Below are 144179 nucleotides of genomic sequence, written 5' to 3'. Positions count from 1 at the left end.
GGTGCTAGACACATCTTCAGTCCAAACAAACTTTGGGAACTAGAGAGCTGCATACCTTGAACTTCCAAAGTAATGCTTTATTTAAAAAAAAAAAAAAAAAAGCCAAACAAAACCAGGATTTATTTTTTTCTTATTATTTTGCTATTGTTATTTTTGACTGAGCATGAAATGATTGAGTTTACATGGTCAAGGGCTTGTTTGTGAAAGAGGGTTGTGTGATGGTGCTTGGGCATCACGTCCATATAAACAGTTAACCTCCCAGGATGCAGGATCTTTGTTGTGTCTGATGAAGGCAGACTTTCATTAGGCCTTTTACCACCAGCTCTTGGAACTCTTCCACTTCATGCAAGTAAAAAAACCACAAATATTCCTCTACTTATATCAGTACCAGAAGCTGGAAGCATGGAATGCTTCAGAATGCTTTGAACCCCATAATTGTCTCTTGTAATAATACATTTTTTACATTCGAACTCATGAGTTATCAAGGAGAAAGAACGTAGCAACTTGGTTAAAATAAAGAATTAAATTATGGTCATGGAAAAAAAAAAAAAGGTACTTTCCACTGTTCTCAAAAGAAAGTGTCTTTGGGAAAGAATGAATCAGAACGGATCTCTGTCCTTCTCTGTATGACACTGTATTGTATTTCATAGACCGAAGAATGGACAGTAGAAAGCTCATGGCTGGATAGACCTGAGATAAAGGTCTTCCATGTCTTGGAAGTATCTTGTGCTATAACACCTTCTGCGAAATAGAAAAATAACGTTAGGTTTTATATAATATATCAGGCTGTAGGAGAAAACAGGTAAATGTTATCCTTATGTGTCATGCCCCAACCATGAAGCTGTTCTGCACCTTATCTAAACCACCATAATTAATCCAGCTCAAGTCCTTGGACATATTCCCTGTTGTCCCATCTCTTCCCAGCCCTGCCTGACCTCAGCTTTGTTCCATGCAGCACTAAAATAACTTTTTGCGTTGATTTTGCATGTTATTTCTGTAGGGTTCTTAGATCTAGATTTGTACCCAGCAGCTCTTTTACAGGAAAATACCCAATGCTATTCAGTTTGGTTGTTTCAATTGATTGATTGTAGATACAAACACTGTCCTCTGAATAACTGCCTAGTACTTGGCTTTTTTCTTCTGGGACATCTTTCTCTTACAGATTCTAGATGAGATGTATCATCATTTCATCACAATGATCTTCCCAAAATATATTGCAGAATTCATCTTGATGGATCCTTTAATATTTATACAAATGTACCTCAGGAAAGAGTTTGGCCATGGGAATCTTACTCCTCCCATCACACACTATGGCAAAATGTGTTGCCCTCCTGAGAAAGCCTATGATGAGGAAGTCAGAGAGAAAAAACAGCGGTACAAGGAGGGGGGGAAAAAAAAAAAGACGTCTTTTAAAAGCTAGTTCGAGTTGTTGGTAGTACCCTCTCATTCATTTGGACCCCAAATCCACAAAATACATAAGAAAATGAAAAACAAAACCAAAAATTAAATCTAGCAATGTTATAAAAGAATTTACAGTACAATATTTTTGTACTAAATCAAAGGAGTTCTTACATCTGGAAACATGTACATGGAAACAGTCTTTTTTTTTTTTTTAGATTGATTTGATTATGTTTTCTAGGTTAAGACATCAGTGTTCAAAACAAAATGAGAATCTTTGACCCCTTTGGCTATCAAATTAACTGGAGCAGGGGGTTAACACTGTACAACACAATGTAGGTGGCCAAAAGGACTGAACCCCTTTGGTGCTGCACAAACACATCCATTTCTAAATTCTGTTTTGCAGAGCTTAGAGCTTCAGATGCCAGTGCAGATCCCAGTGCAGAATAAGTCAGGCTTTTGTTGGGCTTCATGCACATGTGACCCCAAATTATCATTTGAGAGGGAACTGGGAACTCACACCAGCAAAGCTGTCTATAGCTAAACCTGTTCACAAGTCTTTGCTCAGTTCAGGCCTTGATTTCAACACGATGCAAGAGGTACCTGGATGTGGGAAGGAGCTGAAGGGTAGCAATGAAGGAACAGAAGAGAGCTGTATCGTGATAAGGAGGCTCTTGTCAGCATTTAAATATTTATTTATAATTCTTAAGAAGTTGATTAAAGAACCTGGAAATTTTCCCTTGTTTAATCCCATTAAACTTGATGAGAACTTTGCTTTTTTGTTGTTTCATCCTTGAGCCGTGCTCAATGGCCCTTTGGGAAAAGCGTCCCTTGTTTGGCCACGGGGAAATCCAGGTACTGCCCTTCTGCCATCGTATGGGATGTGCCCAAGGGCACCCCAGCCACTGTGTTCTGGGACGGCTGCTACCCAGGTCTGGATCAGCAGCATCGCCTGTCACTCCATGGCAGAGGATCAGAGCAGACAGACCTCTTTGATGGAAGGGTGAATTGCCTGATACTTCTCACTACGGATTAATGGAGAACAAAATCTTTTGTTACCAGGCTGCTTTTGCTATCAAGAGCAGAGTCAGAGAAGGAAAAAGAAAGACCATTTCTGTAACTGTTTTATGTCCAATCTGTCCGTTTTGGCTTTACAGTCTCACATGGTAATAACTCACTGCCACATGTTATCAACCCTAATCAGCATAGGACAGAGCCACACACAGCAAACGCCGAGTGCAGCAAGAAAGTGTGCCAGACTTTGTAAGAAGAAAAAAGAGGTTTCTCTCTCAGAAGCCCAGTGAAAACAAAACCATACCAGCCTCCAAATCTAGGGAGAACATAAAAAGAGCTCTTGGAGATAACTTCACATCCCCCTCAAAAGCAGAGGAGCTGGCTTTCAGCTGATGCTCGGCCATGCTTGCAGGGTGAGAGCACTCACGACGGACCAGGGAGAGCAGGGCACCGTGGGATGTAGCTCCATTGCACCCGCTAGCCAAGGGAAGCAATGCATTTCACTCCCCTTTGATACTTTATCTTCCCTAGTCACTCACACTAAAGCTACAAAAAGCGTGGGGAATAGAGAAATACAAAGGCGAGTCACAGCCGTATTTCTCTACAAGGATCTTCTCCCTGTGGGAACCTCCAGCGCTGGTTCCTGCTAATACATGACTTCAGTGACTACAGATAGTGGAAGTTTTCTGTGCTTTACTGGCTCAACAATGGGCTCGGGAACTCATACAACCTTTCATTTCCGTCCTTTTATTTGTAAATTACTTTCCTTTAAGAATACTGCTATTTAATAGATGGGTTATGATGTCAAACTCTTTAATAAGAGCTATGCTTTTTCCTCTGCAGTTTTGTTTTCATTCTAAACAAGATTTTTTTTCCTAAACAGATACAATTTTAAGGAAAAAAAAAGCCAAACATGACCAGAAAAGACCTTATTTGTTATGGAAAAATTATAACAAAGATTTTCTGTGGGTTTTTTTCCCTTTGCTCTTCCTGTTGTTGGTAATAAAAGAATTTTTATTGTTCTTTGGTGGTAATCCTAGCTTTATGTTGAAAATCAGAAAGGATTTTTTTTCCTTCTTTTTTCTTCTCTGTTTTTGGTTTGGTTGTCTGGTTTGTAGCCTGAATGGAACTAAACCAAGCATTGAAAAAGCTCGCCACACACGGTCAGAAATGGCACTCCTCTGTCTCAGCCGGCCGGGCAGCGTGCACACTGATTGCTGCTTCACAAAACATGAGTTCACATCCAATGACTAAGAGGGCATGAGGAGCATCTGTGCATATTCCGTGGTAAACTCGGATCTGGGTTATAGAGCCATAAGGACAGAGTAAAAGCACAGAGTTTGGGAGATTTACGCCACGTTTGCCCCACACTAAATGAGACCACGAGCAATGAAGTGCACACAGCTATCTGGGAGATGCCACATGGGATGGTCACTAAGGATGGCTGAAATTTCTGCACTGACACTTTCCCCCAGATAGAAATAGCCTTTGTGGAAATCTATTTTGGGGGATTAGGCTGTATTTCATTCTATTTTTTCCCTTTTTCTTCCCTCCTGGTGGTGGTGGTGGTGGAAATCAACAAATGGTTGGAATTTTTGTTTCTGCAAAACTGGAAAATTAAATTTGATTTTTAATATGGAAAATACCAGCAGCTGAAACGTTATAATTTCGAGACTAATTTAACTGATACACTGCCTAAGTAAAATCATGTGCTAATCACGATAACCTTTGTTTTCCTTCTCCCATATAAGCTGTTCTGCCAATATTTATGCGGAAAGTCTAAGCTTGGATCCTTGCCTCCTTTTAAAAAAAAAAAAAAATCCCATCCTTAATTAATAAAAACATTACACAAAGACAAACCAACAGCAAAACAGAGAAGCAAAACAAGAAAAGGCACTCCTCTCCCCCTCCTGTTAAGAATTACAATATTCCAGTGGCAGTACAGGAGAGTGAAGACTTGTGCTCAGCAACGGTGGTGGTATGTGACTGCGCTGTGCCCGTGCTGCCTTCTCATGCAGGTAGAAGGCTGCTGTGGTCCATGCCATGGAGATCCCCGGGAGTACCTCCATGCAGCACAGGCTCCTATGCAGTGCCCAAACACCTCCCTGCTGAGTCCATCATTAGGAACTCAGAATATGAACTAAGCAACCTGAGGGAGATGGACCAGAGCACTGAGAAGTGCTTTTCCACTTGCCTTTACTCTTACATGACCATGCCGAGAGGAAACAATTACAAATAATGTCTCTTTTATTATAACTGAGTCTACAGCTTTTCAACATGATGGCTCTGGCAAGACTTGGAGAGACATCAGACTAATAAAACATCCTTAAATATCAGTTTTGAAAGTTAGTTCATTTGGAGCCATACTTTTTTGCCAGAAAGGGAACTTTTTTGCTGCAAATGTTTGTCAGTTTTTCAGACGAGTGGAATAACACAGCAGTCCCAAAATGTCTTCTGGAAGTTATCAATATCCAATTTGCCACTTGAGCCTTCTCATTCACCCTGCAAATGAGCTATGCAAATATATCCTTTGTGGTGGGAGAACGGCAGAGCCGAATGCACTGTCTGAGCTCTCTGGGAAACGGGGCAGAAAGGCTCAGCCTCTGATGTTCCTCTCCTCCTGCCCACTTCCCAAGGAAAAACAGACCTTGGAAATCACCGGGGCTTTGCTGCCTGTTGCAACCAACAACAGCACTGAAAGTAGTGCAAATAATGTTTCCATTGCTCACTATTTCAGATTGAGAGCATATTTTTCTTGGAGCATTCTTAACCTTTGGGATCTTTTCATGTTCTTTAGCCATTGTGTTTGCTTCTTCCTTGTTTTCTTCCAGGGAAAGCCGAAATGACTTACAATTAAAATCTTTTTTTAACAGCTTTCTCCTGTTGCTTTGGCAAAACAAATTTTGAACAGTTGGAACGATACAGTGCTGCTTACTCCTTCCTCAAATAGGTTTCCCCTTCTACCAAGAAATCCTGCTCAATATGGATATGATCATTTGCTTGTGTAAAGAGGGATACCTCTAGGGTCTTAAATAAAACTGGAGAGATCTGCACCAGCTGAAAATTTTCATTGTTAAGTCAAGGGACAAATTTATTTATGCTGGGCCAGATTCTTTCAGCGCTACTTGTTTGTTTGTTTTTAAATTTTGCAGGATCAACTTGTGATTCATGGTGGTAAAACTGAGAACAGAATCTGGTTAACTAATTGAAGGTGCTAATGACCAGTCAGGCTATAACTGGAGGTAAGCGGGAGCCACAAATTGCTAATGTGATCCACACTGTAAAATGTGCGAGGATTCAGGATTTAGAAGTCTGGTTTTACCCATCCTGGTAACAGAACTTGACTGTGACACTCCCACGTGAAGGCAGGAGTGCCTTGCTGTCATCTCAGCTCACTGTTATACACACAGATTACCTGCAAGCTTTGGAGGTCGTCCAGTCCAAAGCTTGGACTCATAACCCACCTCAACTTACAGCCCAGCCTAAGCAGTGACCCCTTGGCGAAGTCAGCTCTAAGAAGACCATGTCCTCAGCAGCACCATCTGCCATGACCCACTCTCACCCAAAGACTTCACTTCTACAGCGTAATATGCTTGATTATTTTCCTCAATGAGTGCGTTGACTCTGAAGATAGACACATAAATCACACCAGCTGAAACCCAAGCAAGCATATGACAAATACGGTATTTTTAAAGGTTAGTTGTTGTTCTTTTTAATGAAAGAAAAGCAAGAGGATGGGGTTGGACTTTTATGATGTGCAAAAGAGATTGTAACCACAGAAAAATCTGCCTCCAAAAGCCAAATATTATTCATTTTGGTGGAATGCGCTGTTAAAATAGCTCAGCCTTTCAGGAAGAAGCACGCTTATGTAAACCATCTAGTTTACTTTCTTTCAAACAGACAACCTAAAAAAAATTCCTATCTGTATGTACATGTGGTGTCTTCCTCATATATATGTACATAGACTTACACATGTCCACACAGTCAGTTGTGGTCTTCAGCAGACTCATACAGCACATTTAAGAGAAGTGGTAATCACAGAGGAAAGGCAATGTTGTAAGCCATGACAACTTACTGGTGCCATTGATTAGGATCAATAAATCCCAGTGCTTTAACGGGAGCCAATAATGCTCCACTCATGCACCTTGCCGGTCCACCATATATTTCATTTAACATTTAAAAAGGGCACAATAAGGGCTGAAACATCATCACCCATCCTCTGTCAAAGCCTGAGAACAATGTATCCATCAGAACAGATGATCAAAATACTGGCGTATCTTCAACTTTTGAGCAGTGTTTCTTTAACTGACATCTAACTCTCTCAAGTTTCACATTAAAGTTCAACAGATATGACACTGAAGAGCTTAATACTGTGGGTATTTATATCGAAATTTTCAGCTTTCTTGGGATCCTTAAAGGGATTAAAGATAGGCTTCCATGCACGGACCTCAATTATAAATTTATCTCACATTGGTTCCATCTGCTTTTTGTTCCCTGCATATGCAGGACCCTTTCTTCTTTCATGTGGCCACTATATTCTTTCAGTACCATCACACAGTTAACATTTATACACACCCAGGACCAGCTCAGCTTCTGCAGCCTGATCCCCTGTGCACATTGATGCTGTTGTTTAATTCTCTCCTGATGCCTATTTCCCCTTCCCAGCCTCAGGATCTTCCATACTCAACCCACCATCTGTTCCCCCAACCTATTCAATATCAAACTGAAGCTGGGTGATGCTTTACCTGGAACTAATTGTAATTTTCTATAATGCTATTTAATAACTGCCTTGGCTGCAGTGGGGAAAACTGAGTGCAAGGGAAGCAGTAAGAGGGTAATTGTGTTCAGATGCTCTAGTTATTGTCCAGAAAACCTACAGTACAGGGAACTGTGTGCGGCTCTCAGGTCTCTAAAATGTACAGATTATGTTCAAAACAGACACTATTGGATCTTTGCTCCTTTTCCCTTTTAATTCTCAACACTGTTGGCATTCATTAGGAAATGGTGGCCAATCCTTAAAAAGACTGTGGGGCAAGTCCTCATGGAAGCCAATCCCAGGCACGTGAAGGACAAGACAAGCAGCAAAAGTCAGCACCAATTTACCACGGGCAAATTATACCTGAACAACCTGATTGCTTTCTACAACTAACTAGCTGGCTCTGCGGAAAAGGGCACAGATATATATGATATATCTTTATAATCCTCTTTCTTGTCTTTGTATGGAAATGTGCACTGCTGTTCAAAACCCATTTTCCTTCTGAACCAAATTTTTATGGAGAATATATTTAAATTTAAATTTGTATTTATTACAGAGTTTGAATCCTACAAAATACTTCAGATATCTGGGCATGCCGCTCCAAGGGGGGGTCTTTCTGGTCTTTCTTTCATCCAAGCCTTCCTTCTGTCCTCTCTCTTCTAGATTAAGGCCCATTTTCAGGACAGTTCCTCTGCAAATGCTTAAGATCCCCACATGCAGATCACCAGTGTAAAGATTATGAGCTTTCCTGGATAAGGATGCTCTCATGAATGACTTTGCTGCTGTTCTACCCTGCAGTCAGGCAGCTGGGAAACTGCGCTTTGAAAAGTCAGCAAGAGTAACACGCAGATTAAATATTCATGTTTCTATTTTTCGTCCTTTGATTTTTGTCCCATGTAGCTGTAGGGGAAAAAAAAAAAGACTGAAAATATGATCTTTTAATTGAAAGTTTAATTTGAGAGAGTTCAAAAATATTTAAAATAGAGGACAAACTAGTTAAAGTGATTTTTGTAGACTTCATGTTGTTAATTTGCATACTTCAGCTTCTCTTCTCCCACCACTTTCTGTCCCCATCAATTAGACTTATTTTTTTTTTAATCCTGCTTAATTTTTGCTGGGAGTAGATGAAACGCTGTGGCTGCTTTTCTTGGCCTAAGGAAAAGTTATATGTGTGCAGTAAAACTACTCCCTGCTATTATAACCCTAGGAGTTACACACATAAAACCCGTTTTTATCCATGAAATAAAAGAGAATCGGAAATGCTTATAAATTATTATAATTGGTGAAAAAGACTAAATTCAATAGGTGATTTTCTCCACTGTTATAAGTGGAAGTAGAGCCTTTCTACCTCAGTGGAACTATGTTGATTTATACCACTTAAGGATTTCACCCACAGTAAGATGGGAAAAGCATAAAACACTCAATTTTTTTTTTTTTGGGGGGGGGGGGGGGGGACGGGGGTGGAGAAAGAAAAAAAAGAAGCCCTTCCTGACTGTGAAATCCTCTGAGTTTTAAAGGAGAAAGCGTGTAAAGAACATACTTGCACAAAGTTTAGGGTTTGAAAAATGACAGAAAGGCAAAACGGAAGAGAAGGGAAATAATCCAACACAGGTGAGAGAGATTAGGTTACTTTTATGATTAACTTCGTGATTACATTACCCTGAAGTACACAGTCATACACAGAGTTTTCAAGGAATTTTTCAGAATCAAAAAAACCTGGTAAAACTGGCAATATTTAAGATGCTACATTTAAGATGATTTAAGATGACCAAAACTCTGATTGAAAAAGTGTATTTCAAAGAGTCAAAGGAAAGTCTTAGTGAAAATGAGACTTGCCATACCCCAAAGCAGTCAGGAGGAATGGGTCACTCACTTGTATAATACAGTGACACTAAGCCATTAGTTTGCTTAACTTAGAGGTATCCGCATCACAAGGTATTTAGGTACTAGAAATGGGGCTCTCTTTCAGTTTTCTGTGGGATCTATATGACATTTAATCAATTATTGAGTCTTCATTGTTGTATGCTCAGGAACATACTCCTCTTCCTCATCTGAAATTAATGCTAGAAGCAGAAAGACACAGATCCTCACAACATCCCAGGTTTCTGTACTGGTTTCTGAAAAGGAGAACCTTTACAAGAGATTAGTTGTGTTTCACATTTTGCCTTGTGCAGCACCCTCTCATCCAGTAGACAGTGGGACGTTAGCAGTTTGATGACGAGGGAAAAAGGGCTTTGATAAACACCAAACCCCGTCATTATCTCATTTTGGTGCACTCTACATTTTTTCCTAAACAAATTCCATGGAAAACTCATGTAGGAAACCATAACTTGCTACAAATGAGAACCCACAGATTTTTTTTTTCCTTTTCTTAATATGCGAATGCAGGGATAAAATTACTTGAGAAAAACATGGCACAAAAAAGAACAGAGGGATAAAAGAAAAAAAATTACCCCAAACCTACCAATGTCTAAACCAATTTTTCTGGGAAAAAATGTCCTATCTTAAAGCTCTCCTATGCCACAGTGCCTAGCAAAGATACTTGAAACGGATGTGCTGAAACCACTGTTCATACCAGTGAGCAATTATTTATCATTACTTCTTTCCATTCTTTTATCTGGTCCCAGTGACGATATTTCTTTAAACTGAACATATTTGATAATCATTAAGATATTAATACACTGACAATGTGGAAAATATGCCAGTATGATAAGTAAAGGAATCATTAAGCTGATCTTTACAACTCTGAACCAAAATACTAAACCTGAAGTTTAAATGAAATCAGTATTATTCATATCAAGTTCAACTTGGGACCTAGAAATGCCTGAAGATCAACTTAAAAGCTTTAGAGTTACTATAATGCTTGTGTCAGTATATTTTATACTGTTACTTGAGAGTGACTCAAGCTTACTCATATATCCCTAAGTCAGTTCTCTTGTTGATGTGTACCAATTCCCCCCTCTGATGAACTGTTCACCTCCAGCATTAGCCAAGCATAATAGCATGGTGTTTGATACTGTGGAAACACGCACAAATTACAACCCAACAACCACCACGATGCTGGCCTTACTTCTGTGGAGGGTAACAAATATAGGTCTCTCTTCTAAAGAAAATCAATGCTTTGTCATTTTTTGGTCTACTGTTGTACAGGATGTCTATCTAATTGGAAATTGCTCTATGGAAATCATTAGAAAATGCCAATTTTCCATGTTATAATTTCCTGATAGATGTTTTGCTGAAATGTGTCTGAAGTTCAGGATGACAAACACGGGTAGCAAAAAAAGATATCCACTCCAGAACTAACTAATTACTGGGCCATCTCTTGGCATTCAAAAATGCCACATTTAGGCTCTTGCCATGGTCCACCCAATTCCCACCAAGGTACTGGGGATTCTAGGTAGAACTGGACTTAGGCTTCTTTTGGAGCTCTCCCAGGGTGGATAATTACTCCATGGCTTGATCCTTACCACCTATCTCTCACTGACATGGATTAAAAAAGTATTACTAGGTTCCCCCTACAGTAGAGGAGCATCAAAGGTTTCACAGACATTTGGTATGTCATGGTGCTTCCCATACTAGTGACTCCTGTGGCATTCTACCAGATAAAAACTGGTATTAAAAAGCAGCCCCACAGAAGTCACAGCAGCCGGTTATTATTAAAAGCAGCTAAGCAAGAAAAGTACTTGCAAACATGCAGGGGAGCAAAACGACCATTTTGAAGGTATTTGGAAAGATTTTCCCTTGCATCAAATAACAGCCTGGTTTATTGAAGCATTTATTAATAATCACTTATTGACTGTTCAACTCCTGTAATTTCTTTATATTTACAGTGCATGCTTCTTGTTATCCCTTCTTAGGTCAGTACTACTCAAACTGCTGTCGCTGGCACTTGCTGAGCCTGGGGTTCTGCACCAAGGTATCCACAAGATGACAAGAGTAGTAATATTCCTTTGTGGCTCCTGTTTTCACCTCCCCATTTAAAAATGCTCACACAGGGTTTTAGATGTTACTTTAGCCCTACCACAAAATGGCAAATCCTTGGAAACAGAAGGGCATACTGGCTGTATGCAAAAAGTCAGTCGTCAATGGTGCACCTGGATATACGGCATAGTTTCATTTGGGCCCACTCACGTGCTGTTGTGAGTTGCAAAAGACTTCCTCTCCTCATTTCTTACATGAATTCTTGATATGGTGTCAGAAATAAAACAGCTTTAACTGATTTAATTCTTTGTTGTGGCTAAAGAGTCACTTCAGGAATGGCAATGAGGAAAATCCCACTCCCTAATGCAATGTAAATCCATGTCTATAAGCAGGGTCTCACATTTTCGGAGTCCACACACAACCTCTTTACTGAAGTTCACACCAGAAATCAGAGTTGATACAGTTGTTATAAAAGCTCTGGTGCTTCAGCAACAGCAGCAGCTCCAGGCTCTTTCTCCAACGCTGTTCCTCATGAATTCTGAACTGTGCACAGGCTGCGATTTGCCATGCAGAGGACAAGCGGGGACTGTCTCTGTTGTCATCACACACTGAAATCACATGGTGTCGTTTCTGTTCCAATCATGAATCTTTTTGGCAAGCCTTCTCCTTCAGCTCTGCCATGTTCATGTAACAGGGAGGCGAACTGAAACATGTTTCATTTGCTGTTTAATATTCTCTTAAAGAAAAAGGACTTTTCTGTAGAACTGTTTTTGTCTAAACTATTTTTGGTGAGGAATCAGGTTTTTAACTTTTTTCTTGTTGATGCAAAAACAAGTGTCTGTCTCTCTGAAAAATTGGGAATTTTTATTGGAGACTTTGGGCAAAAGGCAAAAATATTTTGGCCCCAAACCAAAAACTTTTAAGCTTAAAATGGCAAACCTCTCATTTTCAGCCAAACAATGAAAATGTTGGTTTTGGCTGGACATTTTTGGTTTTTCAAGAGAAGTGATCTTTTTCTCGGTCAAAAATTTTCCATGAGGTGAGGAATAAAAATTATGGGTAAAAGCCTGGTGTAACTGGAAGGAAGGAGTAAAGAGAGAGATAAGGGATAAAAACAGTTTATCACAACCATCATGAAGCTACTGTTACCAAGGTCTGTTACAAGCCACTGTACCAATCTGGTAAAGAAACCTTGAAACCTATAACCTGGTATATTTATAGCATGATTCATGGTCACTGAATGTTCTACAAACAAATTTATGGAACTTTTTTTCTCTCGGTTGTTTCCTTTTTTAGAAAATTATCACCAGACTATTCCTACCTGGACAGAGTTTTCATCGCTGTCCTGGTGACCTCAGTTGCTACACAGGCAATAAAAAGTCCCAGGCACTTGCAACATTGGCAGTGCTAGGTTAACAGTTGGACTCAATGATCTTAAGGGTCTTTTCCAACCTTAATGATTCTATGATTCTATGACCTTATTAATTCATGAAAATCAGGAGTTCCGTGCAGGCACCCAGCAGGCAGAGGAGATGCCTTGTTACCTCTTTCCCACCAGTAGTACACAGTCTGTAGGGAGAAGGGAGTGTGTTTAGAGATGGCAAAGCCATTTCAGACCAAGATGTGAGCCATTCAAGCATCAAACTGATGCACACAGATTGTCCCACGTAACTCTTAACTACCATGTGGGCTCTGTGAATCAGTTACTCTTGCAGCATAAGTGGCATCCACCTCCTTTGTCGCACTGTGGTGTGTTTCAATAGGGAATGGATTGAGCAATCACTGCAAAAGGGATAAGATGGGAACAGCCAGAGGGTGGGAGGATATGGATCCTCCAGGTTACCAAAGGGAGAAATGAAGAGATATTCTGCAGCCAAGACCTGGCCTGTAGCGAAGCTCTCACTCATAGTACATACCTGGTTTATTTAATTACTTTTTCATTTTCTGCCTAATGCTTGGCTCTAAAGATCATGTTTCAGCACAGCACAGCACGAGTGCTGGGCTAAAGAGTAAGCTGAGCAGTGTCAAGAGAAGAGTGTTCCCCTGAGTTACCAGGGCATGTCCTGGTGTTTTCTTTTTCTTTTTCCATGTCTTCAGGAAATATTCAGTCATTCATGAAAGCACTGCTGTCCGCATCATACATGTAAGTCTGACTACTTGGGAGGACAAAGGTGAATTAAACTGCCAAGAACTGATGCCTTCACCTCCTAGTTTTCGTGCAGAATCCATGATCAGAGATGATTTTTTAATCACTGTTATGATGTTTCCCAACCAGTTCATAAAGCGGCTTTCAGGACATGACGCAAAACAGCAGTTTAAAGCCATAGATCTTTCTAGTTAATCTAAAAGATTAAGCACCTCACAGCCAGTGGAGAGTGTTCCTTGGAACTACAGTATTATGGCCCTGAATAAATCTGGGTTTATAATCCTGCTTAGTCTACACTGATCTGGATAAACAGAGACCCATCGTTTGAGAATGAAGCTTAGAAAAGCACGATTTAGGCGAAGGGAGGAAAATAGGAGCACATATTTTCAACAGGGACAGGAACGTGGCATAGGATGCTAAATCGTGTTAGGGACAAAACATAATCCCCAGTTGCCCTTTACAATGACGCTTCACAGAGTCACCTTACTATTAAAGCCCCTGCAGAGAGAAAGAGCCCATCAGCCCAGAGAGGAAGGCTGTGTAGGATGATGACGATAAGCAGGGGAAGCTCAGATGGCTGTGCTGGAAGTGCTCGCACCCACAGCCAGCCCGGGTACAGCTGCCACCCCCAGGGACCCTGGGGACAGGTCTCACTTGGAGACACAGCACGGGTCTTGAATGTGCATGAATGCTGCTGAGCTCAAGGAGCGTGTATGGCAGCCAAGGCACGCACTTCTGAGGGGAAAAATAAATGATACTTATCTACCCTCCTCACCTTGGAGAACGAACCAAGAACAGAAGTAAACATGTACACAAACCAGTTGATTACCAGCAATCCCAGTTTACCTACCAGCACTGAAACATGGGTACATTTATTTCTGGCAGAAATTTGTCATGGGAACTCAGCTACTAACCCAATGCACCACCCCGGCTGCACTGGTAACAGCCTTTAGCAACCAACAGCAGTGACTTTTTTCCTGGGTAGCAGTGTTTGTCCACCTCTGCTTTGTTAACTCATCCTTCATTGCAGGCTGTACAGTGGAGAAGAGAGGGGGCACATTGTGTAGGCACAACCATGACATGATGTTCGGGAGGTGGCACTACCTAACAGACAGAGCACTGGAGGTGAAGGCAAGGAGACCTAGACTTTTTCTTCCACTTGGCCAGTGGGTCATGGATGTAGCTGAGGCAGTCGTTTTCCCCTTTTTCATGATCATTTCTGAGACACGTAGTGACCGATACCCTTTTTAAAAAGCTCTCTGATGGAAGGCTGAACTGTTGCCTGTATTCTTCACCATCTACTCTGCAAATGTTTCACTGTACTTAAGTAAGGTTTTTAGATTCAGCTGCAACCAGCTCGAGTTTAAAGTGCATGAGATCATTCATTACATCACCAGCTTATCTACAGGGTTACTAAAGCACTGATCAGATGACTGAAGAACTGGAAATATTTGTCACAACCAGGGATCATAGGAAATACATTTTTAGCACTTGTACAGGGAACACTTGCCTGTACAAATATTTGTGAACAGTGTGAAACAAATTAGAAAGGAATACATCTTTAAATCCAGCATTGCCTGTATTTCTGAAGATGTGCAGCTAAAACATAAGTTACTAACTTAATACACAAATTACTGAATTACTGGGCAGAATCCCCTTGTCTATGTTTTGCAGATCATCAGATCAGTGGGCCACAATGGCTTTATATTCTGAAGAAGCTGTGAACAAACAACAAGCTGGGCACTGGATCTGCATTTGCAAACAAACATTTTGCAGTTATCCCACAAAGAAAAATGAATTTGAATTACAGATCTTTCTCATATATAGCCTTTGTCTATTTTGAATCGATGCAGAACTTTTGGCAGTGAAAACAGAGAGACGGGAAGTGTTGAATGTACAAAAGTTAGCTCCTACTCACCCTAAGCGATAATATTAAAATAAGTCTCCCACAAACTTCATGGCAGCAAAATTCACAAACAATAAAAGGAAACTTTTAGAACACAAAGCAACTCATGAAACTCATTACTATGAGACACAAATTACTACTGCTATTATCTAGTGCCTATAAGCTGCTATGATGAGTAAGGACTCTTCTTATGTCTTGTACAAATAAAAGGATAAGAGATCATTTTCATCACAAATTTAGTGGATTAAGAAAATGGTATATGCATAATGAGTCTATTTAAATAGAATATTGGCACATTTTTTTTAAGCTAGCTAGAAATCATTGTACCACAGATGGCCTGAGCTGACCACTAATTAATTTATACTTGGAAAAAAATCTCACTTACATGACTTAAATCTCCCTTACATGACTTTTTTTTTAAGATGCTGGTAGGGTTCGCCTTGAGAAACGGGAGTTTTTCTATAGGAGCAGAACTCCCTGCTGAGCCCAGTTACAGTGGGAACTACACTGGGGTACATCATAAGGCGAGAGAAGAGCAAAGGCTTCCAGACTTGTGGGATGTCTGCTGGAAAGGAGCATGCTTAAAAAAGATAATAGCACCGAACAAGTTTCCAGCTTTTCTAGGAGCACTTTCTATAATGAGCATGTGTCAATTACAAGTATAAGATCATTCTGTTGTTTTGAAAAATATGAGATTTAAATAAACAAAACACTATTTTTACCAGTACAGAATTTGGCTCCCTCTCCCAAAGGAAGAGGCCATTTTTCCATTTATGTTTAGCAGCAAACAAAACACCCCAAACCCTTAAAGGCCGATAGATACTAAACCAAACAAAAGGATAAGACCTGACTCCAAGCCAAAGAGAACGTCCTGAGGTCTATCTTCCCTTTGCATGCTCTCCTGACTATGCTTCTGATGCCAGTAACTTAATATAGGCAAGCGTTCCCCTTCGTTTTACTCTTCTGAGTAAGATGCTGCCTCACATGCAAAGGACACATTTCCACGGTAACACGCTTCTAGAAATTAGCCGTGTCTTGATGCTTTTGGATGATAACCCAGATTGCTGTATGTACTGCGATTACCTGAGTATCTTTTTGGCTCACAAAAACTACCATGGGACCACGATAAGAAAGGAAAGATCCAATTTCGAACACACTTGTCGTTAACCAGAATCTTAGCTGTCACAGGAAACCTGGAGCCAATTTCTGCACTGATATCATCAGAGCTACGGTTGCAGAAAACTTTGGGATGTAGTTTTCCTTTTATTCCCCTCACTAAAAAGTTTGTGTCAACTATATAACAAAAAGTGTCAAATCAGCACGGAAGATCGTTCTTCTTTCTGTCCTGACACTCTTCTCTTTCCATTGCCTTAGAGGAAAACTATGTCACCGTTGGTGTTAAAGGAGTGCGATCCAACTTAAGCAAAGGTTACACAAGCTAGTACAATTACTAGAGTCTCCATATTTTCCCAATAACGAATCTCGCTCTAATTCAGAAGATACGCCCTGCCTGGGAAACAATGCGAGGTTGAATGAGGACAGAGCAAAGAATGACATGTCATAAAAGCCTGATGTTCTTGAGTGCCAGCAGAACCGTTCCCTTCTGATGGGTGCTCTTGGGTAGCTAATTTGAGGCATTTGGAGCATTTGGTAGACAGCTGTTCTGCTCAGACTGCAATGGCAAGCGTTTTCAAGCTAAAACCACAAGAATGAACCGATGATGCCATTTGGAAGCCATGTTCAGAGAACTTACCTCCTCTGACTACGTTGCTGGTTTTTAGGAACAGAACACAGCTTTTTACCCTCTCCCTTCCCTGCTGCTTTCCCTTTTGTACTTCTCTAAGCAACCAAATCTTGCCAGAGCTGCAGATACCAGAGGCAATGCAGGCTGGCTCTGGAGTAAGATGGGAAGCAGAGCAGCTTCAGCCATCTTGGGTGGTGCCAGTGGTGGGACAGATGGAGGAAAAAGAAGTCTCGTTTTGTGCGCACCTCCTTCTTCTGTGCTAGAGAATGTGCACCTAGGAGCCGTTAAGAAGGATCTTTTATTTCTTCCCTAAGGCACATGCAGCACACAGCATACTTTGTTGGCATGTTACGCTGTCAGGCACTGTCTTCACTGGGAACTGTCTAACAGAGGGGATAAGAATCAGCAGAAGTTTTCCCAAAGTCGATTGCTCTTGTTAACTGTTAACCTGATTACTGTTAACTGTTTACTGATCTTCTCCTAATAGTGGATGCAAATCTACCTGAACTGCCACATACAAAGATGATACTCATTAAACTAAAGAAGATCAAAACTAGTGTCAGAGATGGAAGGAGAGGATCTTTCGTTCAAGGGCTAACACACGAGACAGGAATGCAACTATGAGGCTCCTTGGATCAGTCTTCAAACTAAACTGATTTTAAAATTTTCATCAATGATCTTGGGCACGTTAAAAAGCTGGGGTTAAAATGTGGATGCTGGAGGAGGGAAATACCAAAAGGGAAGAACTAAGCAGTTCCAAGGGTGTGAGTAATGGCAGTGAGACGGAAATTTAGTAACACGTCGTGTCAAAGCATAAATGGTAATAGGAAGAATTTTTGCTACATATTCAGAATATAACACATAATAAAAAGGAAAAAGAGGAAGATGTGGTTATGAACAGAGGAAAAAGACAAATCCAGCCCTAGAATATATCAGAGGAGATATTCGCAGACCGGAAAGTATTACTGTTGTACTATTGTAGATCACTTTTTTTTAACTGGAAGACTATGTCTTCTTTATTTATTTTTTTTTTTTAACTATAATAATTTCTTCAATATTCTGCACATTTCTCTTTATTTGGTGGAATGGAGAATCAAACATGAAATTTGCTCCAAAAAGGGGATGCACCATTAGTTCATTAGCTAACTACAGAAACCTTGGAAATGCTCACTGGGAAGCGTAAGAATGCACAACTGACTTCCAAAGACAAAACCATGTTATTTCTTTTTCTTCTTTTTTCCTGGCATTTCTAGAATATCTTATGATTGAGTTTTATATCATCAGGTTGATAAAACCCATTTTGCATCTTAACGCTCTTGATCTTTGTTTCTGAATACTTGTGCTGCTTTTCTATAGTCATTCTCAGTAATTAAACTGCTTTTAGAAGCATACCATGTTCTTCCAAAAATTAACAGTTTTTGAAGAGAAAAGGGGAGAACAATTCAATAGAATGATCTAATTCTGTTCCAGACTTACTACGTTTATTCTGCTTACTGTTTGAAAAGCTGCACCTTGCATACTCCTTGACAGCTGGTACTAGTGCAGCTCTTTAGATCTCATTCTACAAATTTTTCACACCCTTATTAAAAAGAAAAGCAAAACAAACATTAGATGTGATAAGTCTTTCAACAACAGTCTTTGAATATTGTGCTTGATGTTCTAAGTCACTTTGAAAACACAGACAGGAGAGCATGGCCACACAGACCACAAGTAACGGGACCATTAGCCTTCTTCCTCCATCCCCCCCAAACTATGCATGCATTCAGTGCCCGTTATTCTGTTTAATTGTCTCTGAAGGCATGCACATCAAACTTCATTATGATTATTATGTTTCTTTATGCTGTCGATGTCTCCATCCATTCCTGCACTTGAGACCAAATTCAAATTAAAGTGATGTTTAGCATGTGCATGCTGTGCATAGCATACTTGCTTGCCTATTTTTCACTTCCTTTTCACATCATTCTTATGGGCCTTTAAGGACTTATCTGTATTCCCGCAGTGTTATTTATGGTTCTGACATCATCCCTCGAGGTGAATAGTACTTTGCTGTAGAGTATTTACTCTTTTATAGTAAATCTGCCTGCTGCTTTCTATAAAAACAGGAAAACAGCTGCAACTTTTATAGGTGAGAATGAAGGTTTCTCCCTCTTCTTAACATCCATTTCGTCATGGGGAAGTTAAAAGTGATCTCAGGAGGAGAAACACAAAGCATGAGTGTGGTCTTTCATGGTTGGATTTTATCTGTATTCCTTCAGCTGACGTTAAACAAAATGCATAAAGCCACACCAGATGTTTTTATTATCATTCATTACTTACATGAATGCAATATGGGCAAGCACGATACAGAATACAGAAGAAAAAAGTGGCCTTGGCTCATAGGACCAGATTTTTCTTTACAAACATCTTGTTAAATAGTTAAGTGTATGCACAATGTCTTCAGATTAATCTGCGTTGAGTGGAACAAAATCTATGAAAAAATACAGTCGAAGAAATAGGCAAGTGGCTGCTATTATCTGAAGTCCAGGAAGATGCGTCCTCATTTATATTGGCACTAAATTGCCTAATGCGCTTTAAATTGCATTCAACTTGGCCAAAACGTAGGGACCAATACTTTCAAGCGCAAACCAGGTACCTAACAGGTTCTCATTTTGAAAGGAAGCATTCAGCTTCCTTTGAGAAATCTTGGATTTGTATGTTGATAGAATAAAAAGGACGAGAGACCTTAGCTTCAGCTCTAACACTCTGGGTAACTTGGGAAAGAGTACCTTATTAATGACACATTTAGATCAGTGTTTGCAGGTAACACGTGGCATGTCTGAGAGCTCCAACATGCACAAGAGGGACTGAACCATTTTGTACCAAGTACCACCATGCTGAAGCAGCACACAGCAACTTCATATTCTCTACAGGCAGTTGCTGAGAGGTTAAAACAGAAATGATATGGCAGGAAAAAAATCCAAACTCGGGGGTCTGGAGAGGTGAACTGGAAGTGCAAGAGCAATGAGTAAAAAAACGTCATTAAAAGATATGAACAAATCACAGGCATTGAGAGCATATTTACTACAGAGGCAGAGGAGCGTCAGGAGGTTTAATAGCTTTCTACTTGCCACTCCAAGAGCCCATGTGGTAGAGAGAGCTTGCAAATACCATGTAAAGAGTAGCTCTGGAGTGGCTTCTAGCACCTGCATCTAGTTAGAAACAAAATAAAGTGTAATTATTCTTAGTTTGTTTTTTTTTCCTCTTTCGTAACTGCAATTTTAAAAGAAGTTCCTTATATTATTTGCACTTGCATCTGATCTGAACAAAGTGATATCATGTAGTACATAACATCTTTCACTCCAACTGCCTCCAGCCCTTTATGCACTTAACACAATGAAGCTTTCTGAACAGCTGAAAAGATCTTCCGAATGGCTGGGGGGGTCAGATGGACATTCTGAATATTACCACCTCTGGGATATGTCTTTGTATTGGCATTTTAGGTGATGGGTTCTTATGAATGAAACCCTTCTGCTCATCAATGGGAGAACTTCATGTGCCAATCCATTCAGGTAAGTTTGTATACTAAATGTTCACACGCTCAGAGCAACACGGAGTAAATCCAGGGCCAAACCAAGCATCAACACTGTCTGGATGCAAAATATTCGCTTGCTTAAAGCTTAAGTGTTCCTAAATGAAGCACTGAAAGCAAATTATCTTTACCTGTAGATTGTAATCTGTGCCGGTGCTTCTGCCTCCTTGAAATTGATGCAAAACCTTGCAATTCTTGTCCCAAATGCTGGGTATGGTGTTTGCCACATCACACACAGCTCTACACGTTATCCTGCAGGACTCGAACTTTTAGGCCCCTGAATCTTTCTGACTCAATTTCTCCTCTTAACATAGATAATACAGAATATTACAGTTGTACCAGAGCAGTGCTGAACTCCTCCAGGCTTCAAGAGGCTTTATTTTGCTAATTGACTGGTCAAACATTATTTCTGGATCTTCAAGTAGCTTATCCTCTGAGCATTCTCCACCAAGCTAAGGGGGATGTGTGAGCGCCAATCTGTTTAAATAGAGACAACTCGCGGAAAACTTTCCTAAGGACAATGCTGCCTCTCTTGATCTGTGGATCTAAAGATCTAAGAACTTTAGAATTTGCTCTCTCCTTTTTTCCACTGTCAACTGGCCAAATATTTCAAACGTTTTCCTTTAACAAATGTGTCCTTGTGGGGGAAAGTCCATTAGTAACAAAGTAGTTGCATCTTGTCAGGACCAGACTTTAATGGCTGTTTGAATTTTAACTATTATTTGCTAACTATTCCTGTTCAAACTAACGAAGACCATAATAAAAGCCATTAAATACCAAGTAACTGGCCTCAGTGTAGCTGCAGGGTATAACACTGAGTATGATCTGAATTTATCCACTGCAAAACAAAGACTTTGACCCTCACAGACTTTTTGGAGATGGAAACTTTTTTTTCCCCAAAGAGGATTGCCTAGAAGAATAGAAGTACTCTTCTTTGCCCCAGGGAAGGCCAAGCATAGTCTGAAGGTAACATGACACACTATAATCTATTTTCCTATTTACAGAATGAACAAAGACACTGTAAAATATCTGGCACTGATTGGCTAAAATACATGGGACAATGCAACCCGGTGTTTGAATCAGTGGAAAAGTACACTGTGTAGAAGGCCAGAAAATACAAAGCATTGCCCCGCTGAAAGCAGGGGAACTGCCAGCGCTCCTGGATGAACAGGGCAGGTGAGTCAGACTGAACTCCGCATTCTTTCGTCCTCTTCCTCTGATTGCTACTCTCTGAGCACCAGAAAGCCCTCATGGCACATAAAGAATCATTCTGGTAATCGCTGCCCAGTAAAACAGTAGGGAACGGGCAGAGGAACAGACAGAAGCGATAGGAATGGAAGTGGTTACCCATGGCCAGATGAAGCCCTGACTGTGTAATGTCAAAGAACACACCAACAAAAGGCCTCGAGAACATCTTCCATGGCTCAAGGGAGATGGCTACTGCTTTCTTATCTCCTCAGTAAGGAGAGCACAGACCCTCCTCAACCACAGCCTTGTCCTGCTGTAACCCAGAGAGGAGGCTGGGATAAGAGAGGGGACATGCTGTCCATCTCCCGAACCAGGGTCTGAGTGAAGGCATTGCATCACCAATCAAGGGAAAATATAACACAACCCCTCGAGAGATTTATCCCCTACATTCTTAATGGGTTTTCTGCAAAGACCTGGGGACAAAAATTAATACTGGCAGCATTTTCACTTACACAACAAATCTGATTCTAAGCCATTTAAGGTGGTTAGAACTAATAAATCAAAATCTGTAAAAGCTAAAGAGGGAAAAGTTAAAGGCATGAATCTTAATCTGAAGAATTTGCATCTTTAAATACAGATGTGAGGTAACAAATGCCAGTAAAATAGCTAGTGCAAGAAAGGAGAAAGGTAGGACAAAGGTTAAAATAATTAAAATTTCCTGGTTATTTACTTATGGCTCAATCAAAGTCTATTGAAGAAAACAGAAAGCCTCAGTGGGCTTTGGAATAGGCTGTTAAGACATTTGCACATCTTAAATGATCGCTGGATGTAACCAGTGCACTGAGACTGGAGTGCAGAATGGAGAATTAAAAATAAGCAACACATTAGCTCAAATGGGAGCACAACAGAGATCTCACAAAGCAATTTTCCATGCAAAGCCCTTAACTCACAAAAACAACAAAAAAAAAAGACTAGTCCAAAACAAAACCAAGCCCTCACAAGTGATGTTCAAAACAATGCTTGGCTAGAAAGATGAGCTTTACACCATGTTCCAAATGTGAGCAAACTCCGCAGCTGGAGACACTAATCTGAAAATGTTCACTGCACGAACCGATCACTGCAGGGATCAGGAAGAACCGTATTTCCCTGAAGAACAATAACATATTGGCAAGGTGTACCACAGAAATGTTTCACCTTTTTGAACCAACGAGTGTTGCTGGTGGCTGGATAGCAGACTTGACAGACCATGAGGTATCATCTGTTGAGGCAGTATCAATGCAATATTGAAGGTGGCTCAGGAAAAATGTTATTTAGCTGAAGGGGCTTTATACGTCATCCTGTAGAAATAGCTTACTGGGGCTTCACTAACAAATAACCTAAAGCTGAGATTCTTACTCACAATCTTTTGCTCACTATCCTAAGTAAATCACAGCACACACTTCGCATTTAAGGTGCTTAATTAAAAGCTAGCAGCACCTGGGGGAGCAAGGTAGAATTCCCCTCTCTGAATTAGCTTGCTTGTACAGAACTGGCTCTCCCTTTCACTGAAAGGCATAATGCTGTGTAATTTCACAGGGCTGAAAAGCACACACCAACATAGGTTAAGACTTCAACTGCTCGCAGAGGGCTTGGATCATCTCTGTGTTTGAGTGAAATGTGCTAGTTGTCACTCAGGCCCAGGAAAGCGTTTAGAAAGCAGCTCATCACAGCTGTCCAGCAGTGGTTTTCACAGAATGATATTACAGTGCCTGAGTTACAAGAATAATTTGCTTCTAAATATGTTCTTTTTTTATTAGAATCAGCTCAAGGGTTTGCATGGTTTCAGTGATGTTTAATGGGGATTAGTTTGAAGTGAAAATGTGTTTTCCATTTGTCTGAGAAAGACACAACAGGGAGCAGAGCCCTGGAGATTGTTGAGAGCTTTGGGTGGTTCTGGGAGGCCAAAGGCCGAGTGACTTCAGATTTCAGTGGAGTGTAATAATCCTCTAGAAACGCACAGCCCGGTGTGTCTTATTGTGCAACTATGAGATGGAAATTGTAGTGCATTTCTGACCTGTGGATTATTCACAGTGTATCATTAACGCAGGTATGACATGACCATTAAGCAGTCAGGCAGTGCCAGCTGCATCTGGAGCTACCTACAGAACCATCCCCACTGCTCCGTTAGGATGCAGTACCTCTTACTCAGTTTAACATGAGACTGGCTACAGAGCAGCAAATAATGTAGCTGGTAAAGCTTATTCCCTGATTCACGGATAATGAATTAGTCATTTTGCCCACCTGAGAATATTTATAGTTAATTAGTGGCACAAAGAATTGCTATTTCAGGGCTCAAGGAGGCTACACTGTGCATTGTTTTTCTATTCAGTGGTGTCTGTGACATATGGTAGACTTAATCTTTGTACTTATTAAATGACTTGCCAAGATAGGATCATACCGGCTTGTTTCATATTACTTATTTTATTTATTCACTTCTATTTGGTTGCTAAAACAAATATTTTCCTTGGCTGCAGAGCACTGTGCTCTCTGTGTTTTTGGAGGTACATGAAGGATGCTTAGCAGCCCAGTGTTTCTGCCTGCATCCATCCTGAACACCAGCTCCAGACATCAGCACCCTGAGTGACATCTCAAACATTTCTCATGTCACAGAGCCATCGCTGCAGAGCAGACCTGAATCTTTCTGGAGAACCTTCCCACCATGACTGCGTAACACCTCACTGTCCTGAGAGAAAGGTTTTTTATCTACTGGGGATGCAGTATCCCTCTGATCCTTAATCGTCCCTTGGATTTTTGCATTTGGAGAGCTAGATTACTTTATCCATAGTGAGAGGTATACAATAATATTGTTTCTATTGATTTTTTCCTTCATCCCAACTATTTGCTAGCTGCATTTCTTGGGACAGATTTGAATGCTGTTAGTGACCTTGTGAAAACACCCTCTTCATTATTAAAACCAGGTCATAAATACCCCTGGGCACAATGAAATGCCTCACCTGCAATTCTTCAAATAGTTTCCACTGCTATTAATTCTTCTAGGTGTATGAGGCCCCACACATGTCTATTCACTAAATAGATATCATCTGGAGGTAGCTGAATATAACATTTTGGCATCAAATGGCCTGTATATAGAACACCAAGAAGTATTATTTGTGGATTTATCAAGGTACCAAGTTCTTTATTTCCTGGGATAGCTCATCTGGAGGGAGGAAACCCAGCTTCAAACAGGAAACTGAACCTTTCCAAAGCTCATTGGTGTTGGAGGTCAAGCTTTAGTTCAGCTCATTACAGAGACAGATGTTAAATTCAGATTAGGAGTTACATTTTGGGAAAGTTAAGAGGTTTTGGGATCTGTGGTTTTGGCCTAACCCAGTCTTTAATCAAAAATGACATCCCTGGGCAACAGTCTTCAGCTCTCTCATACCTCTCAGAAATATGCATTCAAGACGTACAGAAGCTATTTCAATCTCAATGAGGAAATTCAGGTCATGTTTATTACCATAATACAGTTGAATGATCTCCTCCAGTTCACAAGAAAACTGTTTTCCCCACCCACATTTCATTTTTTGCCTCTGACTTTTACAACCTTGTGGGTGCGTTCTGTTTTGATAAGAAAAACAGTTTGATTATGATTGTCAAGTCAAACACATTTGGTTCCAAAGAAAAATTTAAATGAGGACTGCCTAGTTTGTCAGCCATGACTTCTACTAAAGCAGCAGTTACTATAAATGATATGTTATAAATATGCTCTTTTAGACAGTATTTTGTTTTGGGTTGTTTTTAATTACTTTTATTAGAATCACAATGACTAAAGTGATGTTAAATTTAGAAAACAGCTTCTTCAAGTCTCTGCAAGAAATTCTTGCACATTCATCCAGTGACACAGGCTTTGGGTTTTGTATCCTCCACTTAAAGGTCTGAAAAAGTCCTAATGGTACCCTTTATGTGAAACATGTGGGTATCAAGCTTGGCCTGTAGAAATACTTTGTCAGGTATGCGTGACAAACACGACTCTACGTGGTCTCACCCACTGAAGTTTTCTGGCCTGGGAAAGGTGCCTGAACTCCTTGCACAAAGAGCCAGGAACTCCCTACAGAGAAAGGCACCAGAAGGGGGACTGCTGCAGAAAGCCAGCTTGTGAAGAGGTGGTAGCGCTGCCTCAGTGCTGTGCTGTCCTGCAGCCACCTGCCACTCAGAGGAAAGTTACTGGGCTGTGCTATATCCTTGTTTAAAAAAAAATAAAACCTTCCGATAACAGTCAATTTACAAGATCGTATCACAGTCACAGCTGAAAATCTTATTATCATGATGTATTATGTAAACAGCATTTATGAATACTTACAAAAATTACTTTAGCTACTAAATGTTACCTTTTCAAAGCATGGAAATATAATTTACGTTTTTATATGTAGGTGAACACCACAGTTGGCCAGTCATGTGAAACCTGGAAATGACCCCAGGCTTCAGGCCTGCTTTTTCAGTCTAACATTACTCTGTACAGAAAAGGAATTTACTAATATATAGCATTTTCCATCCACTATATATGCCAAAGAATTAGAAAAACAAGTTAAAAGAATGTAGGTGAAGAAAGAAAAAGGAAATATCTCAACAACTATTTGTAAAGAGATGAGAGTACTTAGTTCTTGGGTAATATCATACAAAAATACTATCATCAGATTGGACAGCACTCAGAAGTGATCAATGATAATGATTTTGAGCTGGAGAGACTGATTCACAAAAGTAAAATAGTATTATTGGTTTGCACGTCTTGTTTTACCAAATGTAACATCAGCATTGGAAAGGGATAGCTTAGTGTGATATATGAAACACAGCTATAACAAATGGGATGAAGTCAAGGAAACAAATGCCCTAGATAGCAGGGAAAACTTTCTGAAACTGCTATTTCTTAGGCTGCAACAGTCTGCAAAGAGAAATAACAGAGGCCACATCTCTTGGAACATTTGAAACTAGCTTAACCAAAGCACCAGAAACTGCAGCACAGAGAACAGTCCTGGCTTGGCAGGGGAGCTGACAGGATTAGCAAAGAGGTCTTTCCTAGGGCTGCTGAGGGGCTGTTGTAGGGGTTCAGAGCTATTTTTGTCTTTTATGACAACTGTTTGATGAACAACTCTATTAGTTGTCAATGAATAAGAGGAAAGAGTTTCCTGCGGAGTAAAATCTTTCCTCCAAGGTGAAGAATCAATCAGAGACAAATACCAATGTCACATTCCAGCGCTTCACTCCTTATTGTGCTTGGCATGTCGCTTCCTCCGTCCTACACTGCAATTGGTCCATACCAGGGCAGAACCAGCCTGTTCTGTCTAATAAAATTTTATTGCATTGCTTTTCAAAATAACAATTCCTATACTGGCACTTTGAAAGCCAGGAAGGCACACAGGCAAGAAAAAACATGCTTACAACTCATTAAGTCTACTAGAATAGTTGCATAAAAGGATCTGACAATGCAGCACAGTTTGCCATTCCAGTTTCATTCCACTAATTGTTCTTTTTTTTAATGAAGAACTATCACCCCGAAATAGACTGTTTCCATAAGAAAGCACAAAGATGAAATTGGAAAATAAAAATCATTAATTCTTATTATCTGTACAGTCATGCCAACTTTTTTTTCCCCCCCCAATGACCTTCTCAAATTCTTTTTTCTGTCAGTTGTGCTCTCTTAAATCCTGCTGGAAAGGAAGGGAAGGGAAGGGAAGGGAAGGGATGAAGGGAAGTGGTCAAACCACCACGTTCTCTGCCATTACAATAACTACAAGCTGACCGTATTCTGAGTTGTCAGTAATTCCTACACAGGTTCAGCCCCTGCAAAAACCACTCTGTCACTGATGGGGTGCTATTTGCGCTGCGCCTCTTCACTCTTTGACTTCCAAAAAAACCTAAAGAAAACCTATCAGAACCTGGGCAGGAATTTGCTTTGCCCTAGGATGCTGGAGCTTCCCACTATGGGTCCCATATCTGGTTACAGAAGCAAAGTGGTTTCTGAAGAGACGCAGTGGCCTCACACCGTTGCCCTAAGCGTCAGCACGCAGACTGGCAGCCCCTGCCTGGGCACCTGCCAGTGCAAGTCTGCCACCTTCATTTTTTTATTTCTCTAATGAGCAGGCCCTGCCATGAGAAAAGTTAAACTTTGAAGAACTCAAAGCCTCCTGCTTTTGGCCCCTGCCTGAACTCTGCATCCTCCTGAACAGGGGCTGGAGGCGACCGTGCGGCCCTCTCACTAACGGAGGCGACAACGTCGCCCAGATGGCTCCCAGCTGCTACCTCAGGCCTTGCTTTGAAGCCCCGTCAGGCTGTCTGAGGGCTGCTCTGCCTCTCACACACCCTTTGCCGCCTCTGTTTCTGTGAACTCTTCCCCTGCCTTTCCCTCAGCGCTGCCAGAGACCCCCAGCTCCGCCCAGGGCCCCCTCCGGGCCCCCACTGCCCTCTCAGAGGGAGCCCTCAGCTCCAACACCCGCCATTTACAGCCGCCCGTCACATGATAGCGGCGCGGCGCGCGGCCGCGGGCGGCGTTGCCATGGGGACGCGCGGTGCCGGGGCGGGCGGGCCTGCGGGGCGGAGGGGCCGCGGCGGGCCCGCAGCCCTCGGCGGTCGGGGAGGCCCGAGGCGGGGCTTCAGAGATAGGGAGGGGATAAGGAGGCTGTTTGGTGAGGAGGGTGAGCGTTAGGGGCACGGTGTGGGACGTGTATTGTCAAGGTAGAGAATAACAGGGTGCGAAATACAAAATAACCGAATCCCTCCGGTGGCCCCAGAGCGGGATCAGCAGGGTCTGAGGCTTTCCTGAGGGACACCACAGTGGCCTGCATGGAAAAGCATCCACTGATAAAACCCTGTGCCCACGGGCAAGCTGTTCCAGGGCTTACTTAGCCTTAAGGGGTCTGGGTCCCTTTCAGCAAGCATTCACTGAGAACAATTACATTTATCTTTCTGGTGTTTTATTTATTGTATTTTTTGTTCGCCTGCTAGGGTTCCCATCACAGCATGTTCCAGTGCTGCCCCTTCCAGAGCACCCAGATTTCCTTTCTCAACCCTATGTTCCAGTTCAGATAACCACCAGTTGAAGGGAGAGGAATACTGGCCCAGAAACACAGAAGGGTATGTGCAAGCTCCCGTGAAACACTGGGACCTGCAGGAGAGTGGTACTGTGCATCAGAAGGGTCTGCCATTTTATCCTAGAAATGCTGCAAAGCAAAGGAAGTGATTATATTTTCCAGGCTTATTACTTCACTTAAAAATAATACAAAACTGCTACATCTTCTTTCTGATCTCCTCCCTTTCTCTCACATCCTTGAAAGCCCAAGGAGAGGTCTGTGGTTGAGAATGGGAGAAAATGTTTCTAAGATGGTTGCAAATGAACTCTTTAATATGAAAAAAAAAAAAAGGGCACACATCTCCATTTAATTTCCTCTGTTTGCAGCAAGATAAGTCCATCCTTCTCTTGTTACATCCTGCAACAATGGAAGTCAGGGTCTATAATTTCTTCCGTCCTTCTGCTAGATAAGTAGGAAGGAGCCTAACATGTCCTTGGCTCTTGCACAGCACAGGTTGATGAGGCAGAGTCACACACATAAAGTTAAGAGTAGTTCCAGCCTGTCTAAGTCCCTTCAGCAACCACCGCCCCAGAAGGGCTTGAAAAAAACGGTGAGTCATTGCCGGGCACAGCCCACTACACACACTTAAAGGCTGGTGCATAGTCAGTGCACATTGATCCTCGAGGCACAAGCTCCTATTTAGGCCATGCATCTCCACAGCATCTGTACTTGCAGGCGGTGACAAACCAGCACCATCAGGCTGGTGGTATCGACTGCCGTTGTACCATCTCATTCTGTGCACACTTTGTTTGCCTGTCTTATTCTGCTAATGCTGAAAAGAATTCAATTTTAAAAGGGAAAAAAGGGAAAAGAAAAGCATAGTGCCACTGAGTGCCATTGAGTCTCTAACTCATTCCTCAGCTGTTTGCTCCAGGGCCCTGGGGAGTTATAAATAGCTGGAAGCAGGAGAGCAGAACAGTGGTATATACATTTTGTAAATGGAGCTCTGAGCAATGTCGTTGTTTCAGGACAGCGAAGTCAATAATGGCCATGGAATAATAATAAAAGTGTTCCTGGATTTTCACAAGTTCAAGCCGTAAAGAGGAGGGAAATTATATATTTACTCTGCCTTCCAGTCACTTTTTGTAGCTTTTATCGTAACTTTTCGAAGAGAAGAGAAGAGAAGAGAAGAGAAGAGAAGAGAAGAGAAGAGAGAAGAGAAGAGAAGAAAGAAGAGAAGAGAAGAGAAGAGAAGAGAAGAGAAGAGAAGAGAAGAGAAGAGAAGAGAAGAGAAGAGAAGAGAAGAGAGGAGAGGAGAGGAGAGGAGAGGAGAGGAGAGGAGAGGAGAGGAGAGGAGAGGAGAGGAGAGGAGAGGAGAGGAGAGGAGAGGAGAGGAGAGGAGAGGAGAGGAGAGGAGAGGAGAGGAGAGGAGAGGAGAGGAGAAGAGAAGAGAAGAGAAGAGAAGAGAAGAGAAGAGAAGAGAAGAGAAGAGAAGAGAAGAGAAAAGAGAAGAGAAGAGAAGAGAAGAGAAGAGAAGAGAAGAGAGGAGAAGAGAAGAGAAGAGAAGAGAAGAGAAGAGAAGAGAAGAGAAGAGAAGAGAAGAGAAGAGAAGAGAAGAGAAGAGAAGAGAAGACTGGGTAAAGAAGAAAAAGGAGAGGGGGAAAAAGACACAAAAGACTTGAGTCTAACTCCAGTTCTGTTGGCATCTTTCAGGCTTAACAGTGCTGCAGTCAGTAGTGATAGTCATGTAAGCAAGTTGTTATCTGTTCCAGTGGCTTCCAATTATAGACAGCTTTGCAAATAAAGGAATCGGCGACAAAACCACTGTTGATTATTATACATTATTTGCCATTGCAAGCAATTTTTCTTCATTATTACCAAGGAGAATTACTGTTAGTCATGCTATCAGAAAATTGGAAGCATGCACAATAGCTAGTAGTAAATGTTAGGTATATTATGGTCTAGGAAAAAAAAAAAAGGATATAATGAGGCGTTATGTAGTATGGGTCTGGGTACAAGGATTTATGGATACATCTCCTGCTGTTCCATTGAGGACTATCACAATAGCAGTCTCCTGAAACCAAGATTTGTGTATGTGTGAGTAAAAAAATCAGTTAACTGAAATTTCCCTGTTGGATTGTATTTTGTTTTATTTTTTATTTTTTTGAGTGAAGTAGAATTATAATGATTGAAGACATTTGTTGTCTCTGCACCCCAGTTTGCTATCCATACAATGGGACTAAGTATTCTTACTACAGGATGGAATACATGGAGTTGTGGGACTGTAAGATATTTTGTTAATCAAGAGCTAAATCCCTCCTAGGGAACAGGTATTTTTTGAGCCTACCTTGAAGTAGATGACAGATGACATCTTCCATCTGATGGATGACAGATGCTCTGTCGTTGGTGCAGCTAACCCCATCACTGCCACTGGCAAATGTGTTTGATCAGGAGCAGCTGTAAGACAGTCATGGAACTGTTTGGACAGCCAGAGTAATTTCTACGGCAGGCTATTGCCTTCACTCCTGTTGACTTCTAAGGAACTTTTGACTGGTAACCTGAAGGTGCAGACAATGCCAGTGGCAACTGAAGTAAAGAAGATAGTAAGTAGAAAAAGAAGGACCATCTGAACAAATCAAGGCTAAAAAGAAATGCAGCATGCTACAATCATCAGGCAGGGCAAGCGGTGATTGGTTCAAAGCAGGAAGAGCCAAGACAAAAAGGACAGTACATATGTAGCTGCTTCAGTTCCAAGTGGTGTGCTTTGCACATGCTACTGAAGCTTCAGCTTGTGCGACGGGAACATTCATCTGCAGGCAAAGGGGATGTTGTGTTATCTACTCCCAGATGATCTTGTTTTCATTTGTATCTTGCGTGTGTTGTCATCTCCTGCTTTGTAGTGCTACAGACTTGTCTTTGCTACAAGCGTGAGGCTGCACTCAGCGGTGTGTGGTAATTAAGTCCTTTGAGGGTCATGCATATTTTAATTATTACTTGTTTTATTGTCAAAAGCTTGCCCACATGAGATGCAGTCTTGCATTCCATGTGGGACTGAAATAAGGGTCAACACATTCCTTCAGAACCCCAAATATTAAACAGACATTAATTTGTTTTGAGCTTTGCACATTTTAGATGAGCATAAATCAAGATGTATAATGGTGAAAAAATTTCCTCCATATGGTGGGAAGTTGAACTGAGACACTAACTCTAAGTGACAAAAAGTGGTGGCTGCAACAGAAAATGATTAAATGATTTGTTTAGCATTTATGTAATGTATGAATGCACCTTGTCTGTGTTAAAGCAAAGTAATGATTGGTTTTCCACCAGCAAAGGCTGTGAATTTTAGCTGTATTCCCTTTTGGGATCCTGAAGGTCTCAGGTTCCAGCTTACAAAACAGCAAAGTCTAAACGCAGACCAGTTTTTCATCCATGAAATGGAAGTTAAATAATGCTTGACTGAAGTAGACAAAACAAGAAGATACGTAGACTAACTGGAAACATCAAGATTTGAAAATTACCTGATAGGAAAAGGGAGGGGAGGTGGATCAAAGACATCCCAGGGAATGAAAAATTCCTTCACAGTGCTTCCTGTTCTCTCTGTTATGCTAACCAAGGTAGGATTAAGTTTCAGCTGCCAAAAGAAATAACATTTGTAGATTTTTTTTGGTCTGGGGAAGTGGGATAGAAAGATTTAAGACAGCTTTTTCCAAACTATTTGCTTTTTGTCAAGCAGTCAAGTCTAGTTATTGTTATTAATTTGTATTACAGAACTACCAAACTGAAACTGGATTTCCATTGTATTAGGTGCTGTACAAATATCCAGTCAGAAACTGGTCTTACCTCAAAGAGCCCGTAGTCTAAATAGACCAGACAGACAAAGGGCATTTTGCCCTAAGTTGTATAGCTGCTCAGCAGTTGAGCTAGGAATTACACTCATCTCTCCGGAGTCATAGCCTAGTACCTCAGCTGCTGGAGTACAGTTCTGGAGAACAGAGTTGTCATTAAAAGAAATGAGCCTGCCTTCTTGTATCCAAACAGAAGATAAGGTGAGATGGATTCAGCAAAATGAAGATTAATGTGAGTTAGCATAACTGACTCCCATTAATGGCTGGCTGTGTCAGCTGGAGAAACCTCATACCGCCTTGCACCAACTCATTTCTCTGTTTAGTCCTTATGGTTTGCTGAGGGTTTGGTTTTGTAACAGGTTCATTTCATATATAAGGTTCAGAAATGGACAGGATCTCTGTGCAGGGATTGCTTTCTGGTCTGCTTCTGCCCTTGCATGGTACAGAACCATACCTGGAAATTCAGATGGCCTAAATTCATCTTTAAGTCCTTAAATACATCTTCAAGTGCCTAAATGAACAGTCTGAATGTAATGCAGAGCTTCTGAGCAGGGGCGAAGGCTGCGCTCCACCCTGGGTCTCACGTTTTTCCAGGTGTCTGCCTAGCAGGAACTGACACGTAACGCTACCTGCTCTAGTGACTCCGATAGAAAAGGCGATTGCACTCCTTGCATAGACTGGAAGTCTTTACCTTAGCCTCATGCTAATATAGAAACAAAAGGCTTCCTGTAGAAAAAAATTCTGAATAAATAAAATAGAATGTAAGTATAAACTTGCACCTGTTTATTCTAAAGTGGTATATCAGTGCGTAATTCCAAATCCAATCCCATGTGTAAATATTTGAAGAACCATTTGAGTTGTGAAGAGCTTTTCTTACATGGGAGAATTTTCTGCTGCTTGTTTTTTAAATCCTAGCCTAGATGTGCACAGGTGACTTTAGCTTTCTGCTGTGTGTGTCTGAGCTGCAGACAGGGAGGTAGCTGGGAAAGTGGCAGATTGGCTGTCACCTGTTTCTCAAGATGCCAGCAGTTAGCAAAGCAGACCCTCTGAGTTTGCTCACAAGAACAAACTGGAGTAAATATTTAACTTGAGTCTTTGGAGTCTGCAGCTTGTACCTTTATTATTAACCCAACTCCTGTTTTTCTTTACAGTTGCACAGCTGCTGGCACACAAGAAACAAAAGACCCTTGAAATAACTTCCTCATGGAGGCATGAGCAAAGGTAAAGTACCTTTTGTATTGTTTCCGTACCTACGTATGGGAAAGCAGTTGCACATTTCTGTGTTCTGCATTTCTGTTAGGGCAGAACAACCTGTCAGTAGCAAGATGTTTGTGTCTTTTCTAAACTAAATCACTAGATACATCCAGCTATTTTCATCCTAATTTGACACAAATTGAAAAAGTATCTGTATGCATAGTATAAGAGTAGGCACAGTGAATTTGTTCAGACATTCACACACTCACGGGTACACACACACTGCTTTCCATCGCTCTTCTCTTCACACCAATAGCCTTATCTTTGTAGCTATTGTTTTCCTCCTAATTTTTTTCTGTACTGCTCAAGTCTGAAAAGGTCTGCCTCTTCTTGCTGTGGAGAGGCATGCTGCACTCTGAAGATCTGAATTTACATCAGTCCTTTCACTAAGCTCACAAAAACCAGCTGTACCATTTGTTTTGCGTGCATCCTGCACTCTTGATTTTTTCCTCTTCTCTAGGGTAAGCTGTGAATTCTAGGAGAAAGCTTCTTGGTGAGGCAGGCACCCATCAGCACAATACACAAATTACTTTTACCACAATTGTTCTGGTTGCTTTGTCAATACAGTGTGAATACTTGTTTTAAAATAATGTTAAATATCTGTGTATGCTATGTGGTGGCTCAAAATTGGTTTGCAGAGAGAAGGATTCACTTGCTCAACTCTTCTTTTTATTTGCTGTGACATAAATTTACATGGAAAACGATATAACTGAACTTTAGCCATAGTGATACATCAAAGGAAATATGAGTGAAGATCAAGAGTGGAAGTTAAAACAAGTACTTAAAGACATTTAAAAAGTAGCTGTTCGTTGTGTTGTATAACTAGATAAATGTCACACATTTTTAGAAACAATAACGTTTTCATAGAAATGGGTTTTACAAACTTCAGTAAAAGAAGAACCAAATCGTTCCTGTTTCCAGCTGCTCAGAATACCATTTTACTCCATGAGTAAATCCTGTAACTCAGGTGTGATCTCCATCTAAGCAGACAATGTCTCAGCCCCAATACATTCTTTAAGAAGACCCAGGTGCAATCTCCTCTCTGTACTTCTGCGTGTGTGCTGCCTTGTGAGGATGAGCATGTCCAAAACTATTGAGTGCTGCTGGAGAGGAGATTTCTAAAGGGACTGCAGCTACAGTTTGCGTTTTGATTTATATTACAGCAGCATTTGCAACATGGTATGTGCTGCCCTCAGAGGAAAGCAGTTCCTTCACATTATCTTTGAGCTATACTGGCAATCAAAGTATTTGGCCTTTAAATACTTAGGAATCTGTTAGCAGAGGTTTGCAGGCACATTATGAAATGTGAAAGCAGCAGGATCACTAAGCACTGTGAAGACACACCATCTTCATAGTTCCTGAAAAGAGACTATAAATAGCTGTTTGGGAGTAGTTCACACATCTCTGATTCTTGTCAGCCTATTAGATTAGGAAAAAGACTCTGCTATTATGTGTTTTGATCAGATCCAGCTGTTTATTTAGCCCTAAAGACCATTGGCACCATAAGCAAGGGATGATGCAGGGATGATAATGTGGCTAACAGATATTTCCAAAACATCTATCACATATAGCTAGATTCTGCCACTTTACTCCCACTGAAGAATACTGAAATGAATGAGAGTATTGGTGGAATAAATTAGTATGCATTGGAAGGATGTCAGAATACAGGCCCAAGTGACTATAAAAATCTGAATCATAAGATAGAAAAAGTAAATGAGGAGGTGCATGTATTTCAAGAGACTGGCACCTTGGTTGTGAAGTAAGTGGGAAGTCAGCTGAGAAGCTTTGAACCTGTTTCTACAATGGCCGAATTCAGATTTTGCAATTTACTCAAAGATTAAGAGATAAACAAGCAAAGAAAACACAACAAAACACAAACCCGTTCTCTAAGAGAATGGGAGAATTGGCAAGTTGATAAAGAACCTTGTGTCTGTTCAAAGGTGACCTAGGTCAGCAGAGGATGAATTTGCCTTCATTTTTGTCAGGAGTTTAATGTTTGTTAAGAGTCCATGGATTTCTCCCTTTCCTGAGCACTTTTTTTTCCAATCTGGCAATTCTACAAAGCATATGTTGGACTTTAAACGTATTTACCTAGCTTGTTCTGGGTGCAACGAAATGCAAATAAAGATGCTGGCATCAAAAGGGGATGCAGTGCTTTGAAGATGAAGGGCTTGACAAGGAGCCAAGGAGCCAATGGGCCAGTGAGAACTGGAGTTCTCATAAGACTTAAAGGACAGTCTACCTGTTGGTGAAAGCAAACACACATCAAAAAGGAACCAGGGAAGGTCTTCATTGCTTTGTCCTGGTTAATGGCTTAGGCCAATAGAGCTGCCTCAACTCAGCTTCAGAACTGAAGTGGTTAAAGGAAAACGTGGATAAGGAACTTACTTGAGGGCCATTCCAGAGGAGAATGTAGGAAATGAGAAGTGGCTAAATTCTATATTGCCTGTATTAAAAGCGGACAAGCTCCTTGTGCCTGAGTTTACTTTTGGCTCTGCCGATGTGACAGAGCCAGCAGCAAGAATCCTGGCCCAACAGGACTTTGCGCCCCGTAGGGGTTTTGGTTCATTGGTTGGTTGGGATTTAGTTTTGGTTTATTTGGTTGGTTGTTTTTGTTTGTTTTTTTTTAGTGCAATGCTAGGAGCCAGTTCCAAAACCAGCCTGGTGATAGTAAAGGATAGGATACCTAGGATACCACCTTATCATGCTTCAGAGACATACAAACAGAGAGCAGAAAAGCATCCTTTGCCAGCACCACTGCCCCATCCAGGCTCAGTGGCATTATTCTGACAATAAATACATTAGACTTTCTTGGGGAAAAAAGTGCAAAGCAGCAACTGCTTTTCGTGCCTCACTCCAGCTCTTAACATGCTTTTTATCTCCTGTATAACTCCACAGCAAAAGACTCCATTGGCTAGCAGCAATGTGAGGTGTCAAGTGTTAAAATGCAGTGGTAATCATAGAAATTACTATAACACTATCCCATGATGCGATCAGGGTTTCTTTTTCAGAATCTAATGATGTTAAAATAAATGGAATTATGTTGCTTTTCATTTTTTTAAGTCAGTAAATTCCAAAAGAGGATTTGCCCCATTTGTACAATGTGCTTAAGGACTTACAGCACACGATCAAATGCATATCTGTTAGGGGCATGAGGGGTTGGCATACAGCATTCTCTGCTTAAAGCTGCTCAGTGCCTTTTTGTGCTGGTCAAGGAGGATTTTTTTTCATCTTAATCATTGTTTGTGAGACCATATGTGGCCTTGCATTTTCCAGAGCTTTTTTTTATTGTACAGAAAAAGTGAGGAACGCTCTTTACTATAGACAGCAAGGAAAACTAGTGTTATGGATAGGACCTAGAAAACATGAATTGGAGAAAATACCACACAAACGTCTCTAGTGGAAGTTTTTTCCTTCTTTTTATTGACATGGTCAGTGAGAATACTTCCACTGACTTCAGTGGATATTAAATCAGATCACAATGTCTCTCTAACTCTCCCCCTCTGCTGGCAATTCAGTTCTTGCTGTGCTGTCAGAGCTGCATAGGATCTCTGAGCTTTGCAAAAAAATCTTTTAAGAAGTCATGTAGTATCATTCCTCATTTGAGTCAAAGGATGAAGCACCTAAGAAAACTCTGAGGTGGTGGAAAGCAAGAAAAGTAATAAACGCTAGGGAAGGACAGGCAGATTCTGCAATCTGAACTGTATCTGTTTACTTTTTGTAGCCATTGGAACCAAGCACACAGACTGTGATTGATAACACCTGGTCAAGAAGATAGTGTGTTTCTGGTTCAAACACAAGGAGCAAGCAGTCAGTAAGGGCACCTTAGACTTTCACCATACTTCATTTGATAACCCAAATCAATTTCCACCACTAAGCCAACAGGCATTATATTGTTCTTATATTTTGAGACACAAAATAAATAACGTACAAACCAGTGACTGCAGATAAAATTACTTCACACGCTTTTGAGAGCCACTGCAATTTACAGAATATGCAACACTGGTGCCGTCCGTGCTCTGCAGTATCATACATTATAGATCTTCAAAATTAGGCTTTGTAATGTACAGGCAGATTGGATGGTTGTATCTGAAGTGTTTAGCTTGTATGTGTACCTGAGGTGAGAGTGGTTTGTCTGACAAGAATATTTTCCTACTCCTGTTTCACAGCCCTTCTTGATGCAGATTTTTTTTTTATTCTTAATCTGCTCTGCACAATTCTTTGCTTTGTTCAGCACAAAGGCATGGAAGTTGCCAAATGTAAATGACGAACTCCATTGGAGGAAGAGAAATCCAGTCCTTTAAGTAAACTTTTCCACCAGTGTTTAGAAATCTCCTCTCTCGATAGAAGCAGAAGCATTTCTTTTCAATGTTTCTCTGGCCAGCTATGAATACGTTTTAAATATATGACACAGAAACCTGGGATACTATGGAGGTCCTGATTTTGAACAGAAACTTAAAATTCTCTGTCTTTGATGGAAAAATTCTCAGCTGAAAATAAGTGTACCAAATATTTTTGGAGTCATAGGAGCCTATTAGATTCCCAGGTATTTGCTCAATCCTAAAGACTGCTCTTTCCTCCCTCCAGACCCAACTTGAAGCAATGAAGAAGCATGAGATGAACTAAGTTTATTTAGCTGGTAGGCAGATTATTTTGCAGTAGTGGAGTATGAAACAGTCTCAGCTGAAAGTGAAATTACTAATGTTCAAGAGAATGGCAGAGATGTATGTCTTAGACAAAGGAAGTTCTAACCTTCATTAACCCAAATGATAGTTTTATCTAAATTGCCAGATCAGGTCCATAGATTGCATGGTTGCTTTGTTTTCTTCTGGCATAATTCTATGTAGAGAAACGTTTTTTGAGAAGAGGAGAAAGCACAATCAGTATTTCACTGAAAATAGTTTTTAGGTGATCTTTTCTGTTAACTCAGAAAAAATAGCACCTTTTCTCTATATTCTTTTCGTGCTGACGAAAGGCCTTAGAACATTCAGAAAAAGGATTTGCTCGTTTGGGACTTTGGCGCATTTTCAAAATTCAGACACTTTCACCTTGTCTTTTGTTCCTAGCTCAAATTCAGAAAATCCTCTTAGGTTAATTTGTTTTCCAGTACAAAATCATATGAAACCTAAAACGAGGGAAAGGCATTTTCTTCTTTTCTTTCCTCTCCACCGCAGAAGAATGAGATAATCCCGCTCAGTACGAGCGGGCGGCGTCCGGCAGATCCCAGCTCCGGGAAGCTCTCTCGCGTTGAAGGTTTGAGATAATAGCTGGAACGGCCTGAGTTTTAAAGCTGGTAACTAATACCGTCAAGGAGGCCGGGAAGCTTGCTGGATGCCCCTGCCGGCGGCTCCCCCTCCATCCCGCTGGCGGCTGCGCGCTCCCCGGCGGGAGGGAGCCCCCGGCCCGCGCGGGGCGGGGGCGGGGGCGGCGCCGGCGCGGCCGGGCCCGTGGTGCTGAAGGGATAGCGCCCGCCCCCGCCCCGCGCCCGCCGCGCCGCTCCCGGGGCCCCTCGGCACCGCGCCCGGGGTCGTCGGGTCGGTTTGCAACTGGGAAGAAAAAGGGAGGCGAGGTCAAAGTGCTGTTGCAGCACTTCCTGGGAGAAAAGTTGTTCGAAAGAGTGTTCCTGCCCTAAAGCTTGCTTTACTGAAGAATTGCAGAATCAGTTGTTTCAGTTGGAAAAGATGTCTAAGATCATCGGGTCCAACTGTAAAGCCAGCACTGCCAAGCCCACCACTAAACCATGTCCCTAAGCACTACATCTACACGGCTTTTAAATGCCTCCAGGGATGGGGACTCAACCACTTCCCTGGGCAGCCTGTTCCAATGCTTGACAACCCTTTCGGTGAAGAAATGTTTCCTAATATCCAACCTAAATCTCCCCTGGCACAAGTTGAGGCCGTTTCCTCTCATCCTATCACTTTGTTACTTGGGAGAAGAGACCGACCCCCACCTCGCTACAGCCTCCTTTCAGGCAGTTGTAGAGAGTGATAAGGCCTCCCCTCAGCCTCCTCGCCTCCAGGCTGAACAACCCCAGCTCCCTCAGCTGCTCTTCAGCAGACTTGTGCTCCAGACCCTTCACCAGCTTCGTTGCTCTTTTTTGGACACGCTCCAGCACCTCAATGTCTATGGACAATGTCCACTATGCTCTGTGGAACTTAATTTCTCCTCCCCAGTAACAATTACTGACATTTTAAATATTACAGTCTCCTGCCCCCAGTAATGGTCTGTTGTGCTGCTTTACCAACACAGAGCAAAGAATTGGTCTCCAGCCTGAACTGCCTACAGCTTAATTAGGTATGACACACATTACTTCTTGTGCTAAACTGCTGCAGGGGAATGTTGTATGTTGTTAAACAGTTGCTGGATTCTGCCTGAGAGGGAAATCTATTTATGGGTTGTATTTTGGGCTGTAAAGTTTGCAACTATGCTTAGGAAACAGCACAGCTATAGAACCGTGCTGAATTATTAAGAATGTTCAGTCACACAGAACAATAACCATAAAACAAGGGGTCAGACACTGGCTGGCCCCGTGTGGGTGGTGTACAGGGACAGAAAGCATAGGTCATCCTGAGTGCAAGGGCTACTGCTGAGTAGCAATACCTAAGTGGTCAGAGACCATTAACAATTACCCTCTGGCCTGTGGAACTGGCTGGATCCAGACAGCTCAAAAATAATGTAACCCCACTGGAGAGACTATACTTGTACAATGGGAAGTTCTGGGAGAGATTTCCTGACTCACTAAGGAAACTGGGACCTGGAAGTACAAATGTTAGTGAAAATTAAGACTTTTTCTTCTTCAGGTACTTTGGAAAACAGTGACTTCCTGATTCTCAGTAACATCTTAGGACCAAGGGGTTAGCTATGCAGTTGGCAAGGCGTGGGCTATTTCTATTTATCAGGTATCCCATTTGAATTTTCCTGCCAAGAACTGAATATTTAGGATTTCCATAGCAACATATTTCTGAACCCATATTACAGTCAGACTGACGCATGTCAAATGATACAGGGATGCAGGAGGTAGTGGCTGAATTTATTCAAGCAATCACATTCTCTTTTCCAAGGCTAATGCACATGAATACTGAGTTAGCAAACTGAATTGACAGGGATTCCATCTCAATGAACATGTATAATGTTCCAGCCCAGGAAAGTAGCATTTAATTGATGAGTGGGATTATATTTACATAGCAATTACAACAAAGTCAAGGTTGGCTTTATGTGAAAGACTATTTGCTATAATGTCTTGCTGCTTGGTTGTCCAGGAAAGCTGTTCCCTTATGGGCAAAAAAAAAAATCAGAACAGATGCACTCAGCTTTTACATGTCCTCCTTTTCATATTCTGCAAATACTCACTTCATGAAGCCAACTCAATAGTCACATTGTGGTTGCCTTAGATACATACATTAATTTACTCCATTATAACTTAGGTGCTGATTGTTTAACTGCACAAGTATTAATAGTAATTCACTGCTATCCTCAAATGGCTGTTCAGTGGCTAATGTAAAATGAATAAGAGCTCATTCTAAATCCCATATAAGTCAATGGGCATCTTTCTCCTCATTTCATTCAGAGCTGGAATTAGCTATCCCCATTGCAGTGCCGCCAAATATTCATTTTTTGTCCTCAAGACACCTCTGCAAGGTAAGGTAATGCTACTGACTCAGTTTCATAGATGGGAAGCTGGGGCAGAAAGGTTACCTCTAAATCATCCAGCAAATGCACAGAGGTCCTGACCCTCATCATCCCTTCAGTCTGGATTTCTCTCCATGGATAGTGGGATGTGGAGACAGGAAAGGTGCATGCCTGAGTTTTGCTCCAACATAGAGTTGGATTCAGGGGGAGGGAAGCAGCGGGACCTTGAAGCTAGGAGGCAATTTCACATCTTGTAGTTCTGTGTAGTCAGAGAGATCGACAGATGTATTCAGATGTCTTCTTATGGGGCCTAGCATGGAGTTAAGTTCTGCTGATGGCTCTGGAAACAAGAGGGTGGTGAGGAACTCAAACCATCTGTTATCTATGGCATGGCAAGGAGTAATATGCATGACACCTGTGTTGAGTGATCTGGATACCTCTAGACACTGAGAAGGAAGGGCTGTACTCAGAAGCCTAACACAAATGCCATATTCTTCTTTCTCCATTGACTCATAGAGGGAGCCAGTTCCTGGCATTCTTGAATTTCCAAGTGGTCAGAAGTGATCATCCTTCTCTTGAACTTTGACAGCAGACAGTGTGTTTTAGGTTCACCTTTGTTACTACACGAGGAGGATATCCCTAAGTGGCTTACCTAAGGATATACTGTACTAGAGACAGGGAAATAAACTTAGGTCTCTTGAGCCTTTTACCACAAAGAGTTTTCTTCTCTTAATCTGAGTCTTCACTGCTCTCAGTCTTATTGCCATGGAAATTGTCTCCATAGCTGGTATTAGAATTGCCTTCTTGACATTGTTAGTAAAGCATATAATAGATAGCTGAACTGCTCTGATATTTGTCTTTAGGTCAACAGCTATCGAGACTCCAGAGGCAAGTTAGAAAAAAGCATAGACTTTTTATTAGTAGAACTTAATTTAACTGTATTTAAACTTAATTAAGGAGTAAAAAAAAATGACCTTTCTTAATGCACTCTTTCTTTATAAAGTATGAAATAAGGATATTAGATTAGTTTGATCCTGGTTCTTATTATGCACACACAGTAGATGAGAATGCAAAAATTCCCTCATTCAGTTAGGTACTCTTGGATGTCAAATCAAAGACCAGGTGCTCCACAAGCCCATTTCCTTTCTTCAGTGTTTTATGTTTCCTAGCCCTGTAATTCCCCCCAGGAAACCAGAAGAAATCTTAATTTCTTACCCCCTCCCCCCATTAAAGTAACAGCTCTGGTCATTTAAACAATCAAGCACATGTTCTTACACTGTCTGCACCTCATGCTATCCATAAATGGTGATGTGGTAAGAAAAACCATGGAGGAAAGGAAAGGAAATGACATTAACCTTTTCCATCTGATAAATAAGGGCTCTATTCAGCTGCAATAATCCACATCCTTCCCTAGAGATCCAGTTAATGTAATACCTAAGGGCTCAGTTCATTTAAAATTATTTCCACACTGGCCAGCTGATTTCTTGGTGAATTATTCAGTCCCCAGACTGAAATATTCTCCCTGTGCAATAGCACACGTAAAAGGGCTAGAGCCCTTCTGTAGCTCCCAAATGTCTGAATGTCCTCTCAGAGGTGCCAGAGGGTCTGTGACGTCCACATGGCTTACCTGTGCCTTCTGAGTTAACAGGAACTTTTGTGCTGGTTTTCATGGGACCACCAATCTGTAAGCACTGGAGATAGCATACCTTGTCCCATTTGCTGCTCTTCTCTGCAGGGGGCTTGTCACCTCCCTATCAAACTTTAAGCACCTGCTGTTTATAGGTAATAAAAAGAGAGTTTGAACTTTGAATGGGTGGAAATTTAGACCAACAGACTCAGCCAGTTCAAAAAAGGCAGCCTGGATTATGCATGTTGTTGCTGGGGTTTGAGGTAATCGATGTAGATCAGTGACCACTGCAAGGTTGCTTGAGTGATCCACGCTCTCAAAGGCTAAAAGCTGGGAATTGAAATGTGGGGTTTTTTTCCCCTTTCCCCCTTTGCAATACATAGGTGGCTCCAGTGTGATTGGTATCTGCTCAGCTGTACCTGCCCAAGAAACTTGCAAAGACAAACGAGTGTTTGTATGCATTAAGACAGATGTTTTCAAAGCAGGACAGGGGAGCAGGGCATACAGAATCCAATTGAAAATCAATGGGAAACACTAGTCTAACATCATTAGCAATACGTGAAAATCCCAGATTTATATCAGTTGTATCGATCCATAGTCAATTGAAAGCCATTGGAATCTTGTCATTGGCATCAAGACATTTTGGATTACGTTCCTATACTATGAGACATGTTCCTTCCTCTTTTTTTTTTTAAAGGGAGTGTAACTAATTGGGTATAATAAACCAAAGTTGTATGCAATTTTGCAGCCTTTCTGATGCTGTAATAAGCTGTGCTCTGAGGGTTCATTATTAGACCATCTTGAAACTTGCTAGTTAAACAGGAAAAACAAGAAATCTGACCTCACTGTAGTACTTAATTGAAGTGCATTTATTGACTGATTTTAAGCTCTTATAGCAACTCTCTTTGCTAAGAATTATGGACCAGCTCTTGACTTGTATGGACCCTTAGCTCCTGGGGTGGACACAGCCTAGCCACACAAACACACGTCACACTCCAGGCTTGCATCACAGGGTTGGTCTGGTTCTGAGCAGGAAGCTAAAGCTGGGGATTGGCACATTCTCCCTTGTTGCAATGCTGCTTCGCTTCTCTCCTCCTCCAGGACCCCACAGGCCCATGCGGGGTCACTATGCCAGAGGTAAAGCTGGAGTGTTGTACTGCCTCTTTGGGGTTGGGGCAGGTGATAGGGCTCAGCAGAGAGAATAAAACCCTTTGGATCTACCCTGCCTCCTTAAGGATTCTGCAAGTTGCAAATCTTTAGAGGGATCTGGATCTCCAGCCTCATAATGCTGAGGAGGGAGGACTGAGAAGACTGTTATATATCAGTGCCAAAGCAAGCTACAGCTGGATCTCTCTGCTAGTAAATCTACCTTTGATACTGTAATGCTGAGACTGGCACACACTTAATGCTAATACATTCTTATCCCCATCCCTTCTGTATTAGAAATTAAGGCAGAAACGTGAAGACCGTTACCATGCTGTAACCTTAAGAACAGTTTCTCACTTCATAGAGGCACTCAGCAGGCACTGGTGCATTCAGCCATGATTCATTATCACTGAACTTTGGTGCTGGCCTTGGCCAGTTGTGTCTGGATTCAGTTAACTTGTTCCACTGGCAGGAAAGATTTCTGAGCATTTGTGTTATCTCCCTGGAAATCTTAAGTAGGGAGCTGAACACGATTGGGAACAGTTGCCTGACAGAAGAGACAGAAAACGCCTTCTGCAGGAGACCAGGGAGGAATGGAATTCGGTCCTGGAATAGACGGACATGGTCCTCCCCTGGTATTTCCTATAATACCTGGACATTATTGTATATGTTGTCATACTTATTTTGTGTGATATCCATTGAATTCACCTCTAATCTAGTTCACCATAATGTTAAACTAAACTGGCTGTTTTTTTCCAGAAGTTTTGGAATACTTATGGGTTACTTATTCAGCATACTGAATACTGTAATGCCAACCGTAGTGATGCAGGTAAATGAAGTCTGTGAAACTTCATTGTTATAAACCAGCTGCAGGTCTGACCCAGAGGAGATATAGATTCTATTCAAGGAGTCTGTGATGCAAATTTATGCAGATCACTGTCATTAGTCTACTGTATGTTTGCTTGAAACAGCAGGGTAAGGAGGAGACAGCCACTCTGCAGAGAACAGGCCATAGAAATTGCAGATTTGTGCCCAAACTGCCATCTTAGGAAAAGTATTAGAGCACAAAAGAGACTTGTCTCTCCATTCTTTTGACGGATTGCAGGAAAGTGGAAGTGTAAAGGTTATTTCATCACCAGCCACCAACCTCTTGGCTTCTCTTTCTTAGCGTTTATTAACAAAAATTTCTGCCCATGGGTCCCCAGTAGCAAAACTCCGTGGCCAGGTGGGCACAGGCACAAGCAGCAGTAGAAGTAGGAGCAGGCAGAGTTCATTTGACACAGCCCTAATCTGAAGGCCCTGTTGGTAGGCTTAGGGTAAGATCACTGTCTGCATCTTGTGTGTAACACTTTCTACTGGGTTGAGTTAAAAAACTTTGTAGTAGGAGGAGTTTCTAGGAATGTATTTTGTCTATGTGAGCCAGGACACCTGGGGAGGCCTGTGGAAGCACACAACTGATAGCATTGCTCTGTACTGCGTATGCCTCTTTTTACACTGACCTCATTTTTGTGGCCAGTGTGGACTGCTAAAGATCTCTCCCAGCTCTCTGGGATTACTATCACATTTCAGGTGACAGTGACAGAAGGCAAGCTGGTCTTTATGCAACCAAGTCAGAGGATGGAGTAGAACAATTTAAAATAACTTGCTTTCTGCTGCGAGTGCAGGCAGGTTAGCAGCAGCAGAGGGTTCTGGGGGAAAAATGAGGACTTCAGACACCTACTGGTGGCTTTTATTATATGTAGTGGTGGTGGGATGCAAGGATAAAATCCAAGGTCCAAGGATATCTGTGCTGCATGCAAAAAGCCCTTTCCACTTTTACAAAAATCCTCTTGTCAAGGCTGCCTTAAAGGGGCTATAATTATCTGTTGGATCAGTTATCAGAGAAATGGGAAAGGTTTGGGGTCAAATTAGTTCCTGGTATAAATCCTCTGGTTGCTTCATACTTATTGCAAAGTAGATCTTCAGCCTTTATGAGAAAAAAAAAAATCGGAAAACTGCTGGGCTCCCAAATGTAGCATATTTCTCGTCAGTTCTAATGTGCTGAAAGGATGGGATTTTCTGTGAACTTTTCCCAAACAGTCTTGCATTTTTTTCTCTCTTTGAGAGGGGGAGGAGTTGTGCCTAAAAAAACAAACCCAACCTGTCCTTCTCAGCTCTGCCAACCTGTCAGTCCAGCCATGCAAGAGAGAGGGAGAGAGACAGAGAAAAAGAAAGGAGGGAGTGAAGCAGAGATTCTTTCAGATCTCAGCAGACATTAAGGTAAAGCCCATTTCTCATTGACTTAATTATGCTTGTCTCTGTGTGTACATCTAAACATAAATTCTGTTACCTTAGAGAGGTTTAAACTAACTAAACAACCTGTATGGGAATATCTCGTTCAACTGGAAGTGTGTTTTGCATTGTAACCTGGCAGCTTGTTAGTTGTTGTTTGGAAACAGAGTTTCTCTCTCTGAAATTCAGAAGGAGAGTTGGTGTTCATTTGAATATTAAAAAGAGGCAGAGCATTAGTGCTTGTATGAACACATGTTTGGGAAGGATATTAAGCTGTGTAATTTCAGGGCTGAAGCCAGCCTCTAATTACTGAAGATCAGGATAAGAACTTGTTAATGAGGAGGGAAATTCTTCCAAAGCTGCCTATTGCAGGACTCTTACACCTTCTCCTGGAGCATTTGGTATTAGCCACTGGTGGAGACAGGATACGAGACTAGACAGACTGTGGGTCTGATCCAGTTTGGCAATTCCTACATTCCTCCATTCCTGTCTGTCCATTTGTGGTGGGGTTTATCCAACTTGTCATTACCACAGGAGGAACAAAGCTAAGGTGCAGCAAAACTGCCTGCACGAATTCTTGAGTTAGGAGGGCAGACCAGCAGAGGCACTTTCAGCTCATACCAGAGGAAATTGAAGGTTACAGACTGTGAGAAATGTTGGCTGAAATGAGTATGAGTCAGAAGAATCGTTCTGCCCCAGAGCTTGCCTTATGAATCTGGTCTGGGCAACCAGTTTGTTGGAACAATTGTAGTAGAGGGTGCCTAGTAGTGAAGGCCTGAAATACAAGTATGGATGCAATTTTGTTAGATCTGAGTGTCTGTGCATGAGGACCTGTGTGAATCTGTACTTGTGCAGGAACGTGTATGTGTAAGGAGTCTGCTGAGAGACTCTATCCCCTAGTATGCCATGAAAATCTGCAAACAAAGGTACAAAAGGAAGAATTATGTTCATCTACCTTAGAGGTACCCCTATTCCTGTATTTCTAAATCCTGAACAGAGATTTTAAACTGTAGTGAAAACTCTGTAATATCTTCCTAAGTAGGCCGAGGCTCTGGGAAGGTCATATAGAAGGCAAACTGGTGGACAGGATTTCCTTTCCTTGCTGCATATTTAGGGTTTTCACTCCTCCTGCCAAGGTGTGCCTGCTGAAGATAACCTGTCTAGTAATACTAACCCAACAGACAGAACAAGTTAAAAGATGGCAGAGAACAACGATACAATGGTCATGTTGCTCACTGCATGGCTTGCAAAGCCCTTGCCAGGGTTTGGTTACATAACACTGGCTACTGCATCTTCCTTGTTGTTAAACTTCCTCAGATACTTGCGCCTGTGCTGTAGCTTCGGATTGAATCTCTCCTCCCGTGGCAGTGGCTATAACAGAGCTGTGAGCCTGGGAAGAAGACAGAGGTGATCCAGATTAGAGAGGGTCTGTGAGGTGGTCTGGCCATATGACCATTACTATAAAAAAGCTTGCAATGTCCTTGCATTACATCACCTTCCTTTCTTCTGGTAGCATGGTCTCCTGGGAACTTTGAGCTGGTGTTTCTTATTACACCTGACTCATTCCCTGTGAGGATGGTGATACAGAGTGAGACTATAAGCTTTTAATACACAAAAGAAATTATTTTCTAGATAGTGTTTTTTGTAGTATTATTATAAGTTTTCCTGCTAGAGCCAGAATGGAGAGGGAAGTGCTTTTTCAAGTAACCGTAGGAGATGTAGAAGAGGAAGTGAATGCTTCAGTTTTGGTGGGGATAAACATTCCTATTGCTAGTTACAGTAACAGAAATTAGTCACTTAAAGAAGGAAAAGAGGAAAATTCTTATCTTACATGATCTTCAAAGACTTCACTAACCAGCCTCACAGCACTTCTGCATTTTCATTTTGCTTTTTCTCTTCTCTTCTCTTCTCTTCTCTTCTCTTCTCTTCTCTTCTCTTCTCTTCTCTTCTCTTCTCTTCTCTTCTCTTCTCTTCTCTTCTCTTCTCATTTCCTTTTGTTTACATGATTTAAAGCAATGCAAAGAAGGCTTGGGGCATCTACATGACACATTCTACAATGCTGATGGGCATTTTTGAAATGGGGGCAAACGTTCTCATGCACTTGTTTCATTACTGCTTTTGAACGGGTGTGAATGTACTGATGTAACAAGATTGGTGCTACTAAGTCAGCCAAGCTCCCCAGAGATCAGACAATTGATCTATGTACTGTCAAATGCAAGATTATAGTACATGTTGATAAATGGTTTAGCACCGCTTAGCAAATGCCAGTTGATCAATCAGACTTAACCAGCTGCAAACTCACTAAATTCAGGCAATGTCCAGGCAATCCATATTTTAGATGGGTTTCATTAGTGTAGCTGTAACAACTCAGCACTGCAACAGAAGGGAAGAAATGTAAGAAATACAAGTCAAGTTCTTACCAAGATTTCTATATCTGTCATTCTGGAGGCAGAAAGAGCAGGCACTGGTGTATCAGTCATTTGTCCAGGAAACTGTTTCTAAAGAAACAAACTTTTGCAAAAGAAACGTTACCAGACAAAAAGGTTGAAATCTGAGAAACCCTTCTGCCAGAAGAGGTTCTGAATAGTTCTTGGAAAGATCAGTTGGAAAACACTTCATATTGAGAAAGTTTCTGCCTTTCAACAGGACACTGCTAATTCCCCTTGCTCAGTATTCTCTGACATGAATAAGATTCTCTAGATTGGCTGATGCCTTCCCCTTCTTTCTTTTATTAGTTACCTTTCTTGCCCAATATTCTCACCATGAGCTTTTGCTGAGAATGTTTGGTAACAGAACATCCATTTCCAGTAACCTATTGTGCAATTAAAATGCCATATGATAAATACAAACAAGCCAAACAAACAAAAACGACCTCAGATTTCTTTTCTGTTTGCTTTTTAAATTGGGATAAGAGCTTGATTTGATTCTTCATCTCTTCATCTCGTATTGTAAAAGCATTGTGCTGCTTTTCACAAGGAACTGTTCATTTTTTGTAGTTTGCAGTCATGATAGTAGCACTGGTTCCTCTTTTTAAAGCAGTTAAATTTGTGTTTTAAGAGTGCAGACAGGGGAGAATATGCTTCAACTACTCACATGTTATTTGTGGTGACACGCTGGATTGGAGAATTGGAAGAGTGGAAAGAGTTTCAGCCCTTAATTTCCTGTGGAAAGATTCAGCTGAGGAAGCATTGAATTTTTGGTTTCTTTTTGCTGTCAACATGGTAGAGGACAGTAGGTCAATACTAGCCTGAGAAGATCTAAGAACTGACATTTGATAAAAATCAACAGTCTGGGAAAGAAACTGAATAGATGCAATTTCAGTCAACAACCATTTTTCAGACAAATTTTCCTGCACCCCAAAGGAAAACCAAGACATGGATTCACTAGGCAGTGTGAAATGAAGACTCATCTGGATAAAAGAGTAAAACTAGCTGGAAATTTTCCATGTGTAAGAACTAAAGGCATCTCCATTCCTGAGGCAACGTCGAACACAAAGGATCTCCAGTTCTTTCTAAAATGTTCTCTCTCAAACTGTTTTCAAATTGGCATCTAATTTTGTGTACATCAATTTCAGGGCATTGATTCTGTATTGCAGTACCAGTGTCACCTTGTTATTTCTTTGCAAACCTGCACCCTGGCAGTAATCAGACCTGAAGTAACTTTACTGACCTGATTTCTGACATGGCCAGAGGGCCCATTTTGCTGTCCAAGAAATGCTGATCCTTAGCAGCTGTGGGAGAACATGCACATTTTCTAACTGGCATTCTCCCACTCAAAGATAGCTCAAATGCAGACAAATCTGAACAACTGAGATGTTGTTCATTTAATACATATAAAAGCAGATGCCATAAAACACAGCCTACTTTCCACCAGAAATCTCAATGGGAAAATTCAAACATTTCTATTTCCACTCACAAGCCTTAACCAGCTATTTGACTATTCATGAAAATCCTTTTAGTTTTCCACAACTGAGTGACAACCCTTTCCAGGATTGGCCTGTGGTGAGATTTCTAGTGCACTCTTGCTTTGGATAGACTAAGAATATTAATCTTTTAATGGCATTTTGTTGCTACAGCTAGCTATTCCCCAAAGAAATGAGGCAATTGGTGCCTTGTGCAAAAAACAAAGTAACCCTCAAATAACTTCTGTAAGTTTCTGTTATTCAGGTCTCAGAAAGATTTGATTTAGACTTTTGCAATGGGAATAAATAATTAGTGCTTTGCATTACCTACATGAGTCTGTTCAAATCGAGTTAAATGATTGGTGCAGCAGAGTTTTGGATTGAGGTGCAGTTTCCCTGGTAACAATCAAGAGTGAAATCAGAACCTTTTGAACAGCCAGTGGAATGTGGTTCTACTTGGATGACAACAGGTCAAAGCATTTTAACTGGTAAAAACGTAATCCAGTACAATAGGATTTATTGCCACTATGTCATCAGATTGACACTATTCCTGCAAATTCTTTAGCTTGTGGCAGACTTCAACTGAAATCTGTTTAGTGGAAAAACTTGTAAAATGCCATTAATCATTTTGTTTTCCAAATCAACCAAAGAGTCTGTGTGTCTCAAGGGGTTAGAAAGAATATCTTCCAAGTGAGTGAAATTCAACCTCTCTGCACAAAGCCCTAATGAATGGCTGTTCTGGACACAATAAATGGTTCTAAGAACTAAAGGCTCATTTCTGCAGGGTGCTGAGTACTCTGGTCCAAGTCTATTGAAGAACTTCTGCACTTGCACTTTACACTAACAAAATAGTTTCCAGTGATTTCTAGGATGGTTATTCATGCTCTTAAACCTGATTGTATTTGCTGACAGACAGGACCTTGCAGAATTAAGTCCTAAACCAACACTGGAAGAAAAGATTCCCTGTTCAGTATGGCAAGGCATGGGGCAATATTTCATCCCTTCTGCTGACATTTTTCCAACTTCTGCAATAACTATCCTTTTATTCTGAAAGATCCCAGAGTGCTATCTAAACTAATAAAATGCAGCCACAGTTAGAAGCAACAATGCATCAGATCAGGACAGGAGAATACGTTGCCTGCAGCTTTAAGGAAATGTCAGGTGAGGGTGCCAAAGTCTGTCCCTCTACCCTGAAGCCAAAAGCATGAAAGGCTTGGCTTGGCATCCTTTGGGATGTCAGCAGGGGACCTCTGTCACACACAGACGTCTAGTCTAGAGCCATCTGTTTTGGTGACAAGATAGCAGAAATGGCCCTTAACATTCGTTGTATGTGGGTACCCCACTGAACCTTCTACCAATTTTTCTTTCAAATAGATGGATGTCATTCTCATTCATTTTCCTTTAATATGAAAAGCAGATTCTCCTCAATGATATATCTGATACCATGCATATCCTTTCATTGTTGATATAAGGCTTTTACAACAATAAAACTTCAAGCTCATAAGTATTCCTCTGTTTGGAATTATTATGTAGTTATGAAGAACAATTCAGCCAGACAATGACATAACCTGTTTCTTGTCTTCCTCAATGGGAAATGGGCTTTGAGTTTTGGGAGGATGTTCATAAACAGCCAAGGGTGTGTAAGGCGAAGGATGACCTCAAAGCTGAGTTTTACACAGGAGAACAAAGAGGTCTCAAGTCCTGATTTGAAAAACACCCGAAGACCAAATCAATGGCAGAATATCATAACTATCAACACGCGTCATAATGTTGCTGGAATCCACTCGCCGCTTCTGCCTTTAAACACAAGTAAACACAAGCTCCTCTCCTAATTGCTATGCAGCTGTCGAGCTTCGTAAATGATGTTTGTGCTGGCAGTAGCTGGGAGGTAACTTCATCTATCTAGCATTCATATGGACTGGAGATTCATCCTTGCTTCTTTCCGCGGGATGTTTTGTGACATTATTGTTTTCAGATTGCTTTCCCTTTGTTACAGTACTTCTGGCTTCCTTCCAGAACCTTTTAGGTTACTTTTTAGTCTCCTTAATCTGTACTTTCTCTCCTGAGCATAATCAGCATTGCAGTTGCTCCCAGGCTAAGACACCCAAGTCGTGTGGCTTGCTTTTTCTGTGGGAAACACCACTTTATGTTTTTCACAGAGTTCATTCCCTGAAGACGTTTTCAGTATGAAGTGAATACAGCTTAGTGCTATACAAAATGTTCCTGAGGAAGAATGCCACCAGTCCAAGCTCATGTGATTCGGAGCTTGTCAAGCCTTGATGGCGATTTGAGGTTTAATTAATCACCTACAGATTTGTGTGACTTTTGAGTGACTCTAGCTTTGTGGCAGGAGAAAGCGATGCTTTTACTCAGTTTTACTCAGTGAAAACATGAATAAAAATGACCCAGGGAGAATATAGGATAAAGCATCTCCCACTTAGGCTGGATATATCAGTCTTGAATTTAATTTTGTTGACCAATTTATCTAACTCCAAACTAATTTGGAGTGGATCGGGGGGGCAGTGAAAGTAAATTTCAAACCAGAGACTGAAATTCTTTTCAGGCATGCTGCTGCCTCTGATGGCAGCACCCCTGTAAAGTTATTGTGCAATAAACAAGAGAGACATTTGTTTCACAGGTCCATAGCACCTATGAGGAAAAACAGAAAAGTTGTTTCTCAAAACAATCTTTGGGAATTGCTTTGGCAATAAAATCAACTCTACTGTAGTTTAGATATCTTTTTTTGTGAGTGTTGACATTTGTAATATAACAGATTTTTATTTGATGTATTTTTGTTAACATCGTCTTGATAAGATCTGCTCGTTTGTTCACAGTGTTTGCCTTTGAGAAGTAAAACAGGAAAAACACACAGCTGACTGAACAGGTTCATGACAAACATCTTGAAATGAGCTGAACCTCCCATAAGTAGCTCATTCAGTCAGTAGTACTGCTGAATGGAAATCTTCAACGCAAAGGTCAGCCATAGAGGCACAGACCATGGGCACTGAGGAAGGCATAGTCAGCCTCTATGCAAATCACTGGAAGGCAAAAATTCTATCAAAAAAACCCTTAAATTAACTTTTTTATTATTTTGTTTTTTAAATAAGCACTGTCACTTTTGGAAACAATTTGATATTTTTAACAGAAAATAATGTATTAACTTTCCCTGAGACAGCTGAGGGATTTGCTGATTGAATAAATTAATTATGATGGGACTGAGAAACCAGTTTGTTGCATTCCTCCAGTGGTTCATTGTAAAGCCTTCAGCAAGTATTTTACCTCTCTGGCTCCAGTCTCAGGAAGATTTGAAGCAGACTTATGTTCGTTCTTGTTATGTGCTTATAGTTAAGCATATGCATGAATGTTTTTCTTAGATTTAAACCCAATGCCTTAGCTTTTGGATAGTCCTTATCCCACATGACTGGCCTGAGATTCCTCTCAAGCCCTTCAACAGCTGAAGAAACCAATTGCCTATATTGCAGGGTCCATTCCTTGGGTAGCCCATGGAAGAAGTCATTGGGATTTACTCACAAACCAGTTTGGCAAGTGTAGGTTTGACATACAATGGTTGAAACATGGGTACAAAAATAAAGAAGAAAATATTCAGGAAATTACATTAAAAATATTAGTAGTAGTCAACACAAATCAAATAAAGAATAGAACAAGGTCAAAATTTAAGGTTTTCATCATCAGAAAAAGTGTCGTTTGCCCCATTAAATATTTGATGAGGACCACCATTAAAGAGTGGGCACTGGCATAAATGAAACCCAACTGTGATTCAGGATGAATGTTCCCATCTTTAGAGGAATGAGTAGCTTATCTAATGAAGTTTTAAAGGAGGGGGAGAAGAGACAAGCTTTACGAGGAGATTCTACTTTTCTTCATATTTCTTAAGCTAATAGTCACTGTGTCCAGAAACTCACTGAGGTGATCAGCAATAAGCCGTGGGACAGCTTCAAGAGACCAAAAAGAAAGTTATGCAACCCACACACTGAGGTAAAAATAAAATTATTAAATGTACAGTCCAAACACACACACACGTGATTTTCCAGTTCCACATTATTTTAATTATCTGACTTGCAAAACACCAACATACTGTAAGTTAGACCGCTGAACTTGGGAAGAGAGTGACAGTTGAAAACAAGAGCGGCCAACATCATGCTGAGTATAAGTTTTGAAAAAACAACTACTGAGTTTCAGAGTAACCTGCCTTTCCAGATCACATGCAGTCATGCTGAGACTGAGGCTCATGAGGATGTATACACAGAGGTTCAGCCATCTGCTCTACAAGGTGTTGAAAGTCATCTCTGAAAGAAGCATCCCATTCCCAAATTTCCTATAGACCCCAGTGGAGTTAAGTAGCAATATGGAAAGTCAGCATTCTGCCAAAGTCTGTGAACCAAAGAAAATGAAGATTTAAAAAAACCCTTGTTCCTTAGAAAGTATTGCTGTAACTTCAGCAAGCCAAGCCAATTCTGAAGAGCAACGATGGATACTGCCTGTGGTGATACTAGGAAACCCAACAGCTAGATCTGATCCAAAACAAGAAATCAAAGACAACCCCTTTGCTGACTTCAGTAGGATTTGGATCACGCCTCTGATCTCTGAAACCATTTAATGTATTTCACAGGCTTTTAAAAAGTGGTGACATATATAGCCTGAAAAATGTGGAAGCATGTTTTGGTTTGGATGAAGAACCTGAAACTCGGGGTGCCATGTAGGATGATGGGCTGTGGCTGAGCAGCTCCAGTCATAGGAGCTACATGATACCCTCTACCAGACTGAAGAGAAAATCATATTTAGGCATATCAGAGGTGGACTTCTGCTGCATCTATATTCACAAATGAAAGGAGAGTCATACAAAGCTGCTCAGAAAAACAAATAGTCATTCTTGACCCTAGTAATGATTGATTAATTGACTTCTTGAAGCATAATATTTGATTGCCTGGTTTATCTGACTGCATATGTTAATGTCAGTCACAGAATTTTCTGGTGCTTTTCCTAAAAAAAAAAAGCACTGATACATTGTTTGACTTGATCTTTAGCTAATACTTGTCTCAATCTCTTTGATTTGGAAATCAGTCTGGAAAGCTAAGACAGAAGGGTTTTTTTGTAGTATTTGCTAAAAAAAAATATGTCTTAGTGGACGTGATTAATTTTATTTACATGTTTTATTTTGATTTTTTTTTTTCCTTCTCCCTTCCATTTCCTCAAAGAAGTAATGCAAAATGCTGTTTTCACTGTTAGACCCTACTTTAGTTTTGAAAATGTGAAGGCTTTGGTGATGTAATTGGCATTTGAGATATTTTATTAGTTGGGATGAGACAGCTTCTGGGTATTATAGTGGAATCCCTGCTGAGGTCAGTAGCCCAAAGTTGAGATCAGTAGAAACTTGCAAGTGTTCCCATCTGCCCCACATAGCCCTTAGAAGTTAATAACTCATGTCAAGCTACATCTTAGGGAACTTTCTACTATGGTTGGAAAAAAAAAAAAAAAAATCAGAGATTCTTAGGCTTCCTACTCATGCCTTACTTCTCTCATCTGTTGAACAGAGCTCACTCATGCTGTTAGCTTGGGATTCTGTTTTATTCTATTCTATTCCTTATATGAAATACAATAGCAAGGCATCTGATCCAAACTCCATTGACACCAACACAAGGCTTTCCATTGTCAAAGCTGCAGCCTTTTGAATTGGCAGGATTAAAACTTGCACAGGCAACATAAGGGGTTCTCTGATCTTCACATAACTGTTTGGTTAAAGCCACATAACCTTTTCTTCTCTCAGTTGTTTTTGCTATGTGTGCACACACAGCTGCAGGAGCACTGAAGTAGGTAGGGCTGCAGGAGCTAACTGTAGTGCCACAAGAAGTACAGCCCTGTATCCCCTTACCTTTCTTATTCTACAGACATAACTGAATAAAGAGCACAACTGGAAAGACAGTGACTCCGTGTTCTTATGTCACAGTGCCCTTCCCTGGATATTTGGTTTACAATGTGCTCCAGAAAACAGGAAAAAAAAGAGTACGCTTTCTGCCTCAGGAAGCAGAACTGCACAATGTGACGTAAAGGAAATGGCTGCTGATACTGGAGAACACTTTTAGAATATCAGCTCTTGCCCACCCCCAAAATCCCACTTTATTAATAACCTGTTGTGTTTTGAAAAGAGATATAACAGCACTGAATTGCGGCAAATAACAGAGCTGAGGGTGTTGGCTCCGTTAAATGAAAGTGGTCAGTGTTATCTAATCTGATTCTATCATTGTTCATGACCTGCCACTTACCTATTGTTGAATACATTATTATATTACATCATGTCTATTAAGAGCTGCAACAAACTGTTCTACTGTTCCCTGCCAACAAGATCTGGTGGAAAAGTTCCTCGAAGAATTTTTCTGTGCCTCTGTAGGCTGAATGTAATCCATAAGGTTCAATGTGTGGAGAAATCCCACTGCACACATCTGCAGAACTATTGAAATTCACTGTGCATTGGCGCAGACATCGGTGTGTCAGGGGAGGAGGGAGGAGGAAATGATAATTAGCGCTAACACTTGTATTCGATTGCCTCACAGCTAACTTGCATTAAAGCCCAGGGGATTCTGCCTGATGAAGCAAGGAATAGGTTGGCTACTGATTTCCAAAGGAAGAAGACTGGATATAAAATATATCTTTTCAGCTGTTCCATGTCTGTGTGTCTGGTAGATTTTCAGGTCTAGGGTGTGTACCAGCTATACCATTTTTAAGAACTAAGGCTACAGGGGCTTGACCAGAAATAGAGACTCTTTGGTCAGCTCAATACCAAAATGCAAATGGCTCATAGCTGATGGGAAGAGAACCAGAAGGAGGAATTTTCAGACAGGAGGAGATGACAGTGGCCCTGTGTGGATCCAGCTGCTCCATTGCAGGTGTGGACTGCACTAGATGCACAGTAGGGTCACCTTTGAGGGTTGGCTTCGGTGCTCCCGTTTGCTTTGTTTCCCTGCTGTGGTCGGGGAATTGGCTCATCAAGGCAGCCCTGGGCCATCCCAGCTCAGCCCCAGCACTGCTGCAGGTGCACTGGGACTGCTCACAAGCTGCAGCCAGCCTGAGGGCCCCACGTACCCACCCACATCTGCACTAGGGGAGGCTGATGTGAGTAGTGTGCTATCGAGTGCATGCTGTGTCCGGTCATCCTGGTACAGGAGCTGCTGAGAGCTGAGGGTTAAAAAGAGGAAGAGAGTCCTGAGAGTCAACAGTTTTAGGTTTCACCCCTGCCAAATTGTCTGAGACAAAGAATGGCAGTGAGGCCCGAAATCAAGTTTCAAGTTGCCAGCACTTTCCATTTCTCATGGTATTTCAGTGTTTCCACTGCTTGTTCCTGGCTAAAACCAAGCAGTGCATACAGTCCGAATAAATTAAAATAGACATTTTCAGCTTTCTACAGATTTTTGGAAATGCTCTGAGTGGTAAGCAGGGGGCTGGTTCACTTTTAACCTGTCCTGTGGCTCTGAAATGGGTAACCAGCTTTCATCAAGGAACAACTTTAAGAGTCTGTCTTCTCAAACTTAAGGGTCCAAACTTCTTTCTTTTTTTTTTTTTTTTTTTTTGGTTTTGTTTTAAGGAGATCTGGTTTCACTTAGATGAATTAAATGTCAATATATCTGTTACTGTGAGTTGTTCCAGTGTAGATTGCAGCACTATTGCATGACGCTAAAATCTGTGCAAAGGTCTGCTGCTCTGTGCTATTTATGTCTGTCTTTAAAAATGTTTAATAAACAAACACTTTTATATTGATACTTTAGGTCTTGTCTCTGTACGGAGGTATTGAATAGGAAGTCTAAGAAATAACCTTTTTCTTCAGCTCTGAGCTTAGCCTATTCAAAGTTTTCTTTTATTTCTGTATTTGCAATCTTCTCTTCTGCTGTTGAAATACCTATATACACAAAATGATGGAGAGGAAAGGTCTCACTTGTAAGGTGATGCTTGCAGAACTGTGTGTTACAAATTTGAGAGAGTCCCATTGCTGGTTGGTGAACTGCAGCCCTACCAACCTCCGCTCCACTCAGTCATCTAAGCTAAAGTGATCTGAACAACGAAACTTTTATTTTAAAGGGAAAGTTGAGCCATTTCAAAGCTTTGCTCCAATGGCTTCAAAGACATTAGTATGGATATAAGAAAGTTCTGTGATTGAAGCTCCTGGCTGGGGTGTGCTCCGCTCCTGTAAAGTGAGCACAAAAGCACGTACTGATCTGAAAGTGCTCTGGGTCATGCTCTGTGGTGGGAACTCCTCTCCTACATCCTTGCTCCCTAGAGGTCTGGCTCTGCGTTCAGTTTAGGGGATTTTGCTTTCCCCGTCCCTTTGTAGAGTTGCCCTTTAGTCATTTGTGAGGATCTGAGCTGAGATGAGGAATGTTAAATATAAAAAAACTCACTTGTAACATAAAGTCATGCTCATCAGGCCGACCTGTTAGAGAATATGAGACGCTTTTGGAAACCGCGAACATCATTGAGCATTTTTGTTCTGCCAGAGGAGGTGAGTGAAAGCTTTCGCACCATAAAGATAAGTCTGTCCTGTGGGCTAAGGGTAATTAGACTTACAAACCAAGCAGGCAGCAGATTTAGAAGCACAGTCTCATGTGTCCTGAGGCATACCTATTGGAGACTGCCAGCAAAAACCTCCGTGGAGCAGTCAATATGAAATACACAAATGGTGAATCATGATGTGTGCCAACCCTGCTCTGGGGATTACATATCAGAAGCAGAAAGACTGTCTGTAAGTATTAGAAGTTAGGTCCCTTTGCAAAGAAGAAGAGTGGAAGGAAGGAAGGAAGGAAGGAAGGAAGGAAGGAAGGAAGGAAGGAAGGAAGGAAGGAAGGAAAGAAGGAAGGAAGGAAGGAAGGAAAGAAGGAAGGAAGAGTCTCAATGCTGTCCTATAGTAGATTTATTTAGATTTTGTGGGTGGTGGTTTTGTTTTAAAGGAACAAGTATTTGAGTCAATTCAAAGCAGCTCAAAAGATTTCTACTTGTCACATTTCTGGTCTCTGAGCTGAAAGTCTTCCAGGGTTACACAACAATAATTAAAACTGGAAACCTTTCAGACCATTTCCAAAATGAAGCAGGAAACTGAGGTGATTGCTAAACCGATGCTAGAGAGAGATCTCCACTTCCATGTGTGTGGGGATAGAGTGAGAGTACCCAATTTCATTTGGAGGTTTCAAGTTGTTTTCTTTTTGATTTAATCTCAGAACAGAATTATTCTGGAACCAAGATCTTCACATTGTTTTGCTTAATGTTTTACAAACAGGCTGTTAACTGAAGTTGTCATTGAACAAAAATTCACCCCTACTTGTTTACATAATGGGAAAATATAGTCATAAAATGGGTGTAGCAATGACTCGTTAGGTGTTAGGTTAAGGTGCAATATAGGGATTACCCTCATAAAACACTGAGCCCTAAACTGAAAATGTCAGGATTAAATTGACAACTACATTTAGTGGAAGTCTTTAAAAGGCTAAACTCGATGCTTAAGGCTTTTAAGTTACTGTTGTTCTGAGGGACTTGATGAAAATCAAGAGTTCAAGTTCTTCTGGTACAGCTGCTCTATTCAAGAGGAACTAGATGAAGATGATAAATATGATAAAAAGCCTTGCTTCTGCTAGCGTTTGCTTTGTGGTAGCTCTTCACTGGCTATAAGTAGGTGTTGGGTTTATTCCTATTTCTGCCACTGCACTGCTTTATGGCCTTTGCAATATAGGAATTTACTTTCCTTTCTCCCATATCTAATGGGGGTGAAATTTTCAAAGATACCAGTTTGGGGGATCAATATGCAGAGCCCATGAGCACAGGTCTCTAGAGCAGTTCTGTATCTCCCTGAGCATGTTTCAGTATCCCACACAGTAAGATCTTAGCCTTGGCTTAGATAATTAAGAATATATGCTGATTTTCTGAACTCTGAGTCTGAGACATATATGCTTTAGAACAACTTCTGAACCCTCTCTGCCATTTACCCTAATGAAATCTTTGAGATTTCTCTATTTGTGTCTTCCTGCTATCCTGTCTAGCTTCACTGCTCCATTTTTATCTTTGATAAGTTTTTATTTGGGGGGGAAATATAAGAATGGTTAGCAAAAGTACTGCAAATTTCAGCACATTTCCTCCTCTGAACAACGGAACAGTATGCAAGAGGAGGCTCTTGATGTGTACAAACATGCCCAGAAATAAAGGAAAAAAAAAAAAAAAAAACCAAAAACACGGAAAGCGAAAGCAAATCAAAAAAGGGCGAGGGTTTGTGTGTCGGTGTTAGAGGAAGGTGAAAACGCTTCCTGGCAACATCTGAGAATCATTTGCAGCAACCGATCCATGAGCTTTAGTGAGTAGAGAATGTTTTTAAATCCTCCCCCACCCCCTTTGTTAATCTTTACCAGGTAGTAGGACCTTTAAAGTAATTCATATGGCTTTCTTAGGGATGTGTAAAATATTTCTATTTTGAAAAATAAGATTTTTGAAATGGCTCTAAGATTTAAGTTCATAAGTCTGTGGTCTTCTCCCTTTTAAAATTTGGTAATAATAATAATCTTCAGACTGTTCTGCAAAAGGCAGCGTGTCTCAGTAGAGTGAGTGATGAACATCTGGCTTCGCAGCCTCACTGCCTCTCATTTGGAATAGGAAAATCACGTGCCTGTTTAAAAGTGTCCCCATGAATGAAGTACAGATCGTAACACAGGCTTACATAATTCAGAAACATTGAAGGATGTTTTTTTAGACTTAAATGTTCTGAGCAACATCAGACAATGTAAAAGAGTTATTAATTATGATGCGTGATTATTATTGCACTCAAGAGACTTTAAGAGGTAGCCTGGAAAAGTTCGGATTTGGCTTACCTTTAAGCACACCCAGAATACTGGGCAACATTTTTAGATGTTTTTGAGTGGCTGAGGAGGCTGTTTCCTAAGACTTTCAAGCACATTTGGGATTTTAGGTCATCTGGGGCACGTCTCCACTGTGCAATGCCAAATGGCTCTGAGCAATCCAATTTTCAACACGACAGAGAAAGATTAACTCAGATCCTGAGAGCAATATATGTCTGTTAGTGTTGCTCTGCACTGATTCTTTTTTACTCCATCCAGCTTCAGGGCTGGATTATCTGGTTCTGGTTTAGGAAGCTCTGCATCACGTTCCCTTTCTTATTACAGACATACTTTTGATTGTTTTGCGAAATCCAATCTAGCATCTTACTACATGGCTTCATTGATGCCAGTCAAAAACCCACCAGAGACATCCATGAGCATATATATATTACTACAACCTATACTTAGGAGAGACCCTAAGTAGAATCAGAGTTCCTAATGCAAGATGCCTCACAATCCAAGTTGTCTCCTGTGTGTGACAGGCTACCGTAAAATCAGAGTAGACTTTGCCACATAGCTGCATGTGTGACAGTCCATGATTCTTGCCAGCACCAAGAAAATCTAAAGATGGTGCCAGCAAAACACAATTTCTGAAATATGATGATTTGCTGATGGCAACAGCAGAGAGTGGAATCAACTCAGTAGTCTTTGATTCATGAACTGTTTAGTCCCTTTTAGAGTCCCAGGATGTTTGAGAGTATTTTCAAGGAACTCTAGTTTGAATCAGTCAATAAGAAAAACAGTATAAGCCTAAGTATGTTTTTTATTTAAGATTATATTGGCTCCTGATTACAGTTTGCTTCATTTTCACACCTCACATTATGAGGTTCTTAAAAAAATAACTCAACAGTTTCCAGTTTTTGCTTGTTGTTAAATATGACTTATAAAATGTTAGGTCAAGAGTCTTCAACAGACTAGGCTACACTGTTTGTTTAAAGCTATGAGTAAAGCAAGTCATATGAATGTTTCCAAAGACTGTATTCCAAGAAGTATTTTTGGAAACATTAATGTTGTGTTTTTTAATGAAGGACACATTCTGAGGCTACGACACCATATGTCACATTCATTTCTGTACTAAAAAAAAAAAAAAAAGAAAAGAAAAAAGAAATGGAAACTATGTTTGGCTTTTAAGTGTTTTTGGAATAGTGTCTATGCATGCTTGTCATTGTTCCTTGGATGGGAGAAGAGTTCTCGGTCTGTTAATCTAGTCCATCCAATATATATTACACTCTATGGGCCTGACTCTCGTCTGCCTTGAAGTGTGTGCAGTCATTTATACTCAGGCAAAGTGAATGAAGAGCTGAGGAAAAAGACTACCACTAGGAAACTTTTTTTTGAAATTCATTTTCCATGAATATGTTGGCTTCGTTGTAAACCTACATCTGAACTTTTGTCAGCTGAAACCAGCTTAAAAATGGGAAACGTCATTTTTCCACTGAAACCTTACAATTTTTGGAAGAATAATGACAGTTTTTCTTCAAAAATATTAACTTTTTTTCCTTCAGAAATATCAGTTAGAAACATGACATCTGGCAAAAATGTTGAGTTTTTCTAGCTGTGTACCCTATCACTTCTGACTTGTCAGTGTTTTGTGTGTTAGTGATTGGGATAGGGTAGAATGAGCTGGAGACCTGCAGGAAAAGGCATTTGCCTTTTTCAGTGCTCTATCCTACAAGTAATTCATAAGTATCCTGTAACTGATTACTTCAGCTAAGTCTTTCCTTTTTTATTGGATTCCGCTTGATGAGGTCTCAGTTTTCTAACATAAGTTCTTGTTATTAGTCACTAAATGTATAGCCTAGCACTTCGTACTGCTGAAGTTCATATGGTTGCAATCTGCAAAGACATCCATTTTTTCTCTGATCTGATGGAGGAATCTCCTAATTCACATCACTTCCTAAATTTGTGTCATCCACAAATTTTATTAACATACTGCATTTTTGTTTCAAACTCATTAATACAAATTTAAAGACTTTTTGGCAGACAGATTTTTTGTTTGTTTGTTTTAAGGAATGATTTGTGAGGGTTTCCAGGACCTCAGAGAGGTTTCTTTTTCATTTGAAACGTAAATACTTTTCTACAAATTGAACAAATATGTCTGTGTAGCACTAGCCCAGTAAAGTTCAATTCCATGACCAGGTTTTTCTGGGCAATTCTGAAAGACAAATAATGATGAATGACTGTGTGGTTGATACATTTCTGGTTAAAACACATTAGCACTGAGCTTGCCTGCCCATGCTACTGCAGTCTTATGTCTAAATGAGCGTGTTTCCTAGGCATTTCTTCTAATGAAGGAAAACAAACAAACATGCAACAAACAAATAATTAGCTACCTCAAATATTTGGCTAACTTTAAGAGGGTTCGTGTCATTCCTGTGACTGTTCATGAGAGCCCATCCTGATTTCAATGTTACTTCACCAGAACATTAGAAGAGATACTCACAGTGGGGTCACCACAAAGGTTTTTGATTTCTGTTTTCATGTACATACCGAACTTCAGGATTGATATGGACATTTCTAACTGGTTGAATTTCTAGCTGCCTCATATTTCCAGGCCTACGTTTTTGAGCTATGTTGTGTAATGAATGTCAGAGTCTGTACTCTTCAGAAAATTGCTCATGATGGCCACAGAGTGAATGTATTTAGATTTGGTGTTACAGAGTTCTGGCATAGGAAATTAAAACAAAAATAAACTTTTTCTTTTATTTCATAGATTTCCAATGAACAAAGAAAACAAATAGCCCCTGGGACCACAAGTGTGTTCTGTAAACTGGTGCCACGAGGCAGATATGAGAAAGATGCCTGAACAGAGTGGTTGCTATAGGCCTGTAAACATCCAGGGAAGTAAGATCAGGTACCAAGGCGCTTGTCAAGAAAGCCCTGAAATGGGGATGAAAAGACTGCAGAAGCGATTTCTCCACAAGGATGGCAGCTGCAATGTGTACTTCAAACACATCTTTGGGGAATGGGAGAGCTACGTAGTGGACATATTTACCACACTGGTGGACATCAAGTGGCGCCATATGTTTGTGATATTCTCATTGTCCTATGTTCTTTCATGGTTGTTCTTTGGACTAGTCTTCTGGCTGATAGCAATCCAACATGGAGATTTATTCAATGATGAAGAAATAACTCCCTGTGTTGCAAATGTCCATAGCTTCACAGGAGCATTCCTATTCTCCCTTGAAACCCAAACGACCATCGGTTATGGTTACCGCTGTGTTACAGAAGAGTGCTCTGTTGCAATCCTCATGGTTATCCTGCAGTCAGTATTAAGCTGCATTATTGACACCTTCATAATTGGAGCAGCCTTGGCTAAAATGGCCACAGCTCGAAAAAGAGCTCAAACCATTCGTTTTAGCTACTATGCTGTAGTAGGCTTAAGGGATGATAAATTTTGCCTCATGTGGCGCATTGGTGATTTCCGGCCAAATCACATGGTTGAGGGCTCTGTACGAGCTCAGCTTCTGCGCTACAAGGAAGACAAGGAGGGGAGAATGACGATGGAATACAAGGACTTGAAGTTGCTAAATGACCAGATCATACTTGTAACACCAGTGACAGTCGTACATGAAATTGATAGTGAGAGCCCCTTGTATGGTCTAGACCGGAAAGCTCTGGCCAAGGACAACTTTGAAATCTTGGTCACATTTGTCTACACAGGTGATTCAACAGGAACTTCACATCAGTCAAGAAGCTCATATGTCCCCAGAGAGATTCTTTGGGGCCATAGGTTTAACGATGTCTTACATGTAAAGAAAAAATACTATAAGGTGGATTGCTTACAGTTTGAAGAAACCACAGAAGTTTATGCTCCTCACTGCAGCGCCATGCAACTGGATCGGAAGGAGCAAGAATGGAACCGAACCGAGAAGACACGGGAAAAAGAAGCAAAGACGTCAGCACTGGAGATCAAGTCATTTAGTACTAACCAAAAGTCATTTAGTGCAGTTGCTCTCATCACCAGTTGTGAAGATCCAGAAGACCCAGTGACAGCTGTCAATCAGCCTTCTGGAGAAGTTTCTTATCAGAAAGCAGCTGTGACCTTAAGTAGATTATCAATAGAGTCCCAAATCTAGCCTTTTACTGCAATTAAAATCACTTCCAACAAATTCTCCCAGCATAGCTTTTGGAATATAAACAATGAACTCATATGCACAAGTATTTATATTATAAACCTTGCTGACAGCATGCCCACATTGTAATACATTGCTGAGCTGCTAGAAGGAGCTTCATACTCGTTAGCATGGGTATCAGTAACAGATTAGCATTGGCACAAGAAAACAGCTTACATTTGGGTTGACTAGACAGCTACTGTACTTGAGCAAACTTATTGTAAACTGTACTACCCTGCAGGGACCAATGTTGGACATACCCAGAGATAGATAATGATCTAGGCAGGGAACAAAAACAATATAGCGTGCCCTCTAGGTCAGATTTTTCAAAGCTGCCTAATTTATTTGGAAGGCCAGTTCCCAGTCCCTCTAGTAGGCTCTGAAACTCCCCCTCCATCACAACAACCGGTTGTGCTTTGGTTACAATTACACCTCTCTAGCAGTTCCAATGAAGCCCCCATCCTGGGATTACACTGGTGAATCTACGGGGCCGTTCTTTGTAGGAGGGAGTGAACTGGCAAGAATAACTGAACCCAGTATTACTGGGTAGCTTTGGAAACCTGCTTACACCCTGCCTAGTCCTGTGGGACCCACAGTGGGATCCTGGAGAGCTTTTCTCATTTCCTAGTCGTGAGCCATTCCCAAAACTGCCACTCCCTCCGCAGCTCAAGGTATGCGGTATGTCAGCATGTCAGCTGGCTTGGGGCTGCATGAAGGTTTTGTTACGTGGCTCTGACGGCTAGGAGGGCTGGCCAAACTGGCTCATTTGCACTGTTCAGAAATCAAAACGAGACCTCAAGTGTGAAATAAAAATCAGCAAAATCAGGTTGAGCCTTAGAGAGAAGATCATGTTTTTAGAGTGAGCTGTGCAATATTTTAAATCAAAACATCCTTCATTTCAGAATGTCAACCTTGCTTTTCTTTTTAGTATATTATGCTTCTTTAAAAAGACAAAGATCAATCTGGAGACCAAACAGTGTGATTTTGTCGAAATATTTTTATTCAGCTGAAACGACTGTGTAAAAATGATCCTTCACAGAGAAATTCAACATACTCAGCTGTCAGCTCAATTTGGAAAAAAGGAAAATGTTAATGTTTTGAAGTTGTCTGTGACATGGAAGTTCCATGCTCTGCACATCTCTGTAATTATTCAATAAGCAATATCTCATCATGCTTTTTTTTCTCCCTGATGATTATGGTTAATTTGCATTGTGTTTAATTACCATGCTAACGTAAAAATAATTATCTCCGAATTTGTGGTTGCCTAAAATGGCATTTATCTCACCTGACCTCAGCCATCAAGAAATCGTTTGCCTACTGGTCAAGGCTCTCTGTGGTTACTGGAACTGTTCTTCTGTCTTCACAGGGGAATTCATCCCATCTTACTCTGGCTTTTTAGGGAGCCGAAGGCAGTAGGAGGTGTTTATCCTGGAAATGTTCATCCCTCTCCATTTATTGTTAAAGGAGATGAGATGACTGTTGTGGAAACGCTGGCTAACTTTAGGCTGCTAAAATTAGGTCTGACGAGTCATTCACATCATCCTGACTAATTAAAAGTGTTTATGAGCTCATCACATTTAATGAAGAAAAATAGCATGCTGAATCTTTTTTCCTGAAATTTACTCCATATAGTAGTATTGCTGCATTATTTTAATGTATCTTTCATTTCTCTCTTGCTAGCACTTGTCTTTGGATATATGTGATCCCTTTAGGTAAAACCAAGCATATTAACAAGCCTGGGGGAAGGTGGTTACTCCAAAGCTCATTAATTAGCCTATTTTATATGCTGAATCAGCAGCAGCATCCATCTATAACTGCAGTAGAAAACATCTTATTGTATCCTGGATTTGAGCACTGGCAGACATAGCCTAAAAAAAATGGAAAGGAATGTAGGAAAATGTATAAGGGTCTCAGTACTTATGTGGTGATGGAAAAAACAACATCCAGATTGTATAAAATAGAATATAACCTTCGAGACATGTGAAGTAATCCTTCCACACTCCTCTGTCTTTGAAAGATCTTGGCTGGGTTACTTTATTCAATGTCGGGCACTGCACTTTGGGAAAGACATGGAGCAATTTGAAGAGAATCCGGAGATCTAGAAAACATGTCAGTGAGGAAGTAGGGAAATAACTGAAGGTGTTTCAGTCCAAAAAAAGGGGTTAGGAAACAAAGAAACAGTACTCAAACACAAAAAGTGCCATTCAAGAGAGAAGGGTAATCTGTTGCCTGTGTCTGGTGAGTAGGACAGAAAAACATGGGCTTAAACGGAAGCCAGAGAGATTGCAGTTAATTAGAAAACACTGTTGTAAAGAAGGCGAAGCACCGACAGATCTGTGGGGTGTGTAATCTCTGTGGTGGTGGCTGTCAGGAGCCTGTTGGAGAAAACATGTGTCAGGAGTGATACAGAATGGTCAACCTTGCCTTGAACTTTCCAACCCTGTTTTTCTGTCATCCTTTGATTTTCAGAAAAAGGGAATGTCTAACATGAAATCTGCTTAACCAGTCACTTTACAAGTACTTACATGAGTGAGTATTTGCTTAATTACATAGGTAAAGCTACTCAGAGAGATGAGATACCACTGAGATATGTAATCAAAATCCCCAAAATATCTTCAAAAGGTGCATATTTCAGGTGCTGTTTATAAAAGTCGTTTCCCTTATTAAGCTGTGAATCTCAGCTGCCTTTCCCTCTCCCAGTTATGTACTGTGTGAGCCTCTTGCGGTGAAGAAAATTCTTTCCTCGGAATGACTTTCCTGTAAGTCAAAGTACCAGGAGTCTGATTTAGCATTTTGTCACATGCTTCTTGGTATAGATAGATATAAATACGTGAGCATGTATAGTAATGTATGCTTTGGCATGTAAGTCAACCACTAACTGATGAGGGTCAGGAAGAAACTTCTCTCCTGGGCATGTTAATTCGTAACAGGCTACTATACAGTTTCTTCTACTTTTATCTACAGCATCTGATACCAGCCAGTGCTGGAGACAGGATACTGGTTGAACCACTGGTCTCAACCAGTCTGGCTTTTTCTGGGTTTCTCTGTTTGATATTTTAATTTCATTTATCACAGTATAAAAACTATGTATAATAAGGTATAGTAAAGCATGCATCGCATTTTTATGAATAAAGACACAGAAATAAAGAACATGCCTCTACCACACACCTTGTGAGAGCACATTTTACTTTTCTCCCCTTCAGCCACAGTTTTAAGCTGCCACATCTTATGCACTAAGAGGTCATGGAAAGATTTATAAGGTGCAGAGAAGTCTTTTGACTTTAAAAGATGCCAAATCACAAGCAAACCCACAAAGTTATAAATACATTCCGTGGAAGCTTCTTAGCATGAACTCCATTTGTTTGGAGGAACGAGCCAAGCAAAGCCCCGCTCACAGACATACACACACACTTCGGCATGGCAGTGGCATCCAGAGCTTGTGTACATAACCTGCAACCTCCCCACCCGATGAAGGATCTGTGATAGTGCCAGGTGGATAAGACAGGAATGGACAGAGGTGTAGAGGAGATACACAAGCACACAAAATGTGCAGGCTCCTCCATAACTATCATTTAGGTGGGGCCTGACTGCACTTTTGGTAGAGCCAGTTCTTACATCCTCCTTGCCTAGGAGAGGACCTAGGAAAGACTCTTGCTGTACACTGGTGCACAGCAGCTTTGGGTAAGTAGGAAGGAGGATCTTCTTCACCCATCTGCTCTTTCTAGATGAGGATGTGTCCAAGGATTTCCATTTGGCTTTTTTTTAATTCATCCCCATTGCAGAGCTGAGTGATGCATAAGCAAGCCTCTCAGAAACCCAACAAAAGTAGTAACACGTGCATCCTCCCAGCAGAAATGCAGACCTAACCTTTGAGTCATCCCTAATGAATGGATGAAAGTGCCCACCAGTCCAAAAGAAAGTGTCTGGCTGCATTCTGGGCTGTTCGGTGAGTTGGGAGCTGAAGCAAAACACAAATACCCTCCCGCTCTTGCAGAGCATTGCACGTGCTCCTTGGGTCTTCAGAAAGCCAATACATTGGGTCGAAGTTCAGCAGCTTCTTCCCAGCCACCAAGATGCAGCAACTGGCATTTCTTTCTGCCTCAGCTGGAAGTTGCTCACCCTGTTCCCGTCTTTTCCACAAAATTTACCAGATGAAGCAAAATTTTAACAAAGAGAAAATACAAACCACTTTGCATTGGACTCCTGTATCATGATTATAGCTGCATCTCGGTTATTTTCTCTTGGAAAGTAGCACTATTGTTCTGGGTCAAGATTAGTTTATGTCGAAGGGAATATAATAAGAGATTATTATATAATTTATTTTTCCAGATTTGCCTACCACCGTTCATTAAGGCAGCTGGCATTTCCTTCCCCATTATCATGTATCATTTAGTGCATATTTTCTGTGAAGTTGATTTTCAGATGTGGGACATAATATCCCTTTGTTTATCCCTTGTTTCTTACACACTGTGCAGGAGGTCTGACTTCAGCTGCCTACCTAACTGGAAGCATTACGGTTACACAGTTATACTCCCTTCAGGAAATAACAGGTACCTTTCAGGGTATCAGAAGTGTTTGTGTGGGAAGAAAAAATTGCTTGTAAGCTTTTTTTAGCTCTTAAATCCTTGCTGTTTTTGACCTGAGAACCTGCAAACAGAAAGAGTTGGTGTCTGTGGTGGGCCTAAGAGGCCCATTTAGGGAAGCATCTGACAACCAATTCGCTTCCAAGCAGACAAGAGGAAGCGTGACAGAAATGAAACAAGAAAAAAATGAAACAAGGAGCAGTTACAGTTTTAGTCTGGGCTGAAAAACGTGGATCGATGTTTTCATGGGGCTTAAAATCACAACACAGAAGCTACTTCCAGAACTCAAAGCTTTTCTTGGGGTCAGTCCCCATGGCTGAGGAGGCGATGGGGGAATCAGATAAACATCAGGCAAAACCGGTACAAAGTTGCATAATTCCTTTTTGAGCTCTTGTTGCTCCCTAGAAAGCTAATATTTTTGAAGCTGTGATATTGTCACCTGTCAGCCGTTGTTTGCTTCATGCTCCATAATACAAAGTTACCTGGGACTGTCGGAAACGCCCAAGAATTTCCTGGACCCAGGTGTGTCCCCGAAGTCCTGCGCCCTTCCGGCCCAGCACAAACCCAACCTCGGATGCTGTCAGCCGCGTACAAACAGCAGCGGGACTCGTGTTTTCCAGGCGTTAACCGTCTCCTCGCTCGCACTCGGACCCACGGCCGCTGCCGGCGCTGCCCCGGCCCCGGCCCCGCTGCTCCCGCCGCGGGAGCCGGGCAGCGCCGCCGCGGGCACTTGGGCGCCACCTGGTGGCCGCCCCGCGGAGCCGCCGCGCCGCCCCCCCCCCCGCGCTGCGCCGGGTCCCCCCCCGCCCTTTCCCCGCCCGCCGCGGCTGGGGCCGGCGGAGCTCGCCCGGCTCCCGCTGGCACGGCGCTGAGTGGCTTCCCAAGAGCATCTATGCTCGGAGAAAAGCGCCATAAATTCAAACGAACCCCTACGCTTAGCCCCCATCTCTGTTTCTCTGTTTCAAGCACTCCTTCAAGGGTCAGCTTTGCAATGTTGCACAATCATCATGATTTGGGAGGCACGGCGTGCTGTCCCCGCCGATGGATTCCCCGACCGCTCTGAAATGGCACGTAGAAAGGCGGTGTTATAACCACGGCATAAGCGGAGAACCTGTTGTCAGCAAATTCCTGGTATTGCCTGACCATCCTGGGCAAACTTGGAACCGGAGGTTAAGGCTTCCTATAGCTGCCTTCTCAGGCTTGGCAGAATAAATCAAACTCAGAAAGAAAATTATTTTGGTATAAAAATTGATTTGACATGTGCTCCGTCCAGCTGATTTATTCTATATCATTCCTCTTTATATATAGAAGCAAAAGCTGAGAGGTTGCTTGATTTGCCAGCTTAGGTATATATAGCCAGTCAAAACTGGCTACACTCCACTAGGAACTTTTCAAATAGGGCAATGATCTATTTGTGACCAAAGATACTTACTTCAAGAGGTATCAGTGACAAGAAGCAAAAAGCTGCTTGTTTGTTTGGACCAGGGAACGTTTGTGCGTGTAGAAAGGCAATGGTAATGTTTATTATGTAAAACTACACACAGAAGGGCTCCAAAATAGAAATGCCTTAATAATTATCTCATATTCGGTGCCATGTCCACTTCTGAACGCACATTTTCCATTGAACAACTTCGTGTGTTCTCTCACGCATGGGAGTAGCTCCAATTAAACATCTGCTGAACCATCTATATCATCATCCTTCTTCACATCCTTTCTTCAGCCTCTCCTTCGCAGCGGCGTGTGTAGGAAGCTCCACAACTGTCAGGCAGCTGGTCTGCTGCGACTACTGGGCATTGCATTTGTTCCTCGTGTTTCCCCATCTCCGATCACAGGGTGTCTCTCAGACTTGCCTGACAGGGGAGGGACTATTTTTGGTCTGATGTTCATTCGGCATGATTTCTGCTTAGTTCAGGTGCCAAAATGAGCTGATGGCCTATATGTGGCTGCTGTACAAAACAGCAGTAGAGAGGAGGGAGTCCCAAAGCCTCCCCAGTACCACCGCTCTGTACTGTGGCTCGGCAATGTCCGTATGGGGTGTCTCTAGCACACTGCCCTGGTAGAGTTGCCTTTTGGGTGTGTCACAAATTTTCAAATTTTGACTGATAAATACTTCTTTGTGATGGCCATGCCCTAAACAGGGCATGAAACAGAGGAATTACGCATAAATGGGTAGGTCTCAATTCAGATCTCCAAGTGGAAATCAAAAAAGACCATGGTGAGTGTACCCAGGGGGAAGCTTTCCTTGCCCACCCAGGTCAAGGGCCTTACTCATGTTAAGTAAATGTGACCCCACCAATTTGAATGGGCCAGTTTCAAGAGTGACCTGTGGTAGGATGTGAGTCGGGAAACAAAATTTGGTAAGTACCTTATTGCAGTTTGTGGAATTACTCACTTTATATACTGATTAAAACCTCTTCTCTTCAGTGATCACTTTTTCCATAGGCAAAAAATCCACCTTGCTTTTGTCACTTGTTTCATTTGAGAGGGTACAGCAGAGTGCCACTGCTGAGTTGGCAATCACTCTGTTAGAGGGCCCATAACACTTTCCCTCACTGGGTCTTCTTTCTCTTTCCTCCCATTTTATCCTTCTTTTTGGAGAAGTACCAGGTAAAGCCATCAAACACAGTTCACAATCACACAAAACATCGGTCCTGCACACCTTTACACACCACCAGCCCCAAGCCACTTCCCAATGCCCTCCAGCAAACCTGTGGCTGGTAGTACAGAAGACCAAAAACCCACAGACCTCCTTTGATATGGTCTGTACCAAAGATGAGGAGGGATGATTTGGAAAACCTCACGCTGGCGTTAGCAATCCTCAGGAAGTTGGGTGCGAAGCTCTAGCAGGGAAAATCACAGCAGAGGGGAAGCATCGCCTGTGAGTGTATGTCTGCACGTGTGGATGTGGGACTGAAATAGCTCCCATCACTTTCCTTACGTTAGCCTCAATAAAAGGGGACAGTGCCTGCCAATTCCATCTCAAGTTTCATCCCTCTGAAATATGTGCACTTTCACCAGCTGCATATTTGGCCCAGGGTAATTACTATAGTGCTAATTTTACTTTAGATGATGAAAGCACTGGAACAGCCTAACCATATAAAGGGAGGAGATACATACAGCTGATCCAGTCTTCTGGGTCCTTTTTTGAGCAAAGGAAGTCATGACTTTGACTTGTAGATTTGCTCCTTAGGGAGGCTTCTTCTTACAAGAGTTAGCTGAAACACAGCTGAGGCTAGAGAAGAGCGAGGTCAAGGATACTTGTGTGCTGGAAAATAAAAGCACTGAGTTCTGAAGTGTTGCCTTGTAGTAAATTACCCTATACAGGTTAAATTACTCAAATAGATCTGCTTCTTTTCTTTTCTCTCCTGTGAGAGAAGCCACTTCCAGACACCAAAAGCACAAAGATGCTTGAAAGTCTTCTGTTTCTTTCTGGACCTTCCAAAAAGATTCAAAGTCAATTGACATTTCTGATGAAGATTCAGAACAGGCATTTATTCTATCCAAACCAGTTCAGCTTGAAAAAATTACAGTGAAGTATGGTCAGAGGAAAAGCAATTTGCCAGAGCCTGAAGAGTGTGAATAATGCAAAGCAAACAGCTCTCTGCAGCATTCACTTGTGCTTTCAAATATGCTCACCTTAATTGTGCACCCATCCTGGCTTCACTGGTGGTTCTGGTGACCAGCATCACGGATGGTGATTAAGGAAAGGTGAGCTGGTTGGTGATTTCTAACTTCTGTAAACTTGGAGGATTGGTTTGGTTTGGGTTTGTTTTGTTTTGTTTTTTTAACAAAAGACCCAGAAATGATTGGCATTGTTGGCACTCAATCCTAAGCACTGGGGTCACCCCATCAGGAAAGATGAACAAAGCCAGCCCGTTGTGCTCTGGTCTGGTCTGTTCTGCAAAGGTTTTTTATGTCATCTTTGCTGTCAGAGAGCACAAGCACCTTCCAGTACTGTAACAAGCGACATGACGAGCCTCTGTTCATTCTCTTTCTCTCTTTGTCTCTCTCGCTTGCTCTCTCCCTCTTTACTCTTTGCCACTGATTGCCTCTACATGTGATCTCTGGCCTTTGTCAAATCAAGATAGTCAGAACCTGGGTGCTGAATGTTCCCTCTGCCCGAGCACGTTACTGATGGCCTCGGTAGGCATTTGGCTCCCAAGCTAAGTGTGTGCTTAGATTGAAGTGAAATATGCATTGAAGTGCTGCTCTGAATAAGGGTGGTTTTCTGGTCTGAGGCATTCAAGGAGGAATGTGGACTTCTTGTAATCAGCCTGTCTTCTTCTTGAGCTATGGACCGGCAGCATGTTTCTGCAAATCACTTTACGCCAACAACAAACTGCAGAAAATGCTAACTTGTGCCAGCCGAGTCTGCAGGCAGGGAAGGGACGGGCAGTGAGCCCTGCCCCCTCCCAGGCAACCTGCTCTCTGCAGCACCCGTTTGCCTGTGGGAAGAGCAAGCACAGCCCCGGAAACCTCCAGGGTCCTGGGCCCCGCGATGCCATCGGCGGGCCATGATGTCACCAGGACTCGCAGCCACCGTGGGCTGCAGCAACTTTGACATTTTACAACTTTCCATACTGATTTTTTAATACTTGATGGGAAATGGCACAATGCTTTCCCCTCCAGTCTCTGTCACAAGGTTGCTTAATAGGGTTTGAGCATTAGTTTAAATAATATCAGAGGATCAAAGCCAACTTTTGAAGTATTAGGGAGATTACAAAGAAAGGCATGGCTCATGCCTTCTGAGGTGCAACATTTCCTAGTGCGAAACAGGGGACAGCCTCCTTCTGCAGCCGTCCTTTCCCTCTGTCTATGCATCTTGATCAGGTCAAAACAGAGCACAGGACATGGAAGTTGGCCCAAACTTTAATGCAGGATGCCCAAGGGTGGATGAGGAATCCTTCTTGCCCTATGCGTCTGCATAAATGAAAGGCAGAATTTAGCCTGGAGGCACAAAATGACATCAGAAAAGCAAATAAGCAGCACAAGATCATGATAGCAGAAGAAAGGAAGCTCTGGCATTTACTTGCTGAAGATTATTTCCTCTCTGACGAAAGAGTTTTCAGATGACAGAGGTGTTTTAGTGGGTGGGCCTTGGAGGGCTGGTCCAAATAATCAGTCAAAAACAATATCAGGAAGTTTAGCCAACAATTTGAGCTTAGTTTGGTTTTACTCATCTGTTCAATTTTAGTTTTGAGAGAAATTTAGAAAGGTGCCAGCTAATTTAATTTGTCTACCTCCTTCCCAGCCACGCAGGAGTTACGAGCAGGGCTGAACTGCCATTTTGTGCCAGCGATCTACTCCTCTGATTGCCCGGACGGCATGTCTCCCGGCCAGGCTCTCCTTGCTCAGCTTGGCTTCCTGACCGGGGAAGGGGGATACGAGATGCTGTGATGGCTATGAAAGGTCCCCAGGCTCTCCCAGTCAAGGTGGGACTGCTCTACACCAGCTCCAGCAGCTCAAGGACCCTCTTTGGTGCACATGCAGACCCGGTACAGGAATTGCTGCATTCAATCAGAGCTGACAGTGCTTTGAAACAGCCAGCGCAAATGCACGTACAATCACCCGGTCTCCTATCAGGGAGTGGTCTGCACCACTGCCATCGAGATGGAAGTTCCTATTTGATGTAAATAGGCACAGTGCTGGCTCCTCAGGAGACTTAAGCTTGTTTTCTGCTGTGTTTTTCCTTCCACAATGGCCAATGATCTAATTCTCTGTTTTTAGCAAAGTTTATTTGCTTTCCAGGAGAGAAAATAAACTCTGATATTTTCATTTATGTTGTGGCCATGGACTCCAGGCAAATTCTTAGGTTCTGGTACAATCTGATAGAAAACACTGAGGACATTTGCATTTAAGCTAATATACTAAAATAAAAAGTCTGAGAAAGTAAGGAGAGCAGTAGTTTATGTGATGTTAATGCAAATCAGATGCTTCTGAGTTTATAAATGCAGTTTTCACTAGAGTGGGTACACTGATAGGTAATAAAGCACAGTGATAATAAATGATCATCGGCAGAAATGCAATATGCACATCGCAATGCAGGAAAACCATGTAGGGTTTTAACAGAGGTCCTCTGAGTCACTTCTGGGTATAGTGTTCTGCTGCTGGAAGCAGGTTTCATTGTGTACCCACATATTTCACATCACCTTTCTCTCAGGAACTGCCAAACGTCACCTGAGAAGGTGAAGCTGCCCAACTTGAATCACTTTGGTGAACCAAGTTGTGTAATACAAGTGGGTCAGTAGGAGAGTTGCAGAAAAGGCATGTACTTTGCATTAATTTTGCTTAGAAAAGACAAAAGGTTTCTAGCTCTTTCTATTGCAATCAGCTTTTTATTCTTTCTTGCCACTCCCTTTGCCACTGGAAATTTTCCACATTTCTGCCTATGGTAGCACACACAGAGTGACAAAGGCCAAAGCAGATCTCTGCTTCATCCCTCCTCTTACAGCCATGGTGAAATTAGAGGAAACACGGCTCTGTAATCATTACCCTTTCCTCACCCTGCACAGAACACCAGAAGGTAGGTTACCGCTTTTTTTTTGCTAATGAGAACATTGGTGTGCCAGGAAGGTTGGTGGTAAGATGCCGCAGGGGCAGAGAAGCAGACCAGAAACACATCTTTACTCCTTACAGCTCTCCCCACCCTCACACCTTGGGTAACAACCATTTATAAGGATCAACTCATCAAACTCTGATAACCCCCAAGGAAGGAGGTTGAGGTTTCATTCCTGCCCACAGGGGAGGGACCCAGGCACTGTCTCTGAGCACAGGGGGCTCTGCAGATGCAAGTTTGTAAGTTGGCTGAGCACCACGTGGGCTTTGGGACAAGTAGGTGACTTGACTAGTGACAGTCCGCAGTAGGGTACTCATTGAAAAACCTATGAATATCTACTCCCTTGAGAGCCCTCCTGCTTACATACAATATTTACATAACCAAAAGTTTACAAGCCAGAGAAATACAAAGATATTCTTACCCTGTTCTGTTCAGCTGAGCGTGAGCCTATCCTGATTTTAGAAAATCTGGCAGGCCAGTAACACTAGCAACTGAAGCTGTAAGGAAGAGAATGAAAGTGTAGTCACACAGTTTTGTATGTGTAAGTTGCTGGCTCTTAACCCTTTTCCTTCCAGGAATTGTCAAGTTCCCTATGTCAGCTCCATGGGCATGTTCTCACCACTCTGGCAAGTTTTATTAACCATTAACTCCCTTTCCCTTGAGATATCCAAAGAATGGGAACTATGGAAGATCATTAGATAACTTTGAGATTAATAGGAAAATATTAGCCTCATTAATATGTAATCGCTTGATCAGTTTTATCACTTGTACTAATATCCTCATTAATCTGAACATACGTTCCCCATTGCCGCCTTTGAGGACAAATTGTCACAGCTGACTGATGGCTAGACAAGAAAAAATATAGAATATTGCCATGTCAGAAACAATGCTAGATGTACCTTAAGTTTATTGCATTTCTGAAAGATTATCCACAATCCTAATTTGTGAAAATAGATCACTAAATGGTAATACAACTGTCTTGCTACAGCAGGGCTTCTAGAAAATAATGTGCAAGGTGTACATTAAATAACAGATTAACATTTTCTAATAATTTTAAGGCCTTTGACCCTGCAGAGAGCATGTGTTGAGAGCTGAGAGAGCTCACTTTTTACTGACAGGTATTTATCATATTTTGTTGGGTCTGAAAGCTCAGCTGGAAATTAAAGATCCCTTAAATTAGGCATCTAAATTTATTGAGAATCAAGCCACATGGAATACAGTGTTGGAAATAAGTTTTCTTTGGCAGAACTTCTTGGGTTGCTGTTGGATTGCCAGTTATATACAGTTACTGTTAGCTATGGATTACTGTTTGTAATTCATTATTTCGAGATTTCTTCACCTTGTTTCCCACATCCACCACCTGCAGTAGCAAAGACTGAAAGTATATACTTAAGGGTTTTTTTTTAAATATAGTCACCTGCTGGTGATTTGACTTTAGAATGAGACTAAATAAGACAGTCTGAGATCTTAAGCAAAGATTTTGGACACAAAGTATCTGGGAAAGAAATAGAGAAAACAATGTGGATGGTGTGTGAGTTCCACTATTCTCAGATATATAAAACAATTCAAGTTCCTATGCCATATTTCACCCCTTCAATGAACAAACACGTTATTATCCAATATAACTGTGTCCCTGGCTGCACATCTGTATATCCTATTTGCTTGCAAAGTACAAAATATATTTATTTGCTCTCTCAAGTCTTATCAAACATGTAACCGTCTCTCTGTGGAATTTTCACTCGATTTACCCATTCCTTCTACTACCAATGTGGCTTCATTTTTCCTTGGAGATCCCAGCATTAGACCTATAAAGATCCAGTTAATGTCTAAACCCCAGGGGTTTACTGTGAATGGGGAAACCACCTTTTCCTGATGAATTTTTTCCAGTTGACTTAATGGCTAGAGAAGAAAGGCTAACTTATGCCAGTTTACATGCATGGAAATGGTGAGACCAGAAAAAAAGCCCAACGTGTTATTTATGGCATTTCTTCTCATCTTGTGGAAACCGACTGCTTTGATTCTACCAGACTGTGTTTTCTTTGCAAGTACAATACAATTAAGCTATTTTCAGCTGGCAATAAAATCCTTGAGAACCAAAGCAGATTTGGCCACTTTAAGAGATGAAGACTAATGCAATCTGATAATTAGGTCATTTCACCGCCAAGACAGAAAAAGCAATTTAATAACATCTCCCGTGCAGTAAGAGAGGGGCTAAAGCCTCTGGTCCCAGCTGGCAAGGACTATGCCTGCAATACAACTCTCAAATTCGCTTCTGCAGGGCATCTGCAGATCTCTGCAAGACTGACAGACGGGGTGGCTCTGATGGGCAAAGGAGAGAATGATGCCGGAAAACAGAAAATGTGGGGAGAAAAAAGCCCCTTCTTTCACTGATATGGCCTGGCTGAAATTTGTTTAAGAAAAAGCATCCTGCTCTGTTGCTGGCTCCTTTTGTTTTACGTCCTACACTGGTATGAAATATGAACGTTCTGCCTTCCCAGAGCCCTTCTTATCCCTTGATACCGTTGCTTCTGCAGGTAGTGGATCCTGTCTTGAAAACTCCTCAGACTATGACCATTTCACATGGCTCTTCTAATATTTCAGTCAGGAGCCTCTGTAGTGAAGCAGTGAGAGACTTCTGTAGCTAGACTACCTCAAATTAGAAAACCATTCACTGAGAGAAGGAAAACAAACCCTCACTCGCTCTTGAGGGTTAAGTTTCCAGCTGTCACTCACCCTCTTTGTCCTGGCTTGTTGCAACAGGAAAGGGTTTTTTAGAAACTTTTCTTGTAACTTCAACTTCCCTGTTTGGGGGGTTTGGAAGTACTTCTCTTGCTGAAGCCCATGCAGACGAGAGACCGCTTTGTTATGGTTCTTGTTATCCAGATAATAGATTAGAATCAATATTTCATTCTAAGAAGAGCTTTCTGAGCAGGGCTGTTCTGACTTTAAAAAAGCTGTAAAATAATCTTGGTGTATATGCTCTACTCTTCTTCAGTATGAAATGCTAAATGGCTTGACCTGCAAGTCTGTGCTGCTGTGAGTAAGTCTTACTCATATCAGCAGATCTGGGGTCTCTGGGTCTAGTAGGTCCGTAGTCTTTATCAGTTGGTTTGCATGAGTAAAGGCTGAGTAAGAGTCTAGAAGGTCAGGCTGTAATCTGTAATATCTTGTGGACATTGTGCAGAGATTTGTCGAACCCACCCCCCAGCAAACCGCCTGTATTCTCAGCAGAGCATCTCTTAGCAATAGCGGATCACAGTGGAGCACGTACTTCTTCAAGGTGGGTCAAACTGTTGCTATTTTAGCTGTTCATAGGAAGCACACATACACTCAGAGGAATGAGGGATCTGTTTTTCTCCAACATAGGTACATGAACTGTGTAGTATTTGTGGCTATGGCTTTCAAATCCTGTGGATTTAATGATCTTCTTCTTACTGAATGAATAAAATAATTGCAGTCACTTACAGTTTTTTTTTCCAGATTCGTCATTCATAAGAAACTTACCTGTGTTATAGGACTTTTCTCCCCTTAAAAATGAACAGAATCACTGAAAAATGTCATACACAATGATTGCCCAACATGCCGGATTGCTCAATATACACAAGCACTTGTCTTTTCTTCCTCTCTCCCCATCATGTAAATTTTGCATATCCTGCACACATAACACTGGGGACTTTTAAAACCATCTGCATTTGGCTGTTGTATTTGTTGCTGCAACAATGTGGTGCTTCCTCATTCGGAGTATGGGGAACTCGGCAAATACTGTAAGCGACAGTACTGGGAGTCAGTGGAAATTGTCCAGCAACGCTATGAGGAATGTGTTCCTAAAACCTTTACTCCATGAGAAAGCATTTGGGCAAAGCATTTTCACTGAGTATTTAAAGATGGCTAATGTCAGAGTTGTAAACTTATGAAACAAACGAGGAGGAGGAGGACAGTTTAAGCAACGAGTGACTGCAGGTACTGGCATTGCTGTGGGAAGTAGTGTTTAGAGGGAATCGTGTTTAGAGCCTGCTCTGGACGTTGTAAGGAAGCTCCCCGGAGGAGAGCAGCCGACCCACTTGGACCAGGCTATCCCTCAGCAGCTCCAGGCAGAAGACCTGACTGCTGATTAACGCTGTCTTGTCCCAGAAGCATCCCCAGCACCCGTTTTCTGGGTGTTGCAGAGGCTACCGTTGGAGTCTTGGGTGCAATTCAAGGTGTTCACGCCAACTTCTAAAGCTTTGTGTGGTCTGCAACCGTTGCATTTAGCAGTCACCTTCGCTCTCCTTTTTCCAGCAGACCATGCAGGGCTGCCTGCTGCATTTCAGCTGTTAGCACTCGGGAACTCGGCTTCCCGAGGGCAGCAGGAGAGCGCTGCAGCAGCGGACACCTGCCTCGGAAACTAACACCCCTGCACTGTCCATCAGAGCCGGAGTTTGGCAAACTTCAGAGTGTGCTTACAAGGCTGTTTTTGTTCCTGCAAGGCTCCCAGCCAGACATTTCATCCTTGTTTTCTTTGTCTTAGGCCACGTCCACTGTAGGGAGGACAAGCTATTAAAAATCATTCTGATTTCTGCATTATTTCAGCAACGGCCAGCCAGCCTGCGGATCAAGCTGCCACAGGTGAGCTATGAAACAAAGAAATGGATCGTACTTACTGCGGCCAGGCAAACGCTTCTCTTGCTTCCAGCCTTGCTCCAAAAGATCTTACTTCAGGGATCGAAGCTCTTGTTTTGGAAGGGGTGTTTGATTTCAGTGAAAGAGAAGGATGTTAAGTTTAATAGCTGTGCTGCAGTATGCTTGACTTGCTTCTAGTGCACGTTAGGGCCGGGCGTTTGGGATGAGATACCCTGCATCTTAGCATTTCCCTTCACTGAGATAAAGAAAGGAACAAAACTATTCTCTCTCTGGTATTTTGTCTCACTACATGGGTCCTCGGACACCAGCCCGACAGGAGAAAGCTGGAGCGAGCAGGCGTACAGATCCCACACGGGACCTTTGCAAGTTCCCAGTGAAGTCTTGCAAAAGCCTTTCTCGCCGTGGAGGGGATGCCCGGGGCAAGTGCTGGGTGCCCAGGGCAAGTGCCAGGTGCCCGGGGCAGGAGCCGGGTGCGGGGGCAGGAGCCGGGTGCGGGGGCAGGAGCCGGGTGCCCGCGGGCACTGGGGGCAGCGGGCGGAGCGGCCGCAAGCGGGGCCCGGGGCACGCCGCAGGCTGCCCGCTGCGGGGGAGCGGGGGCCCGGCGCTGGCTCCCCGCAGAGCCGAGGGGCCGCGGCCGCCCCCGCGCTCCCCGGGCGCCGCGGCGTCCCCCGGGCCCCCCCCGCCCCGGTACCCGCCCCTCGCCCCGGCGGGGCAGCCCCGCGCCCGGCCCCGCCGCGCTCCCCGGCCGCGGCCGCTCCGCCGCGCTCCCCCGGCCCCGCTGCCGGCCCGGCGCGGCTGATGGCGGCCCGGCCTCCCGCCTCCCATTGGTGCGGGGCAGCGCCGAGGGCGGGGACGGCGGAGCCGCTATTAAACATCACATGGCAGCCCGCAAAAAAGGGGCAGCGGCTCATTGAGTGGCTCAGTTGCAAGCGGTGCGGCGGCGGCCGGCGGGCACCCTGGGATTGGCTTGCTGCGTCCCCCCAGCTGCTGGATCTTACACCCTTTTAACTCTATAAGCACCTCCTTTAAGGCCGCCGGCAGGTAAGGAGCGCCTTCTTTCCAGATCGATCCGAGACGGCCAGCCAGCCGCCTGCAAGTGCCGCCCCGGCTCGCAGGGGCAGGGGCGATGGGCCGGCGGCTGGCTCGGTGCACGCCCCGGGCCGCGAAACGCCCGAGATAAAGCTTTCCGTGTCGGTGAACGTGTTGCACGCCTCGGCATAGCCGTTTGGAGGGGGAACTCCTGCATTTCTCCTGCACCATCCACCAGCTATTCTCAGTGCCTAAAATAATTAGATAGGTATGCCGGGAACACTCGAGCATCTGCTTGCAGCATCTGTTTATGTTCATAACTTTCCATGCACCAGCTGCTTCCCCCTCCCCTCCCCGAGATATTTTATTCTGGGGAAGGGCTGGAAGTTTGCATGACAACTCCGTGCCGCAGGAGTAGCACCGCTCCATCCCTTTCCATTCTTCTCGCCTGTTGTTTCCTGTACAAGAGAGAGGTCAAAAGGATCAAGTCTTAGAGATCAGATGCGTGTTTTTGAAAGGAGTGCCCGAAATGTTTTAGAGGGGTGTGGAATGAACCTGTAGCTTCATTCATTGGCATTATGGAATTGGGGGATTTTCTTTCTTTTTAATCATCCTGCCAAAAAAATAGGAAGAAAAACCAAAACAAAACATTGCAGCTGGGGAGCCTGTGAAGAGCCTGTTATTGTTTCAACTTAGTTCCTGACAGTTAAAGGAACAAATACTGATAAGAAATGGCAGATTTATTTGCGGGGGTTCCGCGGCTGCTTTGTCATCTTCCGGGGGCCGGGGCCCCGCAGGTGCCGGGGCCGGGGCCGGGGCCGCGCCGGGGGCCCGGGCTGCGCAGGACCGCGCCGCCGCCCTCGCCACCCCCCGCCGCCCCGCAGCCGGGCGGCCGGCGGCCGGCACTTGTTTCTGGGTTTCAGCCTTACCTTTACACTTGTTTGCTTTTCCATCCTCACAGCCGGTGCATCAAGTACACCCCCTGGTGATGACTATTTCACTTGTAGTTATTTTGTCATCAGCTAGAAATACCCTGAACTCATCCCCTTTGCAGGACAGCAGATGCAAGCACCACTTGTCCTTTCCTTTCTCCTATTTCTTCACACCCATTTCCTTACATCATCTGCTCTTTTTTTATTTATTCCCCTCCCCCCCCCCCCGCCTGATCGCAAAGGACAGATCCTTCTCCTGAAGGCAGCTAACCACTTTGTGTAACTTGAGTCCTACCCAAATCAGTGGAGAAACCCTGGGGAATGACCTTGAAGTAACGCAGGGGTCTGGAGGAAGGTTACGGGGATGGCAGCGGGTGCTGTGGGAACAGGCTTCGCTGGTGGCGCGTAGCTCCTTTGTTCTGTTTGCCGAGGGCAGCAGGGGAAGGCGCCTGGCTCAGGTAGTGCTGGTGCTCTCTTAGCAACATGTGCCCGGCTCGCTCTGCAGGGCTGTGTGGCGTCAGCCTGGGAATAACTGCTCCGAGCGCTCATTAGTGCTCCTCTCTCTCCCCCCTGCTCTTTTTGCACTTCAGAGTTTTTGCTCAGTATTAAACCTTCTGCACAAATGCCCTTCGAGCTGTTTGTTGTGGGGTTTAGATGTGTGATGTGAACGGCTTCCCTGGGGGAAGGTCTTGAGGGGGATGCTTGCTAAGGGGAAAGTGAGGGTTCGGGCTCCTCGTCGTGGCACTTCCACAAATGTAGGTTCAAAAATGCTGCAGATGCAGCACAGCCCCGTTTTTCTCTGCTCCTCCAAGCATCCTCTCGCAGCAGAACAAGCCCAGGGCTCTCCTACCCCATCTCATCCCTTCCCAGTAATGCTGCGTTGGTGCCAGTGCTGGTAATTACAAGCTGCATTGCTCTAGTCTTGCCTTCTCTTCCAGGAGGAAAGGCAGCATGAATTAATAATAATAACACACCTACTGATGATTGAATTTACAGCTGTGTGTGTGCGTGTGTCTGGCTGCAGTGTGTTGGGCCCAATTATACAAAGATTTGGGTTGGTTGGTGGGTACTGGGGTGGCTTCTTTGTCTGGTGAGGATTACAGGGCTGGTCCCACACTAGCTGGGCATCTTCGGTGCCACCAACACCTGATAGCGGGGTGGGCTGGGGGGCAGCAAACTTGCTTTGCCTTTGAGCAGCAGGTGGATTAGCAAAATAAGAAGTCCCATTAGATTTTCATGCTAGTTTGATTGTTTCTGGGATTTTTGGAGGAACCTCTACTGAAACTCATTGTGGAAGTCAGGGTCACCACCCATCAGGTGCGTGATCAGGCAGCCAGTGGATCTAGCGGGCATTTTACAGGGCCTGTGCTGCCGTGAGCGGGAGCAAGATAAGACCCGTTGCGTTGCACTAGCTGGTCCCTGCGCACGGCGCTGCCCAGGCTCCCATCCCATCCCATCCCATCCTCCCCACTCCAAGCACTCGCAAGGAAAAGAGGCAATTTGTGCTATAAAAGAAAGAAGGCAACTATGCTTCAGTGGAGCATGCCAGAGCTTTGTTGTGTAAACTTCAAGCAGTCTGTAAAGGTAGCACAGGGTGCCCCCAGGCACACCCCACCGAGTTTAAGGATCCTCAGAGCCAAAGTGGTGCAGAATCGCAGAGCGAAGGCGCAAGGCTGTGCAAGGTACGGTAGGTAGAAGGCACTCAGCCATTCAGAGTAGGAACATGACAATGTACAACACCTAATTCGGGTCCCAAACTTCTAAATGCAGCCAGCTTGCTGCAGGAAGCTGGCGTTAGGATTTCAGTGATTTGTGGAATTCAGACAAATGTCCTCGGGTCAAGACTTTTGTGAGGGGAGCTGCATATTCAGACACTTGAGACTTTACAGCTTATCTTTCCCTCCACCACAAGTTTTCCTCTAAAATCCAAGAGACAATGCAGGAAAAAGAAAAAAAAGAAAGACTTCAAAATAAAGTGTTTCCTAGGCTGTGTATTTCCATCAGCTTGGAACAGAACAGACTTTGAATGTGGAAGCTGAACATGACTGTGATTGCAGGATGTGGTTTATAAAAGTGATCAATTTGCAGACCCATGCAATGTTTTTCAAGAAGTTTTTTGTGTGAAATGTATTAACAGTATTTTCACTTTTCCCTTGTGTTTAGGTTTCTAATAAAAGTATTTTTCAGCCAAAAAAAATAACTGAAGTGAACATTAAAGGAATTGCTTTGTATTTTTGGGAATGATATCCTGACGGGAATGAGAAACCCCATGATTAAAAAGGTGTGCGAGGAAAAAGTGAATCCTTACACAGTATAGGCAAGATAGGCAGATAAGTAAGAGGGAAGCCTACATTGCTGAGAGCCGTACTCAAAACTGGGCATTAGTGAACCTATCAAAAGCTGCCAAAATGTCTTGTACGCCGCTGAAGTCACAGATGACTAATCTCGGCAAGTAGGCGTTGGGACACATTCTTGCACAACAAACAGAAGTGAGGAAAAAAGAGAAGGTAAAAGTAAGCCCTGAAGAGATTCTAGAGGGAAAACCAGCTTGCATGCAACTGGGAGCACGATGTTGTTTTCTGTTTGTCACCTGCTCTTTTCCTAACAAGTGTTTGCTGACCTAAAGCCCTTGCAATGTGGCTGAAGGATGTGGGAGGGCTGAGAAACTGTTTGAAATCCCTCAAGTTTTTGGAACACCTCTGCAGGGCTTTAGGGGCTGCCTTTGGGAAAGGAGATAAACTCTTACGTACAGCTGTTGTCAGATACGAATCAGAGGAAGAGCCGCAGAGCACTGAGGCTGCTTCGTGGGCAGAGGTCGTGCTCCTTGGTGGCTGCAGTTTTGTTGGGTTTTGGACAAACTCACATGAGTTTTGATAAGATTGATTTACGAAGAGCATCATGATTTAATTGCCCACTACTGTAAACGGTACCGAAGTCTCCTCTCCTACGACAAATGGACAGCAGACAGTCCTCATCACTCAGTTTTAGTTTTATTCCCTCCATGGGGCGCATGTGTGGATGGAGCAGTTGCATTAATGCATCTCTTCTCCTCTGCAGTATTTCAATTACATTTCCTGATATACAGTACATGACTTAATGGATGACGCACATGTTAAAAGCTAAACCTGGGTCTAAGCCAGACCTCCCTGAAACAAGTTTGGTGACTTCTACCCTCAGGAAGAAGGTTTTGTAGCCTTTCTGCTGAGTCTTAATTACTGACATTTAAGACCCACGGGACACTCAGAACTGTTGCCCGTTGGAGATGGAACTGGCTGCCTCGGGCTCCCGAGGGGAAGGTGCTGATATTTGCCACTAAAGGTGTTATGAAGACGCCTGGCCGGTCCTCATCCATCGTAGCCTTTTGCTGGTTGTGTTAGCAGGAGCAGATGAGGGTTGTTATAAGGTTTAGTTTGCTTTGTGCAACTTAAGCCTAACGTGAGTGTAAAACCTGCACAGATCCCAATGAGTTTATGGAGTTAAAGAGGAACTACTGCAGCCTTTATTCCTGCCATTTGCAAAGAATACACAACTCCTTTTTTTTTTTTTTTTTTTTCCTTAATTAAAAAAAAGCTATATGCAATGTAATTTCATGGAAATCACTGATGTTTGCATTTTCCAAGTTTATTGCTTTTCTCAGTACACGTTGTCTCCCCTTTTGCACGCTCCCTTGTTTGTCGTAGGTAAAACAGTCCAGGAGACACATTGTGTGTCACTAAAAACTGTTTCGGTATTCATATTTGAACAGATGGATGTTAAAGCTAATTGTTTGTTTCAAAAGAAACAGAAAGCACGGTTGTAAATAGTAGACAGATTCTTTGCGTGTCCAGCTTTAAAGTGAATATTGCTGAGAGATTTGTGTGACATGATCACTTCAGTGCTTTCACTCAGGAGGAGTGATGCCTTCTTTGTAGTAATGATGTCACTTCTGTCAATACACAGCTGCACTCGGAGAACTTGTGCGTTCCAGAAAACGCTGTCATTAAGAATAAGGAAACTTCCTGCAGGTCCCCAGGAGTTGTTTTACTTGATTCTTGCAGGTTTGATTCCTTATCCTTTTCCTCCAAGATCTAATACGACATTTCTCTTTCTCTTGCAGACCATGCCCTCTCTATGACGGTTACTTGTTAAGCTAACTCTGCATGCCAGAAGACTGTCCTTGGTTGATCCAAGGGCTTTTGGGGACTCCGGCCTCTCCCCAGTTTTTCTGTGTGTGTGTGTTCCTCTAGAACTTTCAAAACTGTTTCTCCAAAGGGTTTTGCAGAAACTTAGACTGTTTTCTAAAGCAGAAGCACCTCAGTCCACAGCAGTAGTGATGGGCAGCGTGCGAACCAACCGCTACAGCATCGTGTCTTCGGAAGAGGACGGCATGAAGCTGGCAACCATGGCCGTTGCCAACGGCTTTGGGAATGGAAAGAGTAAGGTACATACCAGACAGCAATGCAGGAGCCGCTTTGTCAAAAAAGATGGCCACTGCAACGTCCAGTTTATTAACGTGGGTGAGAAGGGACAGCGATACCTGGCAGACATCTTCACCACTTGTGTGGACATCCGCTGGAGGTGGATGCTAGTTATCTTCTGCCTGACTTTCATCCTCTCCTGGCTTTTTTTTGGCTGTGTGTTTTGGTTGATTGCGCTGTTGCATGGGGATCTGGAGAATCAAGAAAATAACAAACCTTGTGTCTCTCAAGTGAGCAGCTTCACCGCAGCCTTTCTGTTCTCCATTGAGACCCAGACCACGATCGGCTATGGCTTCAGGTGTGTCACAGACGAGTGCCCCATTGCAGTTTTCATGGTGGTTTTCCAGTCTATAGTAGGCTGCATCATTGATGCCTTCATCATTGGTGCTGTCATGGCAAAGATGGCTAAGCCGAAAAAGAGAAATGAAACTCTAGTCTTCAGCCACAATGCCGTGGTGGCCATGAGAGATGGAAAACTGTGCCTGATGTGGCGTGTTGGAAACCTGAGGAAAAGCCACTTGGTGGAGGCACATGTGCGAGCACAGCTCCTCAAATCCAGGATCACATCGGAAGGGGAGTACATCCCCTTGGATCAAATAGACATCAATGTAGGGTTTGACAGCGGGATAGACCGCATATTCCTGGTCTCTCCAATTACAATAGTACATGAAATAGATGAAGACAGTCCTTTGTATGACTTGAGCAAACAAGACATGGACAATGCTGACTTTGAAATTGTAGTAATATTAGAGGGCATGGTAGAAGCTACTGCCATGACTACCCAGTGCCGTAGCTCATATCTGGCAAACGAAATCCTCTGGGGCCACCGCTACGAGCCTGTACTCTTTGAAGAGAAAAACTACTACAAAGTGGACTACTCGAGGTTCCACAAAACATACGAAGTGCCCAACACACCCATCTGTAGTGCCAGAGACTTAGCAGAAAAGAAATACATTCTCTCTAACGCAAACTCCTTTTGCTACGAGAACGAAGTGGCCCTCACCAGCAAAGAGGAGGATGAGATTGACACTGGGGTGCCTGAGAGCATGAGCACAGACACCCACCCGGACATGGACCACCACAACCAAGCAGGGGTGCCTCTAGAGCCACGGCCGCTACGGCGGGAGTCGGAAATATGACTGACAAACTCTTCCTCTCTCTTTTGGTTGAAAGGAAAAAAAAAAAATCTATTGGTCAAAGGCACGTTGACCTGAGAAGTTGGCCCAGAACAGTTTTCAGACAACGGTACTGTTGAAAAGTGGTGTGAAGGCAAGCAGACCTGAGAAACCCAGGCTGGTTTTAGGGCTGTCCTCAGAGGAGGGACGACAGAAAATGAACTCTAAACACAAAGCACTAAACATGTCTAAGTATGAACAGAAGGCACATATGTTGTAGAATAAATTATGTATATATTTTTTTACAAAACTTGAACTTGCAGGCAAGCTTTGGTTGGGTTATTATTATTTTTTTTTCAACTTTTTCCAGAATGCTTCTCTCTAGGGAACAAGAATGTTTTTAATGGCATAACAAAGGCAAGAATCTGCCTTATTATTATTATTATAATTATTTTTTAAAAAGCTGCTGCTAACTACATGAACACAAATGGTTATTTTTGTTGCAGTGTAGTTTTTATTTTCTCTTGTGTAATTTAAAAAAAAAAAAAAAAGTCAGTGTTGAACTTTTTGGGTTGAAAAGCTCATGATCACTTCAGAGAGGCCAATGTTGCCAGAAAGTCTAAACTCCTTTTGAGGCCAGTAGTTTGATAGCTAGAATCAATTTCTCTCTTTCCAGTTACATAAGGGGCATTACGTAATATCAGGCCAATCAGTAGCCTCCAGCAAAATTATGATTTTTGGGGGGAGAATTTAATTCTCTATCTAAAGGAAAAATGAAATAAAATATATATACATAGAAAAAGTACTAAGTTAAAACTACCTAAATGGATACCAAAGAAAATGCACAGTTTTGCACAGCGGAGTTTATTTAAAAAAAAAAAAAAAAAAGAAAAAAAAAAAGGAACAGGCTGCTTTAAACAAAAAAATTTCAAACCTCAGACACTTTTTTGTTTTTGATTTTTTTTCTTTTTTTTTTTTCTTTTCTTTTTAAGACCTTTATTTTGCACCTTATTCTAAAAGCTTAAGACTCGGATCTAAAGTGAGCTAGGACTCCTCCCCTTCCCCCCTGCTCTTCTATGGGGAAATAAATTCCCTTCCTTTCTTGTAAGGAGAAACGCAGTTGGGGGAAAGCAAACAAGCAAACATCTGTCCTTCCCCGGTCGCTCGCAGCCGAAGGTCAAGTGTTAGTGCACACATTCCCAAACCCGCGCTAGACCTCAGCGCTGCCCCAGCCTCCTGAAAACTGAGCCATCCTCTGTGTGCTGCAGGCGTCTGACCCGAGCCCTTGGCTGCCGTTGTGTTACCCGTTAAACTATGCCAGAGCCACGCGAAGCTGCTGATCGATGCTAGAGGCTAATGCTGCTGGAGCAGGCGTTTAGGCACAGATGAGCCGAGCGATAGATAAATCCCTGGGAAGAGGTTTTGAAGAGGAAGGGAGAGGGTAAAGGAGAGGAAAAGAGAAAACTTTTACAACACAGCACTTGGGAATGGCACAAGGATTGTTGCGTTTTGTAAAATTCTTCTCTTCAGCAGGGCAAGGGTGTCAGAAAAAGTGTATTTTCCAGCTCATTTGGAGAGGGATTATTTGGGGAGGATGAAGCTGCAAAGCGAGGGCCATCTCCTGCCTCCTCTCCCTGGCAAACACTGAGTGGTCGGTGGATGAGACGTCACCGAGCTCTGAGCAGATTTTGTGACCTTCTGTGAAGCTCTGGCTCTAGCGGTATTTTGGCTCCTTCACCCAGAAGGCTTTAAATTCTCTGTGCCTCTAAGATCAAGGAGACAGTGAACCTGCGCTTCACGCCTGCTCCCCGAGGAGCAGGTGGAGAGGGGTGGTGGTGGGGACGATAATCCTAGTCAACTCTTGCAGTATTGGATCACTATGCCATTAAAAAACAGCTTGTTCTAGGTCTAATGTCTTCTGCAAACTGGTATCTGTGAAGGCCTCTGGCCCCTTCCAGCCCTGCCTGAAAGAAATGCCTGCAATGAAATGGTTTCTGATAAGATGGTATCTACAGTGGGTGGGTTCAAAACTGTGGAAATTCGACATTGTAAACATAGATTTGGCTACTATAGAGGGCAGATGATTGAGTGCAAGTACTAAGGCTGTTACTGGGGTGGGGGGACATAAAAGAAAGGAAAGGCTGAACATATTAAGGTGATTTGATTGCAGTTTCTGGGTCAACAGTAGTGAAAACAACTGAGTGCTGCTAGTGCTGCTATTGTGATATTCTTGTAAAAGGAAAATAACTAAACCAAAGAGTATTCAGTGAAACAGAGGGTGCATGAAAATGCAACGGGGAAGGGATGGAAAAGGGAGGCTGACTGGGAGAACGGGGACCTGTTCTCCAGATCAGCATCCCCCAGGTGCACAGTGCTCCCACTAAATGATACTTGAGATGTTTGAGGGAGGGATGAGAGACGGGGGACGGGGAAATGCAGGATTCAGCTTGTTTCTTCAAAGCAAAAGGAATTCAGAGAAAAAAAAAACACCTCCCCCTTAACATTTCTGGTGCAGAGGTTTGGGGTTTTTTGTTTTGTTTTGTTTTGTTTTGTTTTTCAAGTCAGTTTTTCAGAAATATTTTTAAAATGTACATTTTATAAAGTTTATCAAGTATTTTCATATTTAAAGCCAAATGTAAATAGAAGTCTGTAAAGGAGGACAAGGAGAAGAAGAAAAAAAAAAGGCCACAAAAAGTATAAATTCTGCTCGGCAGTCTCAGCTAGCTAGTACCTAGATGCTACCGGTTAGCATGATTTTTAGCAAATACTTGCAAGCCTTATAGGATTCCTAATGCTATGAACTTCTCTTTATTTATTTTTAAGCATGGACTTTTAATTTGAAAACATGTTCTAGTTACTGGCATTTTTAAAAGTTACCAGCTTTCCGAGTGCTAGTCTTGTCGAGGGTGTGCATCGAGGTAATCCATTACACTCTCTGCCACATTCTGTTTCTTTTTTTTAATAACCCTTTGTCTTTGCCGATTGAATCTTACATTGCAGAATTGCACTCAGCCTCTGGCTCCGGGAAGCTGCTAGAAAGAGACCTGCAATGTACACTCCATGGTACCCTTCCCCTTGTCCATCATTTCTTATTTCTCAGCACGCCGTGGTAAGCCCAGTATAGGACAGACTATTGTAGCACGCTTCTACAGCAGCAAATTGGGTTAGTCATTTTTTAAAATGTTGATATTTTTAAGGACTACACAGAGACTGACAGCGTTTCTTCAGTTCCCGATGATCCTGGGCCAAGCTGATGCTTAATTAGGGGCCCTTTAAACTGACTGAGCTCTACCCGCGGACTCCAACAGGCGTTGGTTCGGCCTCTTTATCAAGGATAAAGTTGGCTGAACTGGCTCGCACAGAAGGTTTATACTGTATTTCGCTTAGGGTCTGGGGGGAATATGTTATTTCTGCCCTTCCCTGAAAATACTTGAATGAGACACATTGTCTAAAACACAGTACTGCATACAGTGACAAAAAGCATTTCCGAGGCAGGTGGGGATGGGTCTCTTCTTTTCTCTGTCTCTTCCGTGCGAGTTGTCCTTGGTTAAGTAGCAAGGGTAGGAATCATTACTTAGTAGCTGTGTTTAATGATACCCTCTCCCAGCCATGATAAACTTCGGTGGTGTTAGTTTAGCACTTGCTTTTCTCGGAAAAGACAAAGGGTCCAGATGTTTTATTTGTTCTCTTAGGTCTTCTTTTTCATAATGGATTACAAGGTAAAACTGAGAAGTACTGTAATGTCTTTAAATTATGGCTGCTCATGACCATTGTAAAGTAGAAGGGTGCTGCATAGTTGCCATCCCACAGCCAACGAGAAACTGATTTTGTAATGACTTTTGGCCTGCAGCTATTGTAAGGTGAACAATCTAGGCATCTGACAGTTGTCCATTACTATTTTCCTGTTTGCAGCCTTTTTGTATCAAAGTCTTCCTAATGTACTGCACAAATTGTGGATTGTACAGATTTTTATATATTATGTCTTATTTTATTATTTCTAAATAAATAAAAAAACCAGAATGAACTGGTGTGTGCAGCGTGTATGCAAATGAACTGGGGAGATGGGTCTGGAGGTTATTATATAGCTGTGTTTATGGCTGGCTGAGCACAGTCATTGTCTGAAGCTCTTTAGGAAGAGACAGGTCGTTCTCTCCCTTGACAAAAGGCAGGAGGAAAGGTGATACCATCATTATTTCCCAGATGAGAACACAGACACGGTGGGGCATAAGGCAACTTGCACCAAAGATCTGGTCCAGAGAGACTGAGGGGCTTTCTTAAGGTCATACCTGGAACTGCAGAGCTCCCGATCATTAGCTACAAGTTTTATGAAATTGAAAAAAAGCTCAAAGTCTGCATAACCTACAAAGCAGGGGAAGGGAGAGGGGGTGAAAACACAGAGCATAAGCAAGGACACTGGAAGATTTGGAAAGGGATTAAAAAATTAAGCAGGAAACATCTTCAAATCCCCATGTTTCATGTCTGCCTGGAACATCCCCTTATTGAGATGATGCTTCTCAGCTCAGCTCAATTCCAAACACGCTCGCTGTAATCTTCATACGTGCCTCATTTGTCTGGAGTCCTGAGCCTGATGTCACAAGTGTGGAGCTGGGTTTTTGTGTTACGGGACGGGGAAGCGTATCGGGAAGAGGCCTCGGGTAACCGAAAAGAGACTCAATGCCCTTATTTGTCTGGGTTGGAAAGCTCCTTTCCCACTGTTTGTGTGTGGCCTCCAGGGCAGATATTGAGGCTGCACAACTGTGACTCAGCTTGAAACTGCTGATCTAACCAGAATCAAACACGCTGCAACAGCTGAGGATGGCCGTCAAGCATTTCAACGCAGTTTTGACCTCTCTGCTGATTTTTCAAACTTTTTATCAGTCTGTAATGCTATTAAATGATGCCTCAGATGCAGACTTGACACTATCTAGAAGGACTTCATTTATGAATTCAGATTTACTTTTCAAATCTAATGGTCTCTTGGAAAGCTTATAATAATAATTACAGGGCTGGATTTAGAGATACAGATTAGCTGTCACAGCCTGGATCTGCTTATTCTCCCTACTGAAAGGCATCCTCTGTGAGAGCCGCTCGCTGATCTGACCCTGGCTGTGGTGGTTGCTGCAGGGGTGGCGGGTTGGGGGCTACTATCTGCATATTCTGCCAGGCTCGCTCCCGTTGCCTAAATCGTTAGCACCCTCTCCTGTCAGTGCCTTTCCCTTCTCTTGCTGGCCACTTGTCCGGTCAGGTGGAGTCGGCATAAATATAGCAACAAAACACAGACGGCGTATTTTGGTAGCTAGCAAGGTAATAGCTTAACTCTTCTCCTTCCCATAGTAGCTGGATGTATCTAGCAAGCATCAAGCGTGCTCTGCAGGACACAAGCATATGCTACCTGAATCTAGACAGCATGAGTAAAATGCCACAGAAGACATAACAGCGTGGGTGTTGGCATGCCAGGAATAGCAGGATGCAGGCAAGGCTGCCTGCTGCTCGCTGGGTGCGCGTGCCCTCGGCAGACATCACACGAAGGTGCGTTAGAGAAAGATGCATGAACCAACTCTTTCTTGTTTTCCGAGTTTTCTCGTCAAACTAGCAGTGCTTGCTGATTCTTTTGACATGTCAAGCTCATGCTGAAGACTGCAGGTTTTGTAGGTGTGCAAAAATGTATGATAACATTTAAAGAAGTGCCCATTGTTTCAAAATGTTTAAATTAAACTTGTGACTTCAGGGGAGCCTGTTTCATGGTTCTGGATTCTTGGCAGGTGGAGATTACCACGCAGTGAAGGTATTGGGTAAGACTTGCACTCTGGGATTCAACACCTACCTCGTCTGGATTAGCTCATTTGTCTCATTTGAGGGGCTTGTCAGCTCGTCGGGGACAGGGCTGTCAGCTGTGCAGGGGGGATCAGTGCACGTACAGGGTCCCGACGGCTTCTTGCACCCCTCAGAGCAGCAGCGTAAGGAATCGTACTTTGGTAAACCTGTGTGAGATAGACTGGGGGGGAAAGCTTGCAAATTTTTCAGACTGATTTTTGCTTCTCTCTCCATTTGCTCTTTGGTGTGCAAGATTCAGCTGTTTCACCTGTGTTCAGATAACTCATCCCTCATTGGCTTCCAGATAGCTAGGATCTAAAAGCACTTGCAAACTTGCAACTTGTTTAAATTCAATGAACTGGCAATTTTGAGACCTGTTTGCAGCCATGATGGAAGTCAGAACAGGACTGTTGATGCTGCAAACACAAAAGCCATGTGTCCTCACAGGGGAAGCCAGAGAGCAGTAGGAGTCCTACAGCACTCCCTAACCCACCGAGCAAAGCCAAACTCTGATCACCACCTGCACCAACTGCAATGGCACTTTGTGGAAATTAGAGGATGAGTAAAATCAGCTGAATGATTGTGGAGTTACTTGGAGGACTTTGAGATGAAAACTTCAGAGTTCCAGGTGAGGGAAGAGGAACAGGTCTTTGTGAATTGAGCAGCTACATGGGAACAACGGCTGCTGAGAGGTAGGAAGCGACAGCAGTATATCACTGCGCATGGCAATCCTGTGTGTCTTCTGTTAGGAGAAAGGGAAGGAACGCTGTCCTGGGAGCATGTGCTGCCAGGGGAGCACCGGCAGCATCACATGAACCGTTCGTATCGCATCCAGCGTAAGCATCAGAGGCAGACACGGTAAGACCGGCTACTGCGCTGTACCACAGCAGGCTGCTCTGTGCTTTTGGCAGTTCTCCAGATGGAACTGAAATCCATACCTAAATCCTTCCATTTATCTGGTGCCTAGGACAGAGCTTATTTTGTAAGGAGTTAACATCATTTTATAACCCTCATGGCCACCTGAAGCCTTTCCCTCTTTTTAGCTTGATGCATTGCCTTTGCTTTGTCCTCTCCTGCAGATTGCGGAGAGGTTTCCACTGGTTTGCCAATGTCTGGGGACAGGACAGAAAAGTGAAAGCAATGAAAATCATAGAAAGTTCAAGAATATGAAAATGAAATATGAGTCTTGAAAATATAATTCTTTTTCTCTTTCCAAAGTTTTCTCTAAAGTACAGTCTTTAATCTAGCACCAACATTTTCAGCTTTACTGAGTGTGCAAATCCAGGTTGTTATACACAAGCCAATGCATTTTATAGTTTGGGGTGGGCAGGACAGGGAAGGGCTACAAACATACCTGTTTCAGCAATATATACATTTTATATTATTCCTCACAAAAAAAATACTGCTCTTGCCTTTTCCTTCCTTACTGGCTTGGATTTCAAGCCATAGATACTGGAAACAGATTTTTTAAAAAAATTCTACATTGAAACTCATACAAATGACGTACATTAAATTGTGAAATAGCTACTAAATCACTCTGGTTGGGAAGTTGTGCAAAAGGGACTCGTGAGCTGCCACGTAGATCTCCTGTCCTTGTTGGATACCCTCCTCCTTGCACCTCCCAACTGTAGCAGATTTCAGGGTAACTCAGGAACCAAGGTCAAAACCAAGTATTGGGTCTTGTATGCCCAAACTTGGCCTTGCTCTGGTTATTCCTCATAATCAGGCAGCTGGGGGAAGGATCCTCTGGGGAAACCGTGCTCTCTCCTGCTGCAAGAAATGCCTTGGCTCCCTGGGGAGACCTTCCCTGCTGCAGCAGGTAGGAAGCCATAGGCTCTTGCTTTCCAGGATTGATATTTTACGAACTACATTTTTTTTTAACAGACAAAATGTCTTGCTGTGCATAAACTGTATTTGATATGCAAATTAACTCATTAATTATTTTACATTACATGGCATGCAGGGTGCCTCATGGCTATGCATGTGTTTCATTCAGGCTTGGAGTTCGCAAGCAGCAGGGACACAGCCACTGTGCTCACCGGGCTGCCCAGGCCTCCAGCTGCTGCCTTGGGAACCTGCTGCTCCAGCCCGCAAATACCAACGCCCAGCCGTAAATAAAGAACAAACCAAACCAGAGCACTTTGAGGTCACTACCTAAGAAATGTCTTGATTATTACACTTTGAGAAAAATCTGGCTGCTAATGTTGCCTGAGAGTAATAAACTTAAAGGTACAGCTTCCACCGAAATCATTATCGGAGTTTCATTTAATTGCTATATAATAGGCTGTTAACAGGAAAGGGTAGATTTCTACAGTTTAATAGCACGGGATCTTTATGAACAGAGATGAATCTCACCCTGGGGCAGAGAGATTACCCAGAGAAATAACACCGCTTTAGCTCTATTTTTTAAGTCTTTTGATTATTCTTAAGTGGTGCAGTGACTGTTAGCTCCCAGGAAGGAGGAATGTCCACCTTTAACCAAAACATTTCCATCTTTGCCCCTGTATTTATGTGTGAGTGCTTTGCATGCACACAGAGAATTCAAGACAGACTTTTTTTTTTTTTTTTTTCTTTTTCCCATGTTGATACTTGCACTGACTTCACTTTTACTGGAAAGGTAGAAGCAGGGCAAAAGTTGGTATTTTCTCTGTTTACACCTTAGGCAAGAGAGCTTTGACTGACTCAGGATACCTCTGTGATCTACAGATGGAAACAGAGGGAATTCCATTCTTCCTTCTGCAAGAAAGTTTGGCAAGAGATCTCTACCCTCTAATAAGAAGCCTAGCAGCTAATTGAAGAAAAACAAAAGGCTTTAAAGGAAAATAAAGTGAATAAAGTTATGGAGCAGCGCAAATGCACACTGCATTTCAAAGCAAATGGAGTGCAAAAATACTCCCTCTGCTTTTTATAGCAAGCTCAGTAGCTCCGCCTGAAGGATGCCTATCTGCAGGGTCTTTGGGTGATTGTCACAGCAGCATCTGGAAAAGGAGAACAATTAATTCAATTAAGGAAGGCATAATATCAGCTGTGTCTTGCTTTGCAAAGGCTGTGCTGATGGAGACGGGTGCTCTTGCAGATCCCGGTGTCCTTGGCCTCCCTCCTCCCCTCTCTAACTGGCCAGCCTGCAAATCTGATCCCGTATGGAAAATTGCCTGTGAGAGTACCAGCGGGGTAAGGCGGCTGCGAATCTCTGAACAGTGCTCTCCTCCACGTGCCATGTACTCCGGCGCGGGGCTGCGTGCCTTGTGCGTGGTCACTCCTGTTTTCAAAGAAGCCAAGGGGATTAAAAGTAATTAGGGAAGCCCTGACTGATCCTAATTAGAGCCAGTACTGGAGCTGTATTAGAGTCGTTATCTCAAGTTTTCCAAAGCTATCTCCCAGCAGGCTCGGGAGTTTATTTCTGCCCTTCTCATCCTTTCCCCCTTCTTTTCTCTCTCATTCCAGTGACACTCTTCACCAGGCTTTGATCTGAAGGACCCTTGTGGATTTGGTATTTACCTTTATAGTTGCACCATTTTAATGTAGATGGAGCGTCTTGGAATTTTCAATATTTATAGCTCATTAACTCCTGTGATGAAATCCTTCTGCGGTTCTTTACACTCGGTGTTTAATGAGGAGGGGTTGCCAGAGTTGCTGTGCCCGTCCCTTGGCGTATTATCTGACAGTTTTTCTATTGAATTAACTCAAGGTATGCATTGACTAAACATCTTTAGAACCATTGGACAAACAGACTATGTAATATTCATAAATTAATGCAAACCAGCTTCAAATATGTCAGACTAGCTCCCCTAGGAATCCCTGGACCTCAGCATGTTGTGACAGTTCTTGTTTAAGCAAATCTGGATCTTTCAGTGCGAATAATGAGAGTGCTTTCATCCTGAGTGATATTACCAGTGAGACTAATGTGCCATTCTCTTTCTTAAAACTGTAGTCTCATCAGATATAAATTAAACCACTGGGAGAGCAGGAAAAGAAAATGTGAGTATCATCTGCATGTATTGTCCCTCCTTTTCATCTGCTGCAAGAATCGCATCGTGGCGCCTTTTTAATGACAATAGTGCTATTACAGTAAATGATTAAACAGTCGCAGTCTTTCATATTCTGGGTTTTCAGACTTGAAGATTTTGTTACACGTGTAAATTATTTGCATGTATTTGAGATATAATTAATTATGCATTGCTTCAAAGCCTCACGCCACACACTTCGAATCTTGCAGGATTCCTTCTACGGATATTTCCATGTCCCTGGAAAGATTGCTTCAGATGATGGTTGTTGCTGGTGGCTGTTCAGGAGGAAGCTTCCCAACACGTTTACAGGTAACTTTATCTACTCTAAAGGCTTATGGAGTTTTGCTGTCACCCAGCTCGTCATCCATGGGAGCACGTAAACCCTGGGAGCTTCTGCGACTGTGGTGGTTGGGTCTGCCTCTCGCTGCTGACCTCCCTCCTGCTCTGCTCGGGCACACACCTTATCTTCTGCCAGGGTGCAGATGTGCTATTTATTATTTCCACCGGTACTGTAAGAGTCCATCACGTGACTGTTATTCATAAAGGCAGCGTCGTATTATTTGTGCTGAAAAATGTAAGTATTACCACTCAAGTATATTACTGCCCCTAACACATCTTGCTAACTAAAGACGTTCAGCCCGTTCCAACATGGTAGATTTTGTTTCAGATAGGAGATGACCACATTCCTTCCTTGAAGTTTGTCTCCTCCACATATCAAAAAATGTTAGCAAATAGGCATAATATATGCCCTGGGGAGCAGAGAAAGCTGCTTTTCTTTTTCTTGGCTGGCTTAATTCATGCTGTAGTTGTGTGACTTTTCATCTCTGCAGTTGGAAGAAAAGGCTAACTCGCAGTGTAAAAGTAGTATGATAGATTGTGGAAAAATAACTTGCCGGCTTTCCTAAGAAATTCTCCTCTCCGGCTCCTCCTCTCACTGTACTCCTTCCAGCGCCCCAGAATTCATTGCATCAGTGCATGTTATGGCACCTTTGGGATGCGTTAGTCATAAGAATGGAGCTACTGGTGCTTTGCAGGCATATTTTAACTTTGGCTCTCACACGAGTGCTCTGACACATCTGTGCTGTCTGCACGTCTGGGTAGCATTTGCTCGCAGGTGCCTCCTGAGATTCCAGACAGCTCAAAAAAAGGAAACATCTAATTTATATTTGCTAACGTATGCGTGAGGTCCTTTTGTTATTCTTTGGTGGTGGTGAGGGCTTTCGGCTACATGGTTAACATGGGATGAAGGCAAGAGTGATGGCTCAAATGGGAACTTCGGGTTCGTGCTGTAATGCCCAGCTCCAGTTCTGTCCATTCTCTTCTGAACGCTGCAGGGTGGCCAGAGAGAATGGGAAGACTGCGTTTGCTCAGCCAGTCTTGCTCGTGTGCCCCTATGTGTTATTTTCTGCATTGGGAAAATTCAGGTGTGCCTTCTCAGGCTGGGGCAGCCTCCTGGCTGCATTGCCCTGGCCCCTTGGCATGGTGCTCCTTGTGATGCTCCCTTCTCCTGCGACCTACAGGCATCAGGGACTGAAAAATTACGGCCTCCAGGAGTTTGGACTGGCATCAGGAGGATCACGCTCGCTGCCTCAGCCTAACTGCTCCCACCACGTACCAAATTGCCTGTGTAATTCTGCTCTTTGTGCAGCAGGTGTGAAATGGACTTGATCTGATCCTGAGTTTTCTTCCTTTGAATTCATTCGGATCTCAGAATTCATCTGTAATTGCGTATAATTAACTTCTCCTTACAGGGCGCTTTCGAGATGAGAGCTGATAAGTGAGTGCTGTACGTTACATTATGAACATTTTTCTGCTGGAGGCAGCCCCGTCAGGTTCGTTTGCTCTCAAATGGTATAATCTTGACTAATTTCAGTGCGTTCAGGTTTATATGCAAGAAAGTGAGATCAAAACCGACTCTCTGACTATCTGCTTTTGCATGCAAGTGTAGAAGAATTCTCAGTTTAGCCCTGCAGGTTCAGTACGAGCCCTGGTTTGGAGAACTTTTCTTGTGCTTTTCAGACCCAATCTAATGTAACCAGCAATGACTGGTCAAATATCAAGGCTTATTATCAGGCAGTGTATTGTCCACCAGCAAATATATCAAGGTCAGTAAGACTGAAAATATCAAGGTGTTTTAAACTAAAATACTCGGGCATTACATGTATATTCGGTCCTTTCATGCTCCGAGTCATTTGCTGATGTTTTGCACACAATCACGATCACTTTATGGAAAAGAAAGGACAGGCATAGTCTGAAGTAAAACTGTTCTGCCCTGTCCACATTAAATGTTCTCAGATTTAAGAAGCTGTAGCACAGAGAGCAACCTTTTTAATTTTTTCTCTCCCTCAAAATGAATGACCAGATAGAGATCCGGTGCACAAGCAGGGGAACAAATATATGTTGAAACAGCAAATCATTGTGGTTATTAAAGGTTTTGTTAAATGAAATGCCGTCTTTGGTTTTCCCCTTAGGGAACAAGAAGAAAACTTCTCTTTGTACATAGCTCTTTCTGAAACAAGCTCCGTGACTGGTCGCAACCTGTAATAAAAATGCCGTATGCAGGAGAATATATTTAATATTGGGAAGGCAAAACAGAAAGATATGATCTGTTTGGGGTTTGAAGGTAAATGTTTAGACATTTTTTCCTTTAAAATAATCTGTGATAGAGGCTGGTTAGCTGACTGGGAAATGAAATCACAGAGGATTTATGCCATTAATGACAGGCTATGATGTCAAAGACATTTGGCCTGTAGCCATAACCTTTTGAGTGGCTCTGGTTGATTTTTATAAATAAACAGGACTGCTCAGCTGCTGCCTGGATAGGAGTCCCCATCACTTGGGAGCACTGAAAACTGGGCTAAGGAGAGCACTTAAAAATATCGAGCAAAAAATTGAGGGGAAGGGATGTCCTGCAAGAAGTGCTTGCTCCCCTTACTGTCTCTGGTTTTATGCAGTAGGGCTTGGTTAATGTTTAAAGCAGCACCAGATTACTGAAATAACACTGAAACCAATCTTACTTTCTGAAACTACACTGTGCCATGTTGATTTACAATTACTCAAAAGCCTGGATGCATTGTCAATTGCGTACATCACCACACTTTTTGTTCCTTTTGTCCCCTTTGTAGCATAGAAGAGCAGACTAGATATTGGCTTTTACAGTCGTGCCAGTGTGGCACCCAGCCTTAGCATCAGGTGGGAAGCGGTGGGACCACTCACCCTGCCTGCCCGGGGCGATGCGGCGGGGGCAGGTCTGCAGCACCCAGCCAGGAGAGGTGCAAACCCCAGGACACCCTGTTCCAGTAATCTCTGAAAGCAAGCTGCAAATCTGACTGCAGAGAGACAGGGAAAACCTGAAGGATATATAACTTTCATATGTACCATATCTGTCCCCTTAAGGAGCTCACAGGCATAATTTTAATCATGTTTTGCCAGATAATGCACAGGATTTGCTCACAGCCATTTCAGCCATTTGATATGTGGGAGGGTTTCGTTATGTTGTATTGGTGTCTTTTTTTTTTTTTTTTTTTTTTTTTTTTCCCCACACAGAGCTATTTTCCTGTTGTATTTTATCCTCTGGGGGCTGTGTTGCTAATGGTTCACCAGGTGCCAGACCCTCAGTGGGTGAGGCAGTGTAGCTGCATTGATTGAATGTCACCCATTTAAACCTTCTAAGGATCCAGGTCCTTTTATTAACATAATTACCAGCACCACACTGGTAAATGTTATAGAGGATCTTCCAAAGTCTGAGCTAAGTAAGCTCTGTGTCCTGCAGGTGCTTGGTTCCTAAAGCCCTGGTGACTTCAGCAGACCCTGAAGATCCCAGCCCTGGGATTCGGACACGGACCTGGCAGGACTGTGCAGCACACAGGGTCAGAGAGTGTTCCCGAAATCTGGCTCATGACTATCGAAACAGCTCTTCAGAAACCCAGGTATCGGGGAGTGCATTAGCAGCCTAAAGGTTGTTCTTGCTTATGCCAGTGCTCAGTAGCCTCCCACTGGCCACCAGGCTTTAAACCCCATTTGTTTTCCCTTCTCCCCTTTTCTTGCACTGGACGAAGCAAATAAAAAGACATCAAGAATGCAGGAAATGTTTTATCAAATCAACAATTAGATCCAGCCTGCGATTCAGCGGAGCCATGCATGCACAGGGGCACCCAGAAGTCAATCCCTTCTTTTAACTGCAGGCTGAAAACCTCCCCAGGGAAACCTGTTTTACTGCAGAGGGCATCAGTGTTGGTTATGGATCTCGCTAAGGGCTGATTCAGCAGCATCCCCAGTTTAAGAGAGAACGAGAACCAGCTCTGCCAAGTTGGAGGAGCATTAAAGCAGCGTGAGCCCACTCCATGTGGGGCTGCGCATCCACCTGCCGCGGCTCCGGGGCACAGCAGCACCAGCGCAGCGTTGCGTGGGCTCGCCTTCGAGCGCCTGTAATTCAGTCCAGATGTTAGAGTGGCTCTACAGTTTGATGATTGTATTTCACTATTAACATATTTGTTTTATGACAGAGTAGGATCATTACAATTGTCACATTATTCTCTTTCTTTTTTCCCCTCTCCTATGAGTAGAGACACTTATTATTATTTTAATAGGGAGAAACAAGTTTCCTATGTCCTTTTCCAGTCCTAAAAATACAAGACTGTATTTTCCAGAGGAGCTTGTGATTGTAGATTTAAATGTTCAACTAGAATACATTAAAATGCACTAGACGTCAAGGAGAAAAAGGGAGTCCTGATACCCAGAGAAAGGTAGAGTGCTTAAGCTGAATTACAGCAGTGTAATTATTAGTATTGTCAGATCTTACAATCTACAACATTATTTTTAGGCACCCATCCAATTCACAAAAAAGTCTTTCAAATAATTTCAAGAGAACTTCACTTGAAGACTGTTTGTTTTGGAAAAATATAAATCATTGTTCCATTTAAACATATTTCAGCTCGGAGAGCAATAATATTTTATTTGTGTTGAAAGAAGGCAGGGGCTTATTAAATATTAATATGTGGTTTACAACATGGGTTAAAGTTTCTCTCTAAATATGTACTAAACTTTGCCCAAGAGACTTCATTCCTGAGGGAGTATAAGTTTCTGCTTAAGGGACTTGAAAATAAAGAAAAAAAATATATTCACAGGGTATAAATATGCCAATATATGGGACGCTTTCTGTTCAAAATTCTGCTACGTTTTGAACATTAGTGATAATTAATTGCATGAGCTAATTAATGACAGTATATAAATATGACACCTGGCGTGGTGCTTTGCTGAGCACAGGTAGTGTGCTCATGTCCAGGGCAAGAGGACCTGACTCATTTCTGTATCAGGCTCTTACTTTTCAGCCCCCTGAGACTGAGACAGACACTAGCAGTCGTGCTAAGGTCAGACCATGATATTAAAGACAGAAACTCCAACTATCTGTGGTCGGAGAAAAGAAAGAGATGGAAAATGCCAAGGGGTAGGTACCGGGAGAGAAAGATTTTGTGAAAAGGGGAAAAAGCAGATCCCAAATCAGGGTAGGTGATGTGCAGAAGGCAGTTCTGAAGAAAGGTGAGTGGGAATTGTGTCTTTCAGTCAAAGCCTCTGGAAACCAACTGCAAATTGTGAAAATGCAATGGGATTTCAGCTTTTAAATCATGCAGGGACTTTTGGCAACTGTAGCACGAAAGTCTTTGAATCCACAGAGATGAGGGAAAAGCTTTACAAGGAGATTTTTTCAAAGGTTCAGCACAGAGGCTGGTGTTTATTGAATATTTACCAAGAGTTTTGATAGCACAAAGACAACTTCCATGCTGGTTCAATGGCCATCAGCCCCCTCTGGGCACGGGGGGCTGTGTGACCCTATGGCCGATGGCAGTGGTCCCCAGGTTAGGTTACACTTGGATGTGGTGACTCTGAGCATCCCTCCCTGCCAGCAGTGAGATGAAATCCCATGGACTGCGGCACCGAGGCAGCGTTAGAGAGGAGCCAAGGCTGTTTGCTGCACGTTTGCTTGCAGTGCAGTATTGCTCCAAAACAAATTAAGATGCAATAGTTGGGTGTTTCATTAATTTTTTGGGATGTTTTGAGCCTTGTCTAATTAGAGGCTGTGAGACATCCTGAGACAGAAGAGAACACTCATTTGTGAATGGAAGGGAACATCCTATTATTTCTGCTGCTTTATACCACAGATCTAAAGGAAAAAAAAAAAATCTCCTTGAAGTTGAGATAATCCTGGTGGAACAATCCTGTAATATCTGCTGGAAATGGCATGCAAGACTGAATTGTGAACTTTCAATGGGAACGTTTCAGACGCGTGCAGTGTGTAGTGCCTCTAATTTAAATTCCCCTAATTCTATCCTTGAAGTTTTTGGTCCTTTAGACTTAAAAGGCAGAACTGCTTATTCTTTATGCTTGGGAAAGGAGGCAAGACCTTTATGGTCTCAAAATGGGCTGCTTTTTTTTTTTCTTAAGGAAAAATGTAATTGTATGCAACTGTAAACCCCTCTAAACAATTCTCATCAGTTGCCTGAAGAGTCCCTTGGCTGAATTGTAAATCACTATAAAGTGCACCAAAAAAAAAAAAAAAGATTGGGGCATAAATGAGTTTTGGAGCTGTCTAGTCTGGGGTTCTGTAAGGTAATTAAATCAAGGAGACTTTCTGATCTATAGAAGGGTCAATGTAACAGGGCAGTGCTTTGAACCATGGTCTCATTAAGCCACAATTGCCGCCTTCGCTTCCCAGATTGTTTATAACAGAGGGCTTATTCCTAAGCAGTCAATAACTGGAGAACATAAATCACAGCACAGAAAGAGTTATTCCCGATTTATGGGCCAGATCCTCAGCTGGTATAAATCACTTCTGCCCCAATGATGTCACCTCAGCCATGCTTTATTTATACAATCCAAACATCTTCCTCAGACTGTTCTCATTTTATTGACTTTTATTGACTCATTCTGTAGGCACAGATTTTCATATATAAAATGAAGGTGGAGATAATTGAGGTATGTGAAAAGTAATTTTGTAAAATTTTTGAGGGAAAATCTGAATCGTTCTCTTCCTTCCCCCTTCATTTTATTAAAAAATAGTTACTATGTGAATTTTTGTCAGCTCATAACCATTTCCCTAAATACCATCATGGTCGCTTAAAACTCTCTCTTTTGCAAATGTTCCAGTGGTCTTTGTATGATTTAATAGGACCGCTTCTAGGTTTTAATTAAATTCAGAAAGGACGCCCCCAGGCTCAGCACTGACAGAGGCAGCGATGGCAGCAGAGCCCAGGTCCGTTATTCTGCAGGGGGACGTGCCCAGTGCCTTGGGCATGCCTAAGTCTGACTTTCCATGTGTGTGCAACAGCAGGGTACAAACACTGCCATTTGGGAACCTTGCTATTACCCTGTGCTTACTGCTGGGCAGATGACAGAAAGATGAATCTCCAAAAATCTCCTCCAAAGCTGAAGATCATCTTTGGTCCATTGGCTGAGCCACGGGGCAGTATAGGGCATGCTCAGCAAACCTCCTCCCCACAGCCAGGGAGTTGAGATGAGCACAATATCTGCTTTAAACGCCTGCAACGCCTATTTCAAATATCCCCCTACCCCAACCATTGAGGCAGTCCAGCTTTGCTCCTTTCAATCTCACCTCAGCATCATGCCCGAACATCCTAGCATAGACAGCTGGATAGCAAGCAAGCAATACTCATCCAGCCTGCGGAGGTCCTCTAAGAAAACGTTATTACTAATAACTAATTAAACTTACAAAAGAACCTTCATGGTTCTGTTCCAGTGGTTGCTGTGAGCAAATCTGGCAGTATGAAGTCATTTTTATATGTCCTGGTTGTATTTCATCATGCTGATGTCAGGACTGATGTCACCAGTGTCAATACGGTATTTATGAAGCTGGAGATCAATATTAAATACCGGATTTAGGATCCATTGACAGAGTTGTAGCTCTGAGGGCATTCAACCTTCTTTGGCTGACAGGGAGCCAGAGGGGTTTTTCCATGCCATTCAGTTAAAGGAGTTTCCACTGCCTGGCTTTCTCCTCTCACTACACCATACCACAGTGACAACATTCATTGGAATAATAAATAAAATTAAAAAAAAAATCTCTGAGGAAATAGTAAAAATTTATGAAAGAAATCTCTGGAGAACAGAATGTCAAACCAGCAAAGAGACTGAACGTGAAAAAAGAGCCAAGGAATAATGTGAAAAGTTGATGAGCAGAGCTGCAGATACTTGAAAAAAATAAACAAGCAGAATCTGCTTATTTAGGGACAATTGTAACATAACTTCTCTGGGTTAAAAACACTAACTTTTATATCCATCCGGGATTTTGGCACTCAGCTAACAGTGTGTCCAGGCATTTCTGTTCTCTGCTGTTCTCTTTGCGACACATAAAAATTATGTCCACTATTTTTTCCATGAAAAATTACCAGCATTTTATTCCAAGCTGTTTCACAAATCAAAGCTGTCACTACAGCAAGGGTGAAATACTCATTGGATATCCACGCTGTCCTCCTCCTCGTGCTCTAAGAGGGGGGGACGAACATATATTTTTAAGAATAAATAATAATATGTCATATTTAAATACCTTTATCTGGCAGAATAGGCATGTACCTATGAAGAAAACCCCAGAGGAGATATGATCTGCGTGAACAGGGTAGTAGATAACAAGGCAAACATTTGCATCCCAGCTTTCCTGGGCAGCCTCCAAGCATTGCTTCCTTTCCCTCTGCCCTGCTTCTCCAGCCCTCTGTCCGTCTTCCTTACCCAGCTCTTGAACTGGGCAAGACAGACTTTATCCCCCTCTGTGTTTAAGATGACACCTATAACTTCAGCTCTTGCGAAGCCCCTGGTTGCTACTATATAATAAAACCTCCAGAAATATAACCACTGATTTGTTTCTCTAAGCAGACTGAAGCTTATAAATTTTCTTGCTGACAATTTATGTGTGTGTATATATATATATATATACACACACACGCGTATATAGGCTGTCTTCATGCTCACCATCTGTAAGTTCATCCCCTTCACCAATCCTTCCATTTCCCATCAACTTTCTCCAACTCTCCCGAGCAATTTGGAATACGCAAACCCTCACAGGTGGCAGCATTTCTTCCTGAACTCATGATGGCACTTTCTCTTAACTTCCTCTTAGCCTGGCGATCTTTCTTATGCTCCTAATCTTCCTGAAACCATCATTTCTTATCCAAAGCTGCTTAAGCAGTTGGAGAGTAACGTTCATTTCCAGGCAATATGTGCGCAACATTGGATGAGGGCTGGTTTGCAAATGGAGATGCCTGTAATCCGGAATAAAATTAAACCTTAATCACTATGTTCCAAAGGAAAGACTTGTCACTGCCCAGCAAACATGTATCTTAATAAAGACACTCATTTTTTGCAGAGCACAAATCCATTCGTATCCACTGGCTTAAAAGGATGTGCATCTGCACACAGGAACTATGGATTTTCCCCATCTGAAGCAGTATGTTGCTGTTAAGGGAGGCTTATATATAAGCACTGGGAACCCTTAAAGAAGGATACATCATTATTGCTGCCTGGATTACATTAGCATCAGCAGGCCATGAAGGGCTGGCTGCGTAAGGCACCTTAGTGCAAGGAGTTGCTGCCTGTGCTGCTGGCAGCCTGGGCACCAGGCAGGCAAAGGGCAGCTTCATCCCTGCCATATGAAAGGATCTGAGCTGTAGATGACTTAAAAGCTCTTTTTCTTGTGTGACACTGGACCGTGACAGAGGTTAGAAATCAACCTAGGTCTCCTGAGCCACTGCCCTGTGCACTAACCACAAGATTTTTTCATCCTCTCCATTTCTCAACTGCTAGTAATTACACTTAGAACTGCTCTGGAAGCCAAAACAAACAAGCACGATATTTCCAGTGAGCTTTCAGTTTGTTATTAATCTTTCAAAGATGGTTTTGTCCACAAGGCAATACAGAAAGTTATCATGTTGCTAAGCCCACTTCTCTGCTGTGTGTGTTTGCGGCATCATTTCTCTCTGATGAGCGAATTTGTGTAGAGGCTGACATCTCCCTTTTTTGGACTGGACGTTTTCTCTCTCACATGATGGGAAAAACAAATTCCACACTGAATCAGAACACAGCCTGCACAACGAATATGATCTGGTTTTCTTTCAAAGGACAGGGATTTTGGTCACTCAGGACCTACCCCAGAACCGACTGGAAGTAATTTTGTGCATGTTTTTTTTCCCACCATACTACGAAGTATTACCTCATGAGCAGAGCATTCTGGGATGACAGTAAATATCCACAGACAGTGGGTATTTGTTTTCTGCCTCAGATTTCCTATTGCTTATCTCTAATTTTAAATAGAATCTGTGGAAGAAAAATAGGCATTTACTGGATTTTTCTATACTACATTATTTTTACATGGATGTGAAAATTCCAGCACCTACTCATCCTGCACTGACTCACTGGAATGTGCTTATCGCAGGTGAATCTACTGAAGAAAGTCATCCTTGTTGACACTTTGCCTTTTTTCCTTGGAGCCTATTCATGCATGACCTCATGGAGCTTCACAAGAGTTGGCTGAAGACTGGGTGCAGTGTCCCTCTAATTAGCAATATTATCTCACTTGGCATCATATTTTATGATCAGCAGACGTTATCTGGGAGACCTAATTCAAGATAAACCGATGGGAATATTTCAATTCTGCTATTGGCTTTTCTTCTCAAGCTTTGTAATTAATTCCTGCTGCCTCAGGCAGGCTGTAGTAGCGGTGACAGATGATCTGTGCTCCATCACAAATGCAGGCTAAAGCCCGAGCCGCTGTGTTTGACTGGGTGTCCTATCCCACCATGGTTGGTGACTCTGCCTCTGCTTCTGCTGTCTCTGATACAACCGTGGCAACATAGAGGCAACACACAGTGATGAGTTTCCCAATGAGGATTAATGACTAAGGAAATTCCAGTCCACAGTAGCGTAGCACATCAGGAGAGACCCATTCACCTTTTCTTGCCCTGTCTTCAAGCCTCGCAGATTTCTAGGAATAAAGCACCTCATGTCATTCTCCAAAGGTGAATATTATAGCGTGAAAGACTATTTCCAGACTTTCAGGGCAATCACTGAAGAATTCATTTAATGAGACTTCCAACTTCTAAGGAAGAGATTGTTTACAAGCATTTGGGCCAATGGCACAGGTTAAACTGGAGGAATTTCTGCTTGGCTTTGAAGCCAGTGAGTTCATTCAAACGATTGGGAGTTAGGCCTAAAAGTCCTTTTGAAAAGGACTAGTGGCATTGTTAGGTTCTTTAACTAAAAATCTGGGCTGCAGGGTTTGATGCTCATCTGTTCAATGGGTGTCAGGGTATTCCCCTAACTCAACCGAGTACTATAAGTGCAGATTGCACTATATGGCAAAAAATCCATGTAAAACTGGATTAGAGCCAAATAAATCTGCTAAGACAAAAATCTAAAGACAGGCTGATGCCCAAATATATTTATTTTATTTAAACCCAACCTACTGAACATGTTTTCCATCAGAAATTATGACCTAGTGACGTGTGGAGGTGACTCAGATGCCAACGTGTGTAAACACTGCTGGGCTGCCTTGTGGATGCACATCCAACAGAGTACACGCCGTCCAACCAAGCCTTCTTGGGTAGTAGGTAGAGCTGGACCTCAGCCAAAGCTTGAAGACACATAGATTAAGATTTCAGACTCTCTCTATAGAGTTCGAGTAAGTTGGCAAGTGGTGTTTTGGGGCTGGCCTATTCCTAGTTTTAACTACTTCTCTGGATAGATTGTGTATAGCTGCTATAAAGCAAAAACTGACTGGCTTAAATTTTTTTAAAAAACTAAACTAACCAGATGATTTTTTATCTGACTATAGGCCAGTCCAGCCCACATGAAGAAAAGGCTAGAGCACAGATCAAACACTTCTTGGCCAACGTGGCACTGCTATTAGGGGAGATTCCAGCAACCTCTGTCACAAGTTGCAAGATATTTATCAGAAACAAATGGAGTTTGAAATTTCATGACATTTAATTTTTTAAGACAGTAATTGCCTATTTCCTTACCAAAATTAGAAACAGAAAATGTTTTGAAAAGTCCTCTCTCCAGCAGCGTCTATTGTGATTCAGTTCCTTTTCTTTGCAGCTAAACCATTGATCCGCTTTATAACAGAAGCCCAGTACAGTCTCATACCCAATGAGCTCAGTTCAAGTGCAGGCACAAGCAGCGCCAGGAGGAGAGCGCCGGGTCTCTTCTGCTGCTGGAGAAGAGAGGTGAGCGTGCTATCAAGAGAATGACTAAGGCAGCTGCAAGATATAAGTTTCACTTTATCAGTCTCTCAAGGAGAAAACAGGTTTGCTTGCCATTAAAGTCCTTCTGGAAGCTACAATACTTGTCCTTAGAAATGAAAGGATGGAAATGGGTTTTCTGTAAAGTTTGTTCCATTTCACCACTGAGATGCTGAAGAGCAGAAGGTGAAGAATAGCTGTTTGAAATATATATATACACACACACAGAGTCATAATCTGGGCACAACCTTCCACAAAGTGGCATGCAATACCATGTGGACTGCTTGCAGATTTGGGTTGTCTCTCAGTCCACCACATTAAGAGAGAGCAAGAGAGTGAGAACATGGACAGTTTGCAGGAGGTGATCATAGGAAAAAACAGATATATTATGCAATTTAATCATCTTGCTGGTGTTGCTTCCCATCTCCTTACCTCCTTGCTGATACGCCCTACAATGCTACAATCCACTGTGAATGGATGTGCAGGTAGATTGCCGTATGCACATGACTCCGTCTGCCTGCTTGAGGTTTCTTCAAAAGATCTTGACAGTGACGGCAAATTCTTTTAACAGCTGTCAGGTCATCAGTCACTGTTCACTGCCTCCATTTGTGGTACGGGCACATCTTAGAGGTAAGGTTTTAATTAGCACAATTATTTGATGAATTAGTAGTATTAAGCAAACTTCATTTCAATTATATATGCCTTCCACCCCCTTTTGCCACACACCCCAGCTGTAAACATTTGTAAAATGCCTCAGTATCTTTTAGAAATGATTGTACCACAGTTAAGAGAAATTCCAGAGCCCCACATAAAATCGTGCTTGGAATGCAAACTAAAACTACGAGGCAAAGCAACTGAATTATCATTATTCTCACAAGTACTTCATGGAGCTTTCTGTGCTCCAGGGATCTTGCTGTAACTTCTGAAGTTTCAGAAGGATATGAAATTATATTGCCCCAAGCATGTATTGTATAACCTTCAAGTCCCTGCAGCATAAACTTGGGTAAACACTGGAAGACATAATTAATTGGCATAATAGCAAGACTTGCAGATCCAACTGACAGGAGTGGACAATGAATACATCATGTGTCTTCCTCTGAATGTGATCTGACTTGCTCTCCAAAACAGTGATTGGAGGACTTAATTTCAGAGGAAAGTGTTTCTACTATTGAAAATACCCTGCCCTCAACACAATATAGCTAAGTCAATAGTATTTCTGATGGGTGATGGCTGAAACCAGAGGCAGTTTTCAGGAGAAAAGGTGAAAATTAAAGTAATGCATTGGGTGTGACCATGTGGTTATATCCTTTTATCCTGCTGCTGGGCCATCAGTATCCCACACTCGAACCCTGGATTTTCCCTTTGATGTTACTCTTTTTCACTTATGCCTCTGTACCCTACTGATCTATTTTCTCCCGGTCATTTTAAAGTCCGGATCTTCCCCCTCATGTCTTTTGTGGCCCCTCCAAATTTGGAAAATTAAGATCATGGCTGAATTTACAATAAAGAAAATTATCATAGGGATGTCACAGCTTTGCCAAGGACACTATGCACATGTGCTTACACAGGATGCATATAGTTCTGAGATCTCACATCACTTCTCAAGGTGGATCCCCCTTGAGTGATGCTGGTGGCTGTTAGATATTGCTGCGTATTAGGACTGAAAAGCTGTTTCAAGCAGAGCACGGGGAAAGAGCTGAGCAAAGACCCTGCTGTGGACTGTCTTCGCCAGGAGCTGGGCTGCCAACTCTCCCTGCTCCCCTTTCCCTCCCATGAAGCCTCACACCAGACACAGATGGTTTCCCGGTCCCTAATCCATGGACCAGCCCACGTCTTACAGATGGGGTCACGTAGCAGGAGAAAGAGGCTCAGGTCATGGAGCACAGCATCTCCTGTTACATGACCCAGACACAGGCACGCAGACGCTGACTGACCCCAATTGCAGGCATGTTCTGGGGACGGGTCCTTATCGTGTCATCAAAGGTATGGAGGTCTCATGTGGTGGGAAAGTTGCATATTGAGAGGCCTGCTACCAATAAATCTGGTCTAAAATCTGAATCTAGGTTTACAGCAGCTGAATTACATTCAACCCCTAAAATCCTTGCAAAGGCTTTTAATGTAGGAAAACATCCAGTGGCTGCAAGGGTTACATTACACCTTGTGACTGGGAAAACGTCCGACAGCAGTCACTTAGTCATGCAGTCTATAGCGTAATTACAGCTCCACAGACCCAGAGTATGTTTTGGATTTGCTCCACAGACACTGGATAATTACTACCCTATAGATCCAAGGCTTTTCAAGGATTTATAGGGCTGGCACGTGGTACACCCCGTGGAAAAACAGCAGATCAGGCATGATATAACAGGTATGATACTGTATATTAATTTCCATGGAAACCCTTCTGGGTAAACTGATGCAAGACGAAACGGAGCATCAACTGGCAATTGTGCCATGATAAGTGAGCACTTGCTGATCAGCGTTCATGCCTGGGCTAAAGGTTTCTTTGTAGGGTCAGCTAGGATGAGATCATTAGTGCTCTCTGGGCAACGCCTCGTCATACCCACAGGAGTTCTGTGGGAAGAAAAAATGATCACTCGCTAAATAAAAGTGCTAAAAGATTTTTACCAATTGCCTGCTGACAAATCAGTGGAACATCTGAGTAGTCGTCTCTTGGTGCAACTCTATCAAGACCAGCAAAACCACAGAGGAGTTGGCCTTAATTTGCCCCCTTGCCTTTTGAGCAATTCAGTGTTTTCTAAATTCTTCCCTCTCTCATTTTTCATTTTTGCTCTGACTTTCCAGCAGGCAGCAGATACAAGGTACATGCTGAGTGATCATCCTGTTCAGTTTTCCACATCTGACACTCAAAAAAAAAAAAATGCGGAGAGGAAAGAACGGTTTGTAGTGAGCGATAACAGCTCTGCCTGTTGCTACCACGGGACATCGTTGACGTGAGGATGGTGGTGTTAACGCACATGGGCTGTGTAATGGCATGCTGGGAAAGCAGGCAAGATTGGTGGCAATGGACCATTTAAGGCAGAAGGGATGGGACATGCAGAAAGTCAATGGCAGAGCAGGAACCGAGCACAGGCGAGGTCTGAGCAGGCCTCTGTGCAGCTGTCTGGATCAGTCCCGGGGCTGCTGGGGTGTCATGGCATACCTGGGCTGAGTTTCAAGTTGACCTCAACTGATTTATGGGCTGGATGGAGACCTATAAAACCTGCGGCAATTCTGCATGGGGGTTCTCTGTGAAACTCAGCAAAACTGTGAAACTCCAGCTGAGCTTTGTCCTGATTTTTCTGAAACTCGGATAAATGTAAACCAAAAGCCTCAACCCAAATACTGCCAAATTATGGGGAATGTGCCAAAATGGAGAGTATTTTTAAATATCTTCCCCTGTTTTGTGGCTTATGGGATGGGCATAGGGATACTAAGCAATAAACAAAGGAATAGAGAGACAGTGTTTTGTGAACTTTGTACATGACCTTTTCCACGAGGTGAAGTTATTGTATAAGACTTTCCTGTCTGAATGGGAAGGGAATGAACAGGACAACGCAATAAATGATCTCTCAGCAAATGCTGAGGACTCAGTTACAAGGGTATGGCCTAATTTCAAGGTCCCAGCCAAACTGAAACAGCTGCTGAGCCACAGTTGGGTGTAAGGCATCACAGGACCAGTCCTCCTTGGATCGGAGGGGCAGTCAGCAGTCCAGGGCTGTCCACAAAAAGACAGTCTCTAGAAGTCTAAAAAACCTCAAATGCGTCTATCTAACATCAGGGGATAAGTAAGCTCTAGGTAGAGAGATACAGAGTGATTTACTGCCCTTAAAATCTGTTTTCTCTTAAAAGTCTTTCTCCTAAATAAAAATCTTTCTTCTAAAAAAATAGTACTTGGCTCAGATAGGGCCCTTTCTTTACTGTATACCAGTGTCATTGCTCCCAGAAAGCAGAGAACCACAGGCAGTGAAAATAGGTCAGGCCTGCTGAGGTAATGGGGGTAACTGCCCTCACTCCGAGCCTGCAAATGGGAAAACAGTGCGATTTCTCCCCAAAACTCAGGATGCGAAACTGAGATGATGTGTACTTGAGAAGCCTGGGAAGCGCTGGGGCAGGTACCCACGCCAGCTCCTGCAAAGCATCAGCAGCTGGACTGTCTGCACTGTCCAGTGCTTGGGTGGAGAGGGAGGGAAGGAGGGAAGGCAATTATCTCTTCCCCATGAGAGGAAGAGCAAGAAAAGCAATGTTTGTCAATAGGAAACATGAAAAAAAAACAACCCTCAAACCCAACTGTCCTAATTCCACCCATCAGATAAGCTAATGGAGCATTAACACTTCTCCATTTCACCCTTCCTGCCCTGCCCTGCAATTTGCAAATGGAACAGACGCCTCTGCATCCCTTTGCTCTTGCTAAGCTGCCCATCCTACCCCACATTTATCTGCTGGAATCACAGCACAGCACACATATCAGTTCCTGTTATTAAATCAACAAAAATGGTGACGTTGACAAATGACAGCAGCTTTCTCCATCCTGGACTGCTGGTGGTGTGATGGTGACCTGCCCTCCCTGAGGAGCAGGGACTGTGTCCAGAGCTCTGGAAGCTTTTAAGGGTTTGGTGATGGGGCAAAGGACCTGATTGTTGGGGCTTCCCCCACTTACCCAGTGGGGTTTATAGCCCACATCTTTTCCCATTTGATTGCACAGGCGTAGGGAAGGCATGACTTTCTAAGAGCTGCTGATTGAAATATGAAGCAGCACCTCCTCCAGCAGAGGTATTAACAGAGCTGTTTCCCTGAGCGCACACATTGCTCAGTGAGTTCTCGTGTCCTTTCACTGGGAGCAAACATTGTGATTGCCTATCTTGCAGTCTCCACAGGTCTATAAAACTCTGTCATAGCTTGAAGCTTGTGCATTCAAAAGGAATAAGTCTGTTTTTCACTGATTCATGAAAGTTTAAGATGAGAGGTGAAGTGTCACTTAGCCTCTGTCTAGCCTCCTTCCCCCAGTTCACAGCCCACTGAAGTCCAGGCTTTTAGACTGGTGTATCTTCTAGAAAGGCATCCAGCCTTGCTGCGAAGTGATAAAAAGGTCCACTGACTCCTGCAGTAATTTCTTTCCGAGGATTATGTCACTCTGCTGTTAAACTTGTTCATCTAATTTCTTGTTATAATTTTATAATCAGTAGCTTCCAGCTATTGATTCTTGCTGCAGCCATCAAAGCAGAGCACAGTGTTCCAGGATCAGCCTCTCCTGCCATTTCTGTCCCTGTATACTCCAATATCTGTGCATTATTCTGCACTTTACTTGTTTTATGATTTTTTTTTTTAACGCAGAATGCGTTGGACAAGTGTTGTAAGTTGGAACAAAGTCATTGTGCATTAGTGCCCATGGGTTATGAATTCCCCTTCATGTTTGAAGAGTATCAAAATGGGATGGGAACAAGTCCAGCAAGTAGTCCTGATGGATGCTGCACGAGTCACTAGCACTGGGCACAGAGTTCCCTTACTGCAAAACACTCCATCTTCCCCCGTAGAAATACAATGGATGTAAAGTAAAGGACCCAACTGTGGTTGAAAGAAAAGTGTTTTAAAGACCGAGAGCTTTGTTCTTATCCTTACTGCTCCAGACATATACCAGAGTGAAATGGAGTAGGGTATGGGGCCAAAATTAATATTATTTTTGGAAAGAGATTGATCCTGGAAAGTAAGTACATGAAAGAGGAAGAGAAACAAGGGATTGTTAGTTAAGGTCACTTTGAGGTCTGGCACACATGACCTGAAAAAGCCCAAAAACTTTGCATTCAGTCACCCCAAACTGAAAGAATTGACTGTGATTACATAGTTACAAGAGCGTGCAGCGTAATTTAACAGTCAGAAATTGAATAAAAAAGGCTGGGATATCCACAAACAAGATGTGCTCTACCATGTTATGAAGGGTTTGACAGCAGCCGTAAGCACTTTTAGGTGAGCCTGCTGCTAACATCAGCCTGCCAAGAACATGACCGTCCTTGGGAGTATGGGAATATTGTAAACTGCTGGGACTCTGCTGCTGGGCACGTAACTCGACTTTCTCACCATTTCCTTCCTTCACAGTAAATGGAACAGTAAAAAAAAAAAAAAAAGTTAAAAAAGTGGGTATCTGGGTAGGCCAAATCCTCATCCAGTTTCCCAAAGTCCTTTATTAGAAAGCGCCTGAGTGTTTGAGCACGTAGAGCTCAGGCTGTCAGGGAACTGAGGACATTTCCCACTCCTCCACCCGCTAGGACATTGGGAATTTAATCGAAGTTGGAACATTAGGACCTGTGGCTTGATTCAGCTCTGTGCACTTTCACCTGAGACCAGGTTATTTGCTCTGCTTTATTGTTGTTTTATAGGGATATAATAAACCAGTTATCAGAAAGACCCCGGTCCAGTACGGAAGTTTTCATTAGTTGAACTGAACTAATAAAGACCTGGGAAGTATAAACATTGCGCTCTTTTCCCCTCTGCTTTGCAGATGTTACAGACAGTCCTGGCTAGAGAGTGAGGGAAATCAGTTTGCTAAAATATCCACTGAAGCAGCAATATATACTTGTATTAATAAGTGCAGAGTCCACCCCTGGAACAACCACAACATGGGAATAAATTTCACAGCAATCTCTAATGACAGACTCCTGTAGGGCTTATTCCTACAAAGCAGGCAAGAAACCAGTCTCCATAGAAAACCTTTGCTGCACTTTCTCCCCTCTTTATAAGGCTCGGAGGCTAATTAGCACCTAGCAACACCTTGAGAAAGATGAAACCTCATTTAGGGCTCTTTGCATTAACACACAATTAAAGGATCAGGGAAACAGAAGTCTTTTTTGGTATCTTATATCCCACAGACATAGAGTACCTGTAAGATGAGAAGAATATGCTTAGCTTTAATTAGCTTTCTAGAACTTGCAGACACATTTAACAAGCATAAACCCTGCCTACCTGGAGTCTGATATCGGACTGCACTACTCATTAGCTCTCAATTGCTTCTCTGTCTTGCTTTGCTGAAACCTACTCAGATTTGGAGGGGTGTGGAAAAGGAACTACTTTGCTATGTACAAAATAGGTAGGAATTAAACTTCAGGAGAAGAAATGAAGAAGGGAGAAGAGATTAAATACTAATAAAGCTAAATTTTCTTTAAATAAAAACTATTGTTTTAATAATATTATTATTGTAAGTATGAATTTGCTTTAAAGGTAATCAGCTTACTTACTGAGAGGATGAGTGGTAGTCTCTGTTTTACCTCCACATATTCAACTTATTTATTTACATATCAACATACCTGGTTCTCCCTCGAGGAAGCCCAGCCGCCGATGCCACTCGCAGGGACGGCAGACCCCAAACGGACATCGAGCTGCACGAAGCTGCCACATGGCGTGGCCGATGGAGCCCAGCAAGGTCTTGCACTGAAATCCTGGTAGTGCCGTGGCTTGGGTATCACTTCCCCTTGGACAAACCCTCTCAGATGTACACAGTGCATCCTTAGTCGAGGAATTCAGGTGGACAAATTTTGAGATGCACATTCCAGTCCTGGGAGCAACAGGACTAATTGGGAGCTGGAGCAATGATTATCATAACATGGTGTTTCAGTCAGCCTTTAGACATAAGCTGAAACCCTCTGCAATGGAAATTAAGCAATTCTATTTTAATTACTTCCCTATGTAAGTTTGAAAGAAAATAAGTTGTCAGGCTGTTGCAAAGCAATACTTCGTGTCAGGGGCAAGGCTCTTATAAAAGACCTTGTGTTTCAGATTATGGGGAATTACCTCTAACCTGAAAATAAAACATTTACCACAGTGAAGAATTTACCACAGTGAAGAATTCCCTGGAAGAAAGTTTCTTTTTATCTTCTCTGGCATTAACTCTTCAAGCATTTTATAATCCCGGACAATCTCAAGCACTGAAAAGTGCAATATTTCTAGATAAGGAATCGGCAAATGCTCAACAAGAGAGAGAGAGAAAATGTGTTCCCTCAAACTTGGTTTTGTCATTAAACTGAGCTGACAATGAGTTGAGTTTTATTTACTTCCTACATTTAAGTAGAAAGACATACAACAACACAAAACATCTGATACAATTGACATTTAATGCTGTTCATCTGTAATGAAGATCTCCTGTGACTACTTTTCTAATTCCTGTTAACAAAACTTCCTAATGCTAATTACTTTCACACTTGGCTTATGAGTTTTTTATAGTATGTGTGCAGACAACAAACAGCTAATAGTAACAGCAGTCATAAAACCACAGTCACCCTCACCATCAAAGTACTTACTGTCGTACTTTCTAACCTAGGACTGTTTTCCAAACCTTAAATAATCAGCTGAGCTGATTCGCACATTTTGCAAACTTAATTAGACCTCAATATGGATGAAGATCATGAAGATTTTTGTTCTGGCTAATAATAGTTGTACTTTATCTTGCTTTGCCTTTTAACTAAATATGCCCTAATTGTGTATTTACATTTGCTGGCATGTGCAAAACATTTTAAGTAGATGGGCAAAGCAGCTAATTAGCATTGTACATTCTGTACTCGCATGGTACACCAGAAAATTGTTCAGTGGAGGCAGGTTATCAAGTCAACATTATTCATCAATTCAAAAATAAGAGTCATATATGAGGACCCCACTGCGTTAGTGCTCTGAAACTTGTATTCAATAGCATGAGATTTCTTATCAAACCTTTTTATGAAATCATATGCAGAGTTTTGGTGATTAACAATCTGGAAAAATATGGATCTGTGCTGTAGGTTGTACTTTTACATAAGGTTTTGTTTACTGCTTGTTCAGTTCCCATTCCCAATCAGAATTAGCAATTCTCCACTCAGACTGTACGTGTTCTTGTTCCTTTGCTTGTTCCTCTTTCTCCTGTGGAAGACATAATTTGTAACATCAACAAACGTGTAGCAAAAAATTGATAAACAAATGTTTTTTGTTGAAAGTGAGTGGATTTCTTGTTTAAGCATGTTAGTGTGATTTCTGCATAAAATACAAGGAACATATGTGGACGTTAATACAATGCTTTTAAAATACTATTTAGAAGCAGTCTAAGATTCAAGGGTTTCTCTCTAGAGACCACAGCAGATTGTTCACGATTATGCAGGAGTGTAATGGGGATTATAAGGAGCTATATTTCTTTGTAATGGGTATGAGGATAATGTAGTTTAAAACCACAGACCGTACTTCGCTATGCTTTGATATGCAGTCATCTGCCAGCTGGTTGCTTTATCACAAAGGAAGCTTAAGAAGGCAAACACAAGAAGTGTCTGGTTCTGCAGCAGAGATCTCATGGGTCATTAATGCACTTTTTCTGGTAGCGGTGGTGCTAGGACATGGGATTACCACTTTATTTCTGTTGAGCTGACAAACATGATTTCAGGTGTTTGTTTGTGCATTATGCAAAATGGTCCAGGATTTATTTCCACAACAGAGCCTAGTGAGTGTGGTGGAGTGTGGAGAAACTGGAGAAATTTCACAGAACAGCTGGAAATATTTTATTATCCTTTTATCTCCTTTTCTTTTTAATTTTCTCCTTTTTCTTCCCATATACTGTATTAGAAGATCTGTTCCAAATTGACTACTGACTTTATTTAATTAAATTGACCTTGACTTGCACTTCTGATGAACACTGCGGCTAAATGCATAGCAAGAAGCAAAATAGACCTTGGATTGCTGCAGGTCTGGCAACTCCACTGATAAGAAAATCTAGCAGGTCCATTAATGCTAATAGCTCCTCTAATAAACCTGCCAATGAGACAGCATGGGGGTTTTGCTTGGACTTCTGTCTTTTCCTGCACGTGGAAACAAGTATTCACTAGATGAGAAGTGATGAACTTTATTATGAATGCCATGTTTGGTTTATTTCTTGGTGGTGGACCCAAACTTAATTAATCTACTAGAAACAAAGAAGTGCTACTTCTCAAGAGCTTGTGATCAATTACTGATATTGTTATAGAGGACATATATATATATAAATATAAATATATATATATATATATTTTTTAGACTTATGTCCCCAATGAACAGAACAGGCTGGGGCATGGACTACCCACCCCAGTGGCATGGAGGAAATAAGCAGAGTTGCCTGTTCAACATCAAATTTCCTTTTTTTTTTTGTATACTTACAAAGCTTTTTCTGACAGCTGAGGTTCAGGCTGGTGACACAGACAACATTAGGCAGAGACCTGCGAGATGTGATCTTCCAGGCATCAGTGGCAAAGGTTTTGCCAAATAAGCGTCTTTAATATGCTGGAGAGTACACATATTTCTGGAGCAGAATTTCTCTCTCTGCATCAGCATAATGTGTTTACTGAGGATCACAGTTGTAGTGCTACTAAATTTTAAATATATTGCATGGACTTGCAGAAGAAGCAATTACCTTACAAATGTCTTCATTTGTGCATCATGATCAATACTCAGTGTGTAAAAAAACCCCTTCTAAACAACAAAAATCAATGCATAATGGTTTATAATAGTCACTACTATCATAATCACTCTCATCAGCTCTTTTCCTGGCTGAATTGGTCATGTATAGCAAAGCACAATTTTAAAGCAGTCTTTTCCAGAAGGAACTACTGTAATATTAGATGCAGTCTAAGTTACAAGGAAATATAAAAGCCGTATTTCAGAAGAGACGTCTGGCAGGTGATGGGATGTTCAACTGAAACAGGTCAGGAGTCAGACCTCATTTCAAACTGAGATTAAATCTGAGATAAGGCTCAAGTTCAGAGGTTTCGTGAACAGGATTTTTTTCTTTTATGAGACTTTTACACAAACTGTAGTTAAGAGCCAAGTTAGGCATGTTTTCTAAAAAATAAAATAGCCATTAGCTGCAATAAACCAAAGCCAATAAATAAATGTGTTGTCTCTCCAAGCTAATGCTCTTTCAATGCTTCCAAAACCAAAAAGAAATAAAGCTTGAAAAGATAAGTTATCCCCTCAGCAAAATTATCTCCAAAGAACCTGGCAATTTTCATGAGCTATAAAATTCAATTAACATTTTTTGCTTTGTGTGTCACACTTCAATTAAGTAGAAAGCATATTAATCATATAGAACAGGAGTGTATTTAACATGAGATAATGTGTTGGATTTCAGGACTTTGCTACTCTGGTTGTGATTCAAACCCAGAATGGTCTGTAGCTTGTTTATGTCTTTGGAAATGGAAGGGATGGGAGTCATCCGTGGTGTATTTATCAATTGGAAAAATTACTAGAACTGCACTTGAAGATCTTGGAACAGTCTTTCCCTGCAAACTGCTGAATCCATGCCTGGCACCAAAAACATTTTAGCAACAGGGTAAAAATGAAAATTGGATCTCTGAGAGGGCTCTAAGATCTTCACAGGACGGACTGTGAAATGCTCTATACCTAGGAGAAAAGTCAGGTTTTCAAGATGCAGAAGGACTTGTTTGGAAAAGCATGTGGCTGCTTCACGCCTAGGTACCAAACTCCCCCGCAACTGCGTATTTTTTAAAATCCCAATAGTCACTGCCTTTGAAAATCTGCCCCAGGAGACGTGAACCAGCAGCTTTTTCTTTGCAAAGGGAAGAGAATGATGCTCTGGTGGTTTTGGCACTAGAGGAGGCGTCAAGAGCTCTGTGTTTTCATTTTGATTTTGCCATTGTTTTTGACAAATCATTTACACTTGTGAGCTTCGATTTCCTATCTTTAAATCAGGACTGACCCCACTTGCCTCGCTTACAGAAGGGTGTGTGAAAATAAGAGGACCTATAATAAAGAACGATGGTAAAAAGTAAGTTCTTCCAGGCAAGGGAGCGTCTCTTCGTTCGACATCTCTGCAGCACCTGGTGGGGCCAGCTCCCCAGCAATAACGAAGGAATGCTGCAACACAAAAAATGCTCTGGGCAGTGCCTTCTTGAATGATAAAGCTTCATAGCTAGTCCATCCACACTGATTAATGACATAGGTATGAAAATATTAATTTAGATACCTTTCCAAAATATCCAGAGCTTAGCCTTCCAGGATGCCAAAATTTTACAGGAAATCTCATGAGAGTTACAATACCGACTACTTCTGCCATTTCAGCACTTCCAGCTTGAGCTAAGAATTGAAACCTTAGCATGTAATAGGAAAAAAAATAATGGGATTTGTCAGAAACTTCAAAGAAGCTTGGGTCTATAAGTAATAAAGGATCCAAGATTGGCAAGATATATATATTTTTTCTCTCATTCAAGTAGTTTCTTAATTACAAAACAAACAGAAGCAGAAAACAGAGAAAAAAACCCCAAACCTTTAACGTGCCATATGGTCAGGAGTAGTTGGAAAGAAAAAAAGTTTCCTTCTCATGTTTCAACTGAAAGTTTTTATTTATTAGAGATGATTTAAACCCTAAAAATTTGAAAAGATTAGAATAGAAAACAATAGTGGTTACATGTGTCAACTTTTCAGAAGAGACAAAAAAGATGAAAAAAAAAAAGAAAAAATTCTTCAAGCATAAACCAAATGCTGTAGTAAATCATTGTATGTGCTAAATAAATCAGCGTGATACTGATAAAACGTCTTTGGCTGCTTCAAGTCACTTTTCAAAAAGGTTTTTAAACTGGTGGTTACATCCCGTCTGTGATATGTAGTTGTGTAACTACTCAGGTGGGCCAAAAAAGTATCAATAAATAAATCTTTAAGAAACATGAAACGGGATTTGGCTCAAAGGACAAAAGGACCTGTGCAAGAAATTTCCACATTAAAAAAACATTGCTCTTTCTGAATCCTGGGGTGAAGAAACAGTTTGAGATGAAACAGACAATTCCATAATTTTAGGGGGAAAATATTTATTATAAAAGAGACAAGTTCACCAAAACATCCAGTCCAAGTTTAATTTAGAAAAAAATTTCTCAGTCCCCTGCTCAACTTTGCTAGCAGTTGTAAGCTGGAGTGCAATGGATTCAACAGTTTAGGAAAGATTTAAGCTGTCTGTGTAAGCGCTGCGATTACCGATTTTGTGATCCAAAGTTATTTTTGCTTTTAATTCTTCTCCAGAAGATCCAAAAGGCTGACTTTGAGCATGGGACCTCTTTTTTCAAAGAACTATGCAATAGATGGCAAGACATTATTCTCTCCAAACTATTTGTAATTGCACTTGGAAAGACAGTGAGCAGCGGAGATATTTTCCTAAGATCCGAAAGGGCCAACAGAAACATCCCAAAACAGGCAGCTGGGCACTCTGTGTTGGAAAGGTCAGACCGTCTTGGTCTGAGATAAAGCAATAGGTCTGCAGTGGAGCTCTGGCATTAATTCAGCTCCTCTTAGGAGGACCTGTTGCAGGTCCTCTCACGCCAGGTCCAACAGGTATCTCGTGCACTTTATTTTAAAAGGTTGACTGCAGGAGGAGGGACCACCCAGCCTTGATGGATGTACTCCTTCCAGTTATCTTTCGAAGCATAAAATGTGAGAGAGGAGATTTTTTTTGGGGAAAAAAAGAATAGGTTCTGGAAGTGGTTGCAGATGTCCAGCACAAGGCATGAGGGCATGGAGAGGGGCTGCCTTCCTGGGCTGCTTCAGGCACAGCCATGGTTCTAAAAGGCTCTGCCCTCCCCAGTGCTCTCACAGTGCTGTGGGGTCTGCATGGAAATACTATTGACTGGTATATCCCATCAGTGGGGACTGGATATAGGTCAACTGGGTCCCCTAAGCTGGGGATCTCGCTCCATCAATTCATCCATGCCTCACCTGAACTGTTTGGTTCCCCTATAACATATACACCTCCTTGGAAGATACTTTAAAGCGTGTTCACCTTGTTCTGTTGGGATTTAAAATATCACAGGTGAACCTCTTGGCCCTGTCAGAAATGATTAAGTTTTGTCCCTGATTTTAATGGGGGAGTGCATTTCCTTTGATCTATTCAGCTATTCTTTTATTACAGCAAAAAGATTTTATCCAGCCTGACTTCTGCCTTTACAAAGCATAAAGTTCTGCTCAAAATATGGAAGCCAGTGTATCCTACAGATAGTGAAGAGTTATCCTGTGCTAGGTTTCTGTATTTCTCTAGTTCCATTGTATACTGGAATTGGAAAAAAACCACCCAAATAAGAAAATAGTAAACAAACAGAAGGGAATAATGAAGCTGGAACAAGACTATTAAAAACACAAACACTGAATTTGTTTTCAGGTGTAGTCCTCTGTGAAAATTTAGGTTGGTTTATTGGCTAATGAAGGTTGCTACCCCTGGCACTGAAAGCAATTTTTTCTTGTTTCCCTACTACCATCACGTTGTTGTATGGTGCATGGCTATTTTTCTGTTGGTTAAACTACTGGGAAAAAAAAATAATATGAAAACCAGTGCTGGATAACTGCATATTACATGTGCATGAAAAATCTGTGCTGGCATGACTCTGCGCAGTGTTTGGCAGGTGAGGTCATTACAACAGCAAAGCACATCTTTTGTTTTCAACTCTTGGAAATACGTCAAGCTTGGAATAGGGAAAGGGGAGAGAGGGAGACCTTTACTTCTTTTGAAGATAGTACTTTCTTACTTCATCTTTTTGATGCCACTGATGACCAGTGTTAAGTCAAATCCCATAAGCTCAGTATTACAGACCAAGTCATGGGGCTAGCAATCCAGTGCGGGGGATTTTCTGTGACGGGAAGCCCAGTACTGCTAGTAGGCCTTGCTGACAATTTTCCGTTTTCAAGATTTTGATGAAAATTCAACCTTCAAGACAGCAAATAATAAACAGCCTTGGAAAAATATTTGACAGAAGGTTTGCAAAGTGCATGCTTTTGTCCCCTTTTTATCCTATGAGATATCATTATGACTAGCAATGTTCATTTTATATAATTGGCTGTATAATTTTATGACCTCAACTATAGCAAATTGTAGTTATAAGCACATGTCCAGGGATGCAAGAAATCTCGGAGCATAAGAGAGTCAATGAGAAAAAAACATTCCCACTGTTTCTTCTCTTGTAGATTAGGGCAATGTTACTGTAAAAGATTGTCATTGCCTGTGTCTGCTGGGATGGGCCACCTGCAGAGACAGAAAATGATGACTGAAGGTACTATATCCATCTTCTTGTGCCTGTTTAGATGGCTAATTTATACCACAGTGGTGATAAAAACAGTCTTTGTTGCACAACTCTGGAAAAAAGATTCTTGAAGAACAGCCAGATCTTTATATCTGTATTTTATCTCCTTCTGAAGCAGAAACTGTGACTCTTCTGCAGGTCCTCTTCTTAGTAATCAGAAATAGAACAAATCCTGAGGAAAATGTCCTTAAAATTTGGGTTTGGGTTATTCAAAAGGGAAAACAGGTAAAAAGTCTGGATCCAACTTTGAACTTCCTTTGGTTAGCACGTTGCTTGGGTTCTGGGGATTGGTTTTGGTCCATCTTAATAAACAGAGCTGACAAGCACAACCTGGTTAATTCATCATGCATCTGAAAATGGAATAAGGAAAAGAGCAGATCTATTTCTATTTCTTCAGAGGATGCAAGTCTGAGATTAAGAAGAATAAACTATCTAGAAGCTTGTTAAAAATAACAGAAGGTTCATCATCTTTCTTTAATCCATACCCAAACATGACCTAGACTAGGAGAGAATAGAAAGCTTTCAAGACAGTTTCAGAGTTTCTATGAGCTCATGACCCTTTGTGTAATCTGTATTATATGTGAAATTGTTTTGCAGTGAACTAGGAAATGATCAGTATCCAGCATGTCACTAGGGACTCTTTCAAACTGTATAATTAGAATAATTTCACTTGTATTGGGCAGGGCAGGGATTCAAAAAGAAATTCAGAGGCAAAAGGGCAAGCAGCCAGACCATGCTATGTGGAGCGGAGTTATGTACTTTGCATTTTATTACTCTTCCACGTAGAATCTGGCAGTCATGTATTTAGCAAATGCTGCTATTTGTTGTCTGCAAACTCTTCTGAAATAGTACCAGTCTGCTCAAGTTCAGTACAATTGAGCTAGGAATGGCTAGGAATAGTTTGCAGGAAATATAATGCAGAAAGTTATGGTTTGGAAACTGTATGACAGAGGCTCTCAAAAACTAAGACAGCTGGTGCAAAGGGGCCCTTTCTAAGCCATAATGACAGTAGAGGAAAGCATGCAGACTCTGTTTCTGCTGGTGTAAAAGTGGGAACAGAGTGTCCTGCGTGTTCAGGACATCCATTCCTGGTTCGGTCACCAATTTTCTTGCAATAGTTGGACAGTTACTTTAACATTACTAAACACATTTTGCAAAAAGTTTATCTGTCCCAGTGCAATCATATAACCTTCATTCATTAATTTTTATAAAGAGAGGAATATTTGTAGTGCAAGGAGGAATAAATTTTGCACAGAATTCCCAGAGGCAGAGATCCATGTTTTTGTGAGGTTTCCATAAGTTTTGTGAATAGTTTTCCTCCAACATCTTCTCCCTTCATATGCTCCTTTACTTAGTGCCTTCTGGCCCTCAGCACAGTGTTTGTTCAGCCACACTAAGCCACACACCTCTCCCTCTCTGGGAATATTTGTCTTTTACTTGTTACAAGGAAGATCTGCAGCCTTAGCGGAGAGATATAAACACATATTAAGCCCTCAGGGATTACATTGACTGCCTTGGTGACACAGTTTGCCTTAGAATTACAGTTCCTCATACATCAGACTCCTGGTGCCACAAAAAGAGTCTAGTATAAACAAAATCCTGTTTTATACCTTATTTCATATTGATACAAATATCTAGGCTAACCTTCCTACAACAATACAATATGTATGTGAGATGGCAACTGGTTCTCTTGAAACCTAGAAATAGTGTAAGATGTAGAGACAAAATCTGACTGTAGACACCTTAGTATAAGTCTGGATCTTCCTGCTCTCAGTTTTATGAGTATGAAGGTACCTATTTGATGTATGCAAATGAACCAGGGCAGAAAGGTAACATCTGAGATCTATCAATAAAAGTAGCCTGCTTTGCTACACTGATGTTAAGATGCTGAATGGTTTTCATTCAGTTTTGTGGTCAACGTTTTTCCACCTTGCTTATGTCTCGTAGTCCTTGAGGCTACGTCTCCACTGCTGAGTTTCTTGAGATGAAGAGGATGTGAACAGGGAAGGCAGAGAGCACTTCTGAAAAGTGAAAATGCAAGAGATGCTACCAAATTATCAAATCTACCAAAGTCCCAAGTTCAGAAGTGACTTCGGTACGCGGGACCCTAACTGTTTGTAAGGAAACTGTCATCTTAGTCTAGCTAGTCTTAGTCTAACGGTAACGTTGCTGTATGTTTGTCCCTCTCTAGTGAAAACCCATCTTTATGTTCCTGTCTTTCTTGATGTTTTGTCCAGCAGTGGATAAACTTTTTGGTAAATGCAGAAAAATGCTGTGTGCAATCCTGAATACCTGAACCTGAGGATCCCTTTTAAAGTATTCATTCTATGAAGTTATTTTCTTCCATTTAAAGATACACTATTCCCTGGTAGCCTGGGCAGGCAGAGTGGGGGCTGAACTGTGTGATATCGGGAAATTAGCTTTCAGGCCTGAGTACAGATGGGGACCTTGTCACTCCTACTTTTTCTAACTCCTTCTGCAATACTTTCTGCCTGTGTTAACCTGGGACGAGTCACGTCTGGCTGAGTTTTCAGGTGTGACTCCTAGACCTGAAATATCAGGCCACCAACCTCTTTGTCCACTACAAAGGGAAGAACCGTAATGCAGAGTTTGCAAAAGTGTTTTCCAAGATAATTGATCTTGGTGAAGTGCTTTGAAGAGGATCAGCGTTATATAAATGCCATCTGGCAGTCGAGTCAAAAGATTCCTACAAAGGACAAATTAAAACCAATTAACCTAGCAAGAAGTTAGTCCTTCCATTATGATAGCAGCTCTGCTCTGATAAAAGCAAGAGTTCAAACAAGTTGATGATTTCATCTCCTTGGCATGGAGATTACTGCACAGCTGCACAGCTGAGATGTCACAATAAAAGCAAATGGTTACAAAAAGTTGTTCTTTATGTTTTTGGCTTGTAAATGTAAACTGCCTATGCTATCCATACCTGCCAGGAATGTCAACAGTGGCTCAAGTGTACATCTATTCCTTTTAATCCAGGACAATACAAAACTACAAGCTATAAATCCTCTCACTTTCAGAGCCCAAAGCAGCAAAAGAAGTGGTATTTGGACAGAGAAAGCTTTTATATTGGCTTGGGCAATATATATGCAAAGGAGAACTAACTTACTCTGCTAGAAGAGCAGAATAGGTGAGCTGCGTTAGGCTTCCCTTCTCTCCTGTTGCAATGACTTAGAAGATGGTGAGTTTTCTCCCTCTGATCCTCCCAGATGGACTGCAGAAAAAAAAGAATAAATGGAAGTAGTGGTTTGTAGGGCTGTAGTTTGTAGCGCTGTTCAATTTAAAGTGCTTTCAATGTAGGAACTTGACAAATGGCCACATTTTCTAGAAGAGAAAACCTTTTGAAACGTTTAGAGGGTATGAGTGCAGCTGTGCTTTGTACATTTGTGCTTCACACATTTGTCAGAGAAGCTCAAGTGCAAGCTTGTCTTGCTCTGCATGTTGCTAGTGCTGTTAGAGCGCTGGTCTGACGTAGCACTGGAATTCCCTCTGCCATGCAAGAAAATGCATTTTCATTGAAAGCTAAGGATTTAAAAAGGCAGAGAAAACATGGAGTTTGGGGCAACTTCCAGTTCTCGGAGATAAGATGGAATTTTTTCTTTGGACAGATTATACCATAATAGCTGTGTACAGGTTTTTCTCCCACCTTTTCTGAACTAACTTATTAGCTACTCTTTACTCCAGAATTTAGACCATGACTCACCCCCTATATCCTTTCATCTAGGCATCAGCTTTGTGGTTTGCAGGCACGTTTTTTTGTAACTCAAGTTTTCCACTGCTCTTGGTGTTATATAGCTATATCTGATGTGCAGGAGCCCAGCCTGCCCTGGGGTTTGCAGGACAGCTGCCCTTGCAATATCTACATGATATATTTGCCTGGAACTATGATTTACCTCTTGATTTTCTTTGAAATGTAAGAGTTCGGGTAAGGGAGTGATAAAAAGGGAATACTTAGATGACCTGAAAAGTATTACTGCCAATTTGTAATATGAACCTGAAGTCTGTAAAATGATGACAAGTATGTGAAATTGTAAGATGCTGGCTGACATTTCAGAGTACAAATATCCACAGCTTCATCCAGATTGCAAAATATTAATGATTTCAAATGGAAAAATCTAATGGGCCAAACACTGGCTTCTCTTTTCTATTTTAGGGACACCTAAAATATGCTTTTTGTTGTTTTCTAAGAGAAACTAAGCATATTCTGGAAGTGAAATGACTCAAGTTCAAACATGTGAAGTATTAGAAAAAAAAAACCAAAACCAAACCTCAACGATATTCACACACACAGTCAGTTTTAGGACAAAAAACATAGATCGAGATTCTCATCAGGTTGAAATTGTCTTTTTTTAATTAAGAATCTGTTTCTAAATGCTTAAAATCATAATACTTTGATACTTTCCTGGCACTTTAGATTATTAACCAGTATGCAGTAGCTTAAAGTTTATGCTAACTTTTTCCTCAGTGTTTCTGTTGCACTTTCTGATTCTTGAGACAACTCCAGAACAGCAAGGTTGGGTTTAACACCATCAAATGAAATAATGACATTTAAAGTAACTCAACTGCAACTTTTCTGGACTTCCTTGAGAAAATTACTAACTTCCATAAGTTTTCTGAACAAATAAGGATGGCTCTCCATTCTCCTTTCTGCTGTTTTATATTCCATCTATACATCCTCACAGACACTAGAATTTCTCTAGACTTTTTTCTGAGTCTTATTTTTCTAAGACACAGTAGGCAGCATGCCAGCCACATGGTCAGGTGCAGTAATCCAATGAGTGTATAATTTTCAATTGCACACTCACAAATTAAACTGCAGCTGCTGTTCACAGTTAACCTGATCTGCTCACTGAGACATCATTAGGGAAAATCAATTAATTTTTCCATTCTCCCAAATGGTGCTGAAGTTGAATAGAAGGAGAAGGAAGAGAAAAGGGGGGAAAAAAGGACTTCTGTGTCTATTGTGTTGGAAAGATAAAACCAACGGTATTGAGTAGCCAGGTTAACGCAGGTCAGTTACAGCTAGAAAGAAAGGAGATACAAGTAGTTTGTATTACATTTTACATATGAAAATGAGAGCTGGTCAACCATGAAACAAACCTGCTTGGTACTCAAGCACGACTTCCTTATTTTTTCACCAGATGCTTTTTCCATGTACTTCTCTTTTATAATCCTGGGCTGAGATTAGTTAAAGGTGAATGGAAAATATTACATTAAAAACTAGAGGAAAGCCTGCCCCAAAACCTTGACACTGGCTTCGAACTCCTGAAGGTTCAGGAATTTGTTATAATTAGTTAAAAATTAGCTGTAAAATAAGTCTTTGGAAATGGGATATGTTACAGTAGGATTTTTTTTTTTTTTAATCATGAGCCAGACATGGAAAAAACAAAGATGATGCTTAATTGAAACTCATTTTACAGGGCAAAGATAGACTTCTGAAGAAAAATCCATTAGGATGGCTTTTATGAAATGAAATGAAGCTGAGTGCATTCCAGGTTTTAATAGAAATTAAAAAATACCATTTTTTAAGGATGGACATTTCAATTTGGGTATATTAATTTTTAGAAATGCTATAGTAGATGTTCACTACAAAAAACTTTTATTTGGTTAAGAAGATTAAATGCTCAACTCAAAACACTATTTTTGTAAATTCTTGCTTGGAGGTGGGCATGTTCTGATGATAATCTGAAATGAATCATCAAGAACTGAGTTGGCCAAAGAGAATTAATCCTATTCAAACATCCATACCGAAACTTTAATGAACAAAGTGTTTGCTATAATTATATTTTCTTATGGAAATGCTAGCTGAAAGCAAAGTAAACCCAAATCATTTTAGGAGAAAATAACCTTAATACCCATAATTTTTCTAAAAATGTTGCACTAGAACTTGAGTTAATTAGATGCTATCATATACTAATTTTTTTCTATAGATTGTATAAACAAATGTCTCCTAGCTGGAACACAGTTATTCATGAAATGTTTCAAGCATCAATCCATGCATTTACAGAATTTTTAGGCAACCAGTAAAATACCATTCACAGACTACTGAACTTTTTAAAAAAAAAAAACAAACAAAAAAACCCAAAAAAAGCACTGGATGGTAGGATAAGAAAACCAGAAAGTTTTCTGAGTGTGGCGCAGATGGTGCAACAGGATTGCGTGGTCTCAGAGGGCTACGAGCAGCTCACTACGCGATGGTGAGACTGCTCCTAGGTTGTACAAAAGCAAGAGAAAATGAATCACGGTAATTGAGTGGCATCTCCAGTAGTGTCAGCACCTAGCAATGTCAGATCCTGTAAGCAGGCGTCCTACTCATGGGAATTTTAGCTGCAGAAACGTAATAAATCTGAAAGTAGAGGGGTTTTTTTTAGAAATCTTGAATTATGAAAATTCAGGGGCATGGGGTGAAGGAGGAGATACACAGGCTATGTTGGTCAATCGCAATTATTTTCTGAAGAAGTGTCTTGATAGCTCATTGACAAAGCGGAGACCGTGTCTGTCCTTCCTTGAAACAGGAGGACAAGCTGCAGTCCCGCTGGAGCCAGAGGGAAGGGAGGAAAATGCTGCAAAACCTGTACTCAAAACCCACAGCAAATGGGTACATGTTATGCCCTTCCTACTTTACACTATGTTTTCTTTTTCTGAATCATAAGTAAAACTTACCAAAAGATTTCAAAATGCAAAATTTGCAATAAGAAGAAGGATCAGACTGAGGTGTGGGAAATTCCTCCCTCTGTCCCCAGTCTCCTTCACATCCAAACAAATGCACACCCCCATGTTTTGAGCAGAGATACCAGCAGGTACAAAGCATACACTTAGTCAGAGATCATTATCAGCCCTACCAGATGCCATAATACACCTGAGTGATCAAATCACTGAGTAATTAACTAAGTAATCAATCAATAAATTATAAGGGAAAGTTACTCTTGTAACACAAATCAGTTTAGGAGCTCTGGTTTCAGAAATAAAGTATTTACTAAAAGAACTAAAGAAACAGAGCCACCATTGTTTGCAAGAGAGACTCTGGTATTCTTAATTAACTTTTCTGAGTGTAGGTAGCACTCAAATGACCAAAGACTAAATCATCGGCTGGTGTGAATGAGCACAGCACTGGTAAAGGTGAACATCAGTACTCCTTATGATGGCTGACAGCTTGGGTCTAGTTTTCAGCTGTTAGCAGAATAATCCCATAGCAGGCAAAGTTGACATCACTTTTTTGATAAAAGATATTAAAACAGACTTTTCTTTCCCACTACAATTTTTATGTACCCCTGGTTCTTCTGGGACCTGAGCATCACTGAGCTCTACTGCACTCCATGAGGAGTGAGATGTATGTTACGGAGCAGTACTTCCAGAAACTGCAATATTTTGGAGAAAGGACATGTTGACTAATGAACTAAATGAGAAGTTGGTTCAGAAAATATTGTTGCTTTGTGGAAGATTCCATCATGCCTCCCATTTTATAGTTTAACAAGTCCCAGGATCTAGATAGCCAGAGACCTGCTCCCTCGGACTACTGCGATGACCTTGTTTTTCTTTGGGACAGTGAATCTTAATGTATCCTCAGCACAGAATAAAAAGCATTACCCACAAAGAGGAATATGAAAGAGCAGAGGAAAGAGGATAATTTGTGCCAGGTCATTTAGGACAAATCTACAGTTTTGTTTTCTGGATCTGAACTTGACTTCTACCATTGCTGAAATAAGTCATGACTTTTTTTTTTAAACCTATCCACCATCTGTAAACTGGGTAATACATCCTTTGCCTATCTTTTTCTACCTAAAATATAGGCTTTGGGGGAACACACAATGTTCTGCTGAATATTCAGAGATCCTAGCTGTGATCTGGATTTATTACAATAAAAATTAAAAAAAGAAATTGTACGACCTAATTCTACCGTGCAGCAGTTATGCCTGTAAGCAGCAAGCTGTCCTGTGTGGATTATTCTGGAGAGGTGCACCATGCACATAAAAAATCTGAGGATAGATTAAAGAACCAAAACGTTCTGGAATCTGGGGCTCGATCTCTTCAATGTACTTTTGTACTGGGGAGAAGGGGAAAGATTGTGTTTATAATTCAAAGTTTCTGTCACTGGTCCAAAGCCAACAACACTGCTGCTTGCTGCTAATATTGCTGAACACTGGGAAGAACCAACCAAGATTTATAGTACTAGCATATATTTTAACAGAACTCTACCTGAAATAATTTTCCTTGCTTTTTTCCCCGATAGGGTGACACCTAAATCAACATAGATTCAATGTGGATAGCAGAAATCTGTGCTCTAGGTAGCCAAGATGGCGTCCCTAGTCCCCAAAATATTTATTTGCTAATGCTGCAGGGAAGCTTTAACTAGGACATGAATTTGCATAGTGTGCATGCTTTTCTTTACCTACCTATGTGCCCATTTGCTCATAGAAAAGATTAAGGAACGGGGGCTATGAGTTATATTATCGTATGCAAAAGACAACTCATATATTTGGTTTCCTTGAATATAATTAAAAAAATAAATGCAAATACACATGAAACAGCAAGCATGAATTTCTGTTTGAGGAATGGAAAATGACATTTTTCTGGGAAGGTAGAACAGAAAGATTTGGATTATTTACTTCCAAAAACCCATAATGGAGAGGGGAAACAAATTTTCAATGACTTCTCGAAGCCTGATGTAAAGTTGCTACTTCTCATATTGACATCATTGTTTTATCTTAGACAATATAAAAGTCGGAGTTCCTGACTGCATCATTACCAGAGCTCTGTGAGCACAGAGAGGTATCTCTTTGTATTGCTTAGATATAAAGGTATTTATTAGGAATTCATTAACTGTTCACTCAATTAAATGAAACATAGACCTGGGAAAATCTAATAGACTGCTAAAAGCAGACTGTAAATAAATGATAGTGTTTGCTAGTATCATAGTTTATGTGGGAAAAGGGCTCGGACTAGAAAATACTATCATTAAATACTCTTTTTATTTAATGAAGTAGTGCTAAAGCATTGCTAAAGCATTGCTAAAGCATTACTAAAGCTAATATTTGTACACCGAGTTTTAATGCATCATTCTTATTGACAAGTCCAAGAGCTGACTTTCCACTCAGTTCCCCAAGCTGGAGTTTGACATGTCAGTAAATGCTGTCTGCAGCACAGTGTATCTGGGGACTTGGAGAGTTCCCTCAGCTTTCAGCAAACCAACAGCAAGCTAAAAATGCTTGATATGTGTCCAGCAGTGTAGCGTGCTTTGCAAAATACAACTCTAAGGTCTCCCGCTTTAGGGGGATGCAGAAAAAGGGGTGAGAGAGAACATTTTTTGAAATTTCCCTTTTAAAAAATAGCACTACAGTTTTCTGAAATGCAGCCTTTATATATATATATATATATATGCGCATCATATGCATGCGAAAACATGCTGCCACACAAATGGCAAAAAGCACAGATCTCCTCCTGCAGCCAGATCTCAAGCCCCTGCCCCAAAGTCTCACAATATTACAACTGATCAAGTTTCTTTTTTTTCTTTTTTTTTTCTTTTTTTTTTTAAATGGGAAAATAGGTGAACTGTTTTAGCTTGAGGGGGAAAAATAATGAAAAATTTTCTGAAACCTACACTCTGCCACAATTTCAGTTCAAACAATTAAAATTTTTCAGTGTTCTATGTAACCCAAACCAGGAATTTATAAAAGGGAAAAGAGCACAATGCTAACAATAGCACTATCAGGGCATTTATAAAGTGAATTTATTATCCTTACTATCAACTAAATGGAATGCTGAGAGACAGACTGGGAAATTTTTTATTAATTTATAGGCGCACAACTTAATTTATAGGTGCCTCCAATTCTGTAGAAATACTTCTTGAAATGGCGTCAGTCAGAATAAATCCTATTTATTAGTGTTTTCAGGTTGCCATATGAAAGCAGAGCTGAACATCATATATTTCCTGGCAACTGATGGACTTGGGCAAGCAGCTCATTTTGGCAAATTAAGAGTAGAATCTGAAGAAATGCCTGATTTCTTAAACACTGTTGCATAACTGGAGGATCTTACATTGGGTGTGTCTTTCCCACACATATAATACAGTCATACCCTTTGGAGAATTAAATACCAGATTTCATGTTTTCATGCCATGTTGAAATGGATGCTGGGAATTCTACGCTTGCTCCATTTTGCAATGTAAATACTTCAATTTAATGACCAGTCACAACTCAGATGTGAACAGAACAGAGATAGGAGAAAGGAAAGCAAAGGAGAAAAAGGGAAATTAATATAATTTCTGGGCTATAAAAATATGTCTGTGAGAGTTGAGGCCCTAAATGCAGCTTCCTTTCAAGGACATCTATGTAGGCATCTGTGTGACAGATTAAACATCTAAGAGTTGGACATTGTGTCTAAGGTGGTCTCTCAGGCTCCATCTGGAGTGAGCCAAGAGAGAAAGGGATGATTAATTTAGGCTGGTGGTACAAATCGCTCTCTCAAGATGCCTTTTAACTCTCAAGTGACCAAAGAGGCTACCTGGATGATTAGCTTAGACACGATACCCAACTTCCAGATCGTAAGGTAAAGGGAGAAGAACGTTGCCCTGTATTGTACAGCGCTCCACCAGGCTTGGTTTAAGGTAGATCAGAGTATGATGCTTTCGTAAGAAGAACATTCAGTAGATCACATCATCATTTTGGCTACCTTCCTCTTAGCAATCATTGTCATGAGGCTTGGGTGGTGCCACAGCTCCTCAGGGTCATGAGAAAGGTGCTTTTTGCAGAAGGTAACTGTGCAATAATTTCAAATCAGGGGCTTAGCAGATTGAAGGGAACAACGAAGGTCTAAATCCCTTTCCAGGAAGAGGCTGCAGGCAAAAGGTTTGATAAACGTCACTATTTTTTTTCTGTGATGGAAGAGGAGCCTTAATTCCTGAAATATGCGACGATTATGTTTATACTGAACAATGCTTTATGTTTCCTAGAAAACATGAGTATTTTCTTCCTTAGGAACAAGAAATTCAGGCCATCAATTTGTTCTGAGATGGTAGAGTTATGCCCTTTCTACTAAATGGGCAATCCAAATTCAGACCAAGAAGAAAAATTGAAGCAGAGGAGCACTGGTGTTATGTACAGAGAGATGCAGGAGCTGATCTGGTAGAACAGCTAGATGGGAATGTGAAAAATGGCGTCAGATGAATAAAGACTATTCTCCAGGGTTTGGGTAGGATAGCACTGGTCTGCCCTTAAGTGACTAAGGGTGCAAAAAACCTCAGGTAAAAATCAGCCATTCAACACCCAGATGCCTAAGCAGGACATGGACTGCCCAGAAAAGAGCAGAGAGAAATAAAATGTTCCATGGAAGGAGTGAAGCAAGGGCAGAAAATTCACTTCTGCATCTCCTTTGAGCCGTTTGGGTTTTGTGCACCTGTGGCTTATCAGCAAGGCATTTACATTTTGCAAAGCTCGCTTGGGCTCCGTTTCCATGAGAGCTTGCTGGATGTTCTCCCGGTTTTACAGAGCCCTGGAGTATGCGTTCTTGTAATCATGTGTTTGATCGTATGTTTGACTGCTAGCACTGGTGCGTTTTAACACTTCCAACAGGAAAATTAATCTGTACAGACCTGATCAGTGACAAACCTCTTCTCTGTCAGTAGTAAAAAAATACCTATTAAGATTGCTTTACATGGACATGAGCAGAGGTATATAAAAGCAGATGTCAGTTATTTAATTGGCTTAGTCTTTTGTTCTCTGCTGATTCAGACAAAAAGCTCAGAAATCTGTCATGCAGCTTTTCTTATCTATGAAGTCTGAATCTATTATACTGAGGTAGCATGTTTTTAATCCACTCTGCTTGGTATGACCTCATGGCTGTGAGATTGCATTGTCGTATATAAACACTTAATTGTGTGGGCTTCATGTGGACACTGGGGGATTAAACATGATGGATTCGAACATGAGATAGCTAGATGCAGGCTATCGGCCTCATATTTTCCTTTGTTTCTAGGGACAGGACACTTAATACAATATGTATGTGGCGCCAAGCAGCTCCCATTTTATCTAGTACTGAACCTAATCCTTACAATGGATTTCTTCACAGTTTGGTGCTGTTATGACAAGAATGTAAGGTTTGCAGCAGTGCAACAGTTTGCAATTCAGATTTACTTTTCTCAACTGATCAGTTACGATGAACAAACTAAGCTTTGCTTTGTTAGTCTTTCCCCTAAAAGATATGTTTTTGAAATTCCCTGCCTTTTTAACTTTACTGAAAGGAGGTAAGGGATGATACAGCTGAAATGATACTATGGTGACATAACAAAGAACAGTAAAGGTCAGACCAGATTAATTTGCTACAGGATCAGCTGGAGAATATTAAACCTCTTAACTGTAATCCTTTGATAACCAGTCCTATAATGTAATCATCAGCGTACATCCAATAACACACGTTAATTACTTTAGAATTATATTTTTCATTTTTAATCAAAAGACAAATTTTAAAGGATGCCAACACCACCACCCACCACCCCCCCAACAGCTAAAATAACTCGTTTCAAATAAAAAGAGACTATTTTTATGAGGTGGCTGGGGAAAAGTCAGCCTGGAAAATATCCTTATGAAGGAAGCATCTGTCACAAGTCAAAATGTTATCACTGGTCCCTGGGGAGATCCAGCCTAGGTACAAACAGAAGTGAAATACTCAGTACTGAGTTTTGACAGGCGAAGTGTGCATTTTGTGATCTGGAGAGTGTGTTATTAAGCTGGGTCTGAGCAGTGCACACCCCCCAACCTTGGACTAGCATATGAAATCCTTGAAAATCCAAGTTTAGAGGAAGAGGAGGAGTTTTTTTCATGCACAGAGAATTTAATATTCATGAAGAGGGGGCAGCTGCTTTGCATGAGATCCACAAGAGCACTTTCTCACGAAGCAGAGAGACATGTCCCAAATCAGCTGCCTTGTGCCGGCTCCCACTGCCCCTCCTGCCAGCAGCTCTGCTCCGGCAAAGCCCACCCTCCGCACCCCCCTCGAGCCCGTCGGAGGAAGAGCCAGAACTTTGTGCCAACTGTGCAGTAGTTCATCTGCTATGTGGACAAATGCACAGAACACATCAGGCTGCAACCCACATATTTCTGTAACTGTTCCGGAAATAATTAACCACGCTCTAAAAGCAAGAGCACTTGTGGGTGTGCTGCACAGCTTGTGTGCGCATGTGTCTTCCCAAAAGGTGAAAAAATGCTCCAGGTCTTAAAAATTAGGAAATAATATGTCCGCAAATTGATCGCGACTTCTCTCCAAGCCAAAAAGTGATCACGCTGAAACACTGACTTTACTGAAGGCAGTGAAGTGCTAAACTGTTTTGAAGTCTGTCCACTTCTTTGATGACTAAATAGGAATTTCGAGGTGTAATTTTAAGCATTCACAATGTAGCAGTTGGTAAAGTCTTGGTAAACAAATTGGTAAACCCCTCCCTCCTCATTCCAAAAGAGCAGGGATCAAGCTGGACTGTGTCTGGATGGTACGGTCCAACTTTTAGCTCAAAGGGCAAACACTGTTTTCCTTACAGTAGCTTGTAAAGTTTTAAAGTCCTTGGGAAAAAAACAATCCCATGGGTACTCTGAGAAAGAGTATTTATACATGACTTCAGTTCTAAATGTGCTGTAAAATTCTGGATGTACCCAATTATAACAATGTCCTTTTTGATCCTAACAATATCATCATTTCACAGTAAAATTTCAGATTTCCATAACTCTTTCTTTGCTTTCAACATCCTTCCCAGTGAAATTTTCTAATCGGAGAGAGGTGGATGAACAAGTTCAACAACAATTGCTGGGCCAAGGTATAAGGTTCCTCCAGAACAACAAAACCACCTAAATATCTTAAGATGAATATTTGAAGATAAACCAGAAGCCAGTTTCTCTGGCATCCATCTGTGCCATGCAGCTTTCTGGATGGGTACAGTATTTTTGGGAGGAGGTCAGGTCTTGGGAAACCAGGGTTCAGCTCATTGCACCAACCTTCCTCTGAGAGCTCCGGTGAGTTGCCTGAAGTACATTTATATCTATCAAATGGCAGATAATGTGCTGAATTCCTGCTTGTGCCAAAAGAACTGAGTCAGGGGTAAAAATGAGTTTGGGAGGTGTCTCCAAACCGACTTGCACTTTTTGGTGTATTCTAATTTTCAGGCCCTTCCTCCTTCGATAAATACTATGTTCCAAACAAAATGCTTCCATCAAAACCAGAATCACTTGGACAAACCCCAGAGAAGCAGCACATGCACTTTCCGCTGATAACTGAACCCAATATGTTATTGTCCTTAAAAAAAAAAAGGAAACGAAAGTTGACCTTAGGGGCAATTCTTGCTCTGGGTTGTGCTGTAATGCAATAGGATTCATAAATCTTTAATTGCAGTTGGTTTGCTATAAATGCTTAATGAAAACATGATGTCCAAATGGCTGTTGGAGGGTATTAGTGACTAGGCATAGTTACAAAGCAGCAGTGCTGTAAGTAACCTAGCAATGGGTAGAAGCTACAAAGGATTCATATTTATTTCTCTTGCATCTGTTCTAAAAATGTGCCAGGGATAACAGGGTGTGTGATGTGTGTATGCGTGTGTGTGTGCGTGTGCGTGGATACGTGCGTGTGCATGGAATTACATATCAATAGTTCGACCAGCTCGCCTGGGAAATTTTAGTTTGCGTGGGAAGGCAATTACATCACTTGAAATCGCTTTTAATTAAACCTTTAAAGGTTTGCTTAGTCAAAGAAATGCTCAGAGCTCACAACTCATTCCTCTGCAGAGGACTGGCTTTTGGTGACTTCACCAGTGCCTTCTACAGAGAGCTGAGCTGCAGGGTGAGGATTGAAGGGGAGAGGTGGAGGTCTCTCATTAGCACCCCCAGCCCCATGCTCGCTCATTGCCAAATGCCGGCGAGCTGCTACACAACTCTCCAGCCTCCCCATCTGCAGCGCAGGAACATATGACCCTGGAATCTCACCCTTTACAGCAAAAGCTTTTATGATTCACTTGTTCCCTTTCTTACCTGCTTCCCCTTGGAAGTGAAGAGGGAGGTGGAGAGAGAAGGGAGAGGAGAGGACCCCACCAGGTATAATTTGTCCTTTTGGCCAAGAATTGACTCCTGGATGCAGATCAATTAGAAAGAGACTTCACATAATGATTATTTTTTTCTGTGGAAGAAGGGAAGGGAAAGCAGCACCAGACAAGCTCATGGCTGTTCTCACTCATGTGGCTTCCTGAAGCTTTTACTCTGCACCATTTACGCTGCATAAATCAATTGCCAGAATATTAGTGCTTTGCTTCCTTGTTTACTCTGAAAGATTACGTCCCATTAGCAGATTTGTCTTGTAATTGAACTGAAGTGTAAAATGCCAATGTCCTGACAACCTGAATGGACAGGATTAACTGCTGCAGACATTTCTGTCCTCCTTTAAAACATTTTGATTGAGCATAATTAATCCAACTGAACTGATAGGATGATGGATGCTTCCAGCCACAGCAGTTTGCAAAGTGAAGCAAGGCTGGACATATATATCATAGCAAGATAAAGAGGTAATGACAGACAATGGCTTCTGTTTTTACAGTGCTTTCTTTTTCTGCATATGACTACATCTCAGCGGCAAAGCACAAACCTCACTTAGTGCCCAATTTCAGGAGTAAGTACTTGTGTCAATTCATCTTTGGAGCACCCCAAAAGCACATGTTTAACTTTGGTCATCTGCCTAAGTGTCAGTTTGGAGGCAGGCTCTAATCACCTGCAGCAGTGGCAGTGTGTGGGCTGCCACTGACCTGAACACAAGCGTTATCGAATCAGAGATTTTTGTACCATTGCGGCTCTCCCAGGCACATTCTCTCTTCAGGGTCACAGCACACCGTTGACATAGCAGGAAAAAGCTTCAGAAGAGGCAGGACACATCTTTCGTACGTTGCATTAATCCAGCAGCAAAAGGGTTTTCTGTCCCAGACTGGATTCTTGAGCCTGCAAAGTATATGAAATCACAATGCTCAGAGGCAAACTCTGAAGTTTTATGAAAGGGGGTATGGCAAGTAAAGCACTGACTGTTGTCATTTAACAACAACAACAACAAAGCGAGTTCAGATGATTTGCATGCACAGTCCCATCGTCTGAAGGACACAAAGCGAAACCAAAAGAGGAATCGCCATTGTCAGGGTTGTCTGAGAGTTGCATGACAAACTCAGGATTCCCGTTCTCTTCCTGTCCAGCCTGGTCTTTGCCATTGCTGTTTACTTACTATTTTTATAATGTCACCTGTCACATCTGCTCTGAAGGTTGAGGGCCAAAGCAGTGATTTGAGGGCTGAAGTGGAGTGCTTATTATTCATGGGATAATGAAAAAGGAGACTCTAGTCTAGCAGGTACCAAGACGTAGGGTAAGAATATGAGAAATATCCTGGATTTACAGTTGGCTTGAGTTATTTTGATGTCTTCACTTTTTTCTGCTGCTGCTTTTAACCCTTTTCTATAAACAAAGATGAAAGATTTTAAGAAACAAGGACAAATAGATGCTTTGCAATTCTTCAGAGCACAGCCTTCAAGTTCAGTTCACAGAGGCGGCATTGTTCTAGTTTACCAGAAATATTTTAGTTTCTTGCCCCTGACCAAAATTAAGTTAGAAATCTTGTAAAAAACAGTATTATTGTGGTTAGTTCCTCTAACCAATCCTGGAATTACAGAAGCATGAAACAATGAATAAAAGGAAAAAAATCAGAAGATACGTGTCGCCACGTGCCTTTATTTTCAATTACTGTGAAGAGAACATCATTTACTGTCTCTTTCACGTGTGAAAACAACACCTACAGCTTGACTCAGCTTCTGGGGCTTCTGCAAACTCTTGCACATCACGCACACCTCGCATTAGAAATCAAGAGGCAAAATGAAATTTTGCCTAAGGAGATGAAAGAATTTCCTCAGGTCAGATTTCTGAGCGCAGCACTGCGGCCTTCTGCTTGCTTGACTGGAAGGTCAGCAAGTGTATCGCTTGGGGAGTCATATTCTGCTTTATTATATAACTCCTATCTCCGGAATTAAAGCTTAATCCCAAACTGTGGCTCGGAGTACAAATCAGAAAGGACTTGCTTACATTATCAGTAACACAACCACCCTGTTTTCTAATGGTACAGTAACATAAGCATCAGCAACAGGGATGTTTTTTAATCTGAACCACCATGTAAGGGAAATGAAGCTGCTAGTTCTCCTTTGCTGCAAGCCTATAGCAGCTGTCCAGAAAATAAAGGTTCTTGCCAGCGCTTTGATGAAACACACAGAGTTTTGTATGGTATCGGGTGCCAAACATGCTGCTGATAGAAGCAATAAATCCACATCCAAAACCTAAAAATAATATTGGGATTGTTTTAAATTAAGGTTACGGAATATGGATTTAATTAGACCCTGCATGGATTCTGAATAGCAATTATTACATATTTGTTCAGGTTTAAGTATTTTTATAGGATTTTTTTAAAAATCCTGTTAGAATATTTTTCCTATGGGATGGGGATCATCTTTGTGAGACGAAGAATGGTCTTGTGGTTAAGGCTGGCCTGAGACTTAGGAGATCTGGGTTCGATTGCTGGCTCTGCCACAGACACCCTGTGTGAGCTTGGGCAAGTCATTTAACAGCCAGCTTTTTTTTCTTAAAATAAAAGTCCAAGGCCCATTCAAGCATCTGAAAGATGCGGCTGCCGAGAACTGCTGAGTGCTCAGCATTAAAAAGAAGAAGAAAATAAAAAAGAAGAAAGCTGGCTGCCTATCTAAGAGTTGTCCTCTTTTGGTCCCTTCAGTGCATGCTGAGAATTTCTGAAAATCTGTCCCTTCGTGTCTCTATTCTTCATCTGTGGAACAGAAATTGTAACACTCCTCTAGCACACAGGGATTCTGGAAGCGCTAGCAAAGCTGCAAATGCGACGTAAGTTTGGGATGAAGTTAAAATGATTTTGCTTTGGCTTTTATGCCAGCAATGGATGAAAATATGAGAAATGTCATTGCTTCTTGCCAAACTGGTTAGCCTACTGCTGCAAGCAACCCATGAAAAGGAGGTGGTGGGGGGATAGTGTTTCTGGCATGAATGCATCGTCTGGGTTTGAACTCAGCTGACTGGTGGCATGAGTTTTGGGAGTCGTGCATTTATTTATTGCTCCCTCCAGCAGCCCAATTTTCAAACCGATCATTCAAAGTGTTGACTCATTCTGCCCCTGGTTTGAACTAAAGGACAATTGCGGGTGATGTCAGGAGCTCGGAAGGAGCCCCATGAGCCCTCAGGTCCTGCGTGGGGTTGGGCAAGGTTTGCACTCGCAGCTCAACACCATTTCATGTGGTATTTCCTAACACAGCTGCTGTGCCTGCCACCACTTCTGGCTGCTGAACCAACACACACTGTTCAGAGTCTTGTCCTGATTGCTTCCCAAGT

General features: G+C 42.0%; 2 protein-coding genes and 4 long non-coding RNA genes across 11 annotated transcripts; 3 read left to right on the top strand and 3 right to left on the bottom strand.

The window, feature by feature from the left end:
• Positions 1–33680: 33680 nt before the first annotated feature.
• KCNJ16 (potassium inwardly rectifying channel subfamily J member 16) lies at positions 33681–68520 on the top strand. Of its 3 annotated transcripts, none has more exons than XM_087750514.1 (3): positions 33681–33750; positions 46339–46444; positions 63954–68520. In XM_087750514.1, the coding sequence occupies exon 3, from the start codon at positions 64030–64032 to the stop codon at positions 65317–65319; it is 1290 nt and encodes a 429-aa protein (XP_087606640.1). In that variant the 5' UTR covers positions 33681–33750; positions 46339–46444; positions 63954–64029; the 3' UTR covers positions 65320–68520. The 3 variants fall into 3 exon arrangements, with proteins under 3 accessions (XP_087606640.1, XP_087606638.1, XP_087606639.1); XM_087750513.1 differs by having other exon boundaries at positions 33684–33750; positions 46292–46444; XM_087750512.1 differs by lacking the exon at positions 46339–46444.
• A 2244-nt stretch (positions 68521–70764) lies between these two features.
• LOC148056441 (uncharacterized) lies at positions 70765–81606 on the bottom strand. The gene is made up of 3 exons (XR_015703147.1): positions 81135–81606; positions 76916–76991; positions 70765–74858 (listed from the first exon to the last, which is right to left on the bottom strand). It is a non-coding gene; the product is annotated as an uncharacterized LOC148056441 (long non-coding RNA).
• On the top strand, positions 77774–92604 carry KCNJ2 (potassium inwardly rectifying channel subfamily J member 2). Of its 2 annotated transcripts, XM_087750515.1 has the most exons (3): positions 77774–79774; positions 81002–81099; positions 87172–92604. In XM_087750515.1, the coding sequence occupies exon 3, from the start codon at positions 87388–87390 to the stop codon at positions 88669–88671; it is 1284 nt and encodes a 427-aa protein (XP_087606641.1). In that variant the 5' UTR covers positions 77774–79774; positions 81002–81099; positions 87172–87387; the 3' UTR covers positions 88672–92604. The 2 variants fall into 2 exon arrangements, with proteins under 2 accessions (XP_087606641.1, XP_009465191.1); XM_009466916.2 differs by lacking the exons at positions 77774–79774; positions 81002–81099 and adding an exon at positions 82019–82155.
• Positions 92605–95119: 2515 nt separating this feature from the next.
• On the top strand, positions 95120–103941 carry LOC148056440 (uncharacterized). 3 transcript variants are annotated; one of them, XR_015703264.1, is made up of 6 exons: positions 98391–98439; positions 98678–98777; positions 100220–100300; positions 100940–101091; positions 102241–102397; positions 102653–103941. It is a non-coding gene; the product is annotated as an uncharacterized LOC148056440 (long non-coding RNA). The 3 variants fall into 3 exon arrangements; XR_015703265.1 differs by lacking the exon at positions 98391–98439 and adding an exon at positions 95120–95319 and having other exon boundaries at positions 102241–103941; XR_015703263.1 differs by having other exon boundaries at positions 102241–103941.
• Positions 103942–109909: 5968 nt separating this feature from the next.
• Positions 109910–118686, bottom strand: LOC148056439 (uncharacterized). Its single transcript, XR_015703262.1, has 3 exons — positions 118536–118686; positions 118009–118344; positions 109910–111336 (listed from the first exon to the last, which is right to left on the bottom strand). It is a non-coding gene; the product is annotated as an uncharacterized LOC148056439 (long non-coding RNA).
• A 7296-nt stretch (positions 118687–125982) lies between these two features.
• LOC148056438 (uncharacterized) lies at positions 125983–141723 on the bottom strand. Its single transcript, XR_015703248.1, has 3 exons — positions 141582–141723; positions 128888–128992; positions 125983–126113 (listed from the first exon to the last, which is right to left on the bottom strand). It is a non-coding gene; the product is annotated as an uncharacterized LOC148056438 (long non-coding RNA).
• Between the last annotated feature and the right edge of the window lie 2456 nt (positions 141724–144179).

Source organism: Nipponia nippon, unplaced genomic scaffold (genome assembly GCF_047370975.1).
Source record: "Nipponia nippon isolate SJK-2023a ecotype South Korea unplaced genomic scaffold, ASM4737097v1 scaffold_14, whole genome shotgun sequence".
Lineage (NCBI taxonomy): Eukaryota > Metazoa > Chordata > Aves > Pelecaniformes > Threskiornithidae > Nipponia > Nipponia nippon.
This window is presented reverse-complemented; position numbering and strand designations above follow the sequence as displayed.

Excerpts from the sequence above, each read along its gene's own strand:
- KCNJ16 (XM_087750512.1), top strand. The coding sequence starts at position 64,030 with ATGAGAAAGATGCCTGAACAGAGTGGTTGCTATAGGCCTGTAAACATC.
- KCNJ2 (XM_087750515.1), top strand. The coding sequence starts at position 87,388 with ATGGGCAGCGTGCGAACCAACCGCTACAGCATCGTGTCTTCGGAAGAG.